Source organism: Lampetra planeri, chromosome 57 (assembly GCF_965212315.1).
Source record: "Lampetra planeri chromosome 57, kcLamPlan1.2.h2, whole genome shotgun sequence".
In the NCBI taxonomy this organism is placed as follows: Eukaryota; Metazoa; Chordata; class Hyperoartia; order Petromyzontiformes; family Petromyzontidae; genus Lampetra; species Lampetra planeri.
In genome coordinates this window covers 5,658,204-5,802,382 of record NC_136163.1, presented here as the reverse complement: position 1 = coordinate 5,802,382, position 144,179 = coordinate 5,658,204, and the positions used below count along the sequence as shown (strand labels likewise).

General features: G+C 49.6%; 3 protein-coding genes and 1 pseudogene across 6 annotated transcripts in view; 2 read left to right on the top strand and 2 right to left on the bottom strand.

Annotated features, from left to right (window-relative positions):
- TMEM47 (transmembrane protein 47) overlaps positions 1-18,548 on the top strand; it is a 43,270-nt gene extending 24,722 nt beyond the window's left edge. The window contains exon 3 of the mRNA XM_078618460.1: positions 9,101-18,548. Within this exon, the coding sequence (XP_078474586.1) occupies positions 9,101-9,288 (188 nt within the window). The 3' untranslated portion in view covers positions 9,289-18,548. The remainder of the gene's footprint in view (positions 1-9,100) is intronic.
- A 13,765-nt stretch (positions 18,549-32,313) lies between these two features.
- Positions 32,314-42,559, bottom strand: LOC144735892 (tumor necrosis factor alpha-induced protein 3-like). Its single transcript, XM_078618462.1, is given in 9 exon segments — positions 32,314-35,139; positions 36,060-36,274; positions 36,943-37,084; positions 37,086-37,899; positions 38,039-38,216; positions 38,732-38,902; positions 39,205-39,352; positions 40,340-40,533; positions 41,877-42,559. Coding segments are annotated over 9 exon segments (2,547 nt in total). The 5' UTR covers positions 42,271-42,559; the 3' UTR covers positions 32,314-34,848.
- A 12,889-nt stretch (positions 42,560-55,448) lies between these two features.
- LOC144735860 (type 2 lactosamine alpha-2,3-sialyltransferase-like) lies at positions 55,449-137,905 on the bottom strand. 4 transcript variants are annotated; one of them, XM_078618407.1, is made up of 12 exons: positions 137,521-137,905; positions 118,333-118,389; positions 90,395-90,516; positions 77,326-77,386; positions 73,895-73,978; positions 70,638-70,771; positions 66,257-66,323; positions 65,384-65,479; positions 63,047-63,233; positions 61,015-61,152; positions 60,380-60,529; positions 55,449-59,814 (listed from the first exon to the last, which is right to left on the bottom strand). In XM_078618407.1, exons 3-12 carry the CDS (start codon positions 90,498-90,500, stop codon positions 59,719-59,721), a joined length of 1,119 nt encoding a protein of 372 aa, XP_078474533.1. In that variant the 5' UTR covers positions 90,501-90,516; positions 118,333-118,389; positions 137,521-137,905; the 3' UTR covers positions 55,449-59,718. The 4 variants fall into 4 exon arrangements, with proteins under 4 accessions (XP_078474533.1, XP_078474534.1, XP_078474536.1 ...); XM_078618408.1 differs by lacking the exon at positions 137,521-137,905 and adding an exon at positions 118,611-118,629; XM_078618410.1 differs by lacking the exon at positions 118,333-118,389.
- On the top strand, positions 125,328-125,875 carry LOC144735814 (DCN1-like protein 5 pseudogene; annotated as a pseudogene).
- Positions 137,906-144,179: the final 6,274 nt, after the last annotated feature.

Here is a 144,179-nt window from a genome sequence, read left to right as displayed (position 1 = left end):
TCTGCGTGCGTATGTGTTTTGTTTAATCCTCCTTCCCAGTTTTCAAAAGGAAGTCTTGTTTGTATCGAGTACAGTTGCCACGATATTGTCTCTAATGACAGGTTGAGAAATGCGTTTTCACGATGTGACGGAGCCAGTAAAATCAAGTTGGCATGTTGGAGATGTTGAAAAGCAGGCAAAATGTTGCAATATTACGGGGGTTATACTAACAAAAACATCAACACCTATGCCAACAAGCTCAAACCCAAAATAATCTACGATTCACAATACCGTACGTGCAGGCCTCTGAATTAAAAGTAACTTTTTAATTGGAGGCAGCTTTTTTTTATGCTTTACAACTGAAGTTGGAAGCAACGATGCGTTTAGCTCCGTGTCCACCGATCCCGGGCATGTGCCCAGTGAACTAAAAGTCACCCACGGTGAGATATTAATATCACGGACGGGAAATATTTGATTCTGTGTTGGCATTTTCAGCGTTAATATGCAAGTCCTTTTGCTTTATCGCTGTTAGCGTGAGCGACCCCCCCACCACTGGTACCAGGGGTAGCTGCCCTCGCCGTTCTAATACCAGGGAAGATCGCGCGAGTCCTTTGACCCGTGCTAACAAATGTTTTATCTATAATAAAAATCAACGACAAAGACACGCGAGCGGGTGAGAGAACGTACCCAAGACGTGCGATGAAATTTCACGGATGTCACGGCGCGTTGCAGTTCTCACCAATGCATACCGCTAAATTTTCTACGTTTGGTTCCGTCGGGAAAAAAAAAAAAACCCGTATCCCATCGGGCGAGCAGGCGATAAAGTCCCACGCCGCTTGGCGTCTTCACGCCGGGATCTTGCAGCAATACAATTGTAGGAGGAAGGGGGGGGGGGACAAAATATATTTGGAGGGCACTCGATCTGGAGGCACGCAAAGGGAATTGCGGCTCAGTCTCTACTCAACCGGCGACTGAATCCTCGCACCCGTGGGCAATTCCATGCCGGTGTCTCCCACCACGTTTAACAATCGTTGAGCGCCACGTTTTGGAAAGGCGGGATTTCAAAGCGCGGACGTGCGCCGGGAGACAAAAGAGAGGCGAGCGGCGGGTTTGTGCCGTGGCGCTGAGATAGCCGGTTATTTTTACTCGAGTGGTTTAAACAAAAAGAAAGAGGGCCTTGTCTTTTATTGGAATTGTCGTTTCTCTGCAACCGCATTCTTTTTTGTTATCATCTCTCTCCCGGTGACACCTCCAAAGCCCGGGATGCCGAATTGAGTGTCAGTCCTAATCTGTAGGGAGCATTTCTTAGCTTTTGCCCAAATCTCGGACGTTACTAAAGCTTCCATACTGGAAAAAGGATGCACGGTTGGCTACATACAATACGAAAAAAGTTCCACCACTGTTCCAAAACAGCGTCAAAGGCTGTAACCAGCCCAGCGATCGTCACCGTGTGCGTGACGAAAACATTATCTATGCTTGATTTCAGTGTTAACTATTATGTACAGTACATTATACACCACATACAACTTAAACAATGAAAATGCTGCACGTGTATGAATCGCCCCACGCAGAGTCTTCGAGATTGGAGTGGTAAGCACGTTACGGTAAATACAGCAACTTTTTAAAATAGGATATTTAGTTTGTGTTTATTTGTCCCAATTTCATCCAGTAAACCAATTGAAAACACAACAAAAAAACATAACAACACCCAAAAAAATGAATGTCATACAGGGATGTGCATCAATAAGCGATTTTAAACAATGACCATTTGTGACTACCCCCGAATCTGCTGGATGATCGATGCTCTACTGCACATACACGTGGCACACGAGTTCAGCGGTGCATGGCACTCGAGAGCATTTTGACAGCAGAAGGTTATCTAAACACGGCATTGATTCGGCCAGCGATGTGTAATACTCAGACCCGAAAAATCACTCCGGTGGTAATGCGATTGCCTCCCGTGTTGTACGGCCCACACCGTTGTGTGCGACGACGAGACCGTGCCCACACGCCTACGCTGTGTAAATAGTGGACATTGAGCGAATGAATAAATGGGCCGACAAAAACAATGTTTGGGGCTTTCAGCAAGCACGCCTGGGAAATTAAACGGCCGTAAAAAAGAAAGGGGGGCGGGGGGGTGGACAACCCAGCAAGCGGCGTCTGCCGGGGCAGTTCAAGAGGCCACGTTTGCGAGTTTGCCCAAAGACATGATTGCATTCGGATTGCAGGGGTTAGGCGGAGGCTTCCCGCCCCTCGGCGCACGAGGGGCGAGGAGAGAGACGTTGTTTGTTACCCAGCAATGCCAGCGGACCATCAAGCTTCTGCCTTTATAAGTACACCCGAGATCATTCCACCCACACTGACCCCAGGGGTCCGCTCCATCTATGTGTGTGTGTGCGCGCGTGCCTGGTGGGGTTTTTTTATGTGGGGAGCGGTGGTGTAGCAGTTGGCGCGCTGCGCTACGAACCCGGTGGCCCGAGTTCGATTCCCGCTGACGGCCAACACCCAGTGATGATTATCTCAACCGGTTATGGGATTCCCCTAGGTCGACTCGGCCTCAAATGAGTACCTGGTGCGGTACGTAAACATCGCCACTGGGGAGACAAAGGCGGCCGGGCGTGGTGCTGGCCACCCAACCCCTCGTGTGCCGTGCCGGCCTTCATAGGTGCTACTCGCTAACAGCACTTGCCCCAGCAGTCTGTTTAGGCTACACGGATGATCTTTGTCTTTGGGGTCTTTTTTTTCCCCCGTTCTGCTTCCAAGTCTGCTGCACAGAGCTGCCGCGGTAAATGGCTCCCATAAGTGTCATGTCCAAGGGCAAAAATATAGATTCGCGGCTGCACTGGTGCGTGTGTGCGCACGCGTGTGCACGTGTGTGGGGAGTGGTAGCGTAGTGGTTAGCGCTACGCGACTCGAGTTCAATTCCTGCTCGTGGCCAACACCGGTGACGTTTATCTGAACCAGTCCTGGGCGCCTCCCCAATGTCGACTTGGCCTTAAATTAATACCTGGTGCGATGCGTAAAAAAAATACAAAACATCAGCCCTGGGGAGACAAAGGCGGCCGGGCGTGGTGCTGGCCACCCAACCCCTCGTGTGCCATGCCGGCCTTCATAGGTGCTCGCTAACAGCACTTGCCCAAATTGTCTGTTTAAGGCTGTACGGCGGATCTTTGTCTTTGTAGATACAATGACATCACTGCTTGTTCTTGCACTGTGCTATATAATCTCCAACACAAAGTGTTGATTCCTGGCTATGCATATCACTTATTTTTCTCTCTGTGGGCATATCGGGTAAACTCCGTCTGAAGTGAGTTCTTGGCAAGATGCTTAATGTTATGAAATGCGATGTTATTAGATTGTTACTCGGCACAAAAACGATACTTTACAACCGAACAAGTCTGTCAACCCCTTATCAGTGCCCTACCTGATTACAGACCAATTCAGACTGTATAGATCACCCCTTGCCGCTTATAAACCTCAACGTTCATCCTACAAAGTCCCATCACAAGGGAGAAACACAAACAAATAGACAAAAATAGACAACATCAATAATTTTGCCCGTATTGAAACGACTGTATAGCGTGTGGACCTGAAAACTCAACCTCGCTGTACGAGAATGCGGGGGGTGAACCGTGTGGCTTGTGACGGGTATATGTGCAAATGACGTCCTGCACAAAAGACCATTGAGGCATCAACGTTCATCTCGTGTTTACAGCCCCGCAGAGCCAGCGGTGGAAATTACACATTCCCATGGCCGGGGAAACCTATCCGTAGCAGGAAAACTGTTGGCTTTCCCACAAAGTGGTACCTATTTTATGTACCCCAGAGGGATGATGGGCTGAGTCCCCTCCCCAAAGCGGGATTTGAACGCTCTCATGACCATCCCTCCCACCTTAGCATATGGTCGGGTTCCCTGTAATTTATTATCGATAATGAAACTTGTCAAACATCGCCAATGCAGGACCCTCTTCAGCAAGTGTCCTTGAGGCTCGGCGAGGCGGAGCGGTCGTCTCGGAACGGGGAAGGGTTAACAAGCAAAAAGGTCCTTCCCTCCCGCATGGCCCTCGGAGTGACCGAATGAATGTGCACGCGATGCGTACGTGTGTGTGTGCGTGCGCGTGCGTGCGGGGAGCGATAGTGTAGCGGTTAGCGCTACGCTGCGCTATGAACCTAGCGACACGGGTTCGATTCCCGCTCGTGGCCAATACCAGTGACGATTATCTGAACCGGTCCCAGGCCTCCCCTAGGTCGACTCTGCCTCAAATGAGTACCTGGTGCGGTGTGTAAACATCGCCACTAGGGAGACAAAGGCGGTCGGGCGTGCTGCTGGCCACCCACCCCCTCGTGTACCGTGCTCGCTAACAGCACTTGCCCCTACAGTCTGTAAAGGCTATATGGGGGATCTTTGTGTGCGTGTGTGCGTCGCGCTCCCTCGGATTCGCAGCTGTCCCCTTCTTACCCGCCTCCCCCAGCTCGCATCCCCCCCCCCCATACCTTTCTCCACATTGCATCTTCCCCATTTTCACCGCCCGCCCGCCACTCAAGGAATGTCCTCGCAGTCACAGCAGCGTGTGAAAAATACGCGCCAGCCGCGTTAGTTTTCGAACTTGTATCGCTCCCGTCCCCCGCGTCAACGGGATTCCGTGGTCGGAGGGCTTGCAGCAAGTCCAGTCTTCACCACCACCCTCCGCCACCCTCCCCCCGATGGACAAGGCGCTTACGCGTTGGTTGTGTGTGTTTCTTCTTCTGTTGTCTTTCCAACCAGCCGAGAAGTCGGGAGACCGAGTCTTGTTCGCAAAGAATTGGGTGACGGTGGGGGGGAGTTTGGGGGGGGGGGGTGGCGAAAAAATATCAAAAGCCAAAGCGAGTGATAGAAAGCGTCGCAGCGAAGCAAATATATGTATCGCCGAGAGAAACAAACCGTGGCACGTGAGCGATTGCGTGGGGGAAAGGGGGGGGGGACATCACACGGGCGCAAATCGCCATCGAATAATTCATTCCCTGCCTGCAGCGCATGGTTGGCTCGGGGGGGTTGCTTTTTGACCGATTTGTGGCGCGATGCTAAAAAAAAATGTAAGCTCCAGAAATGTTTAAACGGACACGACGTGGCTGTGTTGTTGTTCGGCTTGCGTGCGGGAAGCTCCCGCTCCCCCGCCGGAACGGATGCCCCCCCCCCCCCACTCGTGATTAGCTTCAGTGGGGATCAATGGCCCCGTAGTCCATTTGATGGATGCATTGATTGCCCTCGCAATTAATAAGAGATTGAAACTGCTCATCCAGTTGATGATTGTTTTGAACAGGTGACCTGGTTGGACGTGAACGCGTGTGTGTTTGTGCCTGTCAATCCTCACATTTTTGTTCCTTATAGCTGCATGGTTAAGCGTGGATAATCGGGGACATTTTGATGACCTCTTCTCAAAATCTTCTTGGTTCTTTCGGTAAAGTCACGTAGAAGGGAAGTAATAAAATAATAAAAATAAAACATAATATTTTTATTATTTTATTACTTCCCTTCTACGTGACTTTACCGAAAGAACCAAGAAGATGAATCCCTGCAGTCACGAAAGCTTTAAATCGAAATCTTCTCAAAATGTAAATTCCCCACCACCGTCATCCTCCTCGTCATCGGTATAGCTTCTTGACCACCACCACCTACACTACCAGTGTTGCCACCATCACGGGATCACCCCCCACCATCACCATCACCGGATCACCCCCCGTCATCACCATCGCCGGATCACCCCCCATCATCACCATCACCAGATCAACCTCCATCATCACCATCACCGGATCACCCCCCATCATCACCATCGCCGGATCACCCCCCATCATCACCATCGCCGGATCACCCCCCATCATCACCATCGCCGGATCACCCCCCATCATCACCATCACCGGATCACCCCCCATCATCACCATCGCCGGATCACCCCCCATCATCACCATCGCCGGATCACCCCCCCCTTCATCAACATCGCCGGATCAACCTCCAACATCACCATTGCCGGATCACCCCCCATCATCAACATCGCCGGATCACCCTCCAACATCACCATCACCAGATCATCCCCCATCATCACCATTGTTCGTTGGTTAAGCCACACGGTAGTTTTATGCCAAATATTCACATCTATTCACCCTTTCCGAGTGGTCGCCCAACCCTGAAATAAATTCAGATCACGAGAGATAATTTTTCTACTCTCTTTTTTTATCGCCACCGCCATCGTCTTCATCAGCATGCCGTGCAGGCCGTTGTCCAGTCCTTCATAGGGGGGGAGGGGGGGGAGACCAAGGTTTGCTTACAGTGCAAAAAGCACCACGCTCATACTTCATGGCTAAAGAGAGAGGGGACCTTTGTTATATTCCTGCCCTCCGTGTGTGCGTGCGTGCCTGCTAAAGTGACTCCGGGGAGGGTGGGGGGGGGATTCGACGGATTGGTCTCCGGAAATGCAGATTTATGATCTCGCCAAGCTTTGTGCTCGCAACAAACCACCGTCTTGTTCTGCTACGTCCCCCGGCGGACGAGGGTAAGGGGAATTTGCATTTATTGGGGCATCTCCTTAAAGAGCGTGAATCGTCACACGAACTACGGTCATCCTCGCGGCAGCAGAAGCGGATTTTGGCTCGGCCATCGAATAAAGAGATGGTGGTCAACGCATCGTGCGATGCTTTCAGATGCGCTTCTGCGGCCGTCTGGAACGCTCTTCCTTCCGATGTTAATTAGGAGGCCACTGGAGCCATGCACTTTTAAATTTAGATTGAAAATTCATTTCTTGAGAACTGCTTTTTGCGTTCTTCCCCCGGCACCTCCAATTAGCACGTTTGGCTAAGTACTGTTCGAAAGAAGTTCTACACGCATACAAAAGCGCCTTGCAACTCCCATCTCGGTCATTCCGATACACAGCGGCAGTTTTATTCAAAAACATTATCCTAGGGGACTCACTGATGGCAGCTGTCCTTGTGTGGCAACAACGTGTGAGAATTAGTCTCTTAGTGGCTAAGGGGGAAGCTGGGGGTTGTGTTGTGATGTGTTCTCAAGCGATTTGAGTAAACAGCGAGTAGTGCTGTGGTGGTGAGATGTTATCTCCATCGCCAGGTGTGCAGGAGGCCGTGGATTCGATCCCAACACTGTTGATGCCTGTATATTTGGAGTTTGTGTTGTCTCTCTCCCCGTGGTCACGTGTATTTTTCTCCAGGTTCCTGAGGTTTTTCCCTCCACATTTAGAATCGGCGTGCCTTCAGAGAATTCGGCTGCTATCAATTTCCACATGGTGATAAGCCACTTCGTTGAGCTATCATTTGTGATTGCCAGGTCGCTTCTGTAAAAGAGCGTTGACAGCTCAGTGGGCCTTGCCTGGTAAACGTAATATAAACAATAGTACAGAAATATTTGTTCAAATTTGGGCCGTGATGCTGGCACGCATGGCCGAGTGTTTTTCGAATAATGTCACACGGGATCTTCTTTAACGTCAGCTGGGAAGAGAGGTGGTGCGGAATGGGCTGTGGGAAGAGAGAGGCAATGGTGTCCTTTTGTTCACGGTGTAGACTTTGATCCGAGACGTTTTTGGCTTCATAAACAAACCGAGTTTATGTTTTACGTGTTGTGCCATATCCACGCATTAGCAAATGCTTTAACAGCCGGGTAGCGATCTTCAGCCGAGATGCCTTCCTGCCTGTTGAATTCACGGTGACATGCGAACGGTTTGGCCAAATTGTGTAAATAATTATTTTTCCAAATGGCAAAAATTGTGCGCACCATCTCATCAGCAAACAACAACAAAAATTCCTTAAGGAGGGTGCTGCTATTCATTTATTAATTCATTCGAAAATACTGCCAATGGTAATATTAATACATGTAAATAACTATTTTGAGGATTCTGTTGACTTGTTATCCCGTAGAGGGAATTCTGTAAACTGTCAATTATCCAGGGGGGTGCAAGGGGTGGTCTGTATTAAACTTGAAAACAACGTCGTTCGACATCGTCAGGTGACAACCAGAATTCTGATGAGGTTGGTTGTAACTGCCGGCAAAACGTCGTACTCGAATTGTAAACGTTGTGGATTTGCTCTCCAACACAGCGGTGTTGCTGTACTCCTAACGAATTGGCATGTTCTGTTTACGTGACAAACATTACTAATTGGCTGTGTCGGGTGGTGGTGGAATTAACGACACATTTATATTTTGCGCGATCTCACCCAACAACCTATTATGGATAATTTTATTTTATTTTTATTTTATTTTTATTTTACTTTTATTCATTTAAATTTTTTACCTACGTGACTTTACCGAAAAATCCTAAATATGAATCTTTGCAGTCACGAAAGCTTCAAATCTAGAATTATGGATAATGTTGACCACGAAAGCCTACGTGTTGAAGCTCATTCAAGTCACATTGTCGCCTTAAAAATAAAAAGTGTACGATACATTCCGGGCAATGGCCCTCCTTCACGGCACGTACAGAAGCCAGAGAGAGAGAGATAACGTGGGAGTGGAGTGGTGGCGCAGTGGTTAGCGCATCACGCTGTGAAACCGGCGACCCGAGTTAGATTCTCGGCTGCAATCGCAGTGGCGGGCAAAGTCAAAACTGGTTCTGGTCACACAATTTTTTATATTTAATTTTTACCAGGTAAGGCCCTCTGAGCTGTCCAGCGCTCCTATTTCAGATGTGACCTGGCTACAAATAACAGCTCAACGAAGATGGCCTATCGTGTGGAAATGTACGGTAGCCAAATCCTCTTTCAACGCGTGACGTCGATTGTAAATGTGGAGGTGAAACAAAAAACCAGGAGGACCTCTGAGAAAAATCCACGTGATCACGCGGAGAAACATGCAGAGAGAGAGTGACACGCAAACCCCAAATATACAGCAGGCTTCAGGGTCGGGAACGAACCCACGACCTCCTGTAGACCAGGCGAGGGACTTAACATCTCATTCACCAGCCGGGACATTTACACGGCCTGCGGTGTACGTTTATGATGATCGGTGCACGACGATGCAACCATTCATTCAAACCAACTCTCTCCGGTTCAATAAGTTGCGTGCGTTCGAGAAGACACGTGCATTTCATCGTCGCGGGGCCTTGCTTGACTCGCGCGCCTGTTTCTGTCCGCACGCGTGCAGCCGTCCTGCAGGTGTGTGCCCTGGTGCTCTACCCCATCAAGTTCCTGGAGGCGCCCGCTCAGAGCAGCACCTACTACGAGTTCAACTGGGGCTACGGCGTCGCCTGGGGTGCCGTCATCTTCATGATCGGGGCCGGTGTGCTCTACTGCATCAACCCCAAGACGGAAGACCACGATTACCCATACTGAGCCATGGGGGGATGGGGGGGGGCAGTGGCGACGACGACGACGAACGGCAGCGACGTGTGGGAACTGTTGACCTCGTCCGCTAGTCGTCGGCGAGCCTCCAAAACAGAGCGAGGTCGGAGAGAGAGGAAGGGGGGGGGGGGGCCTTCTGTCGCGAGGGGTTCAAAGTGTTAGCGCGTTTGAGCCCTCTCCTTGTGTGTGTCTGGCCGGAGTGGTGTGTGTGGGGGGAGAGGGGGGGGAATAACTTTCGTTAAACGTGATCCGATGTGAATTGAAGTGTTTTTTTTGTTAGTTATGAAAGTCGCATTGCCCTGAGGGGACTTGCCCCCACCCCCCCACCGTCAATGTCCTTGGCCCCGTTGTGCGAACGCGTTAACCCCCGAAACGGAAGGTCGCGCGTCGCTGCCCGTGCCGAGCGAGAGGCCTGCAGGCCGAGGGTGGCCACCTCGACATGCTTGGGGGTGGGGCATGGCGGTTGACTTCCTCATCAAAGGAGACACGCGCCGGGCCTTTTAGCTCTGGTTTTTAACCTGCGGTGCTCACTTCACGCACGGCCCTGGGTTTGTGCGTGCGTCCGTGCGTGCGTGTAGTTCAACGGTCAGCGCGCTGCACGGCGAAACCGGCGACCCGAGTTCGATTCCCGCTCACGCCCAACACCGATTATCTGAGCCTGTTTCCGGGCCTCCCCTAGGTTGACTCGGCCATGATGCGGTGTGTAGTAAACATCGCCACTGGGGAGATAAATGCGGCCGGGTGTGGTGCTGACCACCCCCCCATCCCCCTCGTATACCGTTCCGGCCTTCGTAGGTGCTACTCTCTAACAGCACTCGCACAGACGGTCTGTTAAGGCTATACGGAGGGGGAAGAGGTCTTTGTCTTTGTGAGAGAGAGAGAGATAATCCCTGGCCGAGTCTCGCCCTCTCCCCCACTACTGGGCCAGTGGCGATGAGCACGTGCTGACGTGCATGCACACGCTCGGGCTCGCTCATTTTACAAACGCAATTGCAGTTCAATTGACAATTTACACAGTGTTCTGCAGGGCGATCAGGTGACACTTGGTGCAAATATGAGCACGATGATGGTAACACTACAGGGAAGGAGGTGGGCGTTAGTTTTATTAAGCCGAGGCGGAGATAGCGGCGGCCGGGATGATACCAGATGTGAACGTATCTCGCTTGTCCCCTAGCGCCCGTGGTGGCGTTCATTCAGCGGTTTCAATTCCCTTCACGTGGCCAACGACGCCGAATTCTACGATGTTGTCCACGGGTAATTGAGTGGGGATCCCGAAACCCGTTCGCGCGTATTAAATCCCACCTCGGGGGTAAGAGACACGGGAGACGGTCGGCCGACGGGCGGGGGGAGAAAGGACGGTGTCCAATAAGCCTCGACTTGAAGCGAGCATTAGAAGTATTGGTGCGTGGCGTGTGCGTGGTGTGTGTGGTGTGTGTGTGTGTGGGGAGCGGTAGTGTAGTGGTTAGCGCTTTACGCTACAAGCCTGGTGACGCGGGTTCATTTCCCACTCGCGGCCAACGCCCAGTGATGAATATAAGAACCTGTTTCCGGGCCTCCCCTAGGTCGACTCGGCCTCAAATCAGTACCTGGTGCGACGTGTAAACATCGCCGCTAGGAAGACAAAGGCGACCGGGCGTGGTGTTGGCCACCCACCCCCTCGTGTGCCGTGCCGGCCTTCATAGGTTGCTCGCTAACGGCACTTGCCCCTACAGTCTGTCGAGGCTATACGGGGGATCTTTGTCTTGGTGTGTGTGGTGTGTGGATGGTGACGTGCAGGCAGAGAGCGGTGACTCGCGGTGTGGAACGCGAGCGCCTGTGCTGCGTGTGCGTGCGTGCGCGTGTGTGCGCGCGTGTGTGTGCGTGCGTGCGCGTGCGTGTGCGTGTGCGTGTGTGTGCGTGCGCGTGTGTGCGTGCGTGTGTGTGCGTGCGTGCGCGTGCGTGCGTGCGCGTGCGTGCGCGTGCGTGCGTGCGTGTGCCCGAGGCTCCGTTGGGGCACGTTAGGGGTATAGCGCGTGCGTGCCCGTTGGTTGTAATTGACGGGAACGTGGTGGGGGGGAGGGGGGGTGTTCTCGGGGTGCCCATCTCAGCCCACGGCCGACGCTACGTTTTTGCGTTTTGTTCTCCCCCCCCCCCCAATCCGCATCTCCGATTGGCTACGTACGGGGAGGTGTGTTGGGGGGGGGGTGAAAGAAGGTCAACCGAGGTGCGTGCGCACGCTTAGCGTGGCGTCCAAGTTTCTCTCTCAGTGTTTTTTGCGGGTGGAGATCTTGCAAGAGATGTGGAGGGAGGGAGACAAACGCCGTGAGTGAGCGAGACACCGACGGGGCCCCCCCCCCCCGACTCTTAAAAGTCGGCGCGTATCTTTGCACCCTAATTGATGTGGAGATTTCGCTTGGAGGAACGGTTACTTTTTGCATATTAATAATAAAGCACCTTTTGACGACGTATTTGAGAGTTTGTAACGAGACGCCGGGAATGTCGAGCCACGCTGCTCGGAGCTCGAAATAATTTTGTGGTCCCTTTTGTTTGTTAACAAAATCATCGTCGGTGTTTTCGCACCAACGACCTTGCTGATGATACTGGGAGTAATTGGAACCTTGGGGGACTGTTTGTGAAATCGGATGTGTCGTGGCGTCTTTTCGTGACTTCTAAGATGGTTCGAAACATTCTGCGGTTACGTTTGGTTACTGGCAGGTTTTACAAGACAGGCATGTTTAACAAAACATTTTTTGACTCCCAAGAGTAATTTCAACGTTGCGTCGGGTTCCGTTTAAATCAATGGTTAGGTGTAATTTATTAGTGGTATTTTTTTTTTCAATTTTTTTCCAACGTTTCTGCCTTCGGAGGAATGTGTGTTTCTGTACAAATTGGGGGGGGGGGTGGTGGAGGTTACGATGGCACTGGTTTTAGATGGTGGTGGTGTTGTGGTGGTTATGGAAAACGTACGGAGCAGGTATTTCAAACGTCGCCGACAATAAGTGCACGCCTTTTTTAAATTAACGAGTTAACGGAGAGAGTGTGCGTGCGTGTGTTTTTATTTGCCCGCCTAATTTTGATCTTATTAATGACCACGGCTTTCGCGCGCGGTCCCGAAAATGAGAAGTGTTTTTTTGTGACCCGTTACAATTACGTGGAGGAAAAGTACCTTGGGGAAAGAAAGGTGGTGGTGGTGGTGGGTGGGTTATGGTCATGCCGGTCGGAAATTCCTTTGAATGGATAACAATTGCAATTGTTCATAATGGAGTTTTTTTTTGGGTTAGATCGCGTCAATTTTCGTTACTAGTGCAGCGCGCACCCATTGTGTTGGAGAGTAAACCTACAACATTTGCAGTGCTCGAGTTGTAAATGTTGTCGTGAGTTGTGGGTTCACTCCAACACCCACCGGTGGTCGTCACGCGTTGTTTACGTGACACAAAACCTTACTCACTGGCTTGTGTCGGGTGGTGGCGGCGGGTTTAACGACGCATTTATATTTACGCGATCTCACCCAAAAACCTTCTGCGTGTTTAAAATAACCATTGGTACGGGGGTGTTGTGCCAAATTTTGAAAGATCTGGGGGGACAAAAAAAAACCCTTACCGTGCGCGGGATATCCTTTTTAAAAGTGTGTTGTTGTTTTTTCTCCAAAGCCGGACGTGCGGATCGACACTCCACAACAACAATAACAACATCGGTGGGGGGTGGGGGGGGTCCCGGGGGGGGTCCTGTCTTTTGTGAAGCCAGCGTGTGCCAGGTCGTACAGCCCACACACTTGGGGGGGGGGCTATATAGCTCTTTTTTTCAGAAGCAACCTGGCTATCACAAATGATAGCTCAACGAAGCGGCCTATCGCGTGTAAATTTATAGCAGCCAAACACTCTAAATGCGTGAGGTTGATTCTAAACGTGGAGGGGGAAAAACCGGAGGTCCCGGAGAAAAATCCACACGGCCACGGCGAGAGAGAGAGAGACCAGCAAACTCCAAATATACAGGCATCAGGGTCGGGCTCGAACCCACGACCTCCTGTATAACCAGGTGAGGTAGTTAACATCTCGCCAGTGTCGTCACGCTTCCCCCCCTGGTTTGGCTTGGGTTGTCGTGTGATTTCATTCGAAACTTTTGATATTTCTGACAAGACACTCTGGAGACGACGAGCACAAAAATTGTAAGTTTTTTTTTTTTAATGAATGTCCATCGCCCGTTAAATGACGTGCAGCACAAAACCACGTTCACCCAGTTATTGCCGGCACGGTCATGCGACGTGACCCCTGGATTGTGGCGCGTTTAATTAACTCTTCTGTGACCGACGGCCAAGTGCGTTGTGTAGGCCTCGCAGGGTTGTGTATAGTTTGCAACGGTTTGGGCCGAGTAAAATGCCATGAAAGCACAGCAAATCGTTAAAAAGCACAATAAAAAAAATTGCTGAATACATCGGCAAAGCTACGGAAAACTGACATTTCGATTTAAGCATCGTCACACCGTGAAAATGTACACCGCTTTTAGTGGCGTAAAAAATGTTACGACCACCCCTTACCGTCGTGAACTATTAACTTGATCTTTAGTTAACAAGGAGATGCCTTGTGGCCCTTAACGTAGGCGTTCGCCAAACCTCGCCAGCCCGTTTTGGTGGCATTCCAGCTGCTAAAAAAATTGCCTTTTGCCCATCGGCGTGGCAGACTGCGTCGTCTGCCCCCGAGGGAGGGATGAGGGCTGGGGGGGGGGGCTGCAGCCGTGGAGTCAGCGTCGAAGCGTGAATACTGCCATTCGTCGTCGGCACGCGCATCCGTTGGGCTGCATCAACGAAGGAATTTCGTCAATAATGGATGTTTTTTTTCGGGTTACGCGATGCGACTCCCCCAAAAAACCCTGTAATTACGGATGATATTGGTCGGGAAAGGCTCTGGTTTTATATGGAATTTCGAGTGATGAAACGCTGCAGAGGGTGGGTGGAGATTTCTGCGTGCTCGGAATTGCATTGAGAGAAAGCGTCGCTCGATCGGAGAGGAGCGTGGGAGGCTTACTACACATTCTATGGGGGGGGGGGGGGGTTGTTCGTTCACCTCTCCTTACCGCCCCCCCCCCCGGCACGAAATTTGCCGCGACAGGATTGTGGACGACGGTGATGAGTACGCGATGTGACGTTTTGTCGCCGGGAATGATCACCCACCCCGCCTCGTTGTGTGGTAGAGCACCACACACAACGTGGACATCGAGCGGAACAGACACCTGTTGTTACATTTTTTTTCTTTGCAGTTTAGGGCATTCGAACCGATCGGACGAAGGTTCCATCGGTCGGCGTGAAACGCTTGCGGTTTATTGTCGAGCAGATGTGCGCGCGGAGTCAGCAAGGCGGTTTCACGTGAATCCTGACCTCTCTCTCTCTCCCTCGTCCATTGGGACTTTGGCAATGGACCCAAATGGGCTGTGGAGAGGAATCGGCTGACGCAGAATGAATGTACGAGAAGTACAAGGTGCAGCCCTGCAATTGCTTGCGCAACACCATGGCTGGCTGACATGAGGCCCTCAATTAGAGGGTATTTGGCCTACTCTTCCACGCTGGCCCGACAGTCTTGGAAGAGGTGGGAACTATTATCGATTATTATTTTACCAGGTAAGGCCCACGGAGCTATACTAGCTCTTTGTCTGAAGCCACAGATGCTAGCTCAACGAAGTGGCTTATCATCATCACGTGCAGATGTATATCAGCCAAATGCTCTAAAAGCGTGGTGACGTTGATTCTAAATGTGGAGGGAAACACCGGAGGACCCGGAGAAAAATCCACGCGACCACGGGGACAGAGAGAGACACGCAAATCACATATACAGCATGCGTCAAGGTCGGGATCGAACCCACGATCTCCTGTATACCAGGCGAGGTAGCTAACATCTCGCCACTGTAGCACCTCATTTATGCCGCTGGGTGGACAGAGACGGCGAGTGGGGATTTAAGACGGGGCCCTTTGCTTCAACCGCCACGCCTGGAGATCCGAGTCCAACCGGCGGCCCTCTGACTTGCGAGTTCACCGCGCGAATGTTACACCCGTTGCAGAATCGGCTTTCTTAGAACGCGGTGTGAAATATCCTGGACAGATGCGTCACTTGAGACGTGTCTGGGTGACACGGGAGCAAAGTGTATTTAAAAAAAAAACTGTCGCGCGCCCTTCCGTAAGATAGATTCCTTCCCACGGCTGCGTGCACATTTTTTTTTACTCTTTTTTTTGTTGCACCCATCTCAAGTGTTGCTGGCGGTCACTGCGAGGCCAATAACTCGGCCGCGTTTTATTTCTGGACACCCAGTGGATTATGCGAGACGCGTGCCGCACGCGTCTTATTTTTAGTAGGGTCTCCCTGACGCGGCGATACTACGATAGGGTGCCAGGTTGGGAAGGAGTGGGAACGCTGAAATATTAAGAAAATAATTATCGCGAAGAAAAGCTCAAATAAAATCACTTTATCGGTACCGAAGTGCTCCCCACAAGGCCACGCGGAAGGGCGTGGAGCGCAGTTTTGCACCGGCTATCATAGAATGCGGCGGACGGGTCGTGACAGTTCACTGCGGTGAGTAACAATGTCTATAAAAACAACGGCGCCACTACTGCGCCTCTAAAGTCGACGCTGAACCGCTCACGCGTTCCGAAATTCGGCGGTAAACGGGGGGACCCACCCTGAAACACACAGAACGTAAGTGAAAAAAAATTAACCCGTAAAAACAAAGTTTTTCACTATAAATCCTTTATATGCGTAGCGGCTAGAGTCCTCTCGTCCTCTGGCTTGAGATGGCTGCCACCTATGGGTCAGATGATTGTCTGCCAGCATTAAGCAATTGGTAATTAAATATTTAAAAAAAATTCCCTAAACAGTGTAAAATTTTGAAAAAATCTTTTTCACGAAAATTAATTGTCACGCACAACGAGTCTGTGTGGAAAATGTCAGCTCGATTGGATCACGGGAAGTGGGTTAAAAAACGACCGAAAGATTTGCACGGTCGTAAGCAAGCAAGCACGCAAGCAAGCAAGTGAACTTAATATAAAGGATTTAAAAATGTTGAAGCTTAAAACAACCCCTACATAGCTCAGGGGGCTTTACCTGGTATAGTAAAACATAGTTTCGTTTAAAAAGAGTTGAAATGGGTATCCATCCGCCCAGACCAATTAACCGCCACCCACCCAGTTCCGTATCTGTGTAGCTAATCTTGCAACGATGTTCACATGACCGAGTTTAACACACGTCCACCTGTAACTCGGGTTGTAAATGTAACCCTGGCCACGTGTCTGCCAGTGTTTAAAGCCTTCTCTAGTCGGGGCCTCTAATCGCCCTACCGCATAACCGAAAGAAAAAAACTTTGGCCATTTCAGGTCTTGGCGTTTGAAAGTTTATATATATAAAGTGATTTCCGTAGCTAAACGGTCTTTACATAAATAACCACGATGTTAATGCCAAAAGTATCCAACTTAGCACTGTTGGCGACATGTAGGCGGCATATTCATTTTGAATGAGCTAAATGTTGAGAATTATATATTGAATTTAAGTTTTTGCACAAGACGCTACTTTATTTTCCGCAGTTTGTATCTGCTGTCGATATTATCCGGATAATATATTTGCAGTGTTAACTATATAAATATGGGGGGGGGGGGGCTTATTAATAATAATGTTTCATCTGGGCTGGTGGTGGTGACTTTACTTTGCTTGGTTTTCACACTCGGAAATGCATGCTGTGTGTTCACCATCTGTACGCAACACGTGCACCTCCCGGTAGGAGGGGGGCGGGGGTGAAATGTGCTTTGTGTAGCCACTGATCCTGCACCACGAGGTCCCGCCAAAGAGTTAATGGGATGATTGTTTGAAAGCGTTTTTTTTGCGTAACTCTTGCGCATTCGGCAAAGCTTCGCTGAGCCTCATGACTCCTCTTCTTCAGGACGGGTCTTGCCAGTAAGTTGGTGATGGGGGGGTGGAATGGCGCAATAGTTTGCGGTGTAAATTTTAGTTTTCCTCTCTCTCGCAATACGGAGAAAAATTGGGAGAGGTGACGACGGCTCACGACTGTCTGCTCACTCGAACGACGTCGGTGGATCTTAAATTGCTGGGAGAAACGGGGAGGCGACTGCCTGTCCGTGTGTAAGTTTGGGAGGGTGCGAGATGGCGCAGAGAAAGAGCCACACGGCCGACGGACACAGCCGACGCCACCGTCCTCGTGTCGGTCTAGGGGAGGGGGGGGGTATCCCTTTCTCGACTGGGCCCCGACACGGGGAGGCGAATTCGCCCCCAACGACCCCCCCCCCGAGGGCAGGGCTCCACCAAGACTCGAAGGTTGAACGTTTCGAAGCGACCTCTCGAATCGACGCTCATGACGCCACGCAGAGAGGGTCACATGACCACGCGCCCCGAGACGCCTTGACAAGCGGCAGGTGACTTCGTGGTCACTCGCCATCCAAAACAGAATCGGAATGTTTATTTTTACACGATTTGAGTAATTGGCGGATATTTTTTGTCCAAATTTGACCGATCGACATTGGGGTTTTTTTTTTCATCTAACGGAGCAAAATTAACAAACAAACCACGCAGAACCAATGGGAGCATCTAGAACGTCACCACGCCGTCTCCTCCGCAGTGACAGCGTCCAAGCAGACGTGGCGAGGCAGCCGCCAGATTGTCACGGCGGGCGCGCACTCCAGGGAGCCAGGCCGGTGACCGGCGGTCGGCGTGAGAGGCGGAACAGATGGAACGCGCGGAGGGATCGGCAGTTGTCTCGTCGGTGGGAGACCGGTCGCGTGGACTCGTGGCTGAACTGCTAACGGAGGGAACGAGTTAATCCGCGGAGCTGTTTCCTGCGTGTGTGTTCGCGCTCGTCCCTCTTGTCACGGCTCTCCGTCGTGATGTCCGCCGCGCTGTCGTTCGTTGTTGCCACGGACACGATGTTGTCCGACGTTTCGGTCCGCGTGCTGGGAGCCTGTTCTGGGTGCCTCCAGCTCCCGATCGGAGCTGCTGCTCGGCTAACGCGCGGAACGTCGGGACGCCCCCCCCCCCCCTGCCCGGTTGACGCAAAATAAAAAACGCATCGGAGTGAACGACGCAAGCGGAGAGTGAACGACGCAAGCGCAACTCTTGACTGGATCTTGTCTGTCGCAGCTGCTAACGGCTTGCCAGAGGCGTCGTGCATTGTATTTCGTCTCTTTTCTTTCCACCTTTCTTCCCCGAGTGAGTCGCCGTCCTCTTTGTCTGCTTCCTAACAGTTGTGAACGTGCGTGTTGAGAAAATAAAACCCCTTTCACAGCCGTCGCCTGGTTGCTGTTGTTTTGTTGAGCGACACGGGAACAAATGGGAACAAAACGGACTGCGTCACGGGATGAGTATATCGTGTTGCCGGCAGAATTTCGTTCGCTGCGTAATGCGAAAAACTGTGACGACATCGATAGAGGTGGCGGTCGTGGTGGCGATTCGTTTGATTCTTCACACGAATGATTCCTCAACGGCTGCGTCCTACAGCGCCCTGTGTAGGCTGGTTGAACAACTTCTTGTTTGGTTCTTTCGGTAAAGTCACGTAGGTGAAAACATAAAATACAAATGTAATTAAATCACGACGTTAAACCCCTTAACTCCGGCATCTCTCCCACTTCAGTATAAAAACATTATTGCTGTGGTTGTCACACCTGATGATGATTGCTTGTGTTGCAATCGAAACGGCGTGAATTATTTTATTTTTTTTCACCTACGTGACTTTACCGAAAGAACCAAAGAGTATGGATCCTTGCAGTCACGAAAACTTCAAATCTAGAACGACGACTTCTTCTTCTTGCGCACGCCACGGGACGAAGCCAGCCGTGCCAATCGGGAGATGGGGAGTGAGTGAGTGCGTCCGGGTAAGATCGGCCTCTGTGGAGGAGGCTCGTGAAGGACGCTGCTGCTGCTGCTGGGCAGTAGGAGGCAGTCGCCCTCCAGCAGCAACGGAGGAGCGACGCTCACAACAACGAGCGGACCGCCCGGCCGGATACATCATAGCAAGGTGGCACAGGTGGGGGGGGGGGGGTGTTACAGCTGGTGCATCTACCGGTCATCTCAGCCGACCCATGGCACCAGGGTCTGTGTCGGCGAGCCTCTGACACTTCACACGTGGTAGCCTCGAAGTGCACCTGGCCTGGCACAGGCGACGTGGTGACGTCGCCGTCACTTTGTGACGAACGGCGGTTCACTTGGTGTGGGGGGGGGGGGTCAAATGTCATCATCTAGCGCGTGTTCTACAAGTCGTGGGGGGCGGGGGGTGCTCGCTACTCGCCCAATGAACGTTCTTCTACTTGGGCTCCACGTTTACACGTGAACCTCATGGCGGAACCGTGATGCAGTCATTTTTTTGTCTGTCGATGGTCGGCGATGCGGCAATCGGCTCATCTCGACGAGCTGAACACGATGCACGACTCAGAGTTGAATTTTTCGATAACGGATTTTTCTGTCATGCTGATGTTTGGCGTTTCGACATCGCAGAGTAGCACCACCGATTTCGGATTGATTGGTGCCCCAGTCGCGGAGTGAAGTACACCCCTGGAATAAAAAAGAGTCCCAGAAATAAAATATTTAATTGCCTCGGCCATTTAGTGTTATTTAGTACCCCGGGGTACCGCCATAAGGGGCCGTCCATAAATGACGTCACGCACCTAAGGTGGGTGGGGTCAGACATTTGTGACGAGGGGGGGGGGGGTTGAGAAATGTGACGTCACGTCAAAATGCGCAACTTTAAATTCTGTTTTTTCAGTTTCATTTATTTGGTGTAGCCCTGTGAGCCATTCGGCTCTTGAATCGGGTGCAACCGCAACAAACAAAAAACAAAAACATGAACAAGAAAACATCTTAAAGTGACTATGCGCAAACAGAACAATCCAGGAAAAAACTGCAAAGTCTTCCAGAAAAAAAAGCGGCGTATATCAACGATAAATCTAGACAAGACGTTCTACTTAATTAAATAGACTTTTTAATAAATGTTTTCTCCTGATACAGCAGAGTGCATCGCCACATTAAATACGCACTACGATGACAATCGTTTAAAGCGATTTGAAGCATGTTTTTTATTTGGAGGGGGGCAGAGCTTTGTGACATCATACTTGAGGGGGGGGGGGGTCTGACTTTTTGTGACGCCGTGTGACGAAGCGGGGTGGGGGGTAAAAAATCGTCCAAAATTGCGTGACGTCATTTATGGACGGCCCCTAAGGATCAGTTGATGGGAGGGGGGACACAAAGCCCCCACCCCGAGTCACGTGTCATTCGGCAGGGACTTGTCCTGGAATGTGTGACCGTTAAATTCCTTTCCTTTTCATTGAGATTGAGATTGGCACTTGGGCCCCCGGCAATGCATTTGTTGTGTGGATTGTGCCATGGGCTGACAAGGACGAACTTTCCTTCCCACAAAAGCGATGTGCCGGTAAATAAAACATTCTTGTATTTTTTTTCTTCAGAATTTATGTTTTTTATATACTGCAAGAATCCGATGAGCTACGAATCTTTTTTTTCCAAGATGTCCGGTAGTTTTACAGTGTGAATACTTTACTGTGCATACGAGTTTATACTTCGCTGTGTACTTTACTGTGAATATTAAGATGACAATAACAGGTAATGCTATTTTAGTGCACACAAACGACAGGCGGTATAAGAACAATGGGCTCGCATGATGTGCAGGCATAATGCACGTTGACTACAATATAAACAACCCCACCGGTTATTGATAATCCATTGTTATTCATATGCATTCATTAACCCCCCCCCACACACACACTTCGCACAAGAAGAGCTCACACGTGAAGTCATCACATCTACCCCTCTAAGGAACGAGGATTTCTCCGCAAATCTGGCTGTCGCCTGATGATGCCGGTTGTAATTACTGGCGAAACGTCGTACTCAGACTGTAAATGTTGTGGATTTACCCTCCAACACACACCGATGTTGCTGTACTAGTGACGAATTGGCACGTTCTGTTTACGTGGAAAACCTTACTCATTGGCTGTGTCGGGTGGTGGTGGGTTTAACGACACACATACATTGACGCGATCTAACCCCCCTAAAAAACCTGTATTATGGAGGAAGTTTTTTTGTGTTGTCTCTGGGAGACATCACAGGCATGGAGAAATCTGCGGCTGTTGTCTTCTCGATAGACCTGTTCTTCACCAGAGGACGGCTGCTTGCGTTGTAGGCGAAACGTCGTGAGAATTGTATTTTATTATGTTTTAATTTTATTGTTTCCATTCTACGTGACTTTACCGAAAGAACCAAGAAGATGTTGTTGAAGTGTTAAGGCGCACACACACACGCACAGAGACACTCACACTCCACGTGCACGCTCTCCCGATTTGGAGTGTGCGTCCTGCCTTCGCGATGCGAACGCACACGTCAAGCAGAATTCCTCCCACCTGGCGCCGTCCATCAAAGAGGCAGGAAAACACCTCCCGAGGTGTCACGAACAACCACGAGAGGGGGGGGGGGGTGGTGACTTGACCTCTCCTAGGGCTTCGTTCACTGCAAAGAAAAAAAGAAACACACACACACGCAGACACCGTTACAAACGTTTGATTGCCACTTTGCTTTGTTCAAACGGCGACGTCATTCACGAGCGTCATGTCGTCTTCTTCTTGGTCTTCCTCTTCCACGCGGGGGGTGTTCCGCCGTCATTGCCAACCTTCTCCACGCCTGCCCTGTCCTGGGTCCACCGTGTCCGATTACACTACATCGCCCCCCCACCACGTCTACCTCTTGATCGCTTTCCTTCCAATCGCATCGATTGTCACCTCCTGAGCCACATCATCTTCGCCTCGTCTCTCAGCATGACCGAACCACACCATGCTTCTCTCTCTCGCCCTCTCTCTCTCTCTGGATCACCTTCTCCGTGATTTCTGCCACCTCGAGTCTGCCTCTCACGTCTTCATTTCTCACCCTTCGTCCTTCCTTGTTGAACCCCGAAACCCGCCGCGACATGATAATCTCACGGGCGTTCCTTATTTCGAAAAGAATAACCGCGATGAGCGTGGTCGGAATTTCATTATTGCTTTAGCTAAAAAGTGCCGTGTTTGTGATGGTGGAGAATGGGGAAGGCGGCGGTATTTGTTTGTTTTGTTCGTAAATAAGGGGCTGTCCATAAATGACGTCACGCGATTTTGGACGATTTTTAACCACCCCTCCCTCGTCACACGGCGTCACAAAAAGTCAGACCCCCCCTCAAATATTACGTCACAAAGCTCTGCCCCCCCCCCAAAAAAAAAAACATGCTTCAAATCGCTTTAAACTATTGTCATTGTAGTGCGAATTTAATGTGGCGCTGCACTCTGATGTTGGAGAAAACATTTATTAAAAAGTCTAATTAAGTAGAACGTGTTGTCTATATTTATTTAAAGTTGCGCATTTTGATGTGACGTCACATTTCTCACCCCCCCCTCCCTCGTCACACATCGTCACAAATGTCTGACGCCCCCCCCCCCCACCCTAGGTGCGTGGCGTCATTAATGGACGGCCCCAAGGCATCCATCCACCTCCCCAACGGAGAGTTGATGCAAACGATTTTAAATTCCGACAAAACTTCCCCGTCTGAAAATTCTAATGGCTCCGACGGGAAATGCGCATTGTGTTGTGCAGCAGCAGCAGCGGGAGGGAGGATCGCTTCGTTCACTGATGAGTTGACCCCTTACGCGGAGCCGTGATTTCGCAGTCACCTCTGAGCGCTCTCGCTAATTGTCTCTGTGGGCCCCCTTGGCGAGGCTCGTCGTGGTTTTGCTTAACGGCGGTGAAGTTGAATGTCTGATTGAGTTTTTTTTATTGATGGCACCGCGTGTCTATTAGTTATTCCACTTCACACGCTGCAGCTTCGCATTCGGCGATGATATTTTTATAACTCGTCATTTGTAGGCCATCTCTGTCCTCAACAAAGATTAGACAAAGATTAAGGTTCCCCGTATAGCCTTAACAGAATGTAGGGGCAAGTGCTGTTAGCGAGCACCTATGAAGGCCGTCACGGCGTACAAGGACGGTGTTTGACCAGCACCACGCCGCCCGGCCGCCTTTGTCTCCCTCGTGGCGATGTTTTTTACGCACCGCACCGGGTACGCATTTGAGGCTGAGTCGACCTAGGCGAGACCCAGGACCGGTTCAGATCATCGTCACTGGTGTTGGCCGTGAGCGGGAATCGAACTCTGGCCGTCTGGTTCGTAGATCAGAGCGGCGCTAACCGCTGTGCCACCGCTCCCCACCCTATCTGAACACTGCCCCCCCCGGGGGGGGTGGGGAGGGAATAGGCTGCGGCATAAATACCGTGCAGGAGAAAACATTTATTCTGTGAAGGTGCATGTCAGTGTCACGCTGCGGCGACAAGACACACCGATACACAACGTGACGCACGTACCTTGCATACGCACCTTGCACGTGTACCTTGCACGTGTACCTTGCACACGAACCTTGCACGCGTACCTTGCACACGCACCTTGCACACGCACCTTGCACGTGTACCTTGCACACGCGCCTTGCACGCGTACCTTGCACACGCACCTTGCACACGTACCTTGCACACGGACCTTGCACACGCACCTTGCACGTGTACCTTGCACACGCACCTTGCACACGCACCTTGCACACGCACCTTGCACGTGTACCTTGCACACGCACCTTGCACACGCCCCTTGCACACGCACCGTGCACACGCACCTTGCACACGCACCTTGCACGTGTATCTTACACGCACCTTGCACACGCACCTTGCACACGCACCTTGCACACGCACCTTGCACGCTAGGCTTTGGCCAGATGTGTGGACGCGTGTGATCTCTCGTGAGTGGGTGGGTGGGGGGGGTGCGGCGCGGTGGTCTGTGACCTGAGAGTCACAATCCAGGGCACAACAACCCCACACCAGACCGCGCGTGTGTTCCTACCAACAACTTCACAAATGAGGTTGGGGGTTGAAGGGAAAAGTGTTACGAGACGGTGGTGGGGCCGGTGCTGTCGGAGAATTTTTATTGTTTTATATTTGTATTATTATTTGTTTCTTTCGGTTAAGTCACGTCTAAAGATAAAATAATAAATTTAATTAAATAATATAATTAAATTTATTATTTTATCTTTAGACGTGACTTCACCGAAAGAAACAAATAATAATTCCTGCAGTCACGAAAGTTATAAAATTAATATTTGTATTATTTTATTTTTTCTCTTCTACGTGACTTTACCGAAAAAAAACAAGAATATATACCCTCGAACCAGTTCACACCGCTCAACAATAATTATAAACGCTTGCCCAAACAAACACTAAGCGCGGATATCTATTTTATTTTGCTAGTACCGTCATAAAAAGTAATTGGACACTTCGTGGTCACCCCGTTTTGAACCTGCAACGTATTACCCGCGTCACTGCAGTTATCTTTGGTCCGGGCCACGTGAATGCGGCACAGAAGTGACGCGCCAATTAAGGTGAGTGGGGAGGCCACCTTTTGCATTATTCATCTGGGGATTGCCGAACGGCTTTGTTGGATTCGGTGGAGTGGTGGCACGGCGCTGAGCGCGCCACAAGCTGTGGACCCAAGTTCGTATTGATTCTGTGTAAGCAGATGAGATCCACGGGACCAGGGATAGATAGAGAGTCTCATTTGCACGGGCCACCTTCGGGTCACCAAAAATAACATCGAGACCCGTGGAGAGAGAGAGATACAAAGAGGAGCCATAGATACACGTGTTGATAGTTTAAATTTGGATTTTCTTAACCAGGTGAGACCTCAAGAAACGATGGGGGGGGCATTAGTCTACCAGTAGGGGGGCGGTGATTTTGCTTGCGGTGCGAATTCTCCAATTTGGTGACTGCCTTGGGCACGCGATGCCCACGTCTGCCAATGACTTGAGGCTTTGATCGTGAACGTGCCGCTGTTCAGCAGACGGAGGCGCAGAGGTGTGCGGCGAGCACGCCCCGCGCGGTATTAACCAGGGCGGCCGCTGGGAAATCACGAAGGGCCGAACCGCGCCGGCAGTCGCCGCGTTCGTTTGTGTGCGCGTCCATCAGCGGTCAGCGGCGTGGCAGCTCCTCGGGGGTGCAGGCGGTGCAACTGCACACACCCCCCCCCTCCCAACGCAGAGAGGGGATAATTTGGCTGTGTGTTGTCTCGTGTGGTCTGGGAGTGTTGTTTTTCGTTACTGTTGTTTTTGTACTGCATTTGCCAAGCTTGGGATTATATGTAATTTTGCAATTCGAACATATGAGCTCCATTTTTTTTTATTTTACGGGGCGCCACGGTGGTGTGATGCTGTCGCATTAGGGTCAGCTCCATTAGCTCCACAGGAGGGGGGTGATACTGCTACGTAGTCCACAGTGGCGAGATGTTAACTACCTCGCCTGGTATACAGGGCGTGGGTTCGATCCCTACTCTCCTGCCTGTATATTTGGAGTTTGCATGTCTCTCTCCCCATGGCCCGTGTGGATTTTTCTCCTGGTCCACCGGTTTTTACCGCTACGTTTAGTAACATGAGTTTCGATTAGTTGGAGTATTTGGCTGCTACAAATGTCCACATGTTAAGCCACTTCGTTGAGCTATCATCGGTGATGGCCAGTTCGCTTCCTGGAGCTTAAATAAAGATTCCGAACAACGGGTAAGGGGCCGTCCATAAATGACGTCACGCACCTAGGGGGGGGGGGTCAAACATTTGTGACGATGTGTGACGAGGGGGGGGGGGGGTTGAGAAATGTGACGTCACATTAAAATGCGCAACTTTAAATAAATATAGACAACACGTTCTACTTAATTAAATATAATTTTTAATAAATGTTTTCTCATCCAACATCAGAGTCCAGCAACGTCACATCAAATACGCACTACAATGACAATAGTTTAAAGCATGCTTTGAAGCATGTTTTTTTTTCAAAACTGAAAATATGGTTTTTGGGGGGGGGGGGGCAGAGCTTTGTGACGTCATATTTGAGGGGGGGGGGGTCTGACTTTTTGTGACGCCGTGTAACGAGGGGGGGGGGGAGGAAATCGTCCAAAATCGCGTGACGTCATTTATGGACCGTCACCCAACAACTCGGCGCCTCTGCTGTGGGTCATTGTCGCGTCTCGAGCGCCACCCGGTGGCGGAAATAGACGCGGGGAGCACGAAGCTCTCCTCAATGGCATACCGGGCGACGCTTCGAGCAATGGTCATTCTTTATAGGGCCCGTCATTGCCCTTCGTCACTGAAGGGCCATTTGCCCGAAACGTCGCCCATTACATATTATTACAAATATATTGTTCTTGATGAACGCGTTGAGTTTTTTTTATATTTTGGTGTCGTTAACTCGCACTGACGGCGCAAATGTGGGGAGTGGGTGGCGGCAGGGGGGGGCGTGACGGGTGACGTCCCCGACGCGCGCTTTGCCTGCCCGCTCGAGCCAACAGTCAGCCAGCAAAACTTTGCTTCCAATACACACAGCTTGGCACCACTGCCAGCGGCAGCAGCATCATCACCGAGCAATGCATTTCGCTTTGGACATTTGCCGCGCGAATATAATTATCATCGGAATTCGCGTGGCACAGCGTGGGAATACAATATTTTGTTGCTCGGAAGATTATTTTTTTGTAAGCGCGTTTTTTGGTTTGTTCTCACAACTGATACTTCTGTCATTACTTCCCGTGGCCACCAGTCCCTTCGCACTCACAACTGATGCCCCTGTCATTACCTCCCGTAGCCACCAGTCCCTTCACACTCACAACTGACTCCCCTGTCATTACCTCCCGTAGCCACCAGTCCCTTCGCACTCACAACTGACTCCCCTGTCATTACCTCCCGTAGCCACCAGTCCCTTCGCACTCACAGCTGACTCCCCTGTCATTACCTCCCGTAGCCACCAGTCCCTTCACACTCACAACTGACTCCCCTGTCATTACCTCCCGTGGCCACCAGTCCCTTCACACTCACAACTGACTCCCCTGTCATTACCTCCCGTGGCCACCAGTCCCTTCACACTCACAACTGACTCCCCTGTCATTACCTCCCGTGGCCACCAGTCCCTTCACACTCACAACTGACTCCCCTGTCATTACCTCCCGTAGCCACCAGTCCCTTCACACTCACGACTGACTCCCCTGTCATTACCTCCCGTGGCCACCAGTCCCTTCCCACTCACAACTGACTCCCCTGTCATTACCTCCCGTGGCCACCAGTCCCTTCACACTCACAACTGACTCCCCTGTCATTACCTCCCGTGGCCACCAGTCCCTTCACACTCACAACTGACTCCCCTGTCATTACCTCCCGTAGCCACCAGTCCCTTCACACTCACGACTGACTCCCCTGTCATTACCTCCCGTGGCCACCAGTCCCTTCACACTCACAACTGACTCCCCTGTCATTACCTCCCGTGGCCACCAGTCCCTTCGCACTCACAACTGATGCCCCTGTCATTACCTCCCGTAGCCACCAGTCCCTTCACACTCACGACTGACTCCCCTGTCATTACCTCCCGTAGCCACCAGTCCCTTCACACTCACAACTGATGCCCCTGTCATTACCTCCCGTAGCCACCAGTCCCTTCACACTCACGACTGACTCCCCTGTCATTACCTCCCGTGGCCACCAGTCCCTTCACACTCATAACTGACTCCCCTGTCATTACCTCCCGTGGCCACCAGTCCCTTCACATTCACAACTGACTCCCCTGTCATTACCTCCCGTGTCAACCCATATGGTGTACTCCGTGTTCTTGTACAGGGAAATTGAGTTTTCAGATCCATACGGCGTACAGCCGTTTCAATACGGGCACATTTTTTTGTCTATTTGTTTGTGTTTCTCCCTTGTGATGGGACTTTGTAGGATGAACGTTGAGATTTATAAGGGGCACGGGGTGACCAATAAGACCAGAATTGGTCTGTACTAAGGTAGGCAGCACTGACAAGGGGTTGTTGACAGGTGTGGAGAGAGAGAGGGGACGACTCTGAGGCGACAGGAGGAGGAACCGGGAAGGCAGCAGCAGCAGCAGGGAGCCAGGGCGGCGATGCGGAGCCGGCGCAACGGACACTTGCCCAAGCTCTGCGGTCCTCTACATATCGAGATGTTATCGGCCAATTAATGACGAGTGTTTATATGTAGGAGGGAGCCGGAGCACCCGGAGAAAACCCACGCGTGCGAGGGTGAAACACTCTATCCCGTACACGGGCGGTACAGGTGGAGTCTACATTTGCTGTGCCGCCTTCTCCTGGCGTACTCAAGAGTATGTGGCAACACCTCGACGCCCACGGGAAGGGAGTTTCACAGCACGTGTGTGTGATCCAACAACCCTCGCTGCTGCTGCTGCCTCCAACAGTGCTGCGCTACTGGCAAACCACATACAGCAGTGTCGCCACCACCACCACCAGCACCAGGCTACAGAGTCGGGGTGGTCACACAGAAGTCACGTGATTTACGGCAGGCTTGAGCTGTTCCAGGTAGAAGACGGTACATATTTTGCCGCATCATTATTCAGCCTGGACCAGTGCTTTGGTGGCAAGATCTGAATTACCTCGCCTGGTATCCATGACGCTGTGGGTGCGACCCCGACGCCTGTATATTTGGAGTTTGCATGTTCTTCTCGTGGTCACGTGGATTTTTCTCCGGGTTTTCCCCTCCACATTTAGAGACGTGCGTTTAGAGATTATTTGGCTGCTATAAATGTCCACACGATAAGCCACTTCGTTGAGCTATCATTTGTGGCCAGGTCGCTTCTGAAAAAGAACTGTATATCTCAGTCGCCCTTACCTGGTTCAAAAAAACATTTTTTTTAGAAAGAAACTGAGTCAATCCATGCAGTCTGTGAGCCGTGGTGCAGGTCCACCGCCTGCACACTCGACCACTGACCTGGAGCATTGCTTTCGGGTTGCGTGCTTTGCTTTCTCAAGGCAGGCTAGACTGGTTTCGATGTGTTAATGGTCATCTGGAGTCAGGCACTGACATACCATGAAACCGCAATTGTCGAACAGCCATCGTGAGTCAAGAGTCGAAGAATGAACGCAAATCACTCGAGGTATGCCGACGTTGTTTCGCAATGCGTGCGCGACTCACACGTTCTCTTTGCTCGGGCTATCACCGCTGCGGAATTTTCATGGGTCCAGAGGTGGCTGAGCTTGAACATCTCACGGTGACTGTGCCAAGGCCTTGGTGACGAGTGTCACTTGGTAACGCCTCTGAAGTTTACGACCACTCGTCACGCTATATGTGAACGACAGCAAGGACCCATAAATAAGCAGACACTATGCCTCCCCTCCCTGTTATCTGTTCCTCAGCATACACAAAAAACACAAGTACATTACATCCCATCGGCCAACAGACGGCCCTTTTGGGAGATAATTGATTCGGCAGCATTGGTTTTAATGCGAGAAAAAAACACTCTGGGCCGGTTTCGACATCCAATGTCTCATCAGCAGGGTCTGGATTTCCAACAATCCCACGCTAGTGAACGGTCACGTGTTTGCAATGTTACGGAGTTGCTTATATTCTCCACAGCGGTGCTGATGATGATTTTAACAAATCACGTTTCTGCGAACTTGGACCCATTTCGATACGGAGGGGGTTATTTCCAATAAAGGTCTGGCAAATAAACTGAACGCATTCGTAAATAACAGTGTCGTATTAAAGGGACGATATATAAATTATTGTTTTAGATTTATGTTCGATGAATATTGGCGAACGGTGGCCTAATATATATTTTCATTTCAAGGCACCACTGCCAATGCAGAAGCATTACCACCAAATGATTTGAATATCGGCCAGCGAAAAGTCCACACGACCACTTCCAAATATACAGCAGCAGGCGTCAGGGTGGGGATCGAAACCACGACCTCCTGTGTAGCCAGGCGAGGGAGATAACATCTCCTAGCCACCGGGGCGTCCTCGACGGACATACACACACAACTATAGACACACGCACGCACAAAAAAAGATCCCCCGTGTAGCCTGAACAGATTGTAGGGGCAAGTCCTGTTAGCGAACACCTATGAAGGCCGGAACGGCACACGAGGGGGTGGGTGGGCCAGCACCACGCCCGACCACCTTTGCCTCCTCAGTAGCGATGTTTACACACCGCACCAGGTATTTATTTGAGGCCGAGTCGACCTAGGGGAGGCCCAGGACTGGTTCAAATAATCGTCCTTGGTGTTGAGCGGGAATCGAACCCGGGTCGTCGGGTTCATAGCGCAGCGCGCTAACCGCTACACTACCGCACGCACACGCACGCACACGCGCGCACACACGCACAAAAGATCCCCTATATAACCTTAACAGACTGTAGGGGCAAGTGCTGTTAGCGAGCACCTATGAAGGCCGGAACGGCACACGAGGGAGTGGGTGGCCAGCACCACGCCCGACCGCCTTTGTCTCCCTAGTGGCAATGTTTATACACCGCACCAGGTACTCATTTGAGGCTGAGTCGACCTAGGGGAGGCCCGGGACCGGTTTAGATAATCGTCACTGGTGTTGGCCGTGAGCGGGAATCGAACCCGTGTCGCTGGGTTCATAGCGCAGCTACGCTACCGCTCCCCACACACACGCACACGCACGCACACACGCACACAAAAAACACCGTGATATCTCGAGGGGAAGTGGCCGTCATGACACGACGTCAATGTGAACACGACCTCACCACGAGAAGCACATTCTGTTCCTGCTACGAGTGCCGCTGGGGCGGGCGGGGCGGGGGACTGGGTTTGTGAAATAATTTGTCCGATCTGAATTCCGCTTTACGCCCATGAGTCAAGCTGGAGTTTCCAGAACGTCGTTAGGATTGAGAGAGGCGCATTGGGGCGGGAGGGGGAGTGGTTGTTTGGTTGGTGGGTGGAGTTTGTAAATTCCCACCCGAAAAAAAAAACCCCCCAGCTGACCAGATTGTGTAAAAATAACTTCCAAGGGGACAATTTCAACTCCCCGGGGTTGGTGACATCCGACTCAGTTCCGTGCGATTTTTTTTTGTTACGAGGGGAATTCAGCGTCGCCATCGTCGTCATTTCTCGCCGCTCGGTAAATCCACTGCGAGGAGAACCCCAAAAGAGCCCCGCGATTCTGCACACGCGATCCGATTTGCATTGAACCTCATCGCCCTGCTAAAACTGCGCATTTTTGCTGATAATGAATAGACCACATGCAGACTGGGAATTTTGACCCGCTGTTTGGTCTGCTTTACATAATTCTCTAAAACGTAAAACTTCGAAAAAATGTTTTGGTGAAATATACAAATAAAAAAAACCATGTTAGGTTTCAATTAGATGGGTGGAGGGTCACAAGACATCTGGACCACCCTGTCGAGTCTATGGCCGCGCAACGGAGGCAGCCAAGCGTTGGTGGATCACACGAATGTTGTGAAACTCCCTCCATCCTTGAGCGTCGAGGTTCCATAACCTTGGCTCGCCAGGAGAATGCAGTAACAGCAAGCGTGGATTACATGTGCCACCTGTATGGGATAGAGTGTTTCACCCTCGCACGTTTGGCCTATAACACCTCTATATGTAGAGGACCGCAGAGCTTGGGAGGAGGGGAATTTGGTGACTGATCATCACGCGACTGCTGCTACCTTCCCGTTCGTCTGCGGTTCTTCCTCCTCCTCGAGCCTCCCGAGCGGTGCTCTCTCTTCCGCCCTCTTCGATGAGCGAACGCCGAGCGTTGGCGTGGTATTACAAGTTGAAACTAATCGACGACGCGACGGTGCTCGCGACACCAACCGAAAACTAAACTATTTTTTTGTATTCCACCAGGTAAGGCCCACCGAGCTACATCTCTTTTTCATGATAGCTCAACGAAGTGGCTTATCACGTGTAAATTTACGGCAGCCAAATACGCGAAAATGCGTGACGGTGATTCTAAATGTGAAGGGAAATACCGGAGGACAAGGAGAAAAATCAACGCGACCACGGTGAGAGAGAGACGCAAACTCCAAATATACCGCAGGCATCGGGGTCGGGACCGAACCCACGATCTCCTGCATACCAGGCGAGGCAGTTAACATCTCGCCATCGTCAAGAAATTTCGGCACTGAAACGGACGGCAATAACCATCACCGTGACGAAGAGTACAAAAATGAATGCACCACTATAACGACTTTCTTGCCAACAGCAATCGTTTAATTCGGATTTACAGTCCCCGTTATAGCTAAGGAATTAAATTACTATGCAAAACAGTTGTACGTAAACAAACTAAATTGACAGAAATTGCAACGCGCGTGTGTATATTACTCAACAGTGTTGCAAACGGTTGTTTAAAAACAAACAAAATATACATACGTATGAACAAATACAATGTGCAATATTTTGCAATGGTTCGTTGCTGCAATTCAAACCCAGGTGATGAGAACGTATTGTCCTCCCCAAACTCACAAGATACCACTTTGTCTTTGGGACGCGCTGCAGCTGCGGTGTTTAAATCACGGGCATGTAAAGACCCATCCCTCTGCGCTTGGCGTCCCGATGGATGAATCGTCACCTTCGTCAGGGTCAATCGCTACTCAAGGATCCATGTGTTCTCATTTGTATTGCCTCGTTTGTCCTGCCTGCCTGGTCAGCACTGGAAAAGGCGCAGCCCCTGCAACATCGCTCGCTCGCATCGCTGCTGGTGGCAGCGGCCTCCTCCCAAGAGATCAGCTCTGGGCAGCCCCCTCGAACGGGGTAATTGGCCTACTCTTCCACGCCTGCCCAGATGGCGTGGGAGTACCCCACGCTTTAACCCACCGTAAGCGACCTGATTGTGGTGAACCCCGTTTGCGTTGGGTTAGAGTCGGGCAGGGGTTCGATTGAACAAAAACGATAAACTCGCTCTCTCCCGTTGCTCCACACTGCCGCGTCCGGAGATGGGATCGAAGCGGTGACCTCTGCATTGCAAGTCCGCTGTGCCGACCACTCATGCACCAGCATGAGAGTGTCCCTGCTCGTGCTGGGCATTGTTACACCTGCGTTCATTCACGTCCGCTCAACCGGTCTCACCGGGACAGTTGCACGAGAGCAAAAGTAGTGACGCGAATGAACGTATCAATCAACGCGTCGTATTCTTTGTGTATGTCTGCCAGAGGTGGGACAAAGTCATTGTTATGCAAGTCCAAGTCGAGTCACAAGTCATCAACTTCATGACTCGAGTCTGACTCGAGTCCAAGTCACATGACTCGAGTCCACACCTCTGATGTCTGCTGCACCAGAAATAGCCACTTCGTTTTGTTTGTGTGCTAAGTCTGTGACGCACGCAGCGCGTGCGAATGACGAATCGCCTGCCCAGTCGCAGATGACGAAATCACGGCCGAGAGATGGCAAAACAATTGGGAGGCCAGGTTAAGGTTGGGTCGTGAGGTTTGGGGTGTGACATTTGCTATTAAATGAACACCTCCTTGCATTAATTATATTCACACACACACAGTCACAGTGTAATAGAGGCAGAGACGCAGAGAGGAATGAAACCTGAGCAACCCCCCCTCACCCGTAAGTTATGGACAGAGTGGAGATTCCCAGCTGGAGACATTTACAGCAAAAGGCACCAATTTGATGAGTGATCCCACAAAACTGTAACTTCACTTTTCCATATGCATAGTGATTGGGCTCTCCGAATGTATATTCACATATATATGCACTGAACACCACTGGAACCCCCCCCCCCCCACCATGTATACTATGGTCCCAACTGAAAACAGCACCAAATCAGAGACAAAATCCACCACCCCCTCGCACGCGCGCGCAATTATTCCCAACACTCCGTTCATTGGGTTGGCCAAACATCCAACTTAAGGATCGCAGAGCTTGGGAATTTATTTGCACAGGTTTAGGCTGCCTTTCCTCCCCCGCCCCCCCCCCCCAAAGCATCCTCTGTGGTTTCTCTGGCAGAAATCCGATAGTATTTTAAGATGCAATTTGTATGCGTAACCTTGTGTAAAAAAATAAAACTACAACTCGAAGTAGTGTGGGGTGGCACAGCACTAAATATCTCCTCTGCCACGTATGGTTCTTGACCTCCATGGCAACACCACTGCTACACGTGCCACAAACTGGGGCTCATTGGAATGATCCGTGAGCGATGTAGAGTCACGATCCGGATCTGATTCCACGAGGCGGTGCTCTCTGGACCACCGTGCTCACCCCGGCACGAATGGCAGCACAGCCGATTTAATCGCGAGGACTGTCCGGTGAACAGATCGCCACAAATTGTCGCGCCACCTTGAGTGAAGCGTAGACACTTCAATGGCAAACATTCTACCGCGGCGTGGGTGTTCGCGGTCGTGCCGTTCCAGCTCGTGGACGTGGTCGGGTCGTGACCGCGTGTCGTTCAGTTCCCGTCGGGACATCGCACACCCAAAACGGCGCGCGGCACGACCCGAAAACAACCGCTGCTTAATTGATGCGCCCTATTTTTTCTCGTGAAACCAGCCGCTTACACCTAACGCCGTCACTGTGGGCGTTTCTGCCGGATCCATCTCACCACTGCGCCACCGCATCTCGGCTCTGACACCAGCACCTCGAACGTCTTCCCTCCGGTGTCCTCCGCCCTCCGCCACCGCCGCTACGGGGCCAGCCCAATCCGGTAGAGGGACTCGGCACGGTGACCGGGCCGCCGTCAACCACGCTGTGAATCTCAGGGTCGTGCGCCCGCCCGCATATCACCGGCCGTACAGCTGGATCATCGCGTGGCACTCGTTGCAGTAGCCGTTGCAGCCGCCGTTGCCGTAGTGCTCGCAGCCGGGAGCCCGGCACTTGTTCCGGCGCGCGACCACCGGCTCGCGCTCAGCGGGACGATCCGCCGCCCCGGACGTCTGCCTCCGCTGCAGCCGCTGCGGGTGAGTGTGCCGCAGCTGTTCGTTCCTGCGCCGGCAGGCGGCGCACAGGGCGCCGCCCGCGGTCGCGTCGTCCGCGCAGGATTCTGTGCGGCACTTGGGGGCGGCTGCCGGAGCCTGCGGGCGAAGACAACAGGATTTTTGGGGGAAAATTAAAGATTTCGCCAAGTTGGTGCCGGCGGAGATTTTGAGGCTATGGGTTTTTGTGCAGGTCTATGTGTCTCTGTGCGAGGCTATGGGTTTCTGTGTGAGTCTATGGGTTTCTGTGTGAGTCTGTGGGTCTTTGTGTGAGGCTATGGGTTTCTGTGTGAGTCTATGGGTCTTTGTGTGAGGCTATGTGTCTCTGTGTGAGTCTATGGGTCTTTGTGCGAGGCTATGGGTTTCTGTGTGAGTCTATGGGTTTCTGTGTGAGTCTATGGGTTTCTGTGTGTCTATGGGTCTCTGTGTGTGTGTCTATAGTTATGTGTGTGTCCATGGGTATCTACATCTCTGCAGCCCTTATAATTAAACCTTTGTTGACCAATTCTTAACATGTGCCCAATCACAGGGGGCGCCTCGACATTTACTGCACGGGAGGCACACTATGAATAATCAATGAGAATGACGATAAAGATCTCAGTCTAGCCTCGAAAATGTTGGTAAATTATTATTACTACAGTGGAACACGTAGGCTTTCACGACCAATGTTATCCATAATAATCGCATAAATATGTTTCGTTAACGCAGGCAATTCATCAGGCTATTATAGCACATCGCCTGATGAAGCTGGTTGAAAAATCACCAGCGAAACGTCACAGTACTCAAATTGTAAATGTTGTGGGTTCACTCTCCAACACATCGGGTGTGCTGAAGTAGTAACTAATTGGCGCGTTTTGTTTACATGTCAAACCGTGCTAATTTGGCCGTGTATGGTGGTGGCGGGGGTTAAACGACGCATGTATATTCACGCGATCTAACCCAAAAAAACAACAAAACCCCGAAACTTTACTGCGGATATTATCACCACGGTATTGCTACTGAAAACAAACAAGACTCACCGCTCTGAGCTCCAGGGCTGGCTCCCACTCTTCGCGTTCGGAAGCCCTGTTCAGGTAGCAATCGGTGCAGCAGCCGTCCAGCCTGGCTTTGCCGAGTTGCCGGCAGGCGAGCGTGACGCACTGAATCCGGCCCCCCTCTTGCCTCGCAGGCCCTGCGGCCGGGGGCCCTCTGGGAGGCTCGGCGTACTGGCCGCCTGGCTGCGTCTCGTCCGCCGCTGTTGAGTCGAGAGAAAAAAATATTTTTTTAAAGGTCAAGCGACCGTCAGGACGTGCGATGGCTGTGCGTGTGTGGCGCTAAGTAGAGAGCGTGAGTGAGTGGAGTTGGCAGCGGTCATCCGGTCAGTGCCCGATTATCCTCGTAGCACAAGTAGCTACAAATGCTACGGGCCCCGCACTTTCAAGGGCCCCGCGCTAAATGCTTTCAAGCTATCAGTTCCGGTTCAGTGATTCTGCACTTGCTCTATTTCTATAGTACTATACCATATTCAACTTTTATGAACGACTGGGTGTTTAAGGTTAGCGATTTGTCATATTATCTGGCTGTATCGCAAATGGAAAAATACAATTACTTTACTATGCAAGTAAAAAAATGTAGGGCCCCTTAATAACATATGCTACAGGCCCCGCAACTAGCTTAATCCGGCACTGCATCTGGCCCGAAAGTCCACTTATTTATTTAGCACCGTACGTGCTAATCGCAGGTGTGGGGGGAAGGGCAACAAACTAAACAAAAGAAGCGGATCTGAAAGCGAGCGATACAGTGTGCGAGTCCATGGGTCTCTGTGTGATGTGTCTGTGGGTTTTCAGTGTGAGGCCAAAGGTCTCTCGAGATGGAACGGTCCTGCGAAAACCAGGACAGGTGGCAACCCAACCCCGGGCTCACCTCTGTTCTCCAAGTACTGCAGGAAGCAGATGGTGCAGTAGAACTCCTTCGTCGCCGTCCCAAAGAAATCGCAGCCGGGAGTCTTGCACTTCTCGCTTCTGGGCGCTTCCATCGTCGCGGCGACCACGGCCGCCGCCGCCGCCCCCCCCCGCCGATCCGCGCGCCGGCTCGGCGGCCCCGCGGCCCCCCTCCTCGCGGCGGATTGTCGGCGCCAGCGAAGGCTTGTCGACGCACGCCTGGCACAGCGCGATGCTGCCCAGCGCCGCCCCCTCCCCGCAGCCGCTGCAGCGGTCGTGCGCGTCTTCCTCGCGCCGGCGCTCCGGGGCGTGGCCGCCGGCGTTGGCGGCGGTCGGAGGCTCGGCGGCGCCGGCGCCGCTACCGCCGACGTTTTCGCTGGCCGAGCGGCGTCCCTGCCGGAGGTGGAAACAGTTCTGGCACAAGCCCGCGAGGAGCTGATCGCCTGTGAAGGGGCACGTGCGCGAGGAGCACTTCATACCGCTCGGTTCCGCGAGGAGCGCCGGAACTTCCGGCGCCGACGGCAAGACGCCGGTCGGCGACGGCGGTGCCGCCGCGGCACCCCGGCGATCCGCCTCCCGAGCTTCCGTCTCTTCCGGGGCTTCCAAATGCGGAGTCGTCGCGAGCGCCCTCCTTCCCGCCACGTCGCCAATGCCGCCGGTGCCGCCGACAACACCGGCGCTGCCGGCGCGGAGCTTGCTGATGCACTCGTGGCAGAAGGCGCCCGTGTGGACGGAGCGCATGTAGCCGCAGCCCGGCGTGCTGCATGCCTCGTTGGTGGCCGAGTACATCGTGTTGGCGGCGTCGTCCGCGTGCCGGGCCGCCGGAGCTCGGAGGGCAGAGGTTGGCGCCCGGACTGTGCCGGCGCGGAATTTGCGTTCCACCACCTCCCGGTAGTCGCTCACCAGGTCCAGGTCGTCGCCGGTATTCACAGGTGGCAACCTGGGGGATGCCGCGGGGTTAGAATATATTTGCGCGACGTTCTGATATCGTAACGTCAGCTTTTATTCGTGAGCTGGCGTACGGGCGAGCGGCCCCGCGCGTGCAATTCCTCGTGGTTAACAAAGCGCGGTAAAATCACCTTGCCATCAGGATGGGGGGAGAGGCTCTCTGGCCTGGCATCGCCACCTCCTGAGTGTCCATGTACTCCTGCAGCAGCAACGTCTTGTTCTGCTCCTCCTCGGGCAGGAGAAACTGCAGGGGGAGGGTGGCGCGGTGCCTGTCCACCAGCGGGAACGCGTGCTGCTTGCGCTGCTCAGCTGTGACAAAAATAAAAGCAACGCGGGTGAGGATGGGCTAAGGTTGCGTGGGTACAATGTCAAATAGAGCTATGAACCCTCCAGCACCCGACGCAAATGTCACCCGGTAGGAATAAAAACATTTAAACTCAATACATTCATCAATAGCACTGTGGCCTTAAAAAGAACGAGTATATAACCGGTGACGTTTTGGAGCAATTGCCCTGCTCCAGAGCATGTAGAGATGCCAGTTGAGGTAAGAGTGGATTAATCGCCAAATAATTTGTCTGAGTTAATGTAGTTTACGTTAAGTTTGGAATGGAGTCAACAGTCCAATTGACTCCAGATTACGCAGCGCCAAATTCGATTTAATCAACGCCTAGATAGCAGACGCCGAATGCGACTGCGGGTTCAGGCCTCTGAGGTCGGACAATTTAGAGACTATGGGAGAAGGCAGAAGCAAGGAAGCAAGGGTTAATTGTCCGGGCACATCAACGAGCATGGGGCCGCGATGACCCCTTGAACTTTGGCCTCACCGGCTGGGCCGTCCTGCATGCAGACGAGGGGGGCGAAGTGTCCGTTGTGGAAGCCCAGCACGAGCGGGTAGCGGTAGCATGCGCTCGCGAGCCAGTTGAGTGGCAGGTAAATCCCGGATATGTTGAGCGGTGCCAGGGTGGACCCGCTGGCGAGACTCCTCAGCACGACATCTGTCCGTGCGTGCGTGCGGGAGAACAAGAATCAGGGCGTGGGTTCGCATGGAAACGTGCGACGCGCTGACGACGGTCGAACGGCAGCGGCGCGCGTACACGCTCATAGAAGAGCCAGTGACCAAATCACCCGGATCCTGTCGGATCTCGGCAGCAAAGCAAAGCCAAGCCAGGAGAGTTGCGTGGATAATTTACTTATGAAATAACGGCAGGGCTATGTTGTCAGCAGAGGGCGGTGCAGCAAAATATATTTGTTGTATACTGCACTGCTGCACTTTGATGCTCGGACTGCGTGTGTGTACCTGAGATAATGACGATGGGTCGACGCAGCACATTGGCCAGGATGAAGATGTGGATCTCCTCCAGTGACTGGAAGCGGAAGCCGTCGCGCGACGAGTGTTCCGTGGGCCTAGACATCTCCACCACCTTGCTCCACTCCTCCTCCCAGTCCTGTGGAACGAAAGTTGGTCAACGTTTGCGTCAGTAAGCGCCCGTTTGCGGCAACGCGGTGACTGTACCAAACAGGGTTGTTGGTTCCATCAGGTAACCAAGAATAAGAGTTGTGTCCATGTACTCGAAGCTATACTTATCAAAAGCTAGTTGGCTCAGGTAGAGCGAGCTGCATTTCCTGTTGGATGAACGATATTGCTGACTTGCTGTCGGTGAAGGAACGTGGAATTTAATGCTGGGGCTTATCCAATACTCGCCTAAAATGCACTTCATGTTACAAAAATTAGTTTGCAGCATAGATGGATGGATAACGGGAGGACATGAGTTTAATTGGACGAATTTTGAGACTGGACAAAATAACCACGAGAGAAAGGGTTGCTGTCCTTGGTAATATCAGCGAGTCTTCCCATGAAAAAAAAATCCTACGTAATAATTCACCACTCGAAGCACAAAACGTTTATGGCCGTGGTCTTCCCGCTCTTTCCGGCATGATGAGATAGTCTAAACCTTCTATCCAGGACATGCCCCCGTTCGTTCGTTTGTTGCACCTCTCGAGGTGGCAACAAACCCCTAGCTACGTCCAAGGTGTTTAAAAATAAGTAATATTTTAAAATACTTTTTTTTTAACACGCTTTCATGAAATGTACCGTACTCGTAATGGCAAAACTCGAGGACTCCAGGAAGTGGCATCAAAGCTTGCCATAACGTAAGGGACCGTGGTGATTTACAGCCAACGTCATTTGAGTGTGGACAACTAGACTCAAGCCGAAACATAACATATAAAAAAGATGGTGAAATTTTTTTCTTTTTATGATAGAATATAGTATTGTCATCAGTATGACATAAGTATACAAAGTTTGCAGTCGATACCACATTGGGAAGTGGGTTAAAATGAGTTACAAGATTTGAGGATACGACAACAACAACAACAACAGACAGAGTGAGTTAAATAAAAGCGTGTAAAAAGAAAAACGCTCGGCATCGTACCCGTGTGGAATATCGGAATCCGAGCTCCTCCGCTCCGTCGGCGGAGGCGCGGCTCCTCATCCAGCGGCGGCGGAAGTTCGCGGCGAGCCCCGGGTCGCACAGCGAGGAGTGCATGGCGGATCGCAGCGTGCACTCCGAGTCCGACACGGCCCACATGGCCAGCGACGCCGCATGCACCAAGCAGTTTCCGTCGCCTGTGGGGGCCCGGCGCGCAGGACGGGGAAGCACTCCGTTAAACATCCCGTGCGTAATATTTGGGATAATAATTATTATACAAACATTTAACTAAATTTTTGCAATGTATTATTTAACCAGGTAAAGCTATATAGCTCTTTTTCAGAGGTGACCTGGTTATCACAAACTGACCGTAAAATCTAGAATACGGCGAGGTGCCCTGATCCTGAATAATCCCAGTGTGGAAAGGAAACGATGTGGAATTTCATACAACCTTCAAAAGCAAACGTTTCAAGTCACAATGCTTGGCAATATCTGTGCGTGGATTCCACACTCTGCGAGCTATCGTACCAGTACAGTGGACTCTCGATAAGCCATGTGCGGTTTATCCGATTTGCGAATTAACCGCGCACCTTGAGAATTTGATATAATACCCTTAAGCCAAGATTCATAATCCAAAAACAGTTATACCTTGCTATTCTTGGAAATGTTTATTATAAGTGGGTTAATCCGAAATCCACGCGATCGTCTCTACAGTACAGTAGTTGCATATATTTACAACAGTGGGCGGAGTTTGATTGATTTTGATTGGCGTGGCTCTGCTGTCCACTTATTGGGCAGATTTTTCTGCGTGGGAGCACGCGCGTTAATCGGTCGATCTTTAGTTTTTGGCACAGAGATCCGCGGAAAATGCTTATCTTTTTGGATTATCGGCAATTTTGAAAAATCCGCGGCCGTCTTCCCCGTCATTAGCGCGGATAATTGAGAGTCTACTGTAATTAAAACGTACGTAATCTGATATATCGCCGGCAATATTTTTAATAAAACGTCCCCCTTTAAAATTATTGTAATAATCATCCTCCCGATATAAGTTACAATGTACCATATATGATTTTTTTTTATACAAACATTTAAAAGCGTTGCATGTATGCATATACATTTAGAAACGCACATGCAACTATAGCACTACTTGCCTGACTACAAAAGGTCACGTAATATATTCATAATTAACAATGCTATACATAGATTCACAGATTCATGTGTACATACAGATGAACCTACTGATGCATATATATGCGTGCAAGGTATGTGTTCCCGATTGTCAGTTTAAACCCAAAAATAAATCGGACCTGACAATTCCAGATACTCCGAGAAATAAACGTATTTCGGTTTGATCGGACAATGTGATGCCATTGTAAGTGACTTCGCTTTTTACCGAATTTCTGAAAATACGATTAAGCTCCGGTGTGAAAGCTACAATGTACGGTGAACTTCTTCCGCACCGTACGTAGCCAACCGTGCTAATCGGCGCAAATAAGGTCACCCGACTGAACGCGAAAAGTGAATGTGCTGCAGGACTCACCGGGAGTTTTCAGGGCGTACAGACGCCTCGTCTGCGGGCACCAGTTGAGAAGCCTCCTTCTCTCCAGCTCCACCTGCATCTCCATCTCCAGCAGATGCCTCTCCAGTTGCCTCCTCAAGCTCTCGCTGTACGTTCCCATGCCGAACAGGGCCACCGAGCGGGTGTGCATGCCACCAAAGCACGGCTCGCGACCTCCGCGGAGGTCATCGGCCACGGCGTCTCGGAGCCTGGTGGCCCTCACCAGGTTGCAGCTGCTGAAGCTCTTGGGCAGGGAATTCTTCACGTCGGCCGCGACCTCTGACACCGTCGTCGTCATCGCTGCTGCCACCAGGTCGTCTGCTGCTGCTGCTGGACGCAAGATACAACGACGGGGACCTGAATCGAGAACTCCCATCTCTTGAAAGTGTGAATGTGACGAAGGGTTTGGTTGATGCTGCTGCTTTTGCAGTGGTTTTTGTCTGGCTGATAAAGTCCTCTGTTGACAGTCACTGAGATGATTGTTCACTCAGACGTAGCATCAACTCGTGGTCTCACTATAGAAACTAAACGTGCAAACTCTGCGTTGTTGCCTAAGAGGCAGATTGACGTTGCCACAACTACTAATGACCACCCAGGCAGGAGTGTGCTGTATTATTAGTAAGACGCTCCTGCCATCGGCGGTCACAACGCTTATAACCAGAACCCCTCGTTCAAACAACGCCCCCTTCACCACCGAGGCCGACCTTTATATATAGGTTATGGAGCTGTCAAGCAAGCAAAAGTGGAAACTTCCCCACAGCCCGTGAAGGGATGACGCTATATAATTATTTAAGTAAGTTACCGTCGGCGTGAACTGGTAAAAACCAGGGGACTTTTGAGGGAGGGGCTTTGGGAGGTGAGCCAAAGAGAGAAAACCCCCCACACAGATTAACAAAAAAACACACCACGGCACCGACGGGCTTTGAACGGTGGTGGTGGAATTTCCCCGCCCTGTTAGTTCGTGCTCGAGGGAGGGAGGGGAAACGGGGTTGTGGTTGTGGTGGTTGTTGTGGTTGTGGTGGTTGTTGTGGTTGTGGTGGTGCGAGTCAAAGTTGACTCGGCTGGGTTTTTCCCCCAATTCGCTGCCATCAACTCCACGCGCTCTGTAGCAGCAAGACGTGGCCGACAATTACTGCCACCACCACCACCACCACGATGATTACTATTATTAATCGACCCCCTCGCATTGTGTGTTTTTAATTTGCGTGTCAATGTTTGCTTTTAAATAGACTTTGCAGAATTAAATGTGTGGGGCGGGGTGGGGGGGGAGTCACAAGACATGTGGACCAGGATGTTGACTGTATCAGTTGCATGTCTTTGTGTGCCGGCCTTCACAATGTGCTCGCTAAAAACAAAACTACGCAATGACTACACGGGGGATCTTTGTCTTTGTGTTGTCGGCAGCTGTCTTTGTTAGGTGCTTTGTTCGTGTATTTAAAAAAAAAACCCCACGGGGTTTTTGTTTGCGAAGCAAAGTCCCAACACACGCACGCAGGCAGGCACGCCAAGCTGGTGAACAATAAAACGACGTCAAAGTGAAGAAGATAAGGGGGAGATAAGATGAGAGGGCTTGTCTTTATGTTCTCTGATGGTGCACAGAGGCCTTGCAAAGGCTGCAGAGGTGTTGTTGTTGTTGAAGATCGTGGTTTTGTTTCTTCTCAATCGAGCAGGAGCGGTGCGATGTCGTTGCTCATGTTTCAAGAGCTTCGGCGGCAATCGACGGAGACGCAGTAAGTCCGGAGAAAAGAATAAAACCGGGGGCCAAACAGCTGATTTGGGCCCTTCCTGCTCGCGTGGATAGAACGCGAATGTCGTGGGAGTGCGAGCGAAGAACCAGACAGAGAAGTGGCGTGTGGTGTTGGTGAGTGGGTGAGTGTGTGGGTGAGTTGTGATTGTGACCTGCAGTGTGGTGAGTGGGTGAGTGAGTTGGTGAGTGTTGTGGTTGTGACCTGCAGTGTGGTGAGTGGGTGAGTGTGTTGATGTGACCTGCAGTGTGGTGAGTGGGTGAGAGTGTTGTGACCTGCAGTGTGGTGAGTGGGTGAGAGTGTTGTGACCTGCAGTGTGGTGAGTGGGTGAGAGTGTTGTGACCTGCAGTGTGGTGAGTGGGTGAGAGTGTTGTGACCTGCAGTGTGGTGAGTGGGTGAGAGTGTTGTGACCTGCAGTGTGGTGAGTGGGTGAGAGTGTTGTGATCTGCAGTGTGGTGAGTGGGTGAGAGTGTTGTGACCTGCAGTGTGGTGAGTGGGTGAGAGTGTTGTGATCTGCAGTGTGGTGAGTGGGTGAGAGTGTTGTGACCTGCAGTGTGGTGAGTGGGTGAGAGTGTTGTGATCTGCAGTGTGGTGAGTGTGTTGGTGAGTGTGGTGAGTGAGTGTGTTGTTGAGACCTGCAGTGTGGTGAGTGTGTTGGTGAGTGTGGTGAGTGAGTGTGTTGTTGTGACCTGCAGTGTGGTGAGTGTGTTGGTGAGTGTGGTGAGTGAGTGTGTTGTTGAGACCTGCAGTGTGGTGAGTGGGTGAGTGTGTTGTTGAGACCTGCAGTGTGGTGAGTGGGTGAGTGTGTTGCTGTGACATGCAGTGTGGTGAGTTGTGTTGTGATCTACAGTGTGGTGAGTGTGTGAATGTGTTGAGTGTGGTGAGTGTGTGGTGATCTACAGTGTAGTGAGTGTGTGAGTGAGTGTGTTGAGTGTGTGGGTGAGTGTGTTGCAGTGTTGGTAGTGAACAGTGTACACACAACCGTACACTGTCTGCTAACAAGAGCTTAAGACTTTAACATCCTAGGCTGCCGCTTTGTGTGTGAGAGCACTGCTCTGTTCACAGTGACACATCACTCGTTATATAAGCCGACAATATTCATCATCTTCGTCCCCACAACGTGTTTAAAATGAGTGTTTTTAAACTACACAACCTTCAGTGTTTCTCTGCACTATTATTCAACCAACGCAGCCGATACGTACAGTACAGTACTGTACTCCCAAGCAAGACGTGTGTGGCTGACGGGATGTGTTAAATTAATGTTTTATTTGTCACGGTGATAGCCAACTTAACCACTTACAACATAAATTCCGCGTTCGATAATCATTAATCAACTGCGTGTACAGTAACCATCACCATCTCTTGAGTCATGGAGGATAATGAGCAAAGAATTCCGACCCGTGGGAGGACGCTCTTGACCAGCCATAGGAACGTGGAATTTCCACGGTGTGGCTTGCTCAGCAACGTCGCAAAGAACGCACCGCCCTCGGAACCACGAAACCGGTTCGATAATCTGACCGCACCACAAAACCGGTTCGATGCTGACCGTCAACCCCTTATCAGTGCCCCTTTAACCTCATGCCCCCTATATAGATATAACCCCAATGCACATCCTATAAAATCCCATCGCTACGGGAGAAAATAAGCAACAAATTGACAGAAATGACGTCGCCCCTATTGAAACGACTGTACGCAGTATGGACCTGAGATGTTCCCCGTGCTAGAAGATTACGGGATTAAACCACAGCAATGACCAGATTGGTGAAGTATGGCTCACACCCCCCCCCCCCACACATCACCAAGGCGTGTGAAGAGGCATTCCAATCCAGCAGTGGATCGCTAATGGCTGTGCTTTGTACCGTGTGTCTATGCGATGTACAGATGTACAGTTCTTGATTCTAAGCTTTCGCGATTGCATGAATCCATACGCGTTTGGTTCTTTCGGTAAAGTCACGTAGAATAAAATAAGAAATATATAAAAGAATGTTTTTTATAAAATAAAAAATATATAAAATAAAACATTTTATGAAATAAAAAAATTATTACATATTTTTTTAAATAAAATAAAACATTTTAAAAATATTTTTTTTATAAAATAATTTATTTTTATTTTATTTCTCTACCTACGTGACTTTACCGAAAGAACCAAAGAGTATATAGTGCGTGCTGCAGAACTACACGTGCAGTAGTGTGTGTGTGATAACGCTCGATCCAATGCAGTATGTATTGTTTAGTGTTAAAGCAGCGTTGGGATACAGTCTATATATGCCGTGTGTGCACTTACACACAGACACGCAACGCATTCATTACTGCCGACGTGGAGACAATCGTAACAAGCCCCATCTCACACTCACGACACAGCGCCAGCAAACACCACTTCGTGAGCCCTTTAAATCGCTGTAGTAAACCTCTTCATCTGCACGATGTTCAAACGATTTAAAAAAAACAACAACAACACACACATAATGGTGTACCACTCACCAATCAAGTGCTCTCGGACGAGGAAGAATGAAACCTCACCACTTGCTCACTACGACGCAAGGCGGAATCGTTCAGTCTCTGCTTTTGCGTTTCTCTTCTCGCCACCACGAGGGGCAGTCGTCGGTAACTTTGTTGGTTTTCAAACTGAAAGGAGATAGACCCACACACCCCAAAACCGGCTCAAACGTTCTGCCAAGCCACGAGTGGATTGGGAGGGCTTCGTTCTGTTGTGACACCGTGAGCCCAAGCAACGCAGTCGGCTGTGGCGACTGCTTCCCCGTGAATTTGACTGCCTCTGTCCCCAGACACTCATCAGAATATGTGTTTATTTATACTGGAGGAGGAATCTCATGGGCTAACAAGCTATTTTTCTCCCCACAGATGTCCCGCAGACACCGACTGTGTTCAACCGTCACACTTCAAGTCATCCACTCGCTCACCTATCCACCCATCCACTCGCCCACCCATCCACTCGCTCACCCAACCACTCGCCCACCCATCCACTCAACCACCCAAAGATAAAGAACCCCCGTGTAGCCTTAACAGACTGGGGGCAAGAGCTGTCAGCGAGTAACCTATGAAGGCCAGCGCAGCACACGAAGGGGGTGGGTGGCCAGGACCAAGCCCGGCCTCCTTTGTCTCCCCAGTGGCGATGTTTGTATCACACTGCACCAGATACTCATTTGAGGCCGAGTCGACCTAGAGGTCGAGGCCTAGGACCGGTTCAGATAATCGTCACTGGGTGTTGGTCGTGAGCGGGAATCGAACTCGGATCGCCGGGTTCGTAGCGCAGTGCAGCGCGCTAACCGCTACACGACCGCTCCCCACACCTACTCACCCACTCACTAACTCACCCACTCACAAACTCACTCACCCACTCACCAACTCACTCACCCACTCACCAACTCACTCACCCACTCACCAACTCACTCACCCACTCACCAACTCACTCACCAACTCACCCACCCACTCACCAACTCACCCACCCACTCACCCACTCACCAACTCACCAGCTCACCCACTTCACCACCCTACAGGTCACCTCGCCTTCTGCTTGTTCACTCGCATGACGCCACTCAGGCATTAACTCTTTAACAACTTTTATGGTGCTGTTTGTTACTGGCCGTTTGACGTTTTACCACTTTGTGCCTTTGCTCAGCAATTGTTTAAACAAAAATGCCACGAAACCCCCCGCCCTACACACCCAGTGTCAGTATTTGCAGATGGTGTAAACTTACATTTTCACGAGGTGTTCACATTTTTTTAGACTGTTTTTAAGGTTGTCTGCCTGCCCCGAAACCTGTCAGGTCCACGGGATGGATGTTTCATAAAATGCCACGGGCACCTGCAGTGTGAGGTACGTGGAGGTGTTTCTTTAAACACAAATTCCGGGTTGGTCTGTTCAGTTCTTGGCACATCTCAGTATTTTATTGCCTACAATAACACGCCCTACAGCACGACACACACGCACACGTGTGTTACAAAGGCAAATATGCCTGAGATGTTGCCTCTTAAATATTTTTTTTCATTTTAAGGCCACAGTGTTATTGACTAATGTGTTGATTTTGTATTATGATTAAATTATAGTACATCTATACTCTTAGTGAGTCTGTGGTATCACTTCGCACAGCACGGACTGTTCAAAACACACTCACGATACAGCACCCTGAGAACGATTGTTTAAGGGCGATTTATACATTTAAATTATAATTACAACTACATTCGGTTCAGCAGTTAATTTGGCTAATTTCCAGCTCTGAGAATTTATCATTTTTATTATTGTTATATTGCTTCTCAGAGAGGGATACACTCACTCACACTACCACTGACTCACACATCATACACTGACTCACTCATCATATGCTTACTCACACATACACTCACTCATACAACCACTGACTCACTCACACATCATACGCTGACTCACTCATCATATGCTTACTCACTCACACATCATACACTCACTCATACAACCACTGACTCACTCACACATCATACGCTGACTCACTCATCATATGCTTACTCACACATCATACACTCACTCATACAACCACTAACTCACTCACACATCATACGCTGACTCACACATAATACACTCACATTCACTGACTCACTCACACTACCACTGACTCACACATCATACACTGACTCACTCATCATACGCTTACACATCATACACTCACTCATACAACCACTGACTCACACACACACGCTGACTCACACATCATACACTCACAATACCACTGACTCACTCACACATCATACACTCACTCACACATCATACACTCACACTACCACTGACTCACTCACACATCATACACTCACTCACACTACCACTGACTCACTCACACATCATACACTCACTCACACTACCACTGACTCACTCACACGTCATACACTCACACTACCACTGACTCACTCACACATCATACACTCACGCACACTACCACTGACTCACTCACACATCATACACTGGGAGTGTCATGCTGCCAGCTAAGGCTGCAAGTTTGGTCGTACATGCTATCTATATCGTTTATTGTTAAATTTAAATCACAGTTCCTATGATTACTGTTGTTACATTGTTTTTATATCTTTATTTTGGTGATTCGAAAACATATGGTTAATCTAAATTGTCTTATGGTTGTTATTGTTGACTTGCACCACAATGGGATTTTTGCACGCAGCGTTTTAATACGTTTTTTTATATTTGCTGGTTTATTCCAGGATGTTTCTGTTACGTTTCGTCGCTTTAAGATGTTCTGTGTTCATATTTAGTTTGTTGCGGTTGCACCCGACTTAAGAGCCGCATGGCTCACAGGGCTATACCTAATAAATGAAACTTGAGGTCTTAGTTGTACGTTTATTTATGCCAATTTCACATAAACAAATGGAAAACAAAACACCTATAAAGCAGAATTTCACACGAAGAATGTGCAAAAATTGACTTTGAAATAACGATTTAATGATTATTCGGCGTTTTTTATAATCCCGCACGCTCTCCTCCACCGAAGCTGCCAGATAATCGATGATCTGCTGCACAAAGAAGAAGAAGACGTCACCTAAAGAGATTAACCCCCCCCCCCACACCGTTGATAACCACGTGACTACAGCTGCTGCATGTCACAGTCATGTGTGTGTTGCCACACTCGAGATGTGTGACCGTGACACATACAGGGCGGGTGGGGGGGGGACTAATTTGTTTTGTTATCTGTTCCCTTTGCCCCCGGAATGTCCTTTCTGTCAGCTGACAAAACGTATGACTCATCACATGATACAAGATATTTCTGGCCAGTAAGGGTCAACTTTTGCACAAAATCGAATTTTGTTAAGAGCATTTAACGTACGAAAATATCGTTCCCAATCATGTAACCATGCGGAAGATGCCTTGGAACATTTCCAAATATACGGTAGACTCTTGATTATCGGCGTGGAATAACCACACACCAGAGATTTTGACAATTAATAACTCGTGGATTTTCCTTTAAGCCTAAATGCATAACCTAAAAACCGTTATACTTTGATATTCTCGGAATGTTTATTACAAGTCATGTGCTTAAACCGAACAAATATGTCCGAAATCCACTGGATCGCTCTACAGTACAGTAGTTGCATATCTTTACAACAGTGGGCGGCGGAGTTAGATTGATTTTTGATTGGCGTGGCTCTGCTGTCCACTTACTGGGCCGAGTCTTCTGCGCAGGAGCAGGAAAGCGCTATCACTGAGCACGCGCATCGATCGGTCGGTCGTGATTAGTCGTTATAATTCAGAAAATGGTTATATTTTTCGACTAGCCGCGATTTTGAATTATCTGCAACCGCCCATCCCTGTCATTAGCGTGGATAATCGGGAATCTACTGTGTATAGATTTGAATAAATTTCCTTAATAAATGTAACAAACCCAACGGATGTAAATTCCTGTTTGTTGAGAAATGAATGATGTCACCGGTTGGCAACGCGTGGAATTAAGCATTAAATCTATGATTAATTAATTTAAATGCAATACACTCAGTCTTTATCAGCGGCTTCAGACAGGCTAACTTTATACTGGTAGGAACCTCCTGGTTACACCAGCCCACATGGGATTATTGTGTCCGTCCGTCGTGCAGGGAGGGGCTGGGTGGGGATGGAGGGACTGGATGGGGAGGGGAGGGTGGGGAGGGGCTGAGTGGGGAGGGTGGGGAGGGGCTGGGTGGGGAGGGTGGGGCTGGGTGGGGGGTGGGGGCTGGGTGGGGAGGGGCTGGTCACCCCGTGGTGCCCTTATAAAACTCAACGTTTAACCTACTCACGCCGGCTTGTGCCGGCCCTCACAGTCGGGCATATTTGCGGAATACACCACGCCGCCGTTGACCCTGGCCATTGACCAAGCAACCCAACGTTCCTACCAGCTCCCTACGCAGGAATGTGTTAATTTTGGAAACAATTTGCAGGAACTATCCTATTCCTCTACTCCATTGTATACGGGTGGCCGTCAAATCCTTTTGTAGACTTATTTTCTTGGAATTCATACGTTTTATTTTCATAAAAATTGCTCCCCAATAGCATCTGCGGCTCATGCTACACAAATAAGTCTGATTTACCGGATGCTATTGCGAAGTGGCCTCCCTCTACACAATAGGATCGTCAGCACAAAACGAGCAACACTGCATTTTGTAAATCTGAATAATGGAATGGTTGTGGTATAGAAATTAATCGGATTCTGTTCGATAAGTCCTCTTGAACTGTTATATATTTTTTTGCAGGGCCTTCATCCAGCAGTGGATTGATTATGGCTCACGATTATGGTTTTATTTGCAAATATGATACTCTAGTTGCGTTTTGCAACTTGTCATGGCTATTTGCTTACTTGTAAATGCGGATGTTAATCAATCTATCAATCTTGACTTAAAGCTCTCGTGACTGCAGGAATTCATATTCGTTTGTTCTTTCGGTAAAGTCACGTAGATAGGTTGAACGGAAATTGTGATTATTCGTTATATTTCGTAAAATGGTTATGTGTTTCGATTATCCATAGTTTTTAATTATCCGCGACTGCCCTCCCCGTCATTAGCGTAGATAATCGAGAGTCTACTGTGTATAACAATTTTTATTTTTATTTTCGTTCAACCTATCTACGTGACTTTACCGAAAAACCCAAGGAATAATCGATCAATCCCCCCTCTGAATGGTGCATTGTGAGTTTTTATATATTCATAATTTCGTTTCGTACAATGAGTAATGACATCTCACCTCCAGCTGAGGAGGAAGTCTCAGCCTTTCCTGAGCTGTTACAAAATCCTTCTGGGTAAACATTCGACCGGGATAAATGAATACAATGGCCAGGTGGCTCAGAGCTTGAGTGAGTGGCCCGCCATCAAAAATACTATGAATTCAAATCCTGTTGGGTGTTGACCCATCATCCCTCTGGGGTTGTTAAAATGAGTACTACTTTGTGACAGATGTGCGAAGGGAGGCGTACGGTCTGCCCGGTTACTTTGATACCGCCTCGGTGAACATTTTAGCAGGGAATCATTTCGCCTTTCGTCATAAAATAGGCAAGTTGTGAACCCAAAACATTGGGCGATTGAGCAACCATTTGGGATATATATATTTATATTTTTCTCTCTCTCTCCAAATGTACAACTAAAGGGTAAGACAGTCAGTTCTGCTTCACGGTTTTCCATTCGGCGTTTTCCATTTCGGGTGGTGTGCGGGTGTGTTATTTCAAATTTCCAGACCGTGACCTCATGCAGCAGGCAAAAGAAAGCCCCCCTTGCATCCCACTTGAGCGACGCGGGCAACATACCGCGACGAGCTCGTGAACAAGAGGGCCGTCACGTGAACCCGGGCGTGGGCTCAAGACTGGTCGCGATCTATGGAGCGGGAAGTTCACGATGTTTTCCCCAATGCCACGTGAATGGGTGTGGGGGTAGGGGAAAAACCCTTGACACATCGAATATAGTTTAACACGTAGGCTTTCGCGACCAATATTATTCATAATCAACGTTTTTGGGTTAGAGCGCGTTATTTATAAATGTGTCGTAACCCTCCACCACCCGACACGGCCAATCAGCATTCTGGCGAATTGCCCAATGATGCTGGATGCAATTACCAGCGAAACGTCGTACTAAAAAATTTGTAAATGTTGTGGTTTCACGCTTCAACACACCGGTAGGCTAAAGCAGTGAACTATTTGTCTTTTGTCAACGTGATACTTTTTTGCTGATTGGCCGTGTCGGGTGGTGGAGGGTTACGACACATTTATAAATAACGCGATCTAACGCAAAAACGTTGATTATGGACATCGAATATATTTAAATAATGCTTTGCAGCTAGGCGCTATAATTACGTACAGCGTCCCAGGCTATCCCTAAACCAAAGCCAACGAATGGCTCAACAATAGCCAAACATTCTGTTCAGTCGTACACCATGATGTCTTCAAGGCCGCCTAGTGGCATCTGAAGACGTGCTGCGTCTATGATATGTTATCACAGTACGGTGCGAGTATATGTTATTTTTTTTGTTACAAGCAACACAATGAATGAGGGTCCTGAGATCGGCGGTACAGACGGCAATCAATTATTCACGCGGGCCTGACTGCTGGTCCACTCACTGCCTGCTCGTCTTGAAGCAAATGCTGCTGAAATTTGCGGACTTCCCCCAAAACGCCGTGCACTCAAAAGAATCAATATTGTGGCCATAGCAGTAGCAGCGGGATAATGAGATGGCAATTTAGGCGTTTCGTCAGCACGGTGTAGCCATCAATGCCGACTTCCACCTTGTAACTCAAGAGCCTCGCGTGGAAAAAAAGCCATCTGATCACCGGGGGATCTAGTTTGGCACTGCCCTCTAACGGTGGCATTAAACCAAGCCGAATACTTCTGTGCATCGTGTTAAACTTACCAGACAGAACAGTGAGCGGCAGTCTGCGTTTAAACGTGGCATGGATGCCACAGTGTTTGTGCGCAGTCTGAAAGTGTTTTTTTTAATAACGAACACAGATGGCGCGGTTAGACATGGGGAAGGGCTTTAACGACACGGGAAAACGAAACAAGGAACTAAAAGTACATGCATCTGTTTCCGCTCGAAATGCAGATACGAGAGCGCTTCAGATCAGTGGCACCACATTTATTGTTGAGATAAAGTAGCTGTGAAAAATGAAACAATGTTATGCATTGATGACGTCACCCTGCTGCTGCTCTATTTAAGACCGGGAGACACAGCAGAGCCTCACCATTCTGGCGAATTGCCCGATGATGCTGGATGCAATTACCAGCGAAACGGCGTACTCAAAAATTGTAAATGTTGTGGTTTCACGCTTCAACAACATTTACAAAAAATTGTTTAAATGTTGTGGTTTCACGCTTCAACACACCGGTGGGCTAAAGTAGTGAACTATTTGTCTTTTGTCAACGTGACACTTTTTTGCTGATTGGCCGTGTCGGGTGGTGGAGGGCAGAGGTGGGACAAAGTCATTGTTATGCAAGTCCAAGTCGAGTCGCAAGTCATCAAATTCATGACTCGAGTCTGACTCGAGTCCAAGTCACATGACTCGAGTCCACATCTCATAGGTGGGACAAAGTCATTGTTATGCAAGTCCAAGTCGAGTCGCAAGTCATCAAATTCATGACTCGAGTCTGACTCGAGTCCAAGTCACATGACTCGAGTCCACACCTCTGGTGGAGGGTAACGACACATTTATGAATAACGCGATCTAAACCCAAAAACGTTTATTATGAATAATATTCTTGGTTCTTTCGGTAAAGTCACGTAGAATGGAAATAGTAAAATAATTCTACGTGACTTTACCGAAATAACTAAGAAGATGAATCCCTGCAGTCACGAAAGCTTCAAATCGAAATATGAATAATATTGGTCGCGAAAGCCTACGTGTTGAAATGTTATGCAATGTTTACACTGAGCAGGCCTGCATGAGGCCTCCATCAGCCATGTGGTCCGAATGAATGACAAGGCAACTCAAGGAAGTCCGATAGCCGCCACCTACTGGCCAAAATTGATGACCGCCCGTGTACACACGCGCACAATTTTAACCGATAACCAAAACAGCAAGATATAATTACTCTTGCCCCAAAAGTAAAAACATTTTGGGGAAGGTGCCCATTTCCACTGTGCCAGGGAACAATAGTTTATATTAATTTATGGTTCGTAATATCGCAACACACTCGCCGATGTCATTGTGTCCAACATTCCACGCGAGGTGTCTCCCACTCCACTTCTCCTGATCTCTCTCCAGATCCCCATGTTACTGGTAGGAACCTCCTGGTTACACCAGCCCACAGGGGATTATTGTGTCCGTCGTGCAGGGAGGGGCTGGGTGAGGAGGGAGGGGCTGCGTGGGGAGGGGAGGGGCTGGGTGGGGAGGGGCTGGGTGGAGAGGGTGGGGAGGGGCTGGGTGGGGAGGGTGGGGCTGGGTGGGGGGTGGGAGGGGTGGGGCTGGGTGGGGAGGGGCTGGTCACCCCGTGGTGCCCTTATAAAACTCAACGTTTAACCTACTCACGCCGGCTTGTGCCCGCCCTCACAGTCGGCCATATTTGCGGAATACACCACGCCGCCGTTGACCCTGCCCATTGACTGAGCAACCCAACGTTCCTACCAGCTCCCTACGCAGGAATGTGTTTATCCAGTGCGTGGGATAGTCCCCGTGTATCAATGTTCATGACAACCCCCTACCCCAACTCTATGAAAGAGAGGGAAATGAAAACAAATGAAATCCACATGCCGATTCCAGGGCGCAGTAGTTAGTTTGGAGTGCAGGACCACACTGGGACAGTGAAAACATAAATGAAATAAACATTTCATAATTAAATGAAGTCACAATTGTAATTTAAAATTATTCATGCTGATTGAACAGAAATAAGACTACGCCGAACATTTTGGGACTTTCTGAGGGGATTTTATTGTTTTTATATTTAGTAATGAGGTACGTTATTTGTTTTTTTGTTAAGTGGAAATATTTGAGTAATGTGCTTTCTGCGTAAAAAAAAAAATCTGATAAAAGTATTTTTTTTATTTGAAACGTCATCCTAAGCACACACACACACATCAAGATAAAAAAATGTCCCTGCATAGCCTTCAACTGTTGGGTCGAATATTGTGAGCGAGCACCTATGAATGCGAAGAGGGGTGGGTGGCCAGCACCACGCCCGGCCGCCTTTGTCTCCCTAGTGACGCACCAGGTATTCATTTAAGGATCAGCCGGTTCAGATCATGACCGCTGGTGTTAGTTGTGATTTGGACTCGCCGGGTTTGTAGCACAGACAGACATTTGGACGCGGGACATTTGAGCGATTCATGATGCCGTTACAAAATAAATGACGAAAATGTAAGCGGTGTTTTTCAAACGTTTATTAACTTTGCACGTGTCATTAAATGACTGTACGGTCAAGTAAAATATTCACCAATAATTTTCCGATTATCCAATCCCATTGACATATACATTTTTTATCTTTAAACGTACAAATTTCCGTAAAAAATAAAATAATCGATGCACACAAATCGTAACGTTCCGATGTTTAGTGTGATAGGTGAACAAAACACACACACATATTCCAAAAACACCAATTTACATATGTAAAATATAGCGGTTTATTATTAATATTATTCTTATCCTTCAAATCTTTACAAAAAACCTACTTTTTGTTTGTACAACAAAATTACAGAGATAGCGTCATAAACACCTCTGGGGGTCAGAAAGGTTAAAGAGGTTGCCCGCGTCTTGCTAAGCTTTTACATTCGACTGAAAAGCAACGAGCGTGGCCACAATCAGCCCACCTGGTTTCAAGTAAATCCAGACAACGCGTCACAGTCTAAAAACCCGACCTGGGATCCCGGATACGACCGCCACGGCCTCTCTCTCTCTATCTCTCTGCCCTCCTCCCTGCCCGGTCCGCGTTGTCGACCGACGACTCCAACCCGACCTCGATGCGCGGGTCGCCAGCGTTTTTTTTTTACTACCAGGTAACTCCCTCTGTGCTCCGTAGCTCATTTTTTCAGAAGCGTCCTGACTGCCGCAAATCGATACGTCCAACGAAGTGGTTTTTCGTCACGTGGGGAATTTATTGCTCGGCAAATGTGGAGGGGGGTGGGGGGGGGAGGATAACCGGAGGACCCGGAGAAAAATCCACATTGGCCACGGGGAGAGAGACACTGCAAATTCAAAATATACAGCAGGCGTCAGGATCGAACCCACGACCTCCTGCATACCAGGCGAGGTAGTTAACATCTCGCCACCGTGGCGGCCTGGGCAGGGACCCTCTATGAGTTAATTGCTCCACCAATTGCTTGTATCCTTACCTGTGTAGTTCACGATAGTTCAATGCTAATGTGCCATTCTTTCGAGAGGCGACTGTGTGGTGTTATTTTGGTGCGGGGATCTTGGAATGTTTCCTTGCCTTTTTTTGCTGCCTTGCTCAATCTTGATAAAATCGTACTTATATAATGAATGTATTTATTTTACATTTTCAAATTTAGTGACTTGCTTACCATTTTCCCTATTTTGCACTCCTATGGTATTTTATTTTATTGTTTGCTGTTGTAACTTCACGCCCCCCGTGCCCAATGCTGGACATCTGTGAAAAAAGAGCTTCATATCTCATCGGATTCCTTCTCCAGTCGAAAATAAATATTCCAATTCGTATTATCGCTTCGATTCAATCGACAGAAACGCGACAATAGTTGGGGGACGTGGTAATAACAATAAAAAAACATTGTCTCACCTTCTGGTTTCCACGTACGATCCTTATGGCGGAACCCCGGGCTCCCGAAGGAACGGAAGTCAAAATCGAAAATAATTATTTTAATTTTTGGCGACTCCGTTCCACCGCGCACATAAACGCCGCGACCCGCCTGGCACGGATCATTCCGTTGTCGTGTCATCCGAACGCAGCAGCGAGGACGAATGCGCAGAAGAGCTGAACAAGCGAATGCACTCCATGCTCGGGTATGGGCAGGATCATAAGTCTTATCCAAAGCTGCTCAAACTGCCTACACGACTTTAAACTTTTATTTGTCATAACGGTATGCATAATACAGTGAAACTCCTCTCTTATCTTCATTATTATTTGTGACCTACCAATGTCTGCAGTCAGGATCAATCGTTGACAATCCTATTACCTGCAGATATTTAACAGATGAGATGCGTCGCACCGTTAATTCCTCCTGTTTGATAATACTTCTCTTGTCCGTATGCATCTGTGCAGATAGGTTTTTCTTTTGCGGTTAAGCCGTAGTGCCCACATATCGCTCGTATCAATGCGGATAAGAGGATTGGCGACCCACTACTCTGTAGAGTAACATTGGCATAAACGCGTGTTAGAATATGAACAGCGCATTGAAAACGCGTACTATTTTATGTACTGATTACAAAGTGTGTTCACAAATCCACACTGAGAAACACGATGATTGACAGTGGGGTGTAAAAAAAAAATCGATAGTGTATTTAAATAGAGGTACTGCAGGTAAGTAGTTTTCAGTTTTAAAGGCATAGCTTAACAAGACAACACTTGCAACCATCCTTCAAACCCATTGGTGAAAAATAGCAAAGTTTTTGTTTACATTATAATATGTTTACGCGAGAGCCGGGGTCTTATGGGTCCCCGGGGTCCCGCCATAAGGTTCATGTGCCGCTGGACGGGAGGTGAAGGGCTTGGCTTAGTGACAGCATCAAGTGCGCTCAAGCTCGGCGTGGCTATGGATGTGCCGGGGTGGGGGAGGCACACTCAGATAGTGCCATGGTTCAAACCATAACCCTAACATGAGTTATAATCGAAGGTATAAATAAAATAAAATAAATCACGACGTTTCGAACGCAACACAAGCGCCCGTCTTCAGGTGAAAATCGCGACAGCTGCGATGTCTGATGAAACGTCGTGATTTATTTTATTTTATTTCTACCCACGTGACTTTACCGAAAGAACCAAAGAGCATAGATTCTTGCAGTCACGAAGGCTTCAAATCAAGAATGAGTTATATTCCTACGTCTTCATATCTCATTGATTCAACATGTTTTGGCAGCCCATATTTAGACACACACACACGTTTTTTTAATCAGCATTAACTCATTTCTAAATGCCTAGGGCCCTGTAGAATGTGTAAAAAAAAATTACCAGTTAATATTAAGCTTCTAGTTTTCCCAGAAAAGTATCACTGGGTCTCAAGACTCTTTTTCATTTTTTTTTTTACAATTTTTAATTCTACAAAATAAGGCCCAGTCTCAGATAGTGCCATGGATTAAACCATAACCCTAACATGAGTTATGATCCTACGTCCTGACATCTCATTGATTCAACATCTTTTGGCTGCCCATATTTAAAAACACGTCTTTTAATAAGCATCAACTCATTTCTAAATGCCTATGGCCCTGCAGAATGGGCATGTTTTAACTTGTTATTATTAAGCATCTAGCTTACCCAGCAAAGCATCACTGGGTCTCAAGACTCAGTTTTTTATTTACTATTTCTTGTTCTAGTAGGCCCACTGAGCTATGTAGTAGCTTTTTTTAAGAAGCGACCTCGCCACAAATGATAGCTCAACGAAGTGGCTCATCATGTAGACATTTATAGCAGCCAAATCATCAAAAACGCGCATCGATTCTAAATGTGTAGGGGAAAACCGGAGGACCCCAGAGAAAAACCCACACGACCCCAGGGAGAACATCACGCAAACTCCAAATATACAGCAGACGTCAGGGTCGGGATCGCACCCACGACCTCCTTCTCGCCACCACTTGGCCCTCAGCAGGGTCCTGCCAGGTGTTTGTAGTCAGGGGCGATGTACCTATGTGTAATCCCAATTGAGTGATTTACAGGTCATTTTCTGACACTGGGATGTATTGACCAGCACGGGTTAGATTGTGATTTTCTTTGTAGCTATGGAAAGGGGGAAACCCTAGGCCCCGAAGGGAACCCATGCAGAACAGGGGAAGAGAGAACCATCGAACCCAGGCGGTTCTTGCTGTGAGACACGAGCGTTAAACACTGCGCCACCCTGCCGCGCTAAATATATATATAAAATCTCTTTTAAATATAAAACAGTAAAAACTCATCTTAAGACGGGTAAAATTTTAGTTGTCAAAAACACAGCAGGCGAAGAAATCGTGGGCGAGCGCGCGAGTGCAGCGTGTTCCCTGATTGCAGTGTCGTCGGTTTTCGGAATCCTTCGCGGCGGGAGGGCACGGCGAGAGCAACCGCGACAGGCGACGCTGACTCGGAGCACCCCCCCCCCCCAAACTCTGCTCGGTGAGGTGGGGGGGGAGCACACAGCCCCACACTGCCTTGCCGGGAGCGGATCCACGCAGCGGCGGTTGCCGCCACTGCCACCGCCACCTTGCTGGTAGAGAAACACTTTGCGCGTCTCGGGGTGGAGGCGCTAAGCAGCCGCGTGGTGTCGGCGTCGACGCGTCGCCCCCCTCTTTCCCTTGAGAGCGACGAGTGGAACCGCCGCTGTCAAGGTGGGGCGGCCGGCCGTGAGTTTTTTTTTTTGCCGCGCGGGGCCTCGCATCTGGCCGAACTTGTACAACTTCTGCCGGACTTCGGCAGGAGTTGCCGTCAGTCCGCCCGGCCAATCGTCGCCTGTCCACCTCGCGCGAGCGAGCGGACGAGCGTCATGTGCCGGCCAGGTGCGTCAGGTCCACAATGGCTTCTCCCTCCTTCAGCTTCCTGAGGAATGTCCGCTCGATAGTGATGTTGTGGTAGGTAGACTTTGGGAAGCAGAATCGCACAAGGGGGGGGGGGGGGGGGTGGGGGAGACGGGACAGGTTGCGGAGAGGGAGCAGGAGGAGGATGTGTGAATAAATGATGGTTCTCAGGGTGAGATTCCAATTTCTAACGTCACTGAAGGTCACCGATGTGCAGGTGCATGAATGTACGTTGAGCTTTTTTCGCACCGTACATGGCCAACCGTGCTAATCGGAGGTCCAGAGGTGACCACGTGTTAACGCTTTACAATTAGGGTTGAGAGCGTTCGTGCAGAAGTTTAGTTCGTCCGTCTGGCTCTTCGCCCGACGGGTCTCGCATGCAAAGCAAAAATCCAGTGTGTGTGCACGCTCAGACGCGAGCACGTGGACATCACTCCCAACAACAATGATGCAAGAAAACGATAACCTTCACAACCGGTGCATTTGACACAACTGTGTAAATGCTCGAGGGCTCCGACTTATCAAAGGCAGTGGGAGAATCTTCCCGAGCTGTGCACGCAGGCTGCCTTGTGTCCCTACCGCTCGGCTATCCGAATATCCCTACGTCTGCCGCGTGGACGCGTGGTACCTTGATGATGGAGGACATGGTGTCCTGGCCGTAGTAGTGCACGGGGCTGCCGGGGGAGTTGACGTTGTACCCGAACCCGGCGAGGTGCACCTCGTCACAGAGGTGCAGCGCCAGCGTGATGGCGATCACGCCCGTCGTGGGGTTCTTCGCCTGTGACCAAGCATTCGCGCAGCCGCGCGCCAGTGAGAGCGAGCAGATGTCAACACCGGGGGAAGAAATAGAACCAGGGAAACGCGCGCGTCGATTCCGTAACGACTTCGCCTTCAACAAAAGCGCCGTGATTTTCAGTTTGTTGGGAGAACGCGCGCGAGCGAGGTTGGGACGTCACTCAAGCCCGTCGGGAAAAAAAGTTAGCGGGGCCTGGGCTGAGACACGCCATGGCCTGGAAAGGATGAAGGGACGCAAGTAAGTACGTACGTGGGGTTTCTTTCGCACCGTACGTAGCCGATTGTGCTAATCGGAGGTGATGAACGACTTAAAGGGTCGCTGCCAAGGAGCGGAACTTCTCGCACGGCGGTACCGAAGAACCGCCGTGGGAGATGGAGTGTAGAAATCAGCTCGCGGAGCTGGCGCTTGGCGGACTGTGCAGGGCAGCGCAGCCGCATTCCCGGGACCGTAACGCTTCGGCTACAAACCTTGCCCGACTTGGTGTCCGACGAGATGTTGAGGAAGTCCGTGGCGGCCTCCCTCACGAAGGCCGGGTTGAGGATCCGGATCCTGCTCGCAGGGAATTGCAGCTCCGTAGGCACCCTCTTCCAGAAGCCTCGCGGGCCCTGGGGTACAGGGGAGGGGGGCGGTGGTGATGGAAAACGACAAAGGTCCCCCGTGTAGCCTTTGGCGAGCAGTCGGGGCGAGGGGCTGTTCGCGAGCGCTTTAGCGAGGTCGGCACGGCACACGTGGAGGTCCGGTGGGTGGCCGGACGGCCGGGCGCCACTTTTTAGATGGGGCGTGCAACGGCATCTCATTCGGCGGTCTTTATAAACGGCTACAATAGCTGGGCGGCCAGGCGGCCGGGGAAAATAGTCCCAGCCACCACCACCACCACCTTCGAACCACAATACCTCGCTGATCTCGTCGAGGGGCATAGACCATAATACCAACTCCAGTCATCCTCACAGTAGCGACTTTTGGCTCAGCCATCGAACAAAGACGGTCACCGCATCGCGTGGCGCTTTCAGACGCGCTTCTGCGGCTGTCTGGGAGGCTCTTCCGATATTAGGAAGCCACTGGAGCCATGCACTTTTAAATCATCTAAATTGAAAACTAAATTCTGTTTGTCTTTAGTTTGTTGTCTGTTCTGCCTCACGACAGGTGTGGGGGTGAGTGTACCCGGGAATTTCCTGTTTTGATGTTGAGTTTGGTCACGTGACCCGGAAGTTACGATTTAAGATTCTCTCAGCCACGCGGCAGGGTGTCAGCCATTACACAGAGTACAAAATGGCGGCACAAACAGTGTCTCAGTTAAGACAGGTGCATCTGTTCATTGTGGGACTTTAAGAAGCATTGTCTGTAAGTTCGTTTATGTTCTTATAATACTGGGAATGCTGTTATAATGTTAGAATGGCCGTTATAATGCTGTAAATGCCTTTATAATGCTGTTAAATTGTTATGATAAATATGAGGCCGAGTAACAATGAAGCCTGCCACTTGCTTATTGTGAATGTTACGGGTAATTGAATAAGTCGAGTCAGACTTATACCCATGTAACCTTATTGCGATTTTGAGAGCAAGGATGACGAAATATCTCATCCACAGTTCAGTGTTGTGTGTAGTGCTGTACATTTAGGCTGCAGTGTGATGATTACACGATGTGCCCTTATTTAACACAGTAGCTTATTCTCTTGTATAACTATTCAGTACTAATGTAGGTGCCTGGTCCATCCAGGATCTATTGTTGAGTTTCATGTTATCTAAGGCAATGTTATGATGCTGTAGTGTTCATTCATTGCATTGATATTTCCAAGTATTAACAGATGCTGTATTTGTGCTGTCTTTTTCCATCAGTTTTACCTCGTTCAATTCATTAAATACGTTTGGAGTCGGATGTTCACCCTGGCTCTGAAGGTTTATTGAATGCGAGGTTATCTACTCGGATAGTGGCGCAACGCAGCGCACAGCGAGGCCGAGACATTGTCCTTAAATACATAAATACATCGCCACGATCACCACGATTACCACCATCCTATACCATCACCATCATGATTACTGGACATTTGTGAAAAAGAGCTTCATAGCTAATCGGATTCCAGTATAAATTAGTATTCTGATTACCACCATCATCTACCGTTACCACCACCACAGTAACCACGACCAGCGTCACGACCATCACCACCAACACCATCACCACCAACACCACCACCGTCACCAACACCACCATCAACACCACCACCACCACCATCATCATCACCATCACCACCATCACCACTGTCACCATCATCACCAACACCACCACCGTCACCACCAACACCACCATCACCACCACCACTGTCACCACCATCACCGTCACCACCACCATCGCCACCACGGTCACCACCACTACCGTCACCATCACCACCGTCACCATCATCACCAACACCACCGCCACCACCAACACCACCATCGCCACCACCACCGTCATCACCACCACCACCACCACCGCCACCACCGAGCGCCGCAACAACTCCGCACCACGCGGTGGTGGTTGAGCACCCCGAGCAGCCACTGGAGGTCGCGCGTCTTGAAGGGCACGAAGACGAGCAGCGTGCTGGCGTCAAAGTCCTCGCGCCGCACGTGCGCCGACTCCGGGTAGCAGAGGCGCATCGTCGTCCGGCTGCCCACGTCCCCCACGTGGCCGCGCAGAGGAGCGTCGTTCATGCTGCCGCGTCCCGACAGAGGGGGCACATTTCGCGCTCGTTACAATGGATTGTCGCGACGGTGTTTGTTGTTGGTGTTTGTTGGTTGTTGTTGTTGTTGTTTCGGGGGGTTGCCCGCCTTCGGGAGATGGGATGTTCGGAGGGGGGTGGGTGGCAACGTTTTAAAAGGGGATAGAAAAAAATCGGCCGCGGGAAAAGGAGGCGATTGGGATACTCGGGGCGATTATTTACGTAATCGGCAAATCAGCTCGAGTTGCACCGATAGCCTGAGATGTCTTCACATTGTTTAACTTGTCCAGACGAGGTCCCGCCAAACTTCCCACCGGAGATACCAAACCCAGACACACTTCTCCCGATGCGTTCCATTCGTTGGCTACCACATTCTGATGAGCTCCCCCCCCCTCTCCTCCCCCCTCCAACTTGCTTATAAGGGATTACATCTTGAATCATTGCCTCACTTGATGCAGCTAATCTGGCTGTGACGGTCCCACCTGATGACGGAGATTTGTGTTGCCTCCGAAACGTCGTGATTTTTGTTTTATTTTATTTTATTTTCATTGGTTTTGATGTTTTACCTACGTGACTTTACCGAGGGAACCTAAGAGTATGATTCCTTGCAGTCACGAAAGCTTCAAATCTAGAACCAGACACACTTCTCAGTCAGCACTGTGCGGTGAGTTGTTGTAAATAGATGAAGTTCAACACCAGATCTCGTTTACAAACCAATTCCAGCTACCGCTCGAACAGAGGTGGCACCGATTCCCCGGATTGTACCGGGTGCCAACCCTCGTATGCGAGTAAATGAGTAGGTGGGAGAATGAGTGCGTGGGTGGGTGAATGAATAAGTGAGTTTATGAGTGAATGGGTGGCTGGATGTGCGGTTGAGCAAGCAAGTGAGTGAGTGGTAGGATTGCCACCTTTCCACAGTACGCCGAACCAACAATAGGGTCTATTATCATCAAAGTTATGCAGCAGCAACCCACAATGAAGTTCAACACAATAATAGAATAGTGAGCTGGAGGAGGAGCGGTGGGAATTTCCAGGACAGTCACGGAAGGAAAGTTGACAATGGCCTAAAGGGGCAATTGTCAACTTGTAACAGTGGCAATTGTTAATCTCTCAGCTCTGTCCCTCCCCAGACCCCACCTATGGCAATACGAGGGCGGGGGGGGGGGAGTGAGGTCGGGTGGGGGGTGAGGTCGGGGGGGATGAGGTAGGGGGGGTGAGGTAGGGGGGTGAGGTAGGGGGGTGAGGTGGGGGGGGGGGCTTTTTGGGGGAGGGTGGCGTAGCTTGTCGAGAGAGCAGGTGGGGCGACTGTATAGGGCGCCACGGTGGCTAGGAGATGTTAACTACCTCGCCTGGTATGCAGGAGGTCGTGGTTTCGATTCTTAATCCTGACGCCTGCTGTTTATTTGAAGTTTGCGTGTTCTCCCTGTGGTCGCGTGGATTTTTCTCCGGGGCCTCCGGTTTTTCCCTCTACAACACGCGTTTTGCTGCTATAAATGTCCACGCGATAAGCCACTTCGTTGAGCTATCATTTGTGATAGCCAGGTCGTTTCTGAAACAAAGAGCTATGTAGCTCAATGGACATTGCCTGGTAAATAGTTTTTTGTTAAATATGAATAGTTTAGCTCGGGACACTTCCTGCAAACGATGAGCATCTCACAGGCAGAGAGCTCTAGACGGCAATTAGCTTGCAATCGTCACCAAATGAATCGGCGCTTCCTGTATCCCTTGCTCGTCAAGCAACAATCACCGAACGAGGTACGGTTAGGGTTGCCAACTCTCACCGAAGATAGGGGCTGGGTGGGGAGTGGCTGGTCACCCCGTGGTGCCCTTATAAAACTCAACGTTTAACCTACTCACGCCGGCTTGTGCCCGCCCTCACAGTCGGCCATATTTGCAGAATACACCATGCCGCCGTTGACCCTGGCCATTGACCGAGCAACCCGACGTTCCTACCAGCTCCCTCCGCAGGAGGAATGTGTTCTTTATACGAGCTCTATTTTTCAACAGCCCCTACAGCTCAGCAGCCCTTACCTGGCAAAACAAAAAAATATATAAATATAGTTTAGTTTAAAAGGGGGCCTTCGCGGTAGGCACTGTGACGGATGGGTGGCGGGAGCGGTGGCGCAACGGTTAGCGTGCTCACCGCAGGACGACATCGTACGAGTCGATCCTCTCGCCCAGGCCGCTGCCCTTGAGGACTCGTCCGTTGCCCACGACGACGCAGCGCTTGCACGCCAAGCTGCGGCGCACAAGGCAAAGATTTCACTCTCCCCCTCCTCCTCCTTCACCACCACCCGTACGGGGCCGTCCATAAATGACGTCACGAGATTTTGGACGATTTTTTAATCCCCACCACCCCACCCTCGTCGCACGGCGTCACAAAAAGGCAGACCCTCCCCCCCCTCTCAAATATGACGTCACAAAGCTCTGCCCCCCCCCCCCCCCAAAAAACATGTTTCAAATCGCTTTGAACTATTGTCATTGTAGTGCGTATTTAATGTGGCGCTGCACTCTGATGTTGTAGGAGAAAACATGTATTAAAAAGTATATTTAATTAAGTAGAACGTGTTGTCTATATTTATTTAAAGTTGCGCATTTTGATGTGACGTCACATTTCTCAACCCCCCGCCCCCTCGTCACACATCGTCACAAATGTCTGACCCCCCTCCACCCCTAGGTCTGTAACGTCATTTATGGACGGCCCCTAATCACACCTGGCCGCCTTTGTCTTCCCAGTGCTGATTTTATATTTTTTATTTTTTATATTTTTTACCACCGCACCAGGTACTCATTTGAGGCTGAGTCGACCTAGGCCCGGTGCAAGTAACCGTGCTGGTGGCACGCGAACGGCGGACGAACTTGTTGAGCCGATTTAGCCGTAAACAAGCGCGCTTGATAAACTCTTAACCCCCAGGGCTCGAGATAGCAGCCGAGCTCTCACAGATCTGCTCCGGTCAGAACCGAAAAAAGAAAATAGAAACCACTCGAATTCCGTGACGCGTGCCAGGTGACTCACTTGGATAGTTCCCGCGGCGTCGTTACGTTGACCATCAACTTTAAAATCCACTGGATGGTCAGAGCATCTGGAATAAACAACAACCACGCAGAAGGAAACGAAAAAATGTACGCACACGCCATGGATTCTACGTCGCTTCACACGCGCACGTGGATTCCGCGACGCTTCACATGCGCACGTGGATTCCGCGACGCTTCACACGCGCACGTGGATTCTGCGTCGCTTCACACACGCACGTGGATTCCGCGACGCTTCGCATGCGCACGTGGATTCCGCGACGCTTCACACACGCACGTGGATTCTGCGACACTTCACATGCGCACGTGGATTCTGCGACACTTCACATGCGCACGTGGATTCTGCGACGCTTCACGCGCACGTGGATTCCGCGACGCTTCACACGCGCACGTGGATTTTGTGACGCTTTACACGCGCACGTGGATTCTGTGACGCTTCACACGCGCACGTGGATTCTGTGACGCTTTACACGCGCACGTGGATTCCGCGGCGCTTCACACACGCACGTGGATTCCGCGGCGCTATACACGCGCACGTGGATTCTGCAACGCTTCACATGCGTGCCACTTGCGCTAGGAAGGGTTTCGGTCATCGTCGTAACGAGATGATGCCGCACGTTAACGATTTCTCCACCGTGGCCGGTAAAAGGGGAGAAGCTTTTTGGCACCGGTTCTATCACCGAGTTTTAAGCTAGGTTTTGATCAATTTGGCAGGTTTTTCAACATGGCAAGCCCCTACTAATGCACACATTTAAATGTGATAAATACTTATTTACAAGAGGAACACAAACACCGAGTCTAAAGACTATCCTTGAGGAGGCTCCTACTGCATCAGCATATTTGGTCATATTGTATGGTTTATACATATATCTTTATCTATGGGAGGAAAACTGAGAACACGGATCAAAGCCCATGCAGAACAGTGGGAGAACATACCAAACCCCACAGAGAAAGGCACTCCGAATCGAGACTCGAACCCAGGCCCGATTTGTCGCGATGCGCGGACGCGTCAACCACTGCGCTGCCACACTGCATCGCTCCACACGCCTACCACAATCTGTGTCACGCACGGTGTGTGCACGTATGCCTAACTTCTTTCGCACCTTACGTAGTTAACCGTGCTAATTGGAGGTGGTCACCCATCCAAGCCAGCACCGTCCGGGCTTGTCACCCGCCGAGCTTAGAGATCAGGTGGAGTCCCGGCTCATTAAGTCACAGGCACGACGGTAATTTCCCCAACTTCGTAATCGGATTCCAATCTGGTGCAACACGGGAACCCATGGGGAGGCCACGGGATGAACGGTGATGTCATCGCGAGTTTCTAATCCCAGGACCCACGGAAGGTCTGGCTGCTTGCCTGCAGGAACCCATGTAAATCGGTACGGGGTGGTGTTCGGTTTATGACGATCAGCATCTACGAACGCGCATGTCAAACAAAATATGCCACCGCGGGATCGTTTTACGGCGACGCAGAAGCTTTTTGTGTGGATGTTAACCCAAGATGAGCTACATCGGCAAATGTTGATTTGTTCTCGACTGTGGGAGAATAGGGCGCGTACTCTTAGTTCTTTCGGTAAAGTCACGTAGGTAAAAAATGAAATTTAAATTAATAAAAATAAAACAATAAAAATCACGACGTTTCGGAGGCAACACAAGCTTCCGTCTTCACTTTACCGAAAGAACTAAGAGTATGAATCCTTGCAGTCACGAAAGCTTTAAATCTAGAAAGAATAGGCCGCGGTTTGCGTCGATTCAATTTACCGTGGGGGGTTTCCAGGAATGCACATTGTGTGTGCCTGGTTAAAAAACAAAACACGCAGGTTAGTTTAGTTCTCATCTGGTTACACGACACAAACTAGAAACTGTGAACGTCCGTCGGTATTTTGGGCCAACGTTGAAGTGGTGGCTTTCACAACAACTTACGAGTCTGCAAACGAAGTTTCAAAACTCTAAGAAGGGGACTCCCACCCCCACCAACCCAGTCGGACATGATGCAGCACCCTTTTGGCGACACGGGACCAAACGTCCACTTTGTGAGACTTGCCAAAGGACATGAAGGCAGATTTTATAAACGAGTGTTTCGGCCGTCCATGGCATATATATGCCTACACACACCCTACATGCAATAGAGTTAGTAGTAGCTACTGACTCTATGTGTGCCTACACACACCCTACATACAATAGAGTTAGTAGTATCTACTGACTCTATATTTGCCTGCACACACTAAATTGGCCTCGGAGGGAACACGTGTGTGTCACGTCGAGCCAATTACGAATCTAAACATTTGAACACAACGCATTTAATCGGACATTCATGACATGAAGCGTCTCTCTCTCTTCTGCTCCCCAGCCAATAGTCAAACAATAATGATGTCCGATCGACAGCAAGGGCAGAAGTTGTGCGATGACTCATGCTGGTGGAGGGAGGTTGGAGCGGTGTGAACGCTTTTTTATTACAAGCTTTCTTTTAACTCACTCTGTCTGTTGTTGTCGTTGTTGTATCGTCAAATATTGTAACTCAATTTTAACCCACTTCCCAATGTGGTATCGACGGCAAACTTGGTATACGTATGTCATACTGATCACAATACCATATTATATCATAAAAATATATATTTTTAAACATTCTTTTTTGTATGTTATGTTTCGGCTTGGGTCTAATTGTCCACGGTCAACTGACGTTGGCTGTAATTGGCCACGGTCCCTTACGGTATGGAAATCTTCGGGGCCACTTCCTGGAGTCGTGGAGTTCTGCCATTACTAGTACATTTCATAAAAGCGTGTTTTTTTTAAAAGTAAAAAAAATATTACTTATTTGCTTTGCAAAGCGCGACGGGAAATCCCAGAGGCATCTTAAGGACGGCACGGATTGCGCGAGCCTCGTTACAAGTCACCAGCCTGGTTCGCGTGGACGGCAGTGCCATTTCCTTGATGTGTTTGATTTAGTGTGCTGATCTTAAAGGTGCATTGAAAAATGTTGATTCTCGGACTGATGCCCCTGCTGTTGTGGAGTGACTCATGCAGCCAGCTATGGCTGCAGAGTTTGGTAGTACATGTTGTTCACGTCGTTTATTGTGAAAATTCGGTCACATTTCCTATGATCACTGTTTTATTGCTTTTATGGCTTTATTTTGGTGATTTTCGAAAAGTTTTTTGGTTTTGCCATGTTTGTTTGTTGTAGTACATAGTTAGACTGATGGCCTTAATCTAAGTTGTCTTGTGGTTGTTGTTGTTTGACTTGCATCCCACTGGGATTTTTGCACACAGCGTTGGTGTACGGTGCTTTTTCTGCAATATTTTGCTGTCTTTTCTTGGATTTTCAGTTTGCACTCAGTCACATAGTCACTTTAAGATGTTTTCTTGTTCATGTTTTTGTTTTCTGTTTGTTGCGGTTGCGGTTGCACCCGATTCAAGAGCCGAATGGCTCACAGGGCTATACCTAATAAATGAACTTTATCTTGATGCCCTGACCTTTTGTACTGCCTACAGCGGCATTGCAAAGAAAAACCCGTCTTTAAGTTACCCAAAAAATTACAAAACCCTCGACACATTCTTCGATAATGCTGTGACCTTAAAGGTGTATGACGCTTCAGGCAAATGTCCCTTTTCACGTGACGATTGTGCGGAGGGTTTTTCTTGTATTATTTGTCACTGTGCACTACATCAAACGTGCATCACCAGATCTTATATTTAGACGTAAATACAAAGTCAAAACATTGCCTGGCTAAATATAACCACCACTGTGGCTGCACCTTTCGTGTGGTAGAAATTCCACATTCCTTTGACAGGTGCGGGTAGGGTGAGCAGTTCTCTAAGTGACCCAACGCACACACAATCGGCCCCATCGTTGTGTGTGTGTGTTCGTGAGATGTTAACTACCTCGCCTGGTATGCAGGAAGTCGTGGGTTCGGTCCCGACTCTGACGCCTGCTGCTGTATATTTGGAGTTTGCGTGCCTCTCTCTCTCATCATCATCACGGTGGCTAGGAGATGTTAACTACCTCGCCTGGTATGCAGGAGGTTGTGGGTTCGATCCTGACCTCAACGCCTGCTGCTGTATATTTGGAGTTTGCGTGTCTCTCTCCCTCTCCCCGTGGTTGCGTGGATTTTCCTCCGGGTCCTCCGGTTCTTTCCCTCCACATTAAGAATCAACGTCACGCGTTCAGAGTATTTCGCTGCTGTAAATCCCCACTCGACAAGCCGCTTCGTTGAGGAGGCGGGCGGCGCGCGCGTTCGTACGACACACGTGGATCATGCGACACACACGGAGCATGCGACGCGCGATCGTACAACACGCGCGAATCACGTGCTACGGCGACGTGCGGTCGGGTTCCGCCGCACCGGCACTAACCAGCGGGCGCTCACCGCTGGGGCGCATGCGGTACGGCAGCTGCTCAAGGGCGAAGGCGCCGTAGTTGCGTCGGTGAGACCGCGTCGCCTCCGCCTCCACGTCTTGCAGGCCCAGGAAGGGGCTCCCACCCAGCGCGCTCATGTTCAGGCTGCGGGGGGCGGTGGGGGCAGGGAGGGAGGCAGTGAAGGAATGTTGTCTCTCTCGCCCAGTATGCCTGCTGTATAATTGGAGTTTGCGTGTCTCTCTCTCTCTCATCATAATCACGGTGGCTAGGAGATGTTGTCTCCCTCGCCCGGTATGCAGGAGGTCGTGGGTTCGATCCCGACCCTGACGATGCCTGCTGTATAATTGGAGTTTGCGTGTCTCTCTCTCTCTCATCATAATCACGGTGGCTAGGAGATGTTATCTCCCTTGCCTGGTATGCAGGAGGTCGTGGGTTCGATCCTGACCCTGACGATGCCTGCTGTATAATATAATTGGAAATTGCGTGTCTCTCTCTTTCTATATCTCCCCGTGGTCGCGTGGATTTTTCTCCGGGTCCTCCGGTTTTCCCCTCCACGTTTAGAATCAACGTCACCACGCGTGTTCGAGTATTTGGTTGTTGATATAAATGATCGCACACGATGAGCCACTTCGTTGGGTTTTCATTTATAGCATCTGACAACAACTCAGTTGGCCTTACCTAGTAAAATAAAAAAGTGTTTATCTTTTTTAAAATAAAAATACATAAATAATAAACACACTCCTTCGCTAACTCATGGATAAAATCAAGCAGTACAATTATTAAATACGAGCAGGAAGTACCCGGCTTTTACCCGGGGGAAAAATATATTTATTTTAAACCTTATCTTCTCTTAAAAACATAACATATACAGACACATATACTAAGCTAGAATTGAAGCTTTCGTGACTGCAGGAATTACTCTACTCATTGGTTATTTCGGTAAAGTCACGTATGTATAAATAAAATAAATTAAAATAATAATAAATCACAAATAAAATAAAAATAAATCACAATAAATGACAAATAAATAAAATAAAAATAACTATTTAAATTTTATTTTATTTGTGAATTATTGTGATTTATTTTATTTTATTTGTGATTCATTTAAATTGTATTTTATATATACATACGAGACTTTACCGAAAGAACCAATGAGTAGAAACTAAGCTATTATAAAAGCCCGGCGTTCCGTTTGTCTGACCATTTGTCCGTCAACAAAATAATAAGAGCCTAACAGAAGGCCTGAATCAAGAAGTTATTGAAAGTGGTGGGTAAATAGTTGATCTAAAAGGTTTCCAAAAATTGTCGACCACCACCCCCCCTTCAATAATGTTTTACCCCCCGCCCACCCAATATTTATTTTGTATGCATACATATCTACACACCCTGCATACAATAGAGTAATATTTTGTTTAGGTGCCTAACCTTACTAATTTGCCGTGTGGGAGGTGGCGGGTTTAACGACACGTTTATATTTACACCCCCAAAAAAAGCTTCTATTATGGATAATATTTGGTCGCGAAAGCCTGCTGCTGCTACGTGTTAGCCGGTCAGGTTTATCCTTCGATGGGCGGCCACATTTGCTGTGGAGGCTTCCTGTAGAGGTCACCCCGGGCAAGAGGGCTGCTTTGCACGGCGGTTGTAGTTTCTGGATTTCGGCTGCGACGTGCCACTTCAGGATTATTTTTTCATTTTTCTCCCAAAAGTATTTTATTATTAACAAGAAGATTCGGGTAGACAACACCGCAGAGGATGTGAAAAGGGGGTGGGGGGGGTGACCACCAGCACAAACACACACATTGAGGATTATATTGCAATGAAGACCTGCTGTCTGAAACCGCATGTTTCAATAAACAGTTTCAATAAACTCGACAAGCTCGTGTTGTCTTCCTAAGCTCTGATGCCACTGTAGGGAAACAATGGAGGTGGGGGGGGCAGTGCCTAAATGCCCTCATGAATGTTCTTAAGAATCAATGTCCACTAGAGGGGAGGGAGTGAAGGGGTTAAATGTTTGCAGGTCAGCTTCCTCCATGCCCCTTAGTTTGCCATTTTAGTGCTCTAGATTTGTTTTTCTATCATTTGAAGTAAATGATTTGCTGCCCTCTCCTGGCTGACAAGTGGCGGTGACTTGTGGGCAAGACTTTTTTTTCGAGTGTTGGGTTTATCTGAAATATTTAACTGTTAAAGTATTTGAATTTTATTTTACCGGGTAAGGCCCGCCGAGCTGTATAGCTCCTTTTTTCAGAAGCGACCTGCCCACCGCACATGACAGCTGCACGAAGTGACGGCTCATCATCACGTGGGAATGCATAGCAGCCAAACCACTCTCAACTCGTGATGTTGATTCTAAAATGTGGCGGGAGAAAACCGGAAGACGCGGAGAAAAATCCACGATGAGAGAGAGAGAGACGCGCAAACTCCAAATTTACAACAGGCGTCAGGGTTGAAATCGAACCCACGGCCTCCTGTGTACCAGGCGAGGTAGTTAACATCTCGTCACCGCGACGCACTTTATCTGAATTGTTACACGGATGATGATGATGATGATGGTCCCGTGTAGCCAGTTGCCCGGCTATTTTACACGGGAGATCCGTGGTGGTGCGTGAGACACAGCAGCGACAACAACAATAACGAAAAAAAAACTCATCTTACAAACTCAGCGTAAGAAAAGAGAGAGGGTGAAACTGGACTGTGGTGTACTATGTGGGCAGTGGAGCAAAAGCACAATGAACAAAACACTCAACACATTGGTCAGTGACACTGCCGTTAAACAGGATGACAGCTGTACGATAGACAACGTTCCAGGCAATGGTCCTCATTCATCGCTCCTCATATGAAGTTCTAATGTTTTGACGGTCACGAGGTGGCTCATGGTTCTAATGTCATGCGCACGAGTATCACAGGGCCCGGTATTAGGAATCCACTGGAGCTATGCACCTCCAATTAGCACGGTTGGCTACGTACGGTACAAAACAAGTTCAACATACACATACATTAGCATGTTTGGCTACGTATTGTGCTAAAGAAGTTCAACATACATTAGCATGTTTGGCTACGGACGGTGCGAAAAAAGTTCAACGTACGTACATACATGAGCACGGTAGACTACGTACGGCGCTAAAGCAGTTCAACACACATTAACCGGGGCGGCCTCTAGGCTCGAACCGCAGACTCCCAAGCACCAACGAACTGGGGGGGGGGGGGGTCACCGCTCCAGGCAAGGGGTGAGCGCGACGTCACGAGCGGGCGCGTCGCCGGATGACTCACTGTGGGTAGAGTCCCTGGAGCCTGCGGCGCACGTGTGAGGGACGACACGTCCTGGGGCTGACCGTGGGGGCCTCCGTTGTGCGCCTGTGGGCAGAGGGAAGCCGTGGGACGTCATCGGACAGGCATCGAACCCCGGGGTCCCCGCTCAGGCCCAACACCGGGGACGGTGATTTGAACCGGCCCTTGGCTCCGCCCTAGGTCGACTCAGCCTCAAATGAGTACATGGCGCGGGTGCGTGGCTGCTGGACACCCGCTCGCTCGTGTGCCGTGCCGGCCTTCATAGGTGCTCGCTAACAGCACTTGGCACAACAGTCTGTTACAGGCTACATGGGGGATCTTTGTCTTACATCCTGTAACGAAATCACCTTTGGAACGAATCCATCCGATCTCACCAGATCTCGGAACCTAAGCAGGGATTTCATTTTTTGTTAATTATTATTGAGCTCCTATAGTCAGGAGGGTCCTGCCAAATATTTTATTGCAGTAGGCGGTGGGTCAATGTTTGCTTTGTAAATTTACCAATTCGAGTCATTTTTTTCTAGGTATTATATGAAACTTGGCAAAAAAATGTATACTCTCCGGCACGCAGTGTCCTACTCTTGCGAATGACGCCAAAGGGATCTTTAACGTCCACTCGCGCTCTGTTTGCACCGCGGTATTCATCAGGGCGGCCGCTGGTATCGAACCGTAAAGCTCAGCTCACTGCAACGCGTCATCGCTGGGCCGCGTCGCGCACTGAGCCTGGATGGATGGGCGATCACCAGCAGAGGGCAGTGCAACATTGTCCAGCGCGGTCCAGATGTCTTGTGACCTCCCCCCTCACCGCCCTTATTAATTGACCCAGAACATGTTTTCGTTTTTCCCGTTAGTATATTCATTTATGTTTTGAATACATTTTTATTTAAAGTTATATATGTATTACAATTTAAAGAATAAAATGGAGGTCACAAGATATCTGTACAGGGCAGTGGCGTAGTAACTACATCATCAGTGGTGTAATGACTACATTATCAGTGGTGTAGTAACTACATTATCAGTAACGTAGTAACTACATCATCAGTGGTGTAGTAACTACATTATCAGTGGTGTAGTGACTACATTATCAGTGGTGTAGTGACTACATTATCAGTGGCGTAGTAACTACATTATCAGTGGTGTAGTGACTACATCATCAGTGGTGTAGTGACTACATTATCAGTGGCGTAGTAACTACACTATCAGTGGCGTAGTAACTACATTATCAGTGGTGTAGTAACTACATTATCAGTGGCGTAGTAACTACACTATCAGTAACGTAGTAACTACATTATCAGTGGTGTAGTAACTACATTATCAGTAACGTAGTAACTACATTATCATCTCAGAAATGTCTTAAAGGGTCAATTAATTGGGAGTCACAAGACATCTGGACCACCATGTACAAAATCGTTGTGCTGTATTTCTATGCTTCCATGTCTTTGGCTCCCCCTTCTCCACTGAACCGCACTGACCAGCGATGGTGAATCACGGCCAACTAAACCCTCTCCCCACGACGCTCACTGCGTGTGGAGGCCGTCATGCAGCAGTGGATAAAGGTCCGTGAGTGTGCGCGCATGTGGAGGCATGCGCACGTCTGTATGGATGTTGAACTTCTTTCGCACCGTACGTAGCCAACCGTGCTACGTTCCTAAACGACCACAAATTCCAGCAACGGCGGGGTATGGGGTAAGGGGTCGTCCATAAATGACGTCACGCACCTGGGGGGTGGGTTTGAGAAATGTGACGTCACATCAAAATGCGCAAATTTAAATCAATATAGACAACACGTTCTATTTAATTAAATAGACGTTTTCATAAATGTGTTCTCCTACAACATCAGAGTGCAGCGCCACATTAAATACGCACTACAATGACAATAGTTTAAAGCGACTTGAAGCATGTTTTATTTTTTTGGGGGGGAGGGGGGCAGAGCTTCGTGACGTCATATTTAAGGGGGGGGGGGGGTCTGGCTTTTTGTGACGCCGTGTGAAGAAGGGGGGGGGGGTGTCAAAAAACGTCCAAAATCGCGTGACGTCATTTATGGACGGTCCCTAAGCGGGTAGGCACTGTGCTATAAATGGTTCTTTAAAATGTCCAAATGATGAGCCACTTTGTTCGGCTATCATTTGTGTTAGCCATGTCGCTTCTGAGAAATAAGTTAAATACCTCAGTGGTATGATGGGGGATAGTTTAGTTTTTATTTTAGTAATTGTTTCGGTGATGTGTTCACCTTTCTTGTACTTTGCACGGCAATCGTGTTTCTGTACTGTTAATTGTCGTAACGTTCTTACTCCGTGCCCCTATTGGGCATCTGTGAACAAACAGCTTCATAGCTCATCGGATTCCTCCAGTAGAACTAAATATGCTCATTCCGATTCTGCTCGGCAACACGGAAGCCGTTTAAGCTTTTTTCGTTTAGTTTTTTTTTTGCCGATAAGCGGATCTGCGTTTGGCTGAGCGGCCGTGTGTTTAGACTGCCCGCTCGCTCGTTTGACCGCGATCGACAAAAATCTCGTCCGAGTGGAACCAGGACGACAATCCGCCCACGCTACATCCTCCTCCTCCTGGGAGCACGCTCATTTAGAGGCATCCGGCGCATGTGTGTGTCTGTGTGTGCTTTCTAGCGAAGGACGCTACTGGGCAGTTGGAGGCAGTCGCCCTCCAACAACAACGGAGGGCGGAGGAGCGACGCTCACAACAACGAGCGGAGCGCCGGGTGGCTAAAGCACAGCAAGTTGGCACAGTAAAGGGCACAAGTGGTGCATCGGCTAGTCGTCTCAGTCAGTCGACCCGTGGCACCTGGGTCTGCCCCGTGACCTCCTGCCAGGGGGCGTTCGACACTTCACGTGGCCTCAAGGTGCACATGGCCTGGCACAAGCGTCGTGGTGACGTCACCGCCACTTAGTGGCGAATGGTGGTTGTTGTTATTGGTTTCTCGTGGGGAGAGGTGGTGTAGCGGTGAGCGCTACGCCGCGCTACGAACCCCGACAACCCGAGTTCGATTCACGCTCACGGCCACCAATGCCAGTGACGATTATTTGAACCGGTCCTGGGCGTCCCCTAGGTCGACTCAGCCTCAAACGGCCGGGCGTGGTGTTGGCCACCCACCCCCTCGCTAACAGCACTTGCCCCGACAGTCTGCTACAGGCTATACGGGGGATCTTTGTCTTTGTGTGCGTAGGCACAGTAGGCGGTACAGCTGGTGGTACATCTACCGGTCATCTCAGTCAGCCGACCCATGGCACCTGCCGGGTCTGTCCCGTGACCTCCTGTCAGCAAGCCGTCGACACTTCACGTGGTAGCCTCAAAGTGCACCTAGCATGGCACAGGTGCCGTGGTTGACGTGACCGTCACTTCGTGGCCAATTGCGGTTGTGTTGGTGTTGGTGTGTTGCGCGATTCTAAAATACTCACGTCTTCTGCGAGAACTGAAATCTTTCCCACAAACCCTTGTTCGTGTGTTGGTTCGCGGTGCCTGCAAAGGGAAGGAAAGAAGACGTCAGCAACCTGCAATCCTAGGGACTAGACTGGCCCTCGCCATGGCAATGTGGAATTTCCACCGGCGGTTCAGCGCCGCCCATTATGGAGAGATGAGCGCTGCCACCATCACGTTCCCGAGAAGAAGCGCAGTTTGAAGTTACGGGAGCTTCTCAAGGTTGGCAACGACGCTCACAGCAAGAAGTGCCTGGGTTCGATTCCCAAACTCGGGCAACTTTTCTATGCGGAGTTTGTAAATCCTCCACCATTGTTCTGTACGGATTTCCTCCGGATTCTTCGTTTTTTTCCCATAGCAAGCAAAAAAAACCATACAACGGAACTTTCGTTGAACAAAACACTCCCCATTGATAAACAAAAAACACATCACATCCCATTGATAAAAAAAACATCCCATTGGCCACATTCCATTGAAATAACAAAAACACTACTATACTTGGAAATCGTTTGGGTTGTAATTACGCACCCGACATTAGCACCACCCCCACCTGTGACAACTTTGGCAGCACCCTCCTTAAAAAAAAGAGTCGGAGAATGAGGTCTTTTTCACGCGCAAAGCGTAATAACCATAAGCACCCAAAATAAATAAATCAGCATAACAAACACAAATATATATAAACCGAAAGAAAAACTTTTGGCCGGAACACACCGCGGATTTATTCTGCACGCTATTCAAGCCGTGCTCGGTACACAAGGCGGGCGTGTGTTAGTGTCCTCGAAGTTCTGCAGCTACTTACGCGAGTGCTAAATAAATAAGCGGACGGTAAAATCATCGTAATAATAATTTCATTTGGTATAGCGTCATTCATGCGAATGGCATCCCGTAGGGTCGTACGTTCATTATATACGAGGACGAAATCCCATATACAGTCACGACTATCAAACACATGTAAACCCTTGTACTAGCAAGGAAAAACTAATGCATAAACAAATTAATAAATAGCACCAAAACAAAAAAAGCACAAACAACAGCAAGTAATCACAACAACATGTCTCCTCCCCGTATACTTTTCCCTCCGCATGAAAATAAAACAAATAATAATGCACATTGCCACTGCCTTCCGAGAGAGTAGAATTTCAGAAGTATTGGTTAAACCCAGGCAAGCGATTTTGTTTTAATGTGGTGGGATAGATACGCGAAAGATGCCCATTGTCTGCTAATGGCATTGCCCCGAAACGTCGCCTCTTGTATATATATTTTTTCCATTAAGGCCACGGTGTTGTTGACTGTTGATAACGAGAGTTTTTTTTCTACCTACGTGACTTTACCAAAAGAACAAAAGAGTATAAACGAGAGTTGACTTTTCTATGGTGCAGGTCGCACCCACCACTTTCCTACCACATCCAACACTCGCCGCTCCTTACGAATTTCAACGGTGTGAAAACGAACCCAACGCAAGATACGAGCGGTCGAATGTCTCACTGAATATTCTCCCGGCCTCGCGGATAGACAAAATCGTAGCCGCAGGCCCAGAGCAAGAGGTGTACGACCACATCCTGGACGTGGTGTGCCGGGTTGCAGAAATATATTTTTTTTGGTCTGGAACACCTACCCCGTACACACCCGGCTGAAATTGAGTCCTGTCTGAGACTCTGGTACGTAACGAATCGTAGCCGCAGGCCACAGAAAGGAGGCGCACTAACACATTGTGGATGTGGTGTGCGGGGTTGCAGAAATGTTGTTTTCTGTCTGCGACACACCCGGCTAAAATCGTAGCCCTGTCTGAGAACCCTGGCCACATAAAAACAGCGTCGATTGCCGCAGCGCATTACGAGATGCGGTTTTAGGGCATTCGGTGTTTATGAGTTAAGTGCCAACACGCGTGTTGCGGGACGCGATACAGATGTTACAAATAAAACATTCCAAATAAAAAAGACAGCTTAATGTTGTCATACGGCGTTTGTGCCAGCCCCTGCGGCAAATGCTGTCGGAAATTTCGACGCATTTGTGTCGTCAGCCGCGTCGTTCGTGCCGCGTGCCCATCCCGTGAAATGTTTACGTCACATCGATCGCGGAACGAACCGATTGCCATCGTTGACCTCGTCGTCCGTCGCCATCCGCGGAATCGGTCCGCGGCCGAAGGACCCCGAACCGATTCGGGGCGATGACTGCCCGCCCGCCCGCCCCCGCTTGCGATATGTTCGCACTCGCCCCCTGTCACGTGTGTTTTTTTTGGTAGGAACGTCGGCGAATTTAAATGTCCTCTTGCCTCAACAGAGAATAGAGCTTGAAATTACAGGAATGCCCCCTCGCCCCCCTCCTCCCCCCACCATTGAGAAATGTATATTTAATATACCTCTCAAGAGAGCACAAGGCCGTCTATAAAATTAAGATGCATCTCAAATTTGTTTTTCGATGAATGTTTAGGTTTTATGTGGCGTCGTCGTTCATGCAAATCGCATCTTCTAATCGCCGAGGGAGTCGGCGCTTCCAACGATTGCCCGGGTCTTTGTAGTCCTGCATTGCATTCTGGTCAGTGCCAGACTAAGCTAGTGCGGGGCCTGTAGCATATGTTATAGAGGGGTCCTAAATAAATAAATAAACACACGTAAATATTAAAACACAATTGTTTTACTTATTCTTTGGGACTTTCGGTAAAGTCGCGTAGATAGTTTTAAAGAAAATAACAAAAAACTACGACGTTTCGATCGCAACACAAGCGTTCGGCCTTTATTTGTTATTTTCTTTGAACCTATCTACGTGACTTTACCGAAAGACCCAAAGGAAAGCTTTAAGTTAAGATTTAAATGTTTTACATGCAAAGTAATTGTATTTTTTATTTGCTATACAACCAGATAATACTACAAATCGCTAACCTTAAACACCCAGTCGTTCATAAAGTTGAAGGCAGTATAGTACTACAGTAATAGATCAAGTGCAGAATCACTGAACTGGAATTGATAGCTTGAAAGCATTTAGCGCGGGGCCTTTGAAAGTGCGGGGCCCGTAGCATCATATGTAGCTACTACATATGCAGCTACTAAAAAATGTAGCTACTTGTACAACTAGGATAATCAGGCACTGCATTCGGGCGGTTTTTTCAGACAATGAATGAGCGCCGCATCCATGTGCGAGGAAATCAGAGCAGCCATGTGAAGACCACGCTTGTGTGAGGGAGAAACGATCTATGCCCCACGCAGAATGGAGAGATATGAGTCCACACCTCTGCGTGCCGCCTTCTCCTGGCAAAGCCAGGGTATGTATGGCACATCCTGGGCGCTCACGGCAAGGGAGTTTCGCAACATTCGTGCGGTGATCCACCAAACCCCCCCCCCCCGCCCCCCGTTGCAGCCTCCATAGTGCTGCGTTACAGACAGGCAGCTACGTGCAGCGGTGCCACCACTGCCAATGGGCTAAACATGTCGTTCAATTGGCACGGGGGAAAAAAACACGTAATTTGTTTTTGTGTAAATATTTCATCCATCAATCCAGCCAAGGAATTGTCAAAAGAGCATCAGAGGAGCAGATGTAGAGTCTAGCCCAGCTATAAATTAAGGCTTTCATTCATTTGTTGCTTAATTTATTCATTTGTCAAAGTGCAGTGTGCATGAATGTATTAATGAGCCTTCACAAATGAGATGTGCAACAAAAAAAAACGGCTTCTCAAAATGAATTTAATTACCGCAACGTATTAATGAATTATCAGGGTCGGCAGCGTGGGCACACAGAGACTAACAGACTCACACAGAGACCCATAGACTCACGCAGAGACCCATATAATCACACAGAGACCCACAGACTCACGCAGAGAGCCATAGACTCATGCAGAGACCCATAGACTCATGCAGAGAGCCATAGACTCATGCATAGACCCATAGACTCACGCAGAGACCCATATAATCACACAGAGACCCATAGACTCACACAGAGACCCATAGACTCACGCAGAGACCCATAGACTCACACAGAGACCCATAGACTCACACAGAGACCCATAGACTTACACAGAGACCCATAGACTCACACAGTGACCCATAAACTCACGCAGAGACCCATAAACCCCCACAGAGACCCATAGACTCACACAGAGACCCATAGGTTCACACAGAGACCTATAAACTCACACAGAGACCCATAAACTCACACAGAGGCCCATAGACTCACACAGAGACCCATAGACTCACACAGAGACCCATAAACTCACACAGAGACCCATAGACTCACACAGAAACCCATAGACTCACACAGAGACCCATAGACTCACACAAATACCCATAAACTCACACGTAGACCCATAGACTCACACAGAGACCCATAAACTCACACGTAGACCCACAGACTCACACAGAGACCCATAAACTCACACAGAGACCCATAGACTCACACAGAGACCCATAGACTCGCACAGAGACCCATAGGCCCACACAGAGACCCATAGCCTCACACAGAGACCCATAGACTCACACAGAGACCCATAGCCCCACACAGAGACCCATATACTCGCACAGAAACCCATAGACTCACACAGAGATCCATAGACTCACACAGAGACCCATAGACTCACACAGAGACCCATAGACTCGCACAGAAACCCATAGACTCACACAGAGACCCATAGACTCATACAGAGACCCATAGACTTACACAGAGACCCATAAACTCACACAGAGACCCTAGTTTGTTGTGCTTCCTCCCGCACCTCCGATGGGCACGGTTGGCTACATACGGTGCGAAGTAAGTTCAACATTCATTCGTACATTATGATTCATAATTTTTGTTTGAGGTCAGATCCCGTGAACAAATTGTGCCGTAAACCCTCCTCCACCCGACGCAGCCAATAAAAATAAATTGCCACGTGACGAACGAAAGTGGCCAAATGCTTTCCCGCTTCAGCAGCACCGCCGGGGAATTGGTTGCAGGGCGATCCGCGCAACGTTGAACACCTGGGTAGTCCGACGTTTCGGGAGAGCTACAACCAGCAGCAGCAGCATCAGGGCAGTAGCCTGTAGAATTTTGGGACCTAATCAATGTTCAATCTGACCCCCCCCCCTCCCTAACAAAAATCTATTACGAATCATCATCTCGGTGGTGAAAGCCGATGTGTTACTCACTATGATAACCAGGGGCTCCTGCATAAGGCTCCATCCCACTGGGTACGAACCGTTAGACAAAGACAAAGATCTCCCCCCCCGCCCGTATAGCCTCAAAATACTGTTGGGGCAAGTGCTGTTAGCGAGCACCTATGAAGGCCGGCACGGCACACGAGGTGGTGGGTGGCCAACACCACGCCCGGCCGCCTTTGTCTCCCCAGTGGCGATGTTTACACAATGCACCAGGTACTCATTTGAGGGCTGAGTCGACCTAGGGGAAGCCCAGGACCGGTTCAGATAATCGTCGCCGGTGTTGGTGGCCGTGAGCGGGAATCGAACTCGGGTCGCCGGGTTCGTAGCACGGCGCGCTAACTGCTGAACCACCACTCCCCACAACACACACATACAAAGACAAAGATCGCCCGTATAGCCTGTAACAGACTGTTGGGGCAAGTGCTGTTAGCGAGCACCTATGAATGCCGGCACGGCACACGAGCGTTGGGTGGCCAGCACCACGCCCGGCCGCCTTTGTATCCCCAGTGGCGATGCTCACGACACACCGGCTGAGTCGAGCTAGGTTGACTAACAACACAGACACACACACCAAGCGTCATCCAATGTTGGACCGACATTCAACTGGGAATAACTACATTGTTTATTTATTTGTTGTCACTTTCCAGCCACTGCGTAATGGAACGTTCGCGACCAAATTGAAGTCGCCCAAAACGTTAGGAATGTTGAGTGCACTGGACCATTGCACGCCCATTATACACTTTAGCGGGTGGTGGTGGGGGGGGATAACCACATCGTTACTTAATTAGCTTAATTTTTAGGAATGCCAAGTTCCATTCGGTAACGGAACGTCCGTCTAAATGTATGAGCGGCGTTGAAACGAAACGTGTCTTCGGAGTCGATGACGACGCTGCTGCTGCTGCGTTTGGCAGTGGTGCACAATTAATACAACATGTATACAACACACACACAGCAACACTCTCTGTGTGTGTGTGTGTGGTGCGCGCGCGGCCTTAAAAGGAAAAAAAAAATAGAAAACAGACGACGTTTCGGGCAATGCCCCCTTTTTCACGGCACATTTAACGCACTGCCGGAGGGCCTATTGCCCCTGCAACGTCGCCGAGTATTCAGGTGCCTCTTTAAAGGCCACACACACAACCAGAGTGCGTGCGCTGTTATTGATAAAACGTGTCGAGCTTGCGTGACTGCAGGAATTCATATTCTTGTGTCTTTCGGTAAAGTCACGTAGATAGGTTCAAAGAAAATAAAAAAAATATAACTATAGCGCTCAGTGTGGCATTACCTGGTAAAAGAATAAATGCAAAAATAAATTACTTGTAGTTACATGCACTCCTTCATGCCTTTACCAGCAAATTGGTGAACATTCTAAATCGGAACGGCGTTGTTTTCTTCAGAATCGTTTACGACTGCAAAAGTCACAGACTCAACCACGAGCCAAAACAACAATAAACAACAAACAACACTAAATCTTGTCTCAGACTACAGCGCCGATTTTTGTTTTCTATCTGGGAATTTGAAATGCGCACTGCGCCAGGTCCTTTAACTTTAGTTAATTGGAAACCCGATTTGGTGTTACTGACGGAGAATTCGAAAAGACGCGAGGAATGTCGTCGATTCTACAACAGCCGGGGAACCGATGATTGTCCTACCCGGCGTCACTGTGCGATGGTGATGATGTTGTTGATGATGTTTCTGATGTTGGTGATGATGTTGATGATGGTGATGATGTTGATGATGATGTTGATGATGATATTGATGGTGATGATGTTGGTGATATTGATGATGGTGATGATGTTGTTGACGATGGTGATGATGTTGATGATGATGGTGATCATGTTGATGATGATGTTGGTGATGTTGGTGATATTGATGATGGTGATGATGTTGTTGATGTTGGTGATGATGTAGCTGATGTTGGTGATGATGTTGATGATGATGTTGGTGATGTTGGTGATGTTGTTGATGGTGATGATGTTGATCATGTTGGTGATTTTGTTGACGATGGTGATGACGTTGATGATGTTGCTGACGATGTTGATGATGATGTTGATGATGATGTTGGTGATGATGGTGATGATGTTGATGATGATGTTGATGATGATGTTGATGATGGTGATCATGTTGATGATGATGTTGGTGATGAGGTTGATGTTGGTGAGGATGTTGATGTTGGTGATGATAATGTTGGTACGAGCACGAACTCTGGTGAACCGCTCAGTTTGGAGCCAAGAGATATTTATATTCTAAACCGCATTAACTGGCGTCGTTATACCGCAGCTGCTTGTATGCCCCTTTCTCATTCCCCATCCTCATTCCCCAATCCTCATGCCCCCCCTCTTCCCCCCATAGCACTCCCCCCTCCTTTCCCTAGGGTTCCCCTCGTCTGTTAAACTCAGAAAGACACCAACACAATGCCTGCAGCCAGTGCCGTCCATAGGGGAGGGGGGGGGGCGGTGCAGGGCCCGGGGCAAATCACTCCGTGTGACCCCCCCCCCAAAGTGCGGGGCCCGAGGCAGTCGCCCCAGGTGGACTGCTCTGCCTGCAGTCATCTGCGGGCCCCCCCTGCCCCCCACCATCCACCCCCTGCCCGCATGCCGTCCACAACCGCCCCCCCCCCCAACATTTTCGCTGGCCAATCGGATGCAACTGCCATGCGGTGATAGAGGGGGGACGTCCTCGGGCCCGGTTGGCTACGTACGGTGCAAAAGAAGTCCAACATACAGTACACACACGTGCTTCTTCCATCCCACTAGGTGGCTCTGCGGTGGAGCGAGTTGGGGGAGCGATGGAAGGTCGTGAATTCCACGCCTGGCTTTGTGTGCGGCGTGTGAACGTTCCCCTGCTCTGCGTAGTTTCTTCCCTCTGGGTTTTGCGATATCCTCCCGGAGCTTTAAACAAAAATGTAACTGGCATGGACAGCACTGCTGGGAAATTAACCGCGAAACTTCTCATTGGAATCAAGCAAAGACAAATATCCCCCGTATAGCCTTTAAACGACTGTTGGGGCAAGTGCTGTTAGCTAGTAGCACCTATGAGGGCTGGCACGGCACACCACGCCCGGTCGCCTTTGTATCCCCCAGTGGCGATGTTTACACACCGTACCATGAACTCACTCTGAGTCGACCACTACTACTACGCATCACCGTTTTAAATTAGGAATCAGACCCAGCAGCAGCATCCCCGTCGACTGCGAACAATTGGCAGGACCCTCTTGAAAATTAGTCTTGAGATCCAGTGAGGCTTTCCTAGCTAAATAATTGGCGTGACAGTAATACTAACAATATAAATAATAAAATAGTTACCCTGTGAAAAAAATGGCTATCCAATTCGCTTGAGATAATTGTCATGTCCAGTCCAGTTGCCTTCATGTCAGGATATTAAAACGCATGTATATATGTATATCATTTTGTCAGTGTCCCTTTGCTCTAAGGCCCCATATGAATTACCACGTTATCTCAAGAATGTTCAATACCCAGCTTGTTTATTACATTTACAGGTCAAAGGATCAATCTGACAGGCCCATCCATCTATTTAACTATTTAATGGGATTGGACCACCAAATGACCGCTTTTGATTGGCTGCCGTCCAGCCAATCCGAACGCTGCCGTCCAGCGCGAGACGAGGGGAGGGGGTGTATCGAGGGAGGAGGGGGGGGGGGCACGAGGGGCGGGGCGAGGGGGTGCTGGGGGGGGGGGTATTGAGGGTGGGGGTCGTTCAATAGAACGCCAGCGATAGCGGTAATCTGAACCGGTCCTGGGGTGCTCCCCTAGGTCGACTCAGCCGCAAACGTGTACCTGGTGCGGTGTGTAGCAAACATCGCCACTGGGGAGACAAAGGCGGCCGGGTTTGGTGCTGGCCACCCACCCCCCTCGTATGCCGTGGCGGCCTTCATAGGTGCTACTCGCTAACAGTACTTGCCCCTACAGCCTGCTAAGGCTACACGGGTGATCTTTGTGTTCAACGAAGGATGCTTCAAGATCGTTATTGACGTTTTTGCGTCTTCCCTCGGCGGTGCCGGATTATCCTCGTAGCACAAGTAGCTACATATGATGCTACGGGCCCCGCATTTTCAAGGGCCACGCGCTAAATGATTTCAAGCTATCAATTCCGGTTCAGTGATTCTGCACTTGCTCTATTACTATAGTACTATACCGCCTTCAACCTTCATGAACGACTGGGTGTTTCAGGTTAGCGATTTGTCGTATTTTCTGGTTGTATTGTAAATGAAATAATACAATTACTTCACTATGCAAGTTAAAAAATCGTGTTCTAATATTTTTGTTTTTTATTTATTTAGTGCCCCTTGAAAACAAATGCTACAGGCCCCACACTAGCTTAATCTGGCAACAATGCTTGGTACACAAATTTTGCTTCTCATTTAACTGTACGTCCATCGAATACGGAAAAGCATCGTTTTCGTTACCATCAGTGTCTCCCTCCACCAACTCCACCCCCCACTCTCCCGCTCCCCCGGACCCTCCCCACCTACCACGTGTATTTATTTTTTGGTCGTCAATCCAAACCGAGCTTGAAGTCATCTCTGGTGGTTTTTACAGCTTTGCCAAATTGGCAAAGTTGCGGCTGAAACGAATCCGCGTGAGCATTGGATAAAGTATGAACTTCTCAGCGGGTGGGGGGGGGGGGAATTGTATGCAGATGCTTGGACCACCCCTATCCCTTTCCCCCACCGCCACCTCCCGTGCAAGAGACCCTGGAACAACATGACTGGCGGTGGGGGGGGTGGAGGCCGCGATTCCAGTTTTGATCTAAAAACAAATTTCTCCGTTTTTTTCTCAACACATCTGAGCAACGCAACTCTCCGTTAAGTATCGTTCTTACGAGTCGTATTTACGAGGGTTATCTAGAACCCCACCTCCCCCCGTCCCATCTCTCCATTGGGACGCCTCGGTGGCGAGATGTTAACTTCCTCGCCTGGTATACAGGAGGTCGTGCGTTCGATTCCGATTCCGACCCCTGACGCCTGCTCTATATATTTGGATTTTCTATCTTTTTTTCGCTCTCTCCCCGTGGTCTCGTGGATTTTTCTCCGGGTCCTCCGGTTTTTCCCTCCACGTTTAGAATCAACATTCGTTAAGAGTATTTGGCTACAATACATTTCCCCACGATAAAGCCACTTCGTTGAGCTATAATTTGTGGCCAGGTCACTTCTGAAAAGGAGCTGTACAGCTCAGTGGGCCTTACCTCGTAAAATAAAAAAAAACGTAGTTTAGTTTGTTCATGTATTTATAGTGATTTGATTACCCTTCCTATTCTTTGCACTCCTATCAGTTTTTTGGGGATTGTTTGTTGTCGTAACCGTCTGACCCACTCCTAATGGTCATCGATGGGGAAATATTAACTACCTCGCCTGGTGTACAAAAGGTCGTGCGTTCGATCTCCACCCTGACTCTTGATTAATTTAGGAGTTTTCGTGCCTCTCTCTCTCAACCTCATCATCATCACGGTGGCTAGGATATGTTAACTACCTCGCCTGGTATACAGGAGGTCGTGAGATCAATCCCGACCCTGACGCCTGCTGTATATTTGGATTTTCCTTGTTTTTCTCTCTCTCTCCCCGTGGTCGCGTGGATTTTTCTCCGGGGCCTCCGATTTTCCCCTTGGCGTTTAGAATCAACGCGTTTGACAGCAGCCAGTATTTGGCTGCTGTCAATATCCACACGACGATAAGCCACTTCGCCGAGCTATCATTCGTGATAGCGAGGTCGCTTCTGACAGAGCCAATAGCTCATTGGGCCTTACCTGGCAAAATAATAAACAGTTGCGTTTTAGTTGTAAGCATGAGAGCGTCTGTGTCTCAATGCTCGCACGAGGAGAGCGCTGGAGATCATTAGCCACCCGTAGCCCTGAGCCCGTGGTGCAAATTCAAAATTCCTGTGGCGGTGAGCCAATGGTCTTTATTTGATCATCACCGCCGGCTTTCCCGTCGCAGGGATTTTCGTACAATTTGCGAGTGCCCTGAGCGTGGAGCCTGGGGGTGGCGGTGATGGTCTGTTGTCATTCGTGGAGCCTTGCGGGGTGAGGGGTGCTGGGTGGGTGATAGCAGTCCGGTGTCGTTCGCACGAAGATGAGCGCAGAGTTTTTTGTTTTTTTCTCGTGGGGCTGTACAAGATAAAAAACACTCGGGCATAACGCCAGCGAGTGGTGCCGTCCTCACGGAATGTTCCCCCTGCGTGGAAACTCGTTCACGATCTCAACACCGTGCCAGCGCTGAGCCACGTTCGATGCAGCTGCGGCTTCTGCATCCACGGCCTCCGTCCATCCCAGAGTCATCTTTCCTCGCCGTGCCACCCGCATCCCCATGAAACTAAAAACCACTTTTTATTTTATTTTTTTTATTTTTTATTTTTTATTTCTTATTTTACCAGGCAAGGCCCCCCTACTGAGCTGCAGCTGCGTAGCTGCTCTTTTTTCGTAGCGACCTGGCTGTCACAAATTATAGGTCGACGAAGCATTTTATCGTCACGTGGAAATCTATTGCAGCCAAATGCCCTGAACGTGTGACGTTGACTCTAAACTATGGAGGGGAAAGACTGGGGTATCCAGAGAAAAGTCCACGGGACCACGGAGAAAGAGAGAGATATAATATGCAAACTCCAAATATAGAGCAGCATCAGGATCGGAATCGAACCCACGAGTTGATGTATAACAGGCGAGGTAGTTAACATCTCACCACCGTAGCACTCCATCATCGTACACACCCGGCCTCTCCAGATTTTGTAGTCCCCCCCATCTCCCTCTATCTCCCTCTCCGGCTGGAGTACGCATACCACACACATGTCGGTGATGTGCACGTCTTCTTCGAACGCTAGAGAGCCGGAAAAGCCCTCTGTAGCAGCGTGGACGGCACCATCATGTTCATCTTCTGAAGCGCTCGCTCGTCACTGTGGCGTGCGCGATGACCACCACAACCACGTGACCTTTATTTCGTGTTGTGCGCGGTGCTTTTAGCGCCACAGCGTGTGGATTTGTAGCGTTTGTTTATTTGTTTGCTGGTGACTTTGTGTATTTCATATCGAAATCGCCTCCAGTGCTTTTGCTGCTGGCGGCAATAAAAGTTGTTTAAAAGTCAAAAGTCTCCCTCTCTCTCGTGACCAGATATCTTGTTTAAATGCTACAGTCCCTCCGTGCCTCTTTCCCACTGTACAACCGAGCCGTGCCAGGGCCCCATCGAGCCAGCCACTCCAGAAGCCGAGCAGTGCCACAGTTGTTCACGTGACACGTGTCCTCACAGCGTCACGGCTGACCGGGGTCATACGGTAACAAATGGCTCAAGTCGCACTTGGTGTATCGCCCGCATTATTTATTGATTTTGTTCGGCTGATGTAGATGCAGAGTCAAATCTGCAGTTTCACATTAAGGTGACCAGACCCAGATAACCGCGTCAGGGGTAAGCGGAGTGTTATCGCTGTGGCGATTTCTCCTTCGTCGCACGCTGCACGGACTTGTTCTGGATGATCACAGTCGCACCACTACTGGAAAGTTTCAAATTTTCCCCATTTGTGCATCAGCGATCCGCATCGGCCATGGTTTGTGCAGTGGATGCGGTTTAGCGTGGACCCATGAGCTTCGTGGAAGATCAAAGCCCCAGGGATCTTCTGCGACATTCGATGAAAATTATGAATGAACCCTGCTCCATGGCCCAGCTTGGCCCCGAGCCACATGCAGAGATGTCTCGTTGGTGCCAGCGTATATCACGGCTCGGTTCCGGCCCGGCTCTTCGAATTGCGAAATGAAAATCCACGGCGTACCGCTAGTGCCTCGCGGCGGCACGGCTCGGATGTGCCAGTGGAAAAAGAAAAAAGAACGGTCCTCTCGTTTGTGAATTCCGTGCTCATGCGGAGGAATGTGGGGGGGGGGGGAAGGGCAGCGGGTAGAGTTGGGGGTAGGGGGGGGGGTGTCGTACCGATTGCGAAGCTGCGGAGGAGCGTGTTGAACTGGAAGACGCCGTAGAGGCAGAAGAGGACTGCTGCCGCGGCCATGATTTTGAGCAAATGCCATCGCGACTGCATCTTCCTGCGTGGAACTCTGCCAAACGAGACAGCACGGTGTCGTCAACAACAACAACAACAACGACAGCAGCGGCAACAGCAACGACACAAATACGCGGCGATGATAATGACGACGCAGAATTCGCGACTCGAGCAGTTTTTCGTTCACTCTCTCAGGGGGAGAGAGAAGGTGAGCGAGGAGGGAGAACGATTCGGAGGCACGCGAATCAGCAGGCAAGCGGCGAGGCAGACAGATCCGGTGCCAACAATTGCCCAAGCTCTGGTTGTCGTCGATTAGGATGTAATAATAACGACAATCGCAACAACAACAGCAACAATAGCATCCGTAACAAGAGTCCCCCTATTTAACACGGAGGCTTTCGCGACCAATATTATCCACGATAGAGGTTTTTTTGGGGAGTTGGATTGCGTAACCATGTCAATGTGTCGTTAAACTCGCCACCGCCCGACACAGCCAATTAGTAAGGGTTGTCACGCAATCAAAACATGGCCATTCGTTACTGGTACAGCAACATCGGTTGTGTGTTGGAGAGCGAACCCACGACATTCACCACAACAAAGAGTCTCCCTGATCAAGTCTGCATTGGCTTGTACCCCTCCCCATGAGTAAGGCCTAAGCTGGCACTGGAAATTCCACATTCACACGGCGGGGGACCATCGGAATACCACCGCTAATTTCCCACTTTCCCACCAAGTGGCACGTGCTCGTGACGTGGTACTCATTGTATCGATGCCGAAGAGATGGTGATGATGATGATGGTTATGATGATGACGATGGTGGTGGTGGTGATGAAGGTTATGATGGTGATGATGATGGTGATGATGATGATGTTTATGGCGATGATGATGATGTTGATGGTGGTGATGACGATGGTGGTGGTGATGATGATGGTTATGATGGTGATGATGATGTTGGTGGTGATGATGATGATGATGTTGGTGGTGGTGGTGATGATGTTGATGGTGGTGATGACGATGGTGGTGGTGGTGATGATGATGGTGGTGGTGATGATGATGGTGGTGGTGATGATGATGGTTATGATGGTGATGATGATGATGATGTTGATGGTGGTGATGACGATGGGATTTAAAATGACCTTGCTGAGATTCAGGTTTCGAACCTTGACGAAACGCGATCTCCGCCGCTCTCGACGAGCCGAGATGAACGCCTTGCGCAGCACCGCAGGCCGCTCCGGGTGTGATTATTTTTTTTATTTTATGAAACGCGCGCATTGTGCTTGGGATGCACACGCTATCGAATCGGGCGGTCGTCCAACGCAATTTATTAGCCAGCCACATCATCAATAAGGCGGGCAATGCGATCCGTGCAAAGGGTGAGGGGCTGAGTGAATTGAGTGAGGTTTGGGGACTGGCCTCCTCATTACATTAATGCACAGCGATACAGTTCGGGTTGCACACGCGCACACACACAAAGTCCAGAGCAAATGCACACACGGACGTATGTTGAACCTCTTTTGCACCGTTACGTAGCCAACCGTGGGGAAAGACAACAAACTAAACACCAAACGCAGTTCTAAAGAGGTGAGTTTTCAATCGAGATGATGATGATGATTTAAAAGTGCATAGCTCACAGCGGCTTCCTGCTATCGGATGGAAGAGCGTTCCAGACGGCCGCAGAAGCGCATCTGAAAGCGGGCTATGATGCGGTGACCACCGCCTTTGTTCGATGGCTCAGCCAAAATTGATGGCAAGGAGCAAAACGATCTCACAACACGGCAAGTGCACGCTTCGTTCCGTGCAAAGGGGCCTTCTTCTTAAATGAGCACTGCAGTGCTGGGACACCGTTAGGTCAACTCAGACTTAAATTAGTACAGCTCCTGTCTGTTTCGGTGTGCAAGCATCGGCACCGGGCAGACAAAATGTGGCGTGGTCCTGGCCACGTCACCCCGTCTTGTGCGCCGTGCCGGCCTTCACACGTGCTCGCTAACAGCACTTGCCCCAGCGGCCCGTGTGGGCTGCACGGTTAATCTTTAGCTTTGTGTGCGTGTAAGCGCGCACACACAGACAGTGTGTGTGTATGTGCTTTGAGATGCTGCTCTATTTAGATGTTATGTAAATGCACGTGGAGTTGTATTGTATCTTGCGGAGCATTCATGAATAAATGCTTCAGGCTGTGAACCCAATAACATTGGTTTACATTTCTGCCCATGCACAATCTTGTTAATTGGAATAAAGTATTAATCTAATCCTTGCCCTATTCCTCTAGGTCAGCTCAACCCACAATCATTGCCTGGTTGTAGCACGGATCACATTAGCCCTTGCTCCAATAATCGATAAAGCCCGACTCACAGGGCCACGCACATGCTGCTGTTTATCTTCATACATTAATTGTCGATTGCTGCTGCTACGTTGACAGTTGTGTATAAGCACAATTAACAACAAGAACAACAAAAACAATTAAACACATCCGTCACTAATTAGATTGTGGCCTTTAAAAGGAAGAAAAAAATTGAATAGGTGACGTTTCGACCAATGAACCTATCTGGCAATCCCCCTTCTTCATAGTACACTTCTTCACAGCACGCTATGAATAATTTCCATTGCCATGTTGTTTCACTTCAAGGCCACAAAGTTGTTGATGAATGTGCGCTTGTTGTCTTTGATAATTGTGCTTTGTCCTTGAAGTCACGCCAAGTCCCTTTTGGGCCCGTGCCCTTAACCCTTCAACAATTGCGAGTTCAACTCCACCCCGATGGAGTTTGACGAGCTGCGTGCAGTTCAAAAGAACTCGCAAGCAAACACCGCCTCGTTGTGAAAGACCCAACGCTTTGATCTCCCACGAAGCTGTTCATGGTCAACCCATAAACCGCATCCACCGCACACACCATGGCAGTAGACGCGGGCAGTGGTGCGACTGTGGTCATCAAGAGCAGACCGTATGCAACGCGTAACGACGCAATGCCGCGGTCCACGGGCACGAAGGAGACATCACGGCGTTTGCACGCGGTTCTCTGAGCTTGACAACCTCAACGTGAGAAGTTGTCACCGTGCATCTACATCAGTCGTACGAAAGCAGAAGAAGAAGGCAACTGCTACAGCAGCAACAGCAATCACCGATTACTTTGTGAGGCTAAATAGCAGCGTCTGGGTTCGTTATCCTCTTTGGGCAGATAGAGGGGGGGCTAAACGGATACGCCATGGGTTCGTATAAGAGATAACAGACGTGGTACGGGAGGATGTGGAGCCGAGTGTACTTGCCGATGACTGGGTATCAGCAGTGTCACAATCAACCCACGTGGCGGGGTCTCGTGAAGGCTACACAGGGAGATCTTTTGTCTATGCGACAAAGAAGAAGAGAGAGTCTCTTCTCGACGTCAGACATTTCGCAAAACACGAGGACAGTGTTTAATATACCCCCGCAGTATCGGACGCCTCCGTGCCAACGCAAGTGACGGGCACGTGTGGGTCTGCCTGCCGGTCTGGCTTTCTCTGTTCGCAGGCAAAATAAACCCATCCGGCTCGCAGGGGAGATGCGTTTGTGTCCGTGAAAGTTGAAGGCTTTGCAAAAAAACACGTATCATTTGCTTATTCTCTCGCCGGAATTCCATCTTTGCATCCTTACCCCTCTGCGCGCAGTAATGTTTGTTTGACTTTATATGCACGGCAAACATGGGACGCCGCGATAACGTTGGTCCAACAGTTCCAACCACATACCAACGAGTGTCACGTGTTGAGCAAGGTTATTCTCAGAACTTGTCCATAACAAAGGGGGGTTTTGTTTGGGTAAAATCGCGTAAAAATAAATGCGTCGTTAACCCACCACGACCACCCAACACAGCTAATTATCTACGAGGTTTTCAAAGAAACAAAACGTAACAATGAGTTACTAAATTTCGATTTAAAGCTTTCCTGACTGCAGGGATTCATATTCTTGGTTCTTTCGGTAAAGTAACTTAGAAGGGAAACAATAAAATAATTAAAATAAAACAATACAATTCTCACGACGTTTCGATTGCAACACAAGTAACTACAGCAAATGTTCTTGCTGCAGTTTTATACCTGATGATGATTGCTTGTGTTGCAATCGAAACGTCGTGAGAATTGTATTGTTTTATTTTTATTACTTTATTATTGCCCTTCTACGTGACTTTACCGAAAGAACCAATAATAATTAGTTACTATTTCAGCACACCGGTGCGTTGGAGAGTAAGCCCACAACATTTACAATTTGAGCACTTTGACATTTAGCTGGTGATTACAACCGGCAGCTTCATCAGAAGATTTACCAGAATTGTGAAGACGTCTTCCTGATTCGGTCTTAAATAGAGTAAAGATGATGTCATCACTGAAAGCCGATCACGTGCGATGACCAGAGGGGGGTTCTTGTAGTCATATAAATTAGTCTTATAAATTAGCCATATTAATTAGTCATGTAAATTAGTCATATAATCTTGATGTGAAGCTTTCGTGACTGCAGGAATCCATACTCTTTGGTTCTTTCGGTAAAGTCACGTAGGTAGAAAAATTAAATAAAAGTTAAAATAAGATATCACGACGTTTCGATCACAACACAAGCGGTCGTCGTCAGGCAGAAATAATTATCCAAGAGTAGAACTGCTGAACCAGCGAGAGAGCTATTACAACAACGAGGTCATATATGTGGCGATGGGCAAGCAGGCAGGGTCTGAGCTGGAAAGGAATTCCATCCCCGGACGCAAGCACGTCAGTTGTGTTCATGGGGGAGATTAGGGAGAGAGAGATTAGGGAGAGAGATTAGCATGAAATGAGCTTCCGACACATGACATGCTTGCGTCCGGGGATGGAATTCCTTTCCAGCTCAGACCCCGCTTGCTTGCCCATCGCCACATATATAACCTCGTTGTTGTAATAGCTCTCTCGCTGGATCAACAGTTCTACTGCTGGATTTTTTTTTCTGCCTGAGGACGACCGCTTGTGTCGCGATCGAAACGTCGTGATATCTGATTTTTTGTTTTATTTTATGTTTCTACCTACGTGACTTTACCGAAAGAATCAAAGAGTATGTTAGTCATGTAATTTACTCGTATAAATGAGTCATATAAATTAGTCATGTAATTTAGTCATGTAAATTAGTCGTATAAATCAGTCATGCAAATTAGTCGTATAATGAGTCATGTAAAATTGTCCTGTTTATTAGTCATATAAATTAGTCATATGAATTACAACGGATTATATACGATTTGGCACGTGTTGTTTACGTGACAAACCTTACTAATTGGCTGTGTCGGGTGGTGGTGGGTTTAACGACACATTTATATTCATGCAATCTAACGCGACAAAAAAAAAACCTTTATGATCGATGTTGGTCGCCGAACCTGTGTTTGCTGGAGTATTGGCTCGTAGTAAACGCACTGCAGCATGTGCGATTGCACACGCAGCATTTCCCGGCACAGGATGCAGGCCACGTGTCATGCACATGCAGTGTGACTCAAACCAACACGGCAACGCTTCTCGATCCCAGTACAATTTCACTGGGCAGCCACGTTTCGTTGCAAGTTAGTGGAGATAAGTGTGTCCGTGTCGCGGATTGATGACCCGATTTAAAAGCATGCTCGAAAAAAAGCGTGTGAATTCGAGTCTTTATAGAATTTACCCTTGCCATGAGCGATGCGAATCAAACCGGGGCAGGTGGCAACCCCAAACCTGATTGATCCAAATGCAGCATTCGCGTCGTGAGCGCACGCAGATTATCGAAAGCGCAATCAGCGTTTGGAAATTTCTGGGAATTTCACAAAGTTGCAACAACGTTGGCCGCGCGTGCCGTGAAGATCACCAGGCCACTCGGGCCAAGACCAAGGGAAAGATCCCCCGTGTAGCCTTAGCAGACTGTTGGGGCAAGTGCTGTTAGCGAGCAGCACCTGTGAAGGCCGGAACGGCACACGAAAGGGGGTGGGTGGCCAGCACCACGCCCGGCTGCCTTTGTCTCCCCAGTGGCGATGTTTACAAACCGCACCAGGTACTCATTTGAGGGCTGAGCCGACCTAGGGGAGGCCCAGGACGGGTTCAGACGCTCGTCACTGGGTGTTGTCCGCGAGCCAGGAATCGAACTCGGGTCACGGGGGTTCGTGGCGCAGTGCGCTGACCGCTGCGCCACCGCTCCCCGCCCGCGTGCCTCCTCCCACCCTGACGACGTCGAGTTGAGTGACCACCCCCCATGGTTTGGCCTGACGTGCATCAGCTGCACGAGGGGAGGGGGTTGGGTGGGTGGGGCTCTGGGGGGGGGTGGGGCATAGGTCGTTGAGGCCCCTTCAATCCCACACACATTCAGAATGTTTATTTATCCTGGAGAAATCCGATGAGCTATGAAGCTCTTTCACTCCCCCCCCCCCCCCCACATGTCCAGTAGGCGCGGGTCACAAAGTTACAACGAGCAATGCAGCAACAAAAACAACAACAGAACCCATCGGAGTGAAACATATAGTGAAGGAAAGCAATTCACTTACAAATGAATACATAAATTATATTAAGTATATGAGTTCATATTGCATGAGTCTACCAATTCCCAAGCTTTGGCAGCAAAACAACAGCAAGAACGGTGCCAGAGCACTCCAAGACAACCACCCAAACACACGGGCACACACAAAGACAAAGATCCCCCATATAGCCTTAACAGACTGTTGGGGCAAGTGCTGTTAGCGAGCACCTCTACAGGATGGCGCGGCGCACGAGGGGGTGGGGTGGCCAGCACCACGCCCGGCCGCCTTTGTCTCCCCAGTGGCGATGTTTACACACCGCGCTAGGCACTCATTTGAGGCTGAGTCGACCTAGGGGAGGCCCAGGACAGGATCAGATGATCTTCACTTGGTGTTGGCCGTGAACGGGAATCGAACTTTGATCGCCGGGATCATAGCGTAGCGTGCTAATCGCTACACTACCGCTCTCCCACACACACACGCACACACACCCGCACACACATGCGCGCACACACACGCACACACGCACGCACACACACGCTCACACGCACGCACGCACACACGCACACATACACAGGCGCACACACACGCACACACACGCTCACACGCAAGCGCGCACACACGCACACATACACACGCACACACACGCGCACACACACACACGCGCACATATACACGCACACATACACGCGCACGCACGCACACGCGCACACACACACACACAGGCACACACACACACACAGGCACGCACACACACGCGCGCACACACAGGCACACACACACGCCCACACACACACACACAGGCACACACACACGCACACACACATGCGCACACAAAACACGCGCACGCACACACACAGGCACACACAGGCACACACACACAGGCACACACACAGAGGTACACACACGCCAGCGCACACACATAGGCACACACACACAGGCACACACACACGCGCACACACAGGCAACAACAACAACAACCGCCATTCGCCACTAAGTGGCGGTGACGTCACCACGACGCTTGTGCCAGGCCATGTGCACCTTGAGGCCACGTGAAGTGTCGAACGCCCGCTGGCAGTAGGTCACGGGGCAGACCCAGCAGGTGCCACGGGTCGACTGACCGAGATGACCGAGATGACTGGCTGATGCACCACCTGTGCCCCCTACTGTACCAACTTGCTGTGCTTTAGCCACCCGGCGCTCCGCTCGTTGTTGTGAGCGTCGCTCCTCCGCCCTCCGTTGTTGTTGGAGGGCGACTGCCTCCAACTGCCCAGTAGCGTCCTTCACGAGCCTCCTCCACTGAGGCCGATCTTGACACCGCTGGTACCAGTCATCGGCAAGTCCACTCAGCTCCACATCCTCCTGTACCACATCACTCCATCTCTTCTCTAGCCCGTGCCGCGCCCGTTTAGCCCCCTCGATCCGGCCGAACAAAAGCTGTTTAGGCATGCGGTGGCTGGGCATGCGGGCTACATGACCCAGCCAACACAGGCACACACACACACACAGGCACACACACAGGCACACACACACAGGCACACACACACGCACACACACACACGCGCACACACACAGGCACACACACACAAGCACACAAATACACAGGCACACACACACAGGCACACACACACAGGCACACACACACACGCGCGCACACACAGGCACACACACACACACGCGCACACTCACAGGCACACACACACAGGCACACACACGCGCGCACGTGCGTGAGCGTGGAACCACGGAACAACAGCAACAACAACAGCAGCAGCAACAGCAACAACAGCAACGGGCAGCAAGAAGAAGAAGATTAAGAATAACATACATGACTAGAGACGAACCAGAACGCGCAGTAGTTGACGACAACAGCAAATGAAACCCCGCAATTATATTTTGGGGAAATCGTTTTAAGCGCAAGTGTGTCTACTCTATATCCAGATTGAAAATATTTTCTTTAGAACTGCTTTTACCGTTAAGCTTCTCCCCGCACCTCCGATTAGCAACGGTTGGCTACGTACGGTGCGAAAGAAGCTCAGGGTGGAGTGGTGGTGGAGTGGTGAGCATCGCACAAAGTAAATAGAGCTGCATGTGGCATCCTTGTGTCTGGCCAGGCTGTGGACGAATAGGCCAAGAATACCCTTGTAGAGAGGGGGGGGGGGGTGCTCTTTAGAGATCCCCTTTAAGTGGTGGCACCTTCCACTCGGGGCCAGATTCAGATTGTGTCGGCCCCCTGGGATGGAGGTACTGTGAGGCCCCCAGGAATATTCTCAAAAGGAAAACAAAGTTAAAACAACATTTATTTTTACAAGGCTAACAACAAATACAATTCAGCATTGACAAGTGAAATAACTTTTCACTTAATCTCTGGACAAAGTTAATGAAAAATTAAATTATTTTGACAAGGCTAACGACAAATACAATTCAGCATTGACAAGCGAAATCACTTTTCACTTCATCTCTGGAGGCCCTCCAGCTGACGGAGGCCCCTAAAGCCCCCACGCCTTCATCCGGCCTTGCTTCTACCGGCAGCGGCGTGGACTGAGAAATTTCAGGGCTGCGCCTTTACCCAATTCCAACTTTGTTGAAAGTTCACGTTGTTGTTGTTGTTGTCCGAGGGATAGATGTGTCCCCCGACATTCGCTTTCGCAGGTTCCACCCATTGGCTTTGCACCGTGATCAGAATTTAAGCAAAGCCAGACGCTAATTTGAATTGTTTGGCTACTCGGCCGGCGCCTATCAAACTAAAACTATATATATATATAAATATATATGTTGCGAGGTAAGGTAGGCTTCGGCAAGGTAAGGTAATTACCCTTGCCAAGGGGTAAGGTAAAGGGTAGGGTAGCGCGGAAGAATTACCCGGTAAACACCTTGTGTTTACCGCTCGCTAAAAGCTCCATGGCGCAGTCCGTGGCCTCCATTTAAAATTGGAATCATCGAGAGTATTCTATATGAATATAACGCTCTACCTTGTAGCATTTACCGTTATAAACCTTGTTCATGTGTAGTAGTACCCCAGTAATTACCCTGTAATCGGGTAATTTGTATGGGGTAAGGGTATAAGGTAGGGTAAAGGTCGGCTCGTTGCTTTTGACCTCATACCTTTTACCTTACCTTGCTAAAGGGTAAAAGGTTAGGGTAGAGTGATTGTATTCTGGTAAGGAAAAAGGTATGGCAAAGGTAGGCTTGTTGTTTTTACCTTTTACCTTACCTAGTCGAGGCCTAAGATAAGGCCCCACTGAGTTGCTATGTAGCTTTTTTCAGAAGCTGCGAAGTGGCTTATCATCATGTGCGGATGTATAGGGGGCCAAATATTTTAAACGCGTGACGTTGATTCTAAATGTGGAGGGGAAAACCGAAAAAAATTCACGCAACCACGGTGAGAGAGAGACACGCAAACTCCAAATATAGAGCAGGTGACAGGGTCCGGATCGAACCCACGACCTGCTGCATACCAGGCGAGGTAGTTAACATCTCCGAGCTACCGCGACGCCCTAGCCAGACATCTATCAAGATAGATACTCGCTCGTAGTCAGAGGACAACTGACGCGGAGATGGAGCAACGAGATTGCATTGGCTCGTGTCACGGGCTGACTCCGTGTCCTACACTGGACATCTGTTGTAAAAGAGCCTCATAGCTCATCGGATTCCTCCCGCAGTCGAAATAAAAATTCTGATTCCGACAGTGGCATGACAAGACCACGAAGGCATTGCCTTCGTCCGGAAATGGTGTGACAGTGAATAACGACGATGATGATCGTGATGATGATGATGATGAGAAGGAGGAGACAGCATTGACATTGCGTGGTTGGCGTGGTCCCTTGGTGCAAGGAAGGCCATGATGGGGTGGGGAGGGGCGGACGGTGGGGGGGATGCCCTCGCTATCAATTCCCCCGCTCCTCCTAGCCCGGAGCTAGCACCCCCAGAGGGCTCCATTTGGGACTCGATGCTGGGGCACGGCCGACACACAATTGTCTAGCCACGCCACTGAGATGTCTCCTGGGACATCCGTTGACAAAAAGAGCGTCACAGCACATCGGCTTCCTCCGGTATGAATAAATATCCCGACTCCGATTGATGCAGAGGTCGTCGGTATGATGACTGCTCTCAGTGAAAGAAGAGGTGGTGGTGGGTGGGGGAGGAGGGGTGGAGGGCGGAGACGTTTTTTTTTTGTCGTTGCAAAAATATGAACGCAATCGGCGAGAAGAATTGCGAGGCCTTGTAATGGGAAGCTCGTGACCGTGGAGGCGTGCGACTCGCGGTCACAGCAATAACGAAGTTTCGCAAGAATGTGGGGGAGCGATTGGATGGGCGGGGCGGGTGGGTGTTTGGTGGAGATATTGGTCAAGTTTGAGTTGTTGTTGTTGTTGCAGCAGTGCCCTGCCACAGTCTAACGGCGAGCCACACTGGCATCGTAATCTGGAGGTCGCCGGTTCAATAAAAATAAATGTTTATTTATTTATTGTACCACGTAAGGTCGCATTATGAGTTGCTATATATTTACTTCAGAAGCGACCTGGCCATCACAAATGATAGCAGAACGAAGTGGCGTATCATCATCATCATCAACACGTCGAAATATATTGCAGCTAAAGACTCTAAACGCGTGTTTCTGCAAACTTATATAGATCCACAGAGACCCACAGATACCCTTACTCATAGAAACCCACATAGATCTCGAGAACCGTGTAGAACCATAGAAATCCATAGAGACTTGCAGAATTCTACAGAGACCCATGCTAAAGTTAGACCCATACTAACACTAAAGTAGTTTTACTTTTACCAGGTAAGATCCCGCTTGAGCTACAATGTAGCTCTTTTTCAGAATCGACCTGGTTATCACAAATGATAGCTCAACCACGTGTCTTATCATCATCATGTGTACATTTACAGCAGCAGCCAACTACTCTAAACGCGTGACGTTGATTCTAAATGTGGATGGACAAAAATCCAAACGACGACTGGGAGAGAGACATGCAAACGCCAAATATCAAGGCATCAGGAGTTGGGTTCGAACCCATGCCCTCATGTATACCGGGCAGGGCAGTTGATTTCACAATAGTGCTTTGTGCTGTTGTTTTAATGCCACCCACCCACCCAGACACAGCCGCTGTCCATCCAGCAGTAGACAAATGGCTTACACCGTAGTTAGTCGACCGGACCGGCAGGTCGCGGCATGCGGTGAGGGTAAAGTGTGGGTTAAGCCGACAGCTTCGATACGAACCGCTGACCCCTTCTGACAGCGGTGGCGCGAGTAAAGCAGTTGCAGGGGGCAGCGCCTTTACCTGCCACGGCAAAGGTGCAGTTGAGATGTTGTTAATCAGGAGCTGCGGCCGTGATCTTGGTTGAAACGTGTGTTGTGTGTGTGGGCCCAGGAAAGTAAATCAAATTGTGACGCATGCACGAATGAAGCATGCTTGTGGCGATATTGACAGTGGCGCAGGGGCGGTTTCTTCATTAGGGCGATTGGGCGACGCACCACCAATGTGTGAAAGGGACTTTTTCAATCACATTAACAATCTCATTCAACCACAGAGCTATGCTAGCCGTTACTGTGCCTCTGGATATAGTCCAATCAGCGTCATGTCACGTTCTGTGGCGTACCGCCTCTATTTGGGCGATTTCACTCCGGCTGAGAATCGCCCCGAGTGGTCCCATAGACTTACATTCAAAGATGTTTTTTTTCGAAGGGCGGGCGCTGCAATGCAGTCTCTATGGCTTCCAGGAGGGCTCGCACTAACGTGCTTACGTCATCATACGTAAGCACGTTTCATCCAACAAAATTATTTGTCGCCACCTAGTGAAATCTTTAATAAAAGAAACTTGAGTGGATTGTATTAATAGTGAGTATAGAAACAAACAAGATGTATTGTAAGAGTCACTTTATTTTTCATTAATATTAAAGAAGTGAAGTTGCCTTTACATGCTTGAGCTGTTAATTTATCCTTTGCATGGGTGGACCTTATCCTTATAAATCATCCAGACATTTGCCCCCCCTGAGAGATTTTGCAGGAGCCGCCACTGCAGTGGCGGATCAGTTTAACACGTCGTAGGAGGCTTTCGCGACCAATATTAACCATAATAGAGGTTTTTGGGTTCGATCATGTTAATATTAACGTGTCGTTAAACCTGCTGCCACCACCACCCGACACAGCCAATTAGCAAGCGTTTGTCACGTAAAACAAAATGTGCCAATTCGTTACTAGTACAGCACTCACCGGTTGTGGGTTGGATAGTAAACCCACAACATTTACGATTCGACTACGACGTTTCGCCAGGAATTACAACCAGCCTCCTCAGGCGATCGCCATAGTCGTAAATGTTGTGGGTTTACTCTCCAACATGCAACCGGTGAGTGCTGTTTTAGTGTAGTGGTTCAACTCGGAGGCAGAAATTCTTGGAGGCACTTATTTTATTACACTCACAATCTCCCTTCACACACCCTACAGTCGCCTAGGCTACACACATCTTAGCCTATACACAACACCAGCCGTTTAACACCGATGGCGCTGACCGATACAGCCAACAACCGAATAACAGCGCAATATCAAGCGACGACGACTGTGGCGACGAAGAGAAGAATGGCGACGACGATGGACTTGAGCAGCACGACAGGGATCCCACTTACAGTCGACAGCCCCAAGGTCCCCTACAGGGGCCCTTCTTATACTGTCACGTGGCCTGGCTCCGCCCCCGGCCACGCCCCCTTTCTAGAACCTACCAGTGGGTTCTTGATGTGCCCCTTCTGTGACCTTTCCCCTAGACCTCCCTCTGGTGTGTCACGTGGCCTGCTGACGTCAGGGCTGCTGTTAGCCACAGATCCACTTCCCTGCCAGCAGCCAGCGTTATGCTGCTACATTACTAATCTATGCCACTACACTAGTAATGAATTGAACATGTTTTGTTCACGTGACAAACCCTACTAATTGACCTTGTCAGGTGGTGGCGGCGGGTTTAACGACACATTTATATTTACGTGATCTAACCCCAAAAAGACTTATGTTGTGGATAATGGCGGATCTTTTTCAGACCACAACAAAAATCCGAAAGGAAAATAAACTAAAGCCCCGTTAAGCTTTTTGAACATCCAAGCGGACGGCCATGTTTTCAAGATGGCTGCAAAACGATGTCTATTTTGCTCTCCTGAAACTGACCGAATGGCCCAGTTTGGACGATTTAAGTGTTTGTCTCTATGTTTACGAGCATGCAGTAACTGTTATATATATAATATCCCCAAACTTTATTCTGATGGTATTACTATCATTAATGTTAGTATTGTTAATATTAGTGCCAGTGATTGAGCAACAGGTTAATGCTGTAATGCACTCATCAACTTTATTTCAAGAGGCAGCTCAGGATCTATCGGGAACCTTACCCGAGCTGTACATCTCCTTTAAGATTTTATGATTTCGATGACAAACTTTAAACGCGGGAAAAAAACACGCAAACGTGTGAAACAAATCAACCACGTTCTGACCTCCCTCCATTGAGCCTTGGGCGTCACACTGAGGGTTTGTATGCAATGACCAGTCTCTGTAATCGACCATCTCTCACGATCCTGCACACACCTCCCGCCCAAGGTTCGCTGTTTTTTTTGCAGAATCATATCTCAAATACTAATTGTTTGATGCTGGAATCGTTCGTCCAGAAGTGGAGTAACAAACATCTGTACATTTATTTCAATGTAAAATTCGTTCTTTTAACTTGCTCATCTATACCAGAACATATATGGAGATACGTGTATTTTTTAAAAGGGGGGTAGACATGTGAACATGTTTATAAAAGAAAGATTATAATGAATAATAATAATAATATAAAAATGTAATCAAACGTTCTTTTCAGCCCTTGTGAAACGTTTCAACGTACGGGAAAAATATAATCCACGAATAAAATGTGTTAAAAATAAACAATTAAAATATTGCCCACTGATTCCACTGACCGTTGCCGTGATATACCCAGTGTCCATATCTGTAGAACGCTGCCCGTTTGATGCTAAAAACAATCCATTGATTTTTTTTCAAATACATTTTTTTCAAAAGCTCTCAAACGCCCCCCCCCCCTCCCCGCCACCATGCTGCACGAGTTATTTCCACACAATTACATTCTTTTTTTCCCGCAGCGTGCCTTGAAATCCCATCCTGTAATTGCTTTTCCATTGTGTCCGTTCGTATGTCTGCAAATCGGTTTCTTGCGGGTTTTTTTTTTGCGCAGCAAAAAAAGTATCGAATGAGTAACCTCGAAGGCCTGGGGGGCCTGGGGGGGGGGGTGCACTCACCCCCCTGGGAGTGCGAGATGCCCTCTCATGTGGTGCGAGACATGGCCAGGTGTTTTGTTCGAAGGTAAATCCTCGAAAGCGCAATTGAAGCACGGGGCACGTGAGTCCGACTTACTTTGTTTCATCAAACGCGAATGCGTTGATTAACTTCGTACATTTGAACTTGATAAGAAGCTTTCGTGACCGCAGGAATTATTCTTTGGTTCTTTCGGTAAAGTCACGTAGAAAGAAAAAATACATTAAATAATTTAATTAAAAATTGTATTTTAATTTATTGTCTCTCTCTCATATTTAGCAATCTTTGGAAGAACGTAATCAACCACGTACAATGTTTACTGTTGTGTTAGCCGACTCTCTGTGTTGCATTGCATTACATTTCTAAGTTTACGAGCTTTGTTTTCTGATTCATTCACACCTGATGACGGTTACTTGTGTTGCAATCGAAAGTCGTATTATATTTTTTATTTTAATTAATTTCTACGTGACTTTTACCGAAAGAAACAAAGAGTACTTCGTGCATTTGTTTTGGTAGACGATTAAGAATCAAAAGGTGTGCAAGGCTGCAGTCAAGGCTAAGAACCACTGCGCTAAGCGGCCGTGTGAACAACAATCTCGTTGCAGAGGATCCCGGTTCGAATCGAAATTTACGACAGGCCGTCCTGGTTAATACCGCCCGTTTGCTTCACCAAGTGGGGACGTTAAACGTTCACGTGACTGCATTCGCAAGAGGAGGCCGCCGACGCCGCTGTTGTGTTGCCGAAGTCGTGGTCCAAATAATAATAAAAAATAATAATTACACCGCAAATTAGCTGATTGGAATGTACGTAACACATAATAATAATAAAATTTTATACAGCGTCATCCATGGTAATTGCATCCCAATAACGCTGTACACTAATTATATATATACGGGCCAAATCCTATGTATAGCGACTACCAAGCCAATGAAAGCTCTCGTTAAAACAAAAAACTGATGGGACGAAAACAACTAAAAGACACGAAATAATAAAAAAACGTGATCACAACGGAGAAATCAGTCCGTCTCACGACGACGACGACAACTTGACAGGGGATCCTCCTGCGAAGGCGAGCCACGGGGACTCTGGCGAAACACGCAACCCGGAGCGAAACAAGCAAAGGTGCAGCCCTGCAGTGACTCGCGCACGCCACTGCAGTCACTAGCGAGGGGATGGGGGTGGGGGAAACTCTGGGAGGGCTCCCTCCAGAGCTGTGATTCTCAAACTTTTATTTGGCCCCCATCTCAACCGAGAAACCTCCGCTCTCACCCTCCCCCCTTGGAAACCAACATTGTTTACTGCCAATGGGTTTGGAAATGTCTTTGATGTCATTCTAGGTTACCATAGGAACTTACATTTAACCGGAGTTATTGTATATTGGCAGACTCGTACGACACGATTAATCACCAATGACTCTCACGTACCATAATATTTCACGCGTTTATTTCTCACTTCACGTGCCCCCAGGGGGGGGGGGGGGTCTACGTAAAGCCACGGCCCTGGAGGGTCGGTGGCCTCCTCTTCTTTCACACTTGCCCAGACGTCGCGGAAGAGGTGGGATCCATCTTCTTGGCTCTTTCGGTAAAGTCACGTAACTTTACCGAAAGAACCAAGAAGATGAATCCCTGCAGTCACGAAAGCTTCAAGTAAGATCCACTCACGCTTTACTCCCCGTCACACACTGCCAGCTGATCCAATGCCTGTGGTTGGTGTACTCATTGAGGACACTCCTCTGTACTGCTGCGTGGCCACACGTGGGATTCTCTCTTAGAGGGATTCATCCCACATCATATCAAACTATATTAGAGGGGGGGGGGCGGTGGAAGATTTTCTTGCTGGATTCCTGCCTGGGATGGACTCCTGGCGCTCGGTCAAATGCGATGACGTCGCCCGCTACCGTACCATCATATCATCGTGCTCACACCATCATACACATACGATCATGTTACACGGTGTTAGAAAAAAGAGTTTGATCCCTGGCTAGCTGGTTGGCTGGAGGAACGGAGGGACGGGGCGGTCACGTGGAACAGAACAACATAAATAAATAAATTGGTAGACCTATAGTTGATAACAAAAATTACATCAGAGGCTTTGCCATCAAGCTAATGATGAGCAGTACGACTGTGGTGGTTGTGCTGCTCCATACACGTGGACACCTGAGTTTGATTCCCGGCCACGACCCGACAAGACCGGCGCATTGTGCGAAAGGCCTTCATCCAGCAGTGGATTTTCAAAAGCACCGTACACGTTTTAGTTTGCTTCCGGTGCGTGTACATGAATGAGCATCTACAAAACAACGAAACCTACACGGTACAAAGCAAACAGAGAATATCAGAAGGCTCATAGCAACAACAAAAAACAATAATTTAATAGGCATACAATTTGCATGTTAAGCGAGGCTCTGCGATTCATTTCACACGTGCCCATGCCATGCATCTGCTTGACAGATCACGATGGGGGGGGGGCGGGTTATAATACATATATATTTTTAATAGCAAGATACTCTATAAAGGTCACGACAACCCAGCGCTTAGGCTTAATTGAAACTTGACATTACATATTAATCACATCGCACAATGGAATAAGTGGATTGGGCTGGAGGGGGTTGACGGGTTGAAGCGCCGCTAAATTATCCCATCCCCTCCGCCCCGCAACCGCCTCTGATTATTATTTTATCCACAACCCACGTTCGAACTTTGCTTCGTGCTCAAGAATGACGACCAAATACACGGACGGAACAAAAATGTATAACCACGCTTCACCCTTTGCCGACGACGACGCATGGGTTGTGCGCGTTGTGCGCGTTCGACTTCTTTCACACCGCACGTCGACAACGGCGCTCGGCACGCATCACCCCCGTGGCAATGCGTGCACGCGAGCGAGTAAGCGCGCCTGCGTTCATAGTGCATGCACGCATTATACTGGTAGGAACCACCTGGTTCCACCAGCTCGCAGGGGATTATTGTGTCCGTCCGTCCGTCGTGCATGCAAACATGGGAGGGGTGGGGCTGGGTGGAGAGGGGAGGGGCTGGGTGAGGAGGATGGGGAGGGGCTGGGTGGGGAGGGGAGGGTGGGGAGGGGCAGGGTGGGGAGGGAGGGGCTGGGTGGGGGGTGGGAGGGGTGGGGCTGGGTGGGGAGGGGCTGGTCACCCCGTGGTGCCCTTATAAAACTCAACGTTTAACCTACTCACGCCGGCTTGTGCCCGCCCTCATAGTCGGCCATATTTGCGGAATACACCACGCCGCCGTTGACCCTGGCCATTGACCGAGCAACCCAACGTTCCTACCAGCTCCCTACGCAGGAATGTGTTTATATCTATTAGATTCATTCCACTTTTGTTGAAGCGGGTAAAAAAAAACTTGATGTTAAAGAAAAAAAAATCTCTTTTTCGAGGGGAGGGCCTGGTAAGAAGTCAGCAAAAATAAATCACCACGCACATACATAGACACACAATACGAAATAGTACAATACAAAACATTAAAAACAATTCCAATGGTCAATGACATTTTCTTCTATCAAGAGCTTTGACAGCAGACAGCGATACCTTTGACAGCAGACAGCGATACCAGTTTAAAAAATATTTCGTAATTCATTCCAGGACCAAGGACATGATAGGAAAATGAATTCTTTCCCCGTGTTAGCCCTTGCCCTATGAACTGTTAGAGAGAGCACTGGCTCAGAACGAAGGCTGTATGGTTGTGATGGTTTTGTTAGCTGTGGACAAAGATACGTAAGTACTGCCGTATACACAAATAGCAGTGTTTGAGCCTTCTGACCATGTTATATAATTCGCAATGTTGAGTGAGTAACCTTGCATTAGTAATGAACCAAAGTGCTCCATGGTATACTGTGTCCAGCACATTAACGGTACTACTGGCAGCTGCTCGCATATAAATAATGTCACCATAATCCAATACAGATTAAAAAATGTTTTTACCTTGCACAAGATCCTTCTTAATTGACTTAGAGAAGCGAGATCTGTCCCGAAAATAGAACCCCAATTTCAACTTCAATTCCTTTGCCAATTTTTTAAAAATGCTGTTTCTTGTCCTCCAAACGGATTGGGCTACGCCTGAGCGACCTCCTTCGTGGCCGCGTCGCTCACCACCAGTGAGTTGCTGGGGCAGTGAACGAAGGGCGAACGAACACAAAGGGAAATGGAACAATGGTGGCATTGATAAGCGTAATGATGCTGGGAGGGGAAATAACAAAAAGTCCCGTAGATATGAGTTAGAGAAGTTAATCTGGTAATGCTGCTGCTGCTGCTGCGTTGGCGGTGGTGTACATTCACAATTGATAACAATAACTGCGGCCGTCACCTGATTATGCTGGTTGTGATTACTACTGGTGAAACGTCGTACTCGAATTGTCAATGTTGGGGGTTTACTCTCCAACACACCAGTGTGCTGAATTGGTAATTTATTGGGTACGTTTTGTTGACGTGACAAACCTTACTAATTGGCCGTGGTGGTGGTGGGTTTAACGACGCAATTATATTTACGCGATCTAACCCGATACATAAACCCCTTTAAAATGGACAATGAATGATAATAATAATAAAAAAAACACACTCGTCAACAGAACCTCGTGGCCTTCAAAGTGAAAAAAAATCGGCGACGTTTTTGGTAAAAGTCCTCCGCCACGTAGCACATCAACAGGGACCAGAGAGAGAGATAATTTATACGAGTTAGGAAATTGCACTAAACACCACGTGGGCCTGATGCAAGTCATATACATTTACAACATGTTTTCCGATTGACAAGTTTTCTTTTCTTTTAAATTGGCATGAGCATAGTTGCTGGATTAGTAGCATCCGTTGAGTAACAGACATACTCTGTAACGGGCGTAGTATAAGTACCGTGCGTGTTACGCAATTAATGTGATCATACCGCTAGTGTAACTCAACGCGCTGCGTGACCTTAAAATAAAATAAAACATATAGTCGCCGACGTTTTGGGCAATGCCCCTTCTTGTGCTATGAAGAAGGGGCATTGCCATGAAACGGTGGTCCCTTCTTTTGCAAAAGGTGAATTGTTAAATAAACTCTTTGGTTATTTCGGTAAAGTCATGTCGAAAGAAAATAAATGAAACAAACCCCTGACTTTTTATATATTTACCCGAAGGGAGGGATATCTGTGAAGGGTCTCTTCCGTACTATCAGCCAAGTTTATAACGAGAAAACTGCGGGCTCGGCACTGGGCCAAACCTCTTGAGCCGCCTGGGCATTTTGCAACAAGTTCGTTGCTTGAGAAAGAAAAAAAACACTTCAAGGGCGCAAATTGCGCCGCGCGCAACGCCCCCCTGGTTACGCAAGCAACGCTTTCGTGCCAGCGAGGACGCGCACTCTTCGTCGATGTTTGTCGCGCGACCACACGCCAACGCGAGCTATTTATTCGAGCAACAAACGAAACAAAACAAAACAAATAAAAACACGAGAATAAAAAAACGCCTTTCGCAACATCGTTTCGGCTTAAAAGTTCCAATGACCGTGTCGCGCCAGAGAGCGCGCGCGACCACGTCGGAACACGTGTGCATCTTTACGAAGCAAATATTGAACACGCGACCTTGAACTATTTCCCTCGCTCACTCGTCACCTTTGCAGGTAATTGGACGTACACGTGGGAGGAGGGAGAGGGGAAGGGACGGGATTGGCCAGTGGTGAGCACGGCGTCGGAGGCAACGCACCGATGGGGTTTCTTTCCATTGGCACTCGCTGCGGTGATTTGCAAACGCCGGTGGTGCCAATCGCCTATGCGGCCCTCCCTTGAGTTCGGTCACGATTGTCAACGGCGCATTGGAATGCTCCCTTTGAGGGCCCACTCAGCGTTGAAGTTTCGGGGAAGGGTGGTGGGGAGGGGAGGGGAGAGGCAACGGCCCTCACACGCACTCAAGGAGGAGGCTGATTTTACACAGCCGCACAGGTTTTATCGCGATTGAGGTGCACCGCCTCGCACCCCCACACCGCACCTCCGATTAGCACGGCTGGCTAGGTACGGTGCGAAAGAAGTTCAACATACAACGACGTGCTGTCGGGCTGCACCGCGCGCTGCACCTAAGGAAGGTCATTGCACGTGGGAGCGAAACGTCAGACATCGTTCCGAACGACACGCATCGGAGACAGGCCCTGCGTTGCTGCCCACGTGTGTGTGTTAGAGAAAAGCGGACTAAATGGAATTCACTTTGACATATCTTCCTGTTGTGAAAATAAAACTAAAAATACTTTACATTTTTCATGATTAAAATTGAAATGGGGAAGTACAGTGCACGCGTGTGCCCCATGAGTCCGATGACCGGAGTTCAATTGCTGCTCACGGCCACCGGTGACGATAATCTGAACCGGTCCTGGACCTCCCCTAGGTCGACTCAGCCACAAATGAGTACCTGGTTTGGTGCGTAAATCATCGCAACATGAGAGGCAAAGGCGACCGGGCGTGGTGCTTGCCACTCACCCCCTCGCGCGCCGTGCCGGCCTTCATAGGTTGCTACTCGCAAACGGCATTTGCCCCAAAAGTCTTTTACAAGCTTTACGGGAGGAGGAGGGGGGGGTCTTTGTCTTTGTATGGATCACCCACACGGGCCTCGAGCGGGTTGCCCTCGACGCACGAGCGACGAGGCTGGCTCAAGGCATATTTGGGAATATGGTCCAAACTCTTTGGTTCTTTCGGTAAAGTCACGTAGGTAGAGAAAGAATAGTTCACGACGTTTCGATCGCAACACAAGCAATCGTCATCAGGTGGGACGAGATTAAAACGGCCCTTTTTTAACTTCTCGCTCGGGTTGCCGTGTCCGCGCTTGCAATGTGCTTTTCGCAACAATCGTGGTTCTACCAGCAGGGACCACTTTTCACACGATGCGAAACATGCGCTGCTGTTATAACGTGGTGAATGTGCTGCCGTTATAACGCGCTGCTGTTATAACGAGGAACACGCGCCGTTATAAGGCGAAATGTGCGCCGTTATAATGCGGGAACACGTTCCTGATTTTTCAGGAACGCATCTACCGCGTTAAGCGAGGACTCACCGTAGGCGGGACCCCCATGGGAAGCTACGTGGTGCTGAACCCTCAACGGGAAAAACAACCACATATCTCCTCTTCCTCCCTCCCTGCCGTTTATCTCGTGCATGTGTATGTATGTTGAACTTCTTTCGCACCGTATATAGCCAACCGTGCTAATTGGAGGTGCGAGGGAAGGGCAATAAACTGAACACAACCGTAAATCCCAGCAGAAACCACCTTTTTTTCTATCACAAAATACAATTTCACTATGTTTCACTGATGGTTATCAGTCGTTGGTGGCTTGTTTTCTTTTTTAAAAGTTACAATAGCAGGAAGCACCCGGTTCTGCCCGCGGAAAAATATATGTATATTTCTAAACTTGCCTTTTCTTAAGAAATACTAAGATTTTATGAAAGACTGGCTTTCCGTTTGTCTGACCATTTGTCCGTCAACAAAAATATAAGAGCCTTTCCGAAGTCCTGAATCAAAAAGTTATAGAGAGTAAGGGGTAAAAAGTTGATCTAAAAGGTTTAAAAAAATTGTCAACCCCCCCTACAAAAATGTTTTAACCCCCCCCCACCCAATTTATTTGTATTTTGTAGGCATATATACCTACACACTATGCAGTACATACAATAGAGGCAACATTATCTACTGACTCTATAGTAGTATCTACTGACTCTACAGTAGTATCTACTGACTCTACAGTAGTATCTAACGACTCTATAGTAGTAGCTACTGACTTTACAGTAGTATCTACTGACTCTATAGTAGTATCTACTGACTCTACAGTAGTATCTACTGACTCTATAGTAGTATCTACTGACTCTACAGTAGTATCTACTAACTCTATAGTAGGATCTACTGACTATAGTAGTATCTACTGACTCTACAGTAGTATCTACCGACTCTATAGTAGTATCTACTGACTCTACAGTAGTATCTACTGACTCTATAATAGTATCCACTGACTCTATGATAGTATCTACTAACTCTATAGTCGTATCTACTGACTATAGTAGTATCTACTGACTCTATAGTAGTATCTCCTGACACTACAGTAGTATCTACTGACTCTACAGTAGGATCTACTGACTATAGTAGTATCTACTGACTCTATAGTAGTATCTACTGACTCTACAGTAGTATCTACTAACTCTATAGTAGGATCTACTGACTATAGTAGTATCTACTGACTCTATAGTAGTATCTCCTGACACTACAGTAGTATCTACTGACTCTACAGTAGGATCTACTGACTATAGTAGTATCTACTGACTCTATAGTAGTATCTACTGACTCTAGAGTAGTATCTACTAACTCTATAGTAGGATCTACTGACTATAGTAGTATCTACTGACTCTATAGTAGTAACTGCACACATTGGGGTGGAGGAGGAAGAGGACTTTACACTGTTCAGGATTTCCCTCAGCCTGTTCTTCTGCAGCAGTAACTGTCCAGTCTCTGGCTTGTTTCAATGATGTCTGCTCTGTAGTTTCCTCAGCCCGTGCTGCCTTCATTGATTGTTTGCCATTGAGACAGCCGCTACTCCTCGACTTTTTATTTTCCTTGACACAGTTCAATTATCTTTGTGATTGTCCTGGAGAGGCTTGATTATTTTTTCCTTTTTGGCATTGTTTTTTTTTTGCAAACATAATGACCAAGTCTTTAACGCAAGAGGACCTCCCCCCCGTCCTAGTCGCTCATCAACTTTGTTTGCGTTGCTAGGGGCATCCGCGAGCGAGCGTCCCACGCATGCGCAGATGCGCTCAATGGTGATCATTACGATCAGCCTACATTGTTTTGAAAGTGTGATTTTCTTAGATTAGATTGGGCCAAGGGCAAAAACAAATACCAAGTGTTCATCCGGGGCCTTATTTTGTTGTATCTGTGTACTTTATTAAGACATTAACAAAATAGTTTGTCAGACAAAAGCGTTACAAGGAAGGCACATGCACATACACGCACGCACAGACAGAAAAACATGGCGTTTATAGGTAGGATATGAAAGAGCGTTTTTTATGAGTTAATCCAGCCATACCCGCAGGTCACCACGGGGCTTCGTACAGCTTTATGCCTGCCTACATTTGAAGGTTTTTGCTGGTTTTGCCAAATGTGATCTCTAGATGCCCTGCATGCCAACGGCCTTGGGGGTTTTCTCTTTCTTTTATTGGTCCGTTTATTTAGTTTAGTTTTTCTCTGACGCCTGGGAAAAAAACACATTGCCAACACTGGAATGCCCCCCCCCCTACACACAAACTGAATAGGCCTGTGCTTCTCGAGAGACAATTATTTTGCGCCTTACGAAGTCAGCTGTGGGCTTTGCTGCGCCTAGAATGACTTAGTAGGCGAATCCGTTAATGGCAATCCTTGCCACAGCAATCGCAAGTGAATGCGGTGGCAGCTACAGCGGGGTTTGTTTATTTTTCTTGACGTAGCAGGACTGGGCGACCGGTCGATCGTGTGCCTGATGCCAGCTCGCTGTACAAGACATCCTTGGGTATTTTGATATTTTGCATGCGGAACACATGTCCAGGCCATCTTAGGTGCCTTTGACTAAATAGAGAGTGCATGCTGGGAATATTGGCCATGTTGAGGATTGAGGTGTTGAAGATGCGATCTTCCCAGGACGAATGCCCAGTACCCCAGTACTTTTGTGTTGAGCGTTAGGGATGTGTTCTCCCACACTATTTTGGCCAATCTGAACATCGCTGTAGACGCCTTCCCAATGCACTTGCCAATCTCTGTGACAAGAGACAAATTGCAGGTGATGATGGAACCCAAGTAGGTGAACTTCTGAACAGCTGCCAATGTTTATGGAAAGGGTGTCTCTGACATCCTGGCCCATGACATTGGTCTTTTTCAGACTGATTGTCAGGCCAAAGTTGTTGCAAGCATTGGCAAGGTGGTCGATGAGTGTCTGCAGACCTTGTTCTGTGTGAGGTGTCAGCGTGGCAACATCAGCGAATATAAGTTATTTGATGAGGACTTTTGTTTTGAATCTGAGGCGTGTGTGAGCATAAGTGATAAAAATATGGCAAAGAGTGTTGGGGCAAGCACGCTGCCCCTGCTTTACACCGCTGATTATAGGAAATCACTCTGAGGTGGAGCCGCTGTGCTGTATTGTTCCTTGCATGTTGTCATGGAAAGAGGAGATGATTGCCAGCAGCTTGGGTGGGCAGCCGATTACTTTCAGGAGTTTGAAGAGGCCTTCCCTGCTGACGAGGTCAAAGGCCTTTGTTACATGAATAAATCGAAGTACAGGGGCATTCTCTGTTCGCAACATTTTTTTTGTAGCTGATGCAAAGAGAACAGCATGTTAATGGTGGACCTTCCTGCTATGAAGCCACACTGAGCCTCAGGATACGTCCTCTCAGCTAGTATATGCGACCTGCTGAGGACCACACGGGCAAAGGTTTCCCCACGATGCTCAGCAGGGAGATGTAGTCATTGCAGTCCCCATGGTCACCCTTGTTTTTGTATAGGGTGATGATGTTGGAGCCTCTCATGTCTTTAGGCACTGCTCCTTCTTCCCAGCACTGGCAGATAAGTTCGTGGAGTTTCATTAGGATGGTGTGTTTCGCACAATTCAGTACCTCAGGTGTGATGTCGTCTTGTCCCAGGGACTTGCCGCTGGCTAGTGAGTTGATTGCGTTGTCAAGTTCCTTCAAGGTTGAAACATTGTCCAGTTCGTGTATGGTTGGTAAGGGCTTTACAGCAGCAAGGGCAGCTTCTGACACACCGTTGTCTCCCGAGTAGACCTCTGAGTACTGCTCTACCCACCTGGCCATTTGCTCTTGCTTATCAGTGATGGTCGCCCCTGTGCTGGATTTCATGGGGGCAGTCCTTCTGATGTTTGGACCAAAGGCTCTCTTGATGCCTTCATACACGGCACGGTTATTGCCAGTGTCAGAGGCGAGTTGGATCCGACTTCCGAGGTTCAGCTGGTATTTGTTGGCAGAGCGTCTGGTGGTCGTTTGAGTTGCACTGTGGGCAGCTTTCAGAGTCCTTAATGATCCTGTACTTGGGGCTTACTTGTTCTTAAGGAGCACCGTGCGCTTGGTCTGGAGGATCGGTTCCAATACAGCCAGGTGTTCCTCAAACCAGCCCGTGTTCTGCCTTGTCTACTTGCCGAAGGTATTGATGGCTGCATTGAAGATGGCATCTCTGATGTATGTCCACTTTGTCTCCACGCTTCCATCCAGTGTGTCGTGTAGGGGCTGCTCAAGGCTTGAATGAGCTCTGGGAGGGAGGTCTTGGCACAGTTGATGCGTGGGTCGTGCTTTTGTTTGAGGTGGTGTATCTTTATGAGGCTCAGTCTGACCTTGCTGAATATCAGTGAGTGATCGATGTCACAGACTGCACTGTGAGAGCTGCGTGTGATAAAGACTGAGTTGTTGTCCACCCCCCCCCCCCACTTGCGATTATCAACGGTTGGCTACGTACGGTGTGAAAGAAGTTCAACATACATATGTCACACGCCATGCGCGTAGCCACAAAACCGGAGCATTTCCAACCCTTAAACGTGATCGCCGAGCGCAATAAGTGGCGTGAATACGAAAAGTAACTAAAGTCCGTTCTCATTTTACCGTATTCTCCACCTAATAAGGGACATTTTCATTCGCTGAATTATAAATACGACAGCCGGAAAATGGGTCGTATCGTCCAAAATGAGACATTCGTCTTCCAGAAGACGAATGTCTTTAATCGAGTTTCTTTCGAAGGAACCTGCAGAAGTCACCTGCTCTCACCAGTGTCAAGCGGCGCATACATAATCATGCAATCTCCAGATCTCACCACACACTTTCTTTCCCCATCGTCCGCTGTATGTTACGTAACTTATTATTTTACACCCTCATTTCCCATTCTGCCAGCACGTGGCATTTTACAGTAACTTCGATTTTTCTTGTTCCGCCCCCCCCTTCCTTCCTCTCTCTGCTATCCCAACTTCAACAACTCATAATTACCAGCGACGGTGGCGTAAATTAAGTAAACACTTCGGGCAACACATTTCAATGCGGATGAGCTGTGCTAACAGTGGATTGATTGATAGGTTAGCTGTGGATATACAACACGTTGCATAAGCGATGGCCGTGTGTACGTATGTTGAACGCACGTAGGCCAACCGTGCTAATCGTAGATTAGCGTTGGCATTTTGTGGTAGCAAAGCACCACGGATAAAATGTATATAACAGGTGGCGTGTTCCTGTGTCCACGGCTCATGATTAAGCAGGCGTACGGGGGCATTGACATTTCTCATACTGAGTTCGAACCGCATCTCAAATGTGTCCAATGACGTGCGTGGAAGGGGGGAGGAGGCGCTATTTTTCTTTTACGATTCGCTGCTAACACCGAACGCCGTTTTTGCGGCGCTCAGAGTCCGAATCGGCGTCTGCAATCGGTTCGGAGGCGGAATAACCCCGTCGATGACCTGGAGCCGCCCTGAATCTGACCTTGCGACTGCGGCCCTGTTGCCCTGCAGCCCTCTGCTGCGGTTTTAAACACACGCACGTTGGCCATGTTACTGCTACTGCCGCGTTTGGCAGCGGTGCACAAATCACGATTAACAACGACAAAATAATTCTAGATTTGAAGCTTTCGTGACTGCAATGATTCATACTCTTAGGTTTTTTCGGTAAAGTCACGTAGGTGAAAATAAATAATAATAATAGAAAAAACAATAGAAATACAAGTTTTATTTCTATTATTTTTATTATTTATTTTCACCTACGTAACTTTACCGAAAAATCTAAGAGAAACGACAAAATACATTGGTCAATAATGACGCTGTGGGTGTGACATTAAAGGGGAACAAAACGTATATAACGGGCGACGTTTCGGGCACCAGCCCTTCTTCACAGCACATGTCACGCTGTGCTCCTGAGAAGAAAAAAAGAGCCTTGCGACTCCAACTATGTTAGATGCATGTGTGTTGAATTTCTTTCGCACCGTACGTAGCCAATCGTGCTAATCGGAGTTGCGGGGGAAGGACAAAAAAGGGTTATTGCCCGAAACGTCGCCGGATTATGTACGTTTCCTTGTAAGGTCATGCAAGCGGTTTTCACCGAAGATGACCATCGCGTCAAGTTACGCTGCAGTATGGACACTCGCAAACAACTCTGCGTACTTACAAAGACCGCAGCGTGGCTTGAAGCACTGCAAACACCGGCGTAGATAGGACTCGGTACCTGCGGAATGAGGGTGGGGTGGTCACGCGGGCGTCAAAGGTCTGAGCGGTCGAAGGGCTTCGAGACGAAACGGACAATCTCGGTCAACGCGTCGAGAGCTTTGTCAGCCAGGCAGCCTTGAACCCTCTGCGTTGTCGCCCAAGCGTCAAGCCTACGAGGATGCGATAACTTAGTGGCAGCAAGCGAGAGAGAGAGAGGGCGGGAGAGAGCGAGCAAGAGACCTGCCAGCCACTCCACTCGACGCATCGGTCTGCCTAGCCACAGTTGCGCCACGCGATAAACCCAAGTGGGGGTAGGGGGGTGATGGGGGGGGTCCTTGTTCGTTCGCGGTTCCAGGGACTTGCAACAGACGGCGTTGCCGCCTACTCCGAATAGCGGGCCCACCCGTGCAATCATCTCGCTGGGGTGTGGTTTTGTTTAATAAGGCGGGAACTGGATAAATATTGATAAATCATCGCGAAACAGAACAAATAGTTACAATTCGACGAAAGAATGCGTGAGACCGCACGGGTTTATTTTGCGCGGTGGAAACTTGCTGGAGAGAGAATTTAGTGGCGTGCTTGCGACTGTTTTAGTATCCATACTCTTTGGTTCTTTCGGAAACAAATAAAATAAAGCGCATTACTACCTGACGATGGACGCTTGTGTTGCGCCCGAAACGTCGTGATTTATTTAATTTTATTAATACCTACGTGACTTTACCGCTTCAAATCAAGATTGTTTTGTATCATTGTCCAACGTCCCCAGATGAGCTGTTAATGTCTTCGCTTGCGTTCATCGATCGATCATTACGAAACAAAGGCAAAGGTTTCCCGTGTAGCCTTGACAGACTGTTGGGGCAAGTGCTGTTAACGAGTAGCACCTATGCAGGCCGGCACGGCACACGAGGGGGTGGGTGGTCACGACCACGCCCGGCCGCCTTTGTCTCCCCAGTGGCGATGCTTACACACCGCACCAGGTACTCGTTTGATGCTGAGTCGACCTAGAAGAGGCCCAGGACCGGTTCATAGCGCAGTGCCGCTACACCACCACTGATCTTTGCCCCCCCAAGCACTCCGTCGCTCCCCCCAAACACTCCCCCGCCCCCCCCCAAACACTCCCCCGCCACCCCCCCAAACACTCCTCCGCCCCCCCCCCCCAAACACTCCCCCGCCACCCCCCCCCAAACACTCCCCCGCCACCCCCCCAACCACTCCCCCGCCCCCCCCCCCCAAACACTCCCCCGCCACCCCCCCCAAACACTCCCCCGCCACCCCCCCAACCACTCCCCCGCCCCTCGAAGCACTCCCTTGCGCAGTTACAATCTTTTTGCCCTTGGTCTGCAGTCGCGTGTGCGCGTGTGTGGAGTTTGCATCCTCTTTAGGAGGCTCGTGAAAGACGCTGCTGGGCAGTTGGAGGCAGTCGCCCTCCAACATCAACGGAGGGCGGAGGAGCGACGCTCACAATAACGAGCAGAGCGCCGGGTGGCTAAAGCACAGCAAGTTGGCACAGTAGGCTAAAACATCCAAATGCTGACAAATTGCATCGCAAACAACTCGATTAGGATTACACAGAGGGGCAGTAACATCGCCTCCTATTGCGGAAACCTGGCAGGACCCTCCTGAAAAGAAAGTATTAAGACTCAATAAGAAGTTGCTGGTAAAAAAGAGGGTACTACTTATTATTACAATAATAATAATAATAAAATCGAGCACGTGTTTGTGTTGCAATGGCAACCGCTCGCACAAACCGTGCCCAGTGTGACGTGGCTCAGTGTGACATCACCAAGCCCCGCCCATCACGTGCCGTCGAAAGGCGCACGTGGGAAAATGTGGGTGATACTTTCCTCCAATTCTCTCGGTGTTATCCGCGGGTAGTCGAGAAATCGAACCGATACCAGGCAGAGCAATTGCCTGCGTAGAAGAATCGGGTAGCCCAGCTGTCGACTGAATGAAGAAACCTCATCAGATAAAAAAAAAATACAAATTTCATTTAAGCTCATTCCAGGCGAGAGAAATAAGCATCTCCGTTTATTCGACGTCCGACCAACACTTTTTTTGTTGGCAGGGCGTCTAAAAGCAGGGTGCGCTTCGTGTGGCTAAAGAGACGTTGGGTTGAAAGTGACCTCAGCTGTAGTTCTGCGGCGTCCTTCTTCAAGGGACCACCCTCCGACACAGCGTGGTGCACTGCTCGTTGCGGCGAGTTCCGGACGAAATTGTCGAGGCCATTTCCCCCTTGCCCCCCCCCTTGCCCCCCCCCTCCTCCTCCTCCGGGAGCTGATTTGGAGTGCGCAGCAAAAACCTCTACAAGCCGGGCTCGAGTAAAATCGGGATTGCGGTGAGTCGGGAAAGCCCCCGCCCCCTCCTTAATAAACAACGATATGCAGAGTATAAGTTATTCATCTTTATATTCTTGGTTCTTTCGGTAAAGTCACGTAGAAGGGAAATAATCAAATAATATTTTTTTATTCTTTTATTATTTCCCTTCTACGTGACTTTACCGAAAGAACCAAGAATATGAATCCCTGCAGGCACGAAAGCTTTAAATCAAAATATATGAATATTTGTTAATCTTTGTAGCTCTACACGGCCACTTGAGCACAGGCGCAACAGTCGTCGACAATGCCGAGCGGCCGGCAACAAACGGCGCCGTCAAACATTGCAATATACTAGAGTGCAACTCGTTTCTCGCATTGAGCGAGGTGGGGAGGGGTGACGAACGATTGGAGTGGAATTGCGAAGTGGAGCGGTGCGAGGGAAGAAGCAGACAGAGGAGTGGTGTGACCTGCAGAGTGGTGAGTGGGTGATTGAGTGCGTGAGTGATGTGGTGGGTGGGTGAGTGAGTAAGTGCGTGAGTGATGTGGTAGGTGAGTGGGTGGGCGAGTGTGTGGGCGAGTGTGTGAGCGAGCGATTTGGTGGGGCGAGTGGGTGGCCGAGTGAGTCGAGGAGTGGGTCTATAAGTGGACGGATGCGCGGGCAGGTGAGAGTGGGTGAGGGCGTTGTTGTGGCCTGCGGTGTTGTTCGTCGTGATGTATGAACACAGGGTGGTGGATGGGACGAAACAGTCGGTGGCTGCTAGAGACCGAGTCCTCTTCACCCGTGAAGGAATCAAGGAGCGAAGTTGACAGGAACCACATCCATGGTTGGCGCAGCGTGGGAGACGTGGTCTAAATAATAAACGATGATTTTGATGCTGCTGCTGCTGCTGCTGTCGAAGGAACATCACATTTCTCCCCAGGCCAAGAAATGCCGCGCCTGGTGTGCAAAAGGTCCGTCGGTTCGATCCCGACCCTGACGCCTATAGATTTGGAGTTTGAGTGTCTCTTTCTCTCCCTGGTCGCATGGATTTTCTTCTTGATCTCCAGTCCCCCCCCCGCACCGCAACGTTTAGAATCAACGGCACGCGTTTAGATCTCTTTGCTGGTATACATTTCCACACACGATGAGCCTCTTCGTGGGGCTATCATTTGTAATAACCAGGGCCGCTTCTATAGAGGAGCTGTATCGCTCAGTGGTGAGGCCTTACTTGGTAAAACAAAATAAAATAATTTAGTGTCGGTCTGGGCCCCTCGTTCACTTGTGGAGTTTGATCAGCAGCAGCCTCATTCCGTTTGCCGGTTGAACCCATCGTAAACACGGCTGACCCCTAACCACCGAATATCGATCAGCGTTGATTTCCCGTGGATTTATCACGCGGGGAATTGGGATCTCTCCCGACTCATTACCCCCCTGCCCCTCCAAAACTACGACTTATCTCACGCTTAACCAACGGTTAAGGGGTTTTATTTTACTTCATCATGATTAGTTTGATATGGATTTGTGTTTTACCAGACGAACAACATTAAGCACCGTCATCATCGCCAGCAGCAGCAACCATGGTCAATCCACTGCTGGAATTAACACCTCCCGAAGCCACCACCAGTGGTGCCTCGTGCACGTGCCTGCCTGTAATCCAGCACTGTGGAAGCAGCGGCAGCAAGGGTTGATGGATCACACACAGATGCGCCGTGGAACTCCCTTCCCGTGGCACGACGAGGAGGAGCCGTACTCGCGAGGAGAATGAGGTACGTAAAATGTGGACTCCATCAGTTCCATCTGTGTGGGATAGAGCGTTGTCCCCTCGCACGCGTGGGTTTTTTTCCCGGTGCTCCGGGTTCCTTCCGCAAGTAAACACTCATTGATTGGCTGAAACGTCATCATCATCATCTATAGAGGACTGCAGAGCTTGGGAAATAGTTGGCGCTGGCTCACTGCCTCGCTCCTGCTGCTGCAGCCTTCCCGATCGTCCGTGGTTCATCTACGCGTGTCTAAAGTCGGCCCCTCTCTCTCTCCGAGTCGTATTCTCTCTCTCTCTCTGAGTCGTCCTCTCTCTCTCTGAGTCGTCCTCTCTCTCTGAGTCGTCCCCTCTCTATCTCTCTCTGAGTCGTTCCCTCTCTCTCTGAGTCGCCCTCCCTCTCTCTATGAGTCGTTCCCTCTCTCTCTCTGAGTCGTCCTCTCTCTCTCTCTGAGTCGTCCCCTCTCTCTGAGTCGTCCCCTCTCTCTCTCTCTCTGAGTCGTCCTCTCTCCCCTCTCTGTACGAGAGAGAGGAGCGAGCGCTGTGCAGTGGCGACACATCCGTTACAATTCGACAGCATCATGATTACTACGACTGTCTACCACGACCCCCTGCGATGTCATGATCCGCCTAGCACCACCTGCACACGAGCTGATTTCATCGCTCCATCTCCCCCGAGGGGAGCGTCCTCTGGGCGCTCGTTCCATTCTCCCGTGGCTGCTCCAACGTTGACCCTCCTAGCCACGTGTCAGCCCCAGCCCCACGTCGCTTTACTTGGCCGGGAGAAACTGTGCGTTGTTAGCCTGCGCGCGTTCATCCTAATTCGACGTCTTCCTCTCGCAGACTCTCAGTGCGATACCAGAGGCGTTGTATCTCTCTCCCAGTGACCCCCTTTAGATGGAGGCGCACTATGATAATGGCTTACATTAATTGCCTTACCCTCTCTCTCTCTATATATATATCTATTACCCGGTGTAAACCCCTTGGGGATGACGAGTTATCTGTGCGTACTGCAAGGGTAATACACAGACACACAAACAGGCACACACACACACACCTAGGCACGCGCGCGCGGGCGATCGATGGCCAAATAAGAGATTACTCGAGTCCAAGGCGGACGCGGGGATTGAGATGGATTCTCGGGTCACTTAAAATTCTCTCCCCCTTCGGCGTCCGACGATGACTCGCGGTGGGCTTCAAGAGCCGCGCTCCGACTCCAAGAAGTCACGACGCGCACGGAGAGCTGGCGCGGTGTCCTCGTGTCGAGGAGTTCACCAGGACGAACACTTCCCCCCCTTTCCCTCCCTAGCGCCTGAACTCCTCTAGACCCCTCTTCTTGGTTCTTTCGGTAAAGTCACGTAGAATGGAAATAAAAAAATAATAAAAAAATAAAACATGATAAAATAATTCTCACGACGTTTCGGCCACAACGCAAGCAGCCGTCCTCAGGTGAAGAACAGGTCTGTCGAGAAGACAGTGTCTTCTAGACCCGTGTAGTAGACGGGGCTATCATAAGGGGGTTTGGGGGTGCGGGACCCCCGGGAAAATCCCACTGCGTGTGAGCCCCCCCGCCCGCCCGCCCGCCCCCACCACTCCAACGCCTTCAAACTAAATGGGAAGTACGACATCTGACACCGTTGCGTACAAGTGCATGTCGCACCCCACCCACCCCCAAAGCGCGGGGCCCGGGGCGATCGCCGCGATTCGCTGTATCCGAGGGGGGGAGGGGGGAGGTCGCCTCTGCGTGTAGGCTCCGGCGCAGTTGCACCGCCTGCACCCTCGATAGCCCCACGCCCACCGCTTTGTGGCGTCTCGTTTTTGGAAACGTTCAGACGTTAATTTGTTTGTTTCGTCTCCTCTCTGTCCCGTTCGCACGACGTCGTTAGCTCGCGCCGAGCGCCGTGCGACGTTCGATCGATCCTCGTTAGCGGCACCGTGCGTGCGCGCATACACGGCGAATATTGAATTTGTTTACGCGCGCGACTTTAACGAAGGCGAAGATAGAAGAGAGGCTTCAAAGGGTGGAGATGAGAATACACCGAGACGGATATTGGGAATCATCTAACCCGGAGAGGAGCTGGGAGGATTGGAGGGGAAGAAGCCGCGGCCGCCATCGCCGAAGAGGAAAAAAAGGCCTCCCTCCCTCCCCCCCACCACCACCTTCGTTTGAAACATCGCGTTGCAACAATCGCAGCAGCAGCAGCAACAACAACAAACGAAACGATTGTCACCGTCGTTATATCGCAAAGGGCCCGCGTCCTTCCCGAGTAGTTTTTTTTTTTTGAGCCACCGGTGAGGTTCTTGCCTTGGTCATTCTGGAGAATATCCATAGACGATACAGGACCTTCAATCGACTGAATTTACGTGAAGACCTTGATGGGCAAAGCGATAGTTCCATAATTGCGGAGGTGTCATGCGGCTGTTGCGTCCTTCCGCTGTACTCACAGCATGCCCGTCAAGAAGAACAGGAGGTCCAGATTTGAAGCTTTCGTGACTGCAAGGATTCATACTCTTAGTTCTTTCGGTAAAGTCACGTAGGTAAAAAATGAAATTAAAATTAATACAAATAAAATAATAAAAATCACGACGTTTCGGAGGCAACACAAGTCTCCGTCATCAGGTGGGACCGTCACAGCCAGATTTGCTGCATGTAAGCTCTTAAGGGCTTACATCTTGAATCCCTCCCTCACTTGATGCAGCAAATCTGGCTGTGACGGTCCCACCTGATGACGGAGACTTGTGTTGCCTCCGAAACGTCGTGATTTTTATTATTTTATTTTTATTTATTTTAATTTCATTTTTTACCTACATGGTGACTTTACCGAAAGAACTAAGAGTATAACAGGAGGTCTCTTTGCTCTGAGCAGGTCGCAATCAAGCGCTCTAGGAGAGACGGCTATGTGAGGGTACAGCCTCGCAGTACTATCGAAAACGAAGACTCCTTCACCAACAAAAGGTGTTTAACCTGGTGTAGTGAATACACAGGAAATGATGATGGTATTGGTCCAGAAGGAATGGAGAAGTTCTGTAAAGACATTGGCGTTGAACCTGAACATATAATCACGCTTGTGTTGCCATCGAAGCTGGAGGCGCAGAAAAGCTGCAGGGAAAGTTTGTGTACCTGCGCTCGCTTCTCAATGATCCCGTGTCCTTTAAGCAGATCTACATATATTGCTTTGACTTGGCTAGGGACAAAGGTCAGTGAACTTTGGACATTGACACAGCCACGTCCATGTTGGCCCGGCTGCTGGGCAAAAATTGGCCTCTCTTCTCCTCTTTCCATCACTTCCTGGAGCAATGCAAATACGAAGTGGTCAACAAGGATCAATGGTGCAATGTCCTGGGGTTCAGCCGGACTATGAACGCAGAGCTCGGCAACGATGATGAAGACGGCGCATGGCCAGTTCTCCTGGACGAGTTTGTAGACTGGCAGAAGCGAAAGCAGCCTTCGTAGGCAGCGTGAAGTCATACTCTTTGGTTCTTTCGGTTAAGTCACGTAGGTGAAAATAATAATAAAATTAAATTATAAAGTAAAAAACAACTAAATTAAATCACGACGTTTCGGGCGCAACACAAGCGTCCTTCATCAGGTGGGACAACCACAGTGAAAACAATTGCTGAGGTATGCCAAAAAGATGGCTTTGTCAAGGGTTTATATAGCTGAGGAGGGTGGTGGGGAGAGAAACGATGAAACTGTTTTCGCTGTGGTGGTCCCCACCTGATGAAGGACGCTTGTGTTGCGCCCGAAACGTCGTCATTGAATTTAGTTGTTTTTCACCTTTTTGATTTCATTATTATTTTCACCTACGTGACTTTACCGAAAGAACCAAAGAGAATGGATCCTTGCAGTCACGACAACTTCAAATCGAGCGTGAAGTCAATCGCTAAGCCTCGTCCTTAGCCTCCTATCCCAACATCGGCGTCCCTCACCTCCAGGAGCCAAACGCGCCACTTAAATGGAAATACTTCAGCCGTACACATTTCAGCAGTTGTTTAACGGCACGCGGTGCACACACACGTTATACAGAGCTCAGAGACTTGAAATTTAAACGTGAGCTATCGCTAATCTCGTCCATACATCAGCTTCTCGCTAACTCACCCAACTCGCGTATGCACACAGCGTGGTGATCGCCTTGTGCAGTACACATTGTATTGTATTTCAGCATTGTATGCATTTAAACAGACCCTGAGCATTGCGTGTATATATGATCGGTTTGTATTGTACTGGAGTCTGGGCAAATGTTTTATCGTTTGAAAGCAAACTCACAAAACGGCTGTCGACCTGTGACAAAAGAAAACATTTTTGAAATTATTATAAAACAGTAGTAATTTAAAAAAAAAAGAAAAAAAAGGAAGGGAGGGAGGGAGGGGAGGGAGGGAGGGAGGGGAGGGATGGAGGGGTGGTAGATGTTGGAACCTTAGCTGGGGTTGCTCGTATTCCTGAGGTCACGGAGGTCGCGACTCCATGTGGTTTTGGGTTCTTGTTGAAAGGAGACAACTGAGATACAATTAGACGAGCCATGGAAATTAGATAACCTTAGACACACACGGAGAACCCATGTGCGTCTATGGGTCTTTGTGTAAGTTTATAGAGCTCTATGTGAGTCTATGGGTCTCTGTGTAAGTTTATAGAGCTCTATGTGCGTCTATGGGTCTCTGTGTAAGTTTATAGAGTTCTATGTGAGTCTATGGGTCTCTGTGTAAGTTTATAGAGCTCTATGTGCGTCTATGGGTCTCTGTGTAAGTCTGCGGGTCTCTGTGAGAGTCTGTTGGTCTCTAAAGATCGTGTAAGTGTGGGTCTACGTGTCTCTACGTAAGTCTATGGATCACGTAAGAGTATTGGAGTCTATGGGTCTCTTTGTAAGTCTTGGTTCATCAACGTAAGTCTATGGGTCAGGTGAAAGTGAGTCTATGGGTCTCTATGCAAGGGCAGTGGATGTGAGTAGAGACGAGGCAAGGGACAGAAGCTCATGGAGGGAGAAGTTCTGAGCAGCCCCTGCGACAACGGGTTACTGTTTCGACGAACGAATCGTGAGCGCTCCGATTGATTTGAATCAATAACGGCCAAAGTAGTTTACAGCTGCACAACGTTGGTGAACTGATGACAAAGACGTCGCCGCCACATCATTGACATCGAGACGTCTGTAGGACGTGATGTCATCCACTGCGCTTGAGATGATGTTGCTGATGACAATAATAATTACAACAATTTACACTTCTAAAGTGCCTGTCGCCGCGAGGTAACAAGGCCGCTGTAGAACAGGCACGAAGCACGTAGGCTTGCACGAATACAAATCCAATTCCAAACAAAGCATTTAATAATTAGTTTTTTAGGGAACCTTAAAAATAATTACAGAAACTGATCTGGAAACAGGAATTAAATAATGAAAACTTCTGTTTTTCTTATCTGTATTGAGTCTGTGTTTAGTCTATAGGGAGTGTTGAGTCTATGGGGCTGTGTTGAGTCTATGGACAGTGTTGAGTCTATGGACAGTGTTGAGTCTATGGACAGTGTTGAGTCTATGGGCAGTGCTGAGTCTATGGACAGTGTTGAGTCTATGGGCAGTGTTGAGTCTATGGTGCAGTGTTGAGTCTATGGGTAGTGTTGAGTCTATGGACATTTTTGAGTCTATGGACAGTGTTGAGACTATGGGCAGTGTTGAGTCTATGGACAGTGTTGAGTCTATGGTGCAGTGTTGAGTCTATGGGCAGTGTTGAGTCTATGGGTAGTGTTGAGCCTGTGGACAGTGTTGAGCCTGTGGACAGTGTTAAGTCTATGGGCAGTGTTGCGTCTATGGGCAGTGATGAGCCTATGGGCAGTGTTGAGTCTATGGGCAGTGTTGAGTTTATGGGCAGTGATGAGCCTATGGGCAGTGTTGAGTCTATGGGCAGTGTTGAGTCTATGGGTAGTATTGAGTCTATGGGCAGTGATGAGTCTATGGGCAGTGTTGAGTATATGGGCAGTGTTGAGTCTATGGGCAGTGTTGAGTCTATGATCAGTGTTGAGTCTATGGGCAGTGTTGAGTCTATGGACAGTGTTGAGTCAATGGGCAGTGTTGAGTCTATGGGCAGTGTTGAGTCTATGGGCAGTGTTGAGAATATGGGCAGTGTTGAGTCTATGGGCAGTGTTGAGTCTATGGGCAGTGTTGAGTCTATGGGCAGTGTTGAGTCTATGTGCAGTGTTGAGTCTATGGGCAGTGTTGAGTCTATGGACAGTGTTGAGTCTATGGGCAGTGTTGAGTCTATGGGCAGTGTTGAGTCTATGGGCAGTGTTGAGTCTATGGGCAGTGTTAGTCTATGGGCAGTGTTGAGTCTATGGGCAGTGTTGCGTCTATGGGCAGTGTTGAGTCTATGGGCAGTGTTGAGTCTATGGGTAGTGTTGAGTCTATGGGCAGTGTTGAGTCTATGGGCAGTGTTAGTCTATGGGCAGTGTTGAGGCTATGGGCAGTGTTAGTCTATGGGCAGTGTTGAGTCTATGGGCAGTGTTGAGTCTATGGGCAGTGTTGAGTCTATGGGCAGTGTTAGTCTATGGGCAGTGTTGAGTCTATGGGCAGTGTTAGTCTATGGGCAGTGTTGAGTCTATGGGCAGTGTTAGTCTATGGGCAGTGTTGAGTCTATGGGCAGTGTTGAGTCTATGGGCAGTGTTAGTCTATGGGCAGTGTTGAGTCTATGGGCAGTGTTAGTCTATGGGCAGTGTTGAGTCTATGGGCAGTGTTAGTCTATGGGCAGTGTTAGTCTATGAGCAGTGTTGAGTCTATGGGCAGTGTTAGTCTATGGGCAGTGTTGAGTCTATGGGCAGTGTTAGTCTATGGGCAGTGTTAGTCTATGGGCAGTGTACGTGTGAATGTTGAACTGTGGTCGCACCGTACGTAGCCAACAGCACTAATCTGAGGTGCCGGGGGAAAGGAAAACAAAACTAAACGCAACACAAGAAGCAGTTCTAAAAATCTATAAGTTTTCCATCTTAGAACCAATCTAGCAAACACCGGTTCGCAAAATCTCGACCACAAAAACCAATTCCTGCTGCTGCCAACAACCGAACACGGGAGATGCCAATTCCCGGACTGATGGCGATTCCTTGCTGGGAAGTAATCCTGATCCTCAAGTATGTTCACGAACACAAACACGTGCATTCGTGTTAATGGAAACCAGTTTGAACACAATTGAAATAATACGTCGTGATTTGTTAAAACAGATGTAATCAACCCATTTGTGCTGACTTTGAGCCATCCTGTCCATCTCAACCGGTTCCGGGTTCATCTGAACCTAGGTCGACTCAGCCTTAAACGAGGAGCTGGTTGCGGCGTGTTAACATCGCCACTGGGAAGACAAAGGCGGTCGGGCTCGTGTGCAGTGCCGGCCTGCATAGGTGCTGCTACTCGCTAACAGCACTTGCCCCAACCGTCTGTTAAGGCCGTACGGGGGATCTTTGTCTTACATCTTGTAACCAAATCACCTCTGGAATGAATGCACTCGATCTCACCAGATCTCGGAAGCTAAGCAGAGTTTTAATATTGTGTATTATTATTTATTGTTGTTGTTGTTGTTGAGCTCGTATAGCCACGAGGGTGCACGCACAAATCTTTGTTCCTACAGCACGCGGTGGGGCGATGCTTGCGCGGGGCGCCAATTGGATCGTCAAAAGCGCGGGTGTCGTGAGAGATGGCGACGGTTTTGGGAGGGGCCTCATCCAGCAGTGGGTAGATCACGGCCGCTGCTTCGTTCTTGAGATTGTAAATGTTCTGGATTTACTCTTACACACACTATCGGTGTTGCTGGACTCGTAACGAATTGGCACGTTTTGCTCAAGTGACAAAGTTTACTGTTTGGCTGTGTCGGGTGGTGGCGGGTTTAACGACGCATTTTTATTTACGAGATCTATCCAAACAAAACCTGTGTTGTGGACTTTGTTAAGCCTCTGGCTTTTTGGTTTGTATTGTATTGCGCTCCTTGCTATGAACTCAGGTGTCCTTCGTAAAATACACTTTGTATGCTCGCGGTTTATCGATGCGCTTGCTTGTGATGGACCGAGATGACAATGCGTTGGCACCTGCAAGCTGAAACAGAATGCGTGTGTGCGCACACGTGACCCACTGCTATCCACTGCTCGATTAAAGGGTCCCCCCTCCCACAACCCCATTCTACCCCCCATCCATCCATCACAAACGCGCGATGCCACGATCAATCCATCTCGTTGTTCGATCGCTTCCATTCACGTCGCCTCCCTTGGCTGCGATTTCACCGTCAGCTTCCTCCTCCACTGACCACGATCCTTTCTGGCCTATCTATGGTGCTATGGAGAAGGTCATTGCCTGAAACGTTGCTTGTTACATAGTTGTTTTTTTACTTTGAAAGCCACAAAAACAAAGATCCCCCGTGTAGCCTTCACCGCAGAGGCGTAGCTAGGGGGGGGCAGGGGGATACATATGTCCCTGGGCGCCAAGGTAAAGGGGCGCCAAAATGAGGCTTACAATGTTACATTATAACTTATTGCGGCGGGCGCGGCAGCCTGAAACTACTGCACAAATCTACACCTCAACCTAAAAGTTTATATATCCCGCCACACACAGCCTACATGTCATGTAATTCAATTTTGGTATGTGATTAAACGGGGGGGGGGGGGGCGCCAATTTTATAGTTCGTCCCCGGGCGCAAATGATCCTAGCTACGCCACTGCTTCAACGACTGTTGGGGCATTTGCTGTTAGCGAGCACCTTTGAAGGCCGGCACGGCACACGAGGGGGTGTGTGGCCAGCACCACGCCCGGCCGCCTTTGTCTCCCTAGTGGCGATGCTCACACATCACACCACGTAGTAATTTGAGGCTGAGTCGACCTAGGGGAGGCCCAGGACCGGTTCAGACAATCGTCACTGGGTGTTGTCCACACACACGCGCACACGTGGTGTTTTTGCGGGACGTGTTCAGCTTCCGGCCGTTGTGTGTCCTGCCGAGGCCGCATTCACTTGGTCGACGGTTTGACATCTGCGGGTTTTGTCGCTTCCCCTGCGCCGTTTCCGCGTGCTCCCTGGTCAATTTCTGAGTGCTGTAGTGTAAACACGGTGCAAATTCCGAGAAGAAACAGACAAAGGCGGGGGGGCACGGTGCTGGCCACCCACCCCCTCGTGTACAGTTCCGGCCTTCATAGGTGGTACTCGCTAACAGCACTTGCCCTAAAAGTATTCAAAGGCTATACGGGGGATCTTTGTCTTTGTGAGCATTTGCTCTCTCGCGTCGTCTCTCTCTCTCTCTTCATTAATCCTCTTCATGAACGAAAGCAAATGAACACCCCATCCTCAGCCAATCAGATGCTCGCACGGCGCGTCGCTGCTGAGACCCATTCCGCGTTGGTGTGTGGAAGCGGTGTGTGTGTGTCTGCTCGATTCACGTGAAACTGATATGGAACAATTGATTTGGTGATGCTGCTGCTGCTGCTGCGTTGGCTGTGTTGCCGAAGCACAATTACACAAAACGAATCAACACGTTCGTCAACAACAAGAACGCTGCGTTGCCTTAACAGGCGACGTTTCGGGTAATGGCCCTTCTTCATAGCACGTGGGTGATATACAACAAAACAGTTGTCAGGAAGGACATTTGCTCCCTTGAAAAACACAACTTCCCTGAGAATGAATGTTCCTTTAAAATAATAGATGCGCGTGATTTGAGAGCATGAAACAAATAACGTATCATGGGACTTTTTTTGTCAGTATCAAAGTATGAGAAAGCTGTCCCATGACTTAGCTGCTTATCCCCGAGCTACGAATGCCCTGGTGGCACGTGTGGCATTGCGCTGGTGCTGCTCGCCCTGCGGCGTCGTTCTCTGGTGTGACACCGGCGGTGAGACGAGGCCGTGAAGAAGGCTGCCGTCTTTGCCGTAGGCCAATCGGTTTTCAAATACAATGCATCATATATTAATTACCAGAGCGTGTTTGTTTGCATGTTCACCACAAAGTGATGTGTGTCGTTAATGAAGACTTGCAAAAGGTTTCTTACTTGGTGTTTGAACATCATAACGCCTCCTGTTTTGTTGTATTGCCCCGCCAGAAAGGGTACAACCTGGCTCTCGTTTCTCAAGGTTGAACCTTGAAATAATAGCCAGAGGCGACGATGACTGAAGGCTACCAGGTGAGGTCAAGTTCAGGACACACGCAATATCTGGGACACGTGGCCAGGATGGAGGATGAACTGTCACTGGCCGTGAAGGATGGCGTTGGAGGTAACACTGTGGGGTGTTCCGGGGGGGGGGGGGGGTGATGGCGGGTAAGACGAAGACCATGATCTTCAGCGGACATTAAACATTCAACACCGGCCGGGAAGGTGGATGTTGTCTCGGTTTGGAAGACGCAGAGAAACAGGGAGAACGCGGAGACGCTTCAAGGAGACGTTCGTGGTGGTGGCAACGGCCCAAACAGCCCCGCAAAGGCCAAGATACTAGAGCACGGCACGTGTACCGATGTCCTGCAGCGTGTGCGCATTCTAGGTACCGTGTAAAGATTCGTGCAACATTGTCTAGGCACATGGCAGAATAATGTACGTATGTCAATATATATGATGCGTGGGGAGCGGTGGTGTAGCAGTTAGCGCGCTGCACTTCGAACTGGGCGACCCGGGCTCGATTCACGCTCACGGCCAACACCCAGTGACGATTATCTGAACCGGTTCTGGGCCTCTCCTAGGTCGACTCAGCGTCAAATGAGTAGCTGGGGCAACGTGTAAACATCGCCACTAAGGAGACAAAGGCGGCCGGGCGTGGTGTTTACCACCCACCCCCTCGTGTGCTGTGCCGGCCTTATAGGTGCTCGCTAATAGCACTTGCCCCTACAGTCTGTTAAGGCTATAGGGGGATCTTTTTGTGAACACTCACACGTGTGCGCATACCAGCAATAGTCCACGTGTGGTGTATGTGTGTTGTGTGTGTCCCGCGATACGGTGCACATTGACACGTGTATCGATGTTGAACTTCTTTCGCGCAGTATACGTAGCCGTGCTATCAACGTACAGACAAATGAACGCTACGCTGCACTGATGATTCATAGCAAGGGTGAAACCGGAAAACACTTTTACCATCGTGCAGCTGCTGCTGCCTCTGAATAATAACACGGCCATCATTTCTACTCTCTTGAGTTGGTGGTTTCGACAAGGCTGTGTGGTGACGTCGCGTGACGTGCAAGGCACGATGGGAGGACCCAACGGACGCATCCCACGGCCACAATCGCGCCGATTGCCGTCGAGAAACCTCCGTCTGTGAGCGATTATATTATTACGGTTGCGTTCTTTGAGTTACCGGTAACCACTAATGATAAACGGTTACCGGTGTTACAGCCGGCAATGAAAACGGGAGGTGTTCAGATGTCCAAACACCAAATAAGATTCTAGATTTGAAGCTTTCGTGACTGCAATGATTCATACTCTTAGTTCTTTCGGTAAAGTCACGTAGGTAAAAAATTTAATTAAAATTAATAAAAATAAAACAATAAAATCACGACGTTGCGGAGGCAACACAAGTCTCCGTCATCAGGTGGATTTACTGCCTCACTTGATGCAGCAAATCTGGCTGTGACGGTCCCACCTGATGACGGAGACTTGTGTTGCCTCCGAAACGTCGTGATTTTATTGTTTTATTTTTATTAATTTTAATTTCATTTTTTACCTACATGGTGACTTTACCGAAAGAACCAAATAAGATGCCGCTTGCAAGGATTCAAGTACCGTATGAACCACGCGTGAACATGCAAACAAAACAGACACGCAGGGCGCTGCTACGCCGGCTGTCACGGTCAGCGGTAACCACAGGGCTCGCGATCCAAGAGGGCATCGGTTCGATTCCCATCTCCTGGCGCATCGGTGGAAACGACGGTGGGTGAGATTCTTAGTCCACCAACAGCCGCAAGCACCCCCTACCCTCGCCTCTTGTCCACCCGGAGCAGTTTGGTCGGTAGGGTTGGTCGCGTGTTTTTGGGGGTGGTTGGGGGTAAAGTGTGGCTACTCTCACCAATTCCAACACGTCTGGTCGGCGTGGAAGAGTCGGCCAAATTTGATATGGGGGAGGGGGTGGGGGGGTGCCAAAGGTCAGGACAATAATAATAGTTCAATTTGTAACGCGCGCAAATTTGCAGACGTAGTGGCCGCAACTCAGAGGCGCGGAGCCAAGCTCAGAGTCGCTCTAAAGCGTGATTGTAGAGGTGAGTGTTTAAGTCTCTCTTGAAGGAGGCGATTGAGGTGATACTGCGAATGTGCAGAGGGATATCGTTACAGACTGTTGGGGCTGCCACCGAGAAGCGGCGCATAGACATGACCATCCTGGATCTGGGGTTATTATTTTAATTTTAATAAATCACAAAGAGTTATTTCATTTATCTTACCAAATGTTCAAGGTTACTTTCGTGACTACCAATGCATGCACGAATTCTCTTTCGAAATGGATTTAGGATCATTATTATTATTATTATTTTAACATGACAATTTGTAACACTTTGAAACATCCATCCACTACGTTTTGTCTCAATTCATTTGGCGTTAGGTGATCACGTTTTGTAAACAACTGATGTGACGTGAAGGATACATCGATCAACATGTAATTATGAAAATAGATAACACATTAACTTAAATAATACTGGTAGGAACCTCCTGGTTACACCAGCCCACAGGGGAGTATTGTGTCCGTCGTGCAGGGAGGGGCTGGGTGGGGAGGGTGGAGAGGGGCTGGGTGGGGAGGGTGGGTTTGGGTGGGGGGTGGGGCTGGGTGGGGAGGGGCTGGTCACCCCGTGGTGCCCTTATTCAACTCAACGTTTAACCTACTCACGCCGGTTTGTGCCCGCCCTCACAGTCGGGCATATTTGCGGAATACACCACGCCGCCATTGACCCTGGCCATTTACCGAGCAACCCAACGTTCCTACCAGCTCCCTCCGCAGGAATGTGTTTCACAATCATAATTTTTTGAATGCCAGTGTTCATAGAAATAAAATAAGCCCACGTGTACTGGCTTTTGGGCCCCCGCTTTATTTATTTACCCATTCATTTACTTGTTTCAATTATTGCTGCGGGAGCAGTGATTCAAATCGGCCAGCAAAACAGACATCGCACGAATCACGATCACGTTTAAAATAGTTGATTTGCTGTTACCCGGCTGAGAACTCTGCCGTGCTGGGATGAGTCTCACGCGCTCCGTGTGACTCCCTCGGGGTGGAGTTATTCGTCTGCCGCCAGCAAGGATGCAATGCAATCAGTTTCGCGGCGAACGTCAGTGGCGAGCGATACGGTGTAGGGACAGGACTAGCCCCTCCACGATCTTCCCCACGAACCACCGTCACCTTCACTGAACCCGCACAGACGAGCGCGGTGAAGTATGGTCAAAGAAACCCCCATGACCGGACACGGTGTGGGGAGGCGTTCATCCAGCCGTGGATTGACAAAGGGTCGTGAATGAATAACCTAGGTGGAGTGTGTTTGTGTGTGTTGACCGACAGTGTGGGGAGCGGTGGTGCAGCGGTTAGCGCTACGCTACGCTTCGAAACCCGGCGACCCGAGTTCGATTCCCGCTCAACGGCCAACACCCAGTGAGGATTATCTGAACCGGTCCAGGGCCTCCCCTAGGTCGACTCAGCCTCAAATTAGTACCTGGTTCGGTGTGTAAAACATCGCCACTGGGGAGACAAAGGCGACCTGGCGTGGTGTTGGTCACCCACCCGCTAGTGTGCCGTGCCGGCCTTCATAGGTGCGCGCTAACAGCACTTGCCCCAACAGTATATATCAGGTTATACGGAGGATCTTTGTCTTTGTTTGTTGTAACCGATAGTACTTGTGAAACTAGCACAAAGGTGTATACTAAATGCACGTGCGTCAATATATGATGTGTACACTGTCACGTGTATGCGTCCCAGTAATAGCACACAGATGTAGTAGAGTGTATGCGTGGTGTGTATGTGGTGTATGTGTGGTGTATGTGTAGCCATGATACAGTGTACACTGGCACGTCCATGTATGTTGAACTTCTTTCGCACCGTACGTAGCCAACCCTGCTAACCGGAGGTGCAGAGGAAGGACAACTGAACACAAACCAAAAAAAACAGTTCTAAAGAAATGAGTGTCGCTTGGCTTCCTAATACTGCATCGGTAACACATGATCATGCTTAACTCCAATCTCTACTGATGCACACAGCCCATGTAACGTGTTTGTACGTAACACAATACATGTAACCCACACGGATACATGCACACACACACGTATTCACACACACACGTATTCACACACACACACGTATTCACACACACACACAAAGACAAAGATCCACCCGGATAACCTTCACGTGCTTTGGGAGGCAAGTGCTTGTTGGCGAACATCGATTAGGGCTGGCGCGGCACACGAACGGGTGGGTGGGCAGCACCGTCTTAGGCCGCCTTTGTCTCCCTAGGGGCGATGCTCATACACCGCGCCTGGCACTCATTAGAGGCCGAGTCGACGTAGAGGAGGCTCAGAACAGCTTCAGATAATCATCGCTCGTAGCACAGCAGCGCCCTGACCGCTGCACTATCGCTCCCCACACGCACGTTCTCACGCACACACAGACAAAGAACTCACCCCCCCCCCCGTCAAGTCTTTAACAGTCTGGCAGGGCAAGTGTTGTTGATGAACAGCGAAAAAAACTGGCAGGGCGCACGCAGACGCGTGTACAACACGAACAACAACCGCCATTCGCCACCAAGTGGCGGTGATGGCACCACGGCGCCCTGTGCCAGGCTACGTGCACTTGAGGCCACGTGAAGTGTCGAAGGCTCAGTGGAGGGAGGTCACGGCACGGCCATGGGTTGACCGACCGAGATGACTGGCAGATGCCCCCACCTGTGCTCCAAAACTGTGCCAGCTATCTGCGTTTTATCCACCCGACGCTCCCACTCGCTGTTGTGAGCGTCGCTCCTCTCGCCTCTCCGCTGTTGCTGGAGGTCGACTGCCCAGAGGGAGCGAACGTCCACCCCCCCCACCCTCCTGTACCCACATCCGTCCATCGCTTCTCGAGCCCGTGCCGCGCCCGTACACACACACACGTACGCGTGTACTCACACACACAGAGAGAGGGGGGGGGGTGCTGTACACGTCACTTACTTGTTGAGACGCTGGCTTTTATATTAAAATCTTGCTGCCGCTGCTGTTGCTGCTGCTGCTGCTGCATGCGCTGCTGTTGCCCTTGTGTCCCGTTAGCAGGCCATCTCAATTACTTGGGGGAGGGGGGGAGACGTGATGCATGTCTGCTCCTGTCTCGCGGGGATGAGGTGCAGTGGGCACAACGTGGACAAGTTGGTGGGCCCTCTCTGTCTCGGCTCAAGCTGGCCGGCTCGCTTGGCTTGCCCCGGCACGGCCTCTGGACCTATTCAGATGATTTACACAAAGCCGAGGAGGCTGAGCTGTTGTCTGTGCCTCCTTCCTCTCGCTCGCTCGCCTCGGCCTCTCTGCGCCAGAGGCTGACGCTTTGCTTCTTTGCAGCAGCGCAATCGCTGGGAATTTAAATTATGTCCTGCCTCCCTCCTCCTCCTCTCCCTCCCTTCCCTCCACCACCACCACCACCCCCACCACCAACCACCCCTGCTGCTGTTGCTGCAGCCCGATGCGTTGTATCCCCGCCTCTGCACACACAGAGAGACAGGACCCCGCTCGCCCCGTGCACACAACGCCTCTCCACAGCGCGCAAGCACTCGCGGTCTCGAGCGAGCACCACCACACGTAGCATCACACGCTGACTCCATCCAGCACAACCACAACCACTCTCATCAGCAGCATCACACGCTGTCTCCATCCAACACAACCACAACCACTCTCATCAGCAGCATCACACGCTGACTCCATCCAGCACAACCACAACCACTCTCATCAGCAGCATCACACGCTGACTCCATCCAACACAACCACAACCACTCTCATCAGCAGCATCACACACTGACTCCATCCAACACAACCACAACCACTCTCATCAGCAGCATCACACGCTGACTCCATCCAGCACAACCACAACCACTCTCGTCAGCAGCATCACACGCTGTCACCATCCAACACAACCACAACCACTCTCATCAGCAGCATCACACGCTGTCTCCATCCAGCACAACCACAACCACTCTCATCAGCAGCATCACACGCTGACTCCATCCAACACAACCACAACCACTCTCATCAGCAGCATCACACGCTGTCACCATCCAACACAACCACAACCACTCTCATCAGCAGCATCACACGCTGACTCCATCCAACACAACCACAACCACTCTCATCAGCAGCATCACACGCTGACTCCATCCAGCACAACCACAACCACTCTCATCAGCAGCATCACACGCTGTCTCCATCCAGCACAACCACAACCACTCTCATCAGCAGCATCACACGCTGTCTCCATCCAGCACAACCACAACCACTCTCATCAGCAGCATCACACGCTGTCTCCATCCAGCACAACCACAACCACTCTCATCAGCAGCATCACACGCTGACTCCATCCAGCACAACCACAACCACTCTCATCAGCAGCATCACACGCTGTCTCCATCCAACACAACCACAACAACTCTCATCAGCAGCATCACACGCTGACTCCATCCAACACAACCACAACCACTCTCATCAGCAGCATCACACGCTGTCTCCATCCAACACAACCACAACCACTCTCATCAGCAGCATCAGACGCTGACTCCATCCAGCACAACCACAACCACTCTCATCAGCAGCATCACACGCTGTCTCTATCCAGCACAACCACAACCACTCTCATCAGCAGCATCACACGCTGACTCCATCCAACACAACCACAACAACTCTCATCAGCAGCATCACACGCTGTCTCCATCCAGCACAACCACAACCACTCTCATCAGCAGCATCACACGCTGTCTCTATCCAGCACAACCACAACCACTCTCATCAGCAGCATCACACGCTGACTCCATCCAACACAACCACAACAACTCTCATCAGCAGCATCACACGCTGTCTCCATCCAGCACAACCACAACCACTCTCATCAGCAGCATCACACGCTGTCTCCATCCAGCACAACCACAACCACTCTCATCAGCAGCATCACACGCTGTCTCCATCCAACACAACCACAACAACTCTCATCAGCAGCATCACACGCTGACTCCATCCAACACAACCACAACCACTCTCATCAGCAGCATCACACGTTGTCTCCATCCAACACAACCACAACCACTCTCATCAGCAGCATCAGACGCTGACTCCATCCAGCACAACCACAACCACTCTCATCAGCAGCATCACACGCTGTCTCTATCCAGCACAACCACACTCATCAGCAGCATAACACGCTGACTCCATCCAGCACAACCACAACCACTCTCATCAGCAGCATCACACGCTGTCTCTATCCAGCACAACCACACTCATCAGCAGCATCACACGCTGTCTCTATCCAGCACAACCACTCTCATCAGCAGCATCACACGCTGACTCCATCCAACACAACCACAACAACTCTCATCAGCAGCATCACACGCTGTCTCCATCCAGCACAACCACAACCACTCTCATCAGCAGCATCACACGCTGTCTCCATCCAACACAACCACAACCACTCTCATCAGCAGCATCACACGCTGACTCCATCCAACACAACCACAACAACTCTCATCAGCAGCATCACACGCTGACTCCATCCAGCACAACCACAACCACTCTCATCAGCAGCATCACACGCTGACTCTATCCAGCACAACCACAACCACTCTCATCAGCAGCATAACACGCTGACTCCATCCAGCACAACCACAACCACTCTCATCAGCAGCATCACACGCTGACTCCATCCAGCACAACCACAACCACTCTCATCAGCAGCATAACACGCTGACTCCATCCAGCACAACCACAACCACACTCATCAGCAGCATAACACGCTGACTCCATCCAACACAACCACAACCACTCTCATCAGCAGCATCACACGCTGACTCCATCCAGCACAACCACAACCACTCTCATCAGCAGCAAATACAACACGCATGATGCAAGCATCACGACAACCACAGTCAGGATCACACGCGTTTTCCACCCAGCACAACCACAACCGCTCTCGGCACCACCACCAGGAATACCACGAGCCTCCTGAATCACCACCACCACCACCAACAACAACAACAGCGACTCGCCAGCATTAGCAGCAACACCACCAGCACAAGCAGCAAGCGGCACCAGCGCAAGCACCAACTCAGCCATCGCCACGAGCAACCATCTTCACCACCACAAAGTCAAAGATCCCCCGTGTAACCTGAACGCACTGTTGGGGCAAGTGCTGTGAGCGAGCAGCGCCTATGAAGGGCGGGCAGGGTACACCACCGCCACTACCACCACCACTACCACCACCGCCAACAACAACACAAGGATCACCACCCCAACCAGCAAGCATCACCACCAACAACAACAGGAGGATTGCCATCGACCCCACGCGGCTGCTGGCTCCCTGCCTGCCTCCATCTCTCCCCTCCTCCCTCTCGCTTCTCTGCCGCTCCGTCCTCCATTCTTCTTCCTCCACTCCCCTCACCCCTCCCCCGGCTCGCCCCGACCTCAGCACCCACGCCACCCACCCCGCTCACTCCCTAGCACTTGGAGGAAGGGAGCGGGGGGGGTAGACACTGGGGAGGAGGGTGGGGGGGCTAAGGGGGGTGTATGAAGGGAGCAGTTAAATTGTTGGGGGGGGGGGCGTGGAAAGTAAAAGAATGACGCGTTGGGCCCTCTGTGTCGTCAGCCGCAATCCGCACGGAGAGTAACGCGACTCAGATGAGAGACGTGCGTTTTCAATTTGACCGAACCGCTTGCCGATGTCTGTGAGCTGCCGCCGAGCGTTCGTGCGGGTCACGGAGTGACTGGCGTCATTCGTGACGCAGACCCCCGCCGTTACTCGCATCCACCACGTGGCATTGTGGCTCTTGAAATATTGAGTGGAGGAGGAGGAGGGGGTGGGGTGGGTATTTTAGCCGAGTTTTGAAATGAATTAGTTATTCGTGTTACTTTCATCGCCGGCTCCCGGTGGAGGGGAATTAACGGAGTAACGAATGCCACCACCAACACCACCACCGTCATCTTCATCGTGGTGAAACGTAAACAAAAATACTATCTTACATTGAGCTTTTTTTTTTAAATATATAATTTCTCGCATACACTGGCTCGTTTATAGATGGGTTTCTTTTTCACCATGGAAAATGACGAAATAATATTGACATTTTGAGAAGGGTTGGTCAACAGTTGTTTAGACGCTCATTTGAAATTGGCGGAAAATATCGTAATATGCAGAGGACTGTAGAGCTTGGGAAATTGCTAGTAGTGTCGGCTCACTACTTTTTATGAAGCTGATGGATCTCTCTGCAACTCTATGGATCTCTATGTAACTCTACGAGTCTCTTTGCAACTCTGTGGATCTCTACGTAACTCTATGGGTCCCTATGTGATTCTATGGAGTCTCCGTGTAACTCTATGAGTCTCCATGCAACTCTCTGTATCTCTATGTAGCTTCATGCAACTGCAATGTCCTTCCACTGCCACCACTGCCAGCGATTGTGGCCTAGTGGTCAGCCTTGTTGACTTTTCTTGTTCGCCATTCCTACACTTTGCCCTCCGATCTGTTTGTTGTTGTGACTTTCTCACCCGCCCCTACTGGACGTATGTTGGGGGGGCGGGGGGAAAGAGCTTCATAGCTCATCGGATTTCTCCAAAGATAAATAAACTTTATGATTCCCTGCAGCATGAGCCGCGTGGCCTCAGTGGGGGCCTCGCCAGCTGAAATAATGAAACCTGAGTTTCTTGGCCAAATAATATTTTGATTCAACAAAACAAAAACACATCGAAAAGTGCCTAGCCAAGAACGGAGAGTCGTGCGTTCGTATTTGCACCGGGAGGCAGGCGGATTGAGCGCATAGGTTAGAGAACGTCCGAATCTCTATTTGTACCGCAGGACGTCAACCAAGGAGATGGAACGATGCCACGAGGCGTCCGGTAGATTGTTGCATCCCAAAGGACCCGTGAAGGATTGCAATGACTTTGGGGTGAGCCTTCGTCCATCAGTGGGTTGATGATGGCTGATGATGATTGCGATTACTGTATTCGTGTTATGATAATGGTTGCATCGGGAAGCCCCGCTGAGTCTCATTTTCGAGATCGGCCTGCCAAGTTTTCGCAGCAGGGTGGCGACTACAATTTCACATTCGGATGAGTCCAAGCCCAGATGAACTGATTGCGGATCGGGGCATTGAGTCGTTGCACGGTGTCACGTGTCTCCTCTTCGTGGATCACCACGGTCGCACCGCTACTCCTGAGGTATCCGCATCTGCTGCTGCTGCCATGGTCTGTGCACTGGATTCGATTTCGGGTGGACCGTGAGCAGCTTCGTGGAGGATCAAACCCCAGGGGATCTTCTGCGTTGGGTCTTTCACCACAACGTGCTTGCGTGTGAGTTACGTTGCCGCTGCCGCTGCTGCTGCGTAGCCCTGATTACGCAATTTGCCGGTACATTTTCAGCAGTGCATGGGCTGTTGTAGGTCAATACCGGTTATATTGTTATGATTCCCTTTTGGATTGCTATGAGAAGAAACCGGAGAACCGGGGGGGGGGGGGGGGAACCCATCACAGAACGGGAGGGAGGCGTGGGGCGGGCGGGGTGAGAACAAGCTCCATGCACAGAAAGATGACCGCGACTGGAATCGAACCCGGGTTCTTCTTGTTGTAAGGCACGAATTGTGTCCACTGCTCCACCCTGTAACCTCTATAGCCCAGTACTTTACACGCAGAAAGTTGCCCGAGTCTGGAATCGAACCCGGGTGCGTCTTGCTGCGAGGTGCAAGCGTTATCACGACGCTAGCCTGTAGCCTCCTCTACACGGGCAAAGGTCGCCCGAGTCGGGAGTCGAACCGTGGCTGCCTTTTTGCCGTGCGGCACAAATGTCACCACTTGACGCCACTCATGCCGCTCATGACATGGTGCTTAATTGAAATGGACCAACTCCATCCTCCTCCTCGTCCTCCGCATATTGGCTGGCTGACCCCCGCTCCCCCCACCTTCGTTGCACACGTACACAAGACGTGAGTGACTGCATACATTACCCCGTTGTTATTATTATTTCTGCTGCTGCTGCCGGTTGTAAGTCATCATCGAGCGGAACAATGGTGATTAACAACAACAACAAGAAGAAGAAGACTCCACCACTATGGTGTGGGGGGGGGGCGCGTTAACCGTCAGCTCCGTCATTGTCGGGAAAAATCAAAAACCCACGTCGCCTTGCTGCTCTTTGTTCAAGCTTATGGAACGGAAATATGGAATAGGAAGATGCGGGTGGCACTTTCTGTTTTATTCTCTCTCGCTCTCTCCGTGAATTTCTAGGGACGCGGCGGTAGAAAAAAATCCAAGAAAGAACAATCATGCAGACGACGCACAAATGATTTACGTGACATCTTGTGTTTGTTTGTTTCGCGGTGCACTGCGGATTACATAAGTGGCGACTTCACTGGCTTTAGGTCTTCATCTCTCTTCCCCATGGATGCTCGTTTCGGTGATCAGCCTTCCTCCTCCTCCGCATACATCCTGCACACGTGTCCCGCCCACCCCAACCTCCTCATCTTCCCGATTACCAATATCTCCTGCCACGTAACATTCCCAACCTCCAAATACATTGCCCTATCCTCCACATACACCCAGCTCAACTGTCCCACCCATCACGGCCTCCGCTGCTGATCTGCCACATTCTAATCCAACCCTCC

What these genes read in the sequence shown, in the direction of transcription:
- LOC144735860 (XM_078618407.1), bottom strand. Translation starts at nt 90,500, where the DNA reads ATGCAGTCGCGATGGCATTTGCTCAAAATCATGGCCGCGGCAGCAGTC. An exon ending in CTCCAGGGACTCTACCCACA is followed by an intron (nt 70,772 to 73,894) that starts GTGAGTCATCCG and finishes CGCCCCCCGCAG; the next exon opens with CCTGAACATGAGCGCGCTGG. An exon ending in TGCTCAACCACCACCGCGTG is followed by an intron (nt 61,153 to 63,046) that starts GTGCGGAGTTGT and finishes CCTGTACCCCAG; the next exon opens with GGCCCGCGAGGCTTCTGGAA.